The sequence below is a fragment of the Osmerus mordax genome, chromosome 5 (genome assembly GCF_038355195.1).
Source record: "Osmerus mordax isolate fOsmMor3 chromosome 5, fOsmMor3.pri, whole genome shotgun sequence".
Classification (NCBI taxonomy): Eukaryota; Metazoa; Chordata; class Actinopteri; order Osmeriformes; family Osmeridae; genus Osmerus; species Osmerus mordax.
The window spans coordinates 9,687,309-9,820,882 of record NC_090054.1 but is presented as its reverse complement, the minus strand read 5'-3'; the positions used below and the strand labels follow the sequence as shown (position 1 = coordinate 9,820,882).

The following is a 133,574-nucleotide window of genomic DNA, read 5'->3' as shown; positions in this document are numbered from 1 at the left end:
GAACGTTCAATCGAATTCAACCAACGCAATCGCTACCAAGACGAGTAGCGAGTAGTCTAGTACTGTACCCTAGTAGTACAATTTACCGGGGCAGCTTCTCCACACAGGGCTATATCGCATTTGGCGTTGTTACTGACAATGATCGCTACCAGTGAGCTTTTTATGAATGAGTGATTTTCCACTAAATAAATGTCAAGTTTATTTACGTTTTTGGGGGCATTTTTTCAGTTAGCAGATGGTAATGTTTGAATCGCGATTCCATCTTCTACTGCCGGTAACGTCGTAGAATAATCTTCAAAGGGGGTTCTTTATTAATGAATGAATGCAATATGAGTAGGCTAAATGCCTGAAAATATCACGAGAAGGGAAAACTTAAAAGGACGTTTAAGTCATAGAGATTAGGTCAATTTTTACACCGGTCTGCCAAATTTATTCGTTGATTCAGCTATGAGGCTGCCTCTTGCAGGGGAAATGAGAAGACATCATATTTCATTCTACACTTAACTCGTATTTTGAGTTGTAAATGAGCAGCAAAAAAAAGATGCTTTTAAATCTATGTAATCTTTATAAATAATAAGTAGGCCCTATGCATTTTTATATAAAATATACAGAAATATCAGTTGTAAAAATGTCATTAAAAAACGGACCCCTGTGCAACCGACGCAAGCAAGCACACCCTACAATTTCCCCAGAAATTGTACCCTCTCTAGTTTACCATAATATACTTTTATTGCCCCTATTGGATCAATAAAGTACTACTCCTACTATGCTAAATATATATAAAAAGTAGAGTTATACTGTGTGCAATTCTTAACTTAGCAAAACAGCTTCACACTGTAACTTAATTATTATTTTATTAAGAGAATATTTATTTCATCATTGTCATCATACTCAGATGTTAAGTTTAGTAAATTCTTCGCATGACCTTGCGCAGAAACATTGTGCAAAGACCTCATTGTTTTCCATCCTAAGCAATACAATTTATTGTATTGTTTAATGTATCATATTAACTATGTACATCATCACATTCCACACTGTAAACCATTGTGTTGTAAAGTAAAATGATTATGGTTATGTACCTCTTTTTAAAACTGAAAACATATGTCTAAACCCACATGTTAAGATGTAAGAAGATTTGACTGAATTGGATTTAGTCATAAGCCAGTTTTAGCCAAAAGGCTTTTAAGTCCCCTGCTTACATAAAGTAAAATACTGCAACACTGTTGCCAAAAGTCATGACTTCAAGGACCAAATGGGACATCCAAGTGTACCCTGCTGTACATAAATGCTTGTTTAGGAAATATGGATCCAGTACTATTTAATCTGTGTTAAATGGCATATTGTTTCATTGTGAAACAAAAATTATATTGCAGCCTCAGGAAAATGTTATAGGGTTTTCTCAATGTAAAGATTTGTTTTTTAAAAGCAACACCTCACTGAGGTATAACTTGTGACATGGCTTGTCTGTGACTTGGTTGCTAAATATCAGAGCATGCGTGTGATGTTATTTACAGAATTACTGTAAATGTCCTCCATTTGAAACAAAGAAAAGATTTGGGGCTAATTCCCTTGTTAGTTTGACATTATTACACATAATGTACATGTCTTTGAAAAGAGATGATTATGTGTGTGTAATAGCATTCTATTGTATAAAGAACCGTCAAAATAAAGTATATTTTCAAAGCAATATTAATGTGGATTTTTTATAAAGAACAGTTACCGTACCTTCTACAAAATGTAGTGATAGGAGGTCATGGCTTCTTACGCACTGTTACTTCTAAGTGCTGTACATTGCTAAGTGTGTTCCCTAACAAGCTTACAGAAGATCTGAGTTGGAGCTAGTTTGCTCTAAATCTGCCCCCTCATTCATTATTTCAGGTCAGGATTACTATGGCTGTTACTGCATGGCCTATGGAGGCCTATAATAGGATGCAGCAGTCTGTCACATCTTGTGCAGACATTTTAGGTTTTAGGCATAGGTTGTTTCCTCTGGAGCATCACACCACATATTACTGCAGCGAGGAGTACTTGTTTCTCTATCAACTGTCTCTTTTCCGTATGTTTCCTCTCAGTTTATCTCTTTTTCTCTATTTGTTATTTTCTGCTCTGCCCCTCGTCCCTCCCACTACAGTACTTACTTAACCAATCTCTCAACCAACCCCTAGTCCTGCCATGAGCTTTGACCTCAGGTACCATGTGTTGTAGAAAATCAGACAACCGTAGAAGGTAGTAGAAAAAGGAGTCGAAGACTAAATATCTTTCAACAGCTCAAGGCAGCTTGATGGTTTATTTCGGCAAGGCAGATGTGCATTCAGAAACACGTACAAAAAGACAAAGACCAATGCCCCAAAACTCATGTTTTATAGGCTAAATGAGAATAATCCCCCACCCTGTATAATAATGACATAACCTTCTAGAACATTCTAGAAGGTTCTTTAACCAGTTCCTAACCACCCCACAACTGCGTGCGCATCCTCTGGCTCTTAAAATGTTGATCACTTCTCTCTTACTGGAAAAGCCCCCTCAACTTCACTTCCCATGTCCCCGCTTCATCTCAACCCCAGTTCACCCCAACATGCTTAACCCGTTCTTACATCCTCCATCTCTCTCGGTTCTGGCCGAATCTACCACTTCTGAGGCATGACTGTAGTCTCTTAAGACTAAGTTCATAGATGATTTGCTCCCACCTGCTGCACCCTGTCTCACTCCCCCCTTCCTTTCTGACAGGCCCTCTTAAGCTGAACGACCCCACCATACACTCTGTTATGCAATAACAGCCTATTTTTCTAAGGTTACCATTTCCTTTCCCATCATAAGTTCGGCATCTTTCTTCTCCCCTCATATTTTCCTTTGTTTCTGGTTAAATACAGTTTAGAGTGGAGTTTATCAACTGCGCAGGGTTTCTTAACTACGCAGTTAGAAGTCATTTTAGGCCCAAAAACCTGACCTGGGGTAACCTTTCCTAGTTTGCCTTGCTATCCCATAATCAATTTCCCACGACTCATGCTTTAACATGCTCAATACTATAGATAAAAAATGTGTACCGTACACGAGCATTCAAAGGTGCACAGGTGTGTATGTGTGTGTGTGTGTTGAAATGGATTTGTTGTGTGTATACCGTCATAAAGTCACATAATCCTTCAGACTGCGGGTAAGGTGGAGGTACATCATCTAAACAGACACCTGAGATATCCTCAATATGTTCTCAGGACTCATATCATGCCATGTCTCCCCCCTCACCCTAAAACAGTTGTATGAGCATGGTAGCTATAGGTCTCTATTTAGTCTAAAATAGGTGCATTATGGTGGTAGTAAAGTGTTTTATCTCGCTATTACTATAACTCACAGTTAACAATGTGCAGGTGCAGTGGCCCAGAAATGTTTTATCCCAAACTCTTAGTACTTTTGGTAAAACCCTTAAGGAAGAATATTTGGGTGGGCGGCAGGAAGACAAGAAACAGGATGGGAAAAGATCCTCTTGCCCTAAGATATGACGACAAGGCTGGGATATTAAAGTTGACAGGTGGCATGTTGACTTAATAGTTCAACAGAGAAAGGGTCTTGGTCAGAAATCTACACAGCCAGTTTAGAGGGAGCTCAGGCAGTTTTGCACAGATAGAAGTATGTTGATTTTGGATATGTCAAATTTATAAGGAGGGTTTTTAGCATGTTCAAGAGCAACCAATGTGTACCTCATCAGGATTAGTGGTCCTATGACAAGTGATCACTTGAATCAAGCTTTATTTGTTAAGCCTGGGTCTGGTTCGGTATGGTCCTTCAGTTAAAGAAGGAATTTGAGTGCTGCATTGTTTCAAATCAAAGCTTTTGATAAATAAGATATGTAATGGAAAGAGTTATGTACACAGGGTGTCCCACTTTTTTCTCTCTCCCACAGTTTTACTGACAAACGTTCGATCTAATCCTTTAATACTTCCATATTACCCTTCAATCCTTTCTGAATTTCAGGAGTTCCATGGCCTTAAACTTTAGCTGTCCCCCTTCCGGACCTGAAAATCAGAAGGAAAAACTGACTTCTGGGCATGAGAAAGGGTCCAAGTATTATCTCTCTCTACGCAGTAGTTCTTCACTGTAACATCTAGGCAACTGTAACAGCTTTCTTCTCCCTGTTGAAGAGAGTACAAAGTGAGGAAGGTAACAGAAAAAGGAGAGGTCTCCTCAGATAAGCTATGATTAGGCCAGGTCAAAGGGGGCTTAGGCAGATTTGGAGACACATACGACAACTTCTGCAATAGGTTTGTCTGTGTTGGGTTTTTTAAGACAGGGTAGTAAACTCAAACCTTCCATTGGGTAATGGTTACTAATGTTTATAAAAAATTATTTGCTGAAAGCTATTTGATTTCAAACTGGACATCTAGAGTTACCATACGTGGACAAAACAAAAACAAAGAATGGACTGAAAAATACTCTCCTTCCGTTAAGGATATTTAATCCCCCCACCCCCCCACAACCCCTATCACCACCCACCAGGTAGATCTATACTTCCCTCCTGTGGATAAATAATGATACTACTGTCTGTTGTTCTGTCTTATACTACAACTGGGTGACTGTTGTCATGGGAAATTGATTATGGGATAGCAAGGCAAACCAGGGAAGGTTACCCCAGATCAGGTTTTTGGGCCTAGAATGGCTGACTTCTAACTGCGTAGTTAAGAAACCCTGCGCAGTTGATAAACTCCACTCTAAACTGGATTTAACCAGAAACAAAGGAAAGTATGAGGGGAGAAGAGAGTTGGCAAACTTATGATGAGAAAGGAAATGGTATCCTTAGAAAAATAGGCTGTTATTGCATAACAGAGTGTATGGTGGGGTCGTTCATCTTAAGAGGGCCTGTCAGAAAGGAAGGGGGGAGTGAGATAGGGTGCAGCAGGTGGGAGAAAATCATCTATGAACTTAGTCTTAAGAGACTACAGTCATGCCTCAGAAGTGGTAGATTCGGCCAGAACCGAGAGAGATGGAGGATGTAGGAACGGGTTAAGCATGTTGGGGTGAACTGGGGTTGAGATGAAGCGGGGACATGGGAAGTGAAGTTGAGGGGGCTTTTCCAGTAAGAGAGAAGTGATCAACATTTTAAGAGCCAGAGGATGCACACGCAGTTGTGGGGTGGTTAGGAACTGGTTAAAGAACCTTCTAGAATGTTCTAGAAGGTTATGTCATTATTATACAGGGCGGGGTATTATTTTCATTTAGCCTATAAAACATGAGTTTTGGGGCATTGTCTTTGTCTTTTTGTATGTCTATGTGAATGCACATTTGCCTTGCCGAAATAAACCATCAAGCTGCCTTGAGCTGTTGAAAGATATTTAGTCTTCGACTCCTTTTTCTACTACCTTCTACGGACGTCTGATTTTCTACAACACTGTGAAATACTTTTCCATCAGATTCTTGTGTAAGGGGTTAAATATTGTCCAAACAACCAAAACTGTTCACCTAGGTTTAAAAGAAGAGGGGTAAACTGAACAGTGTATAAACATTAACCAAATTATGCCAATACCAATGGAATTGCAGTTATTTCAGTCTGTTTTAAATCATAGCAAGAATGTCAAGGTCAAGTTAAATGAAGTAGATATTTAATAACATTGTAAATGAATGCAAGAATGAATTACAAGGCAAATATGTTACAAAATGAAAGTTTTAACTCTTACCTACTCTACCTTGATTGTTGTAAATCAGAGAGAGAAAGAGTAAGAGGTGAGCAAGGAGAAGGAGTAGGAGAAGCCCCCAGGAGATCAAGAATTCAAATTCACAATTCCCTTATCCCTATACCAAACTATTATCTGTAGAACAACCAATCAGACCACATCTTGACCCTTACTTATCAATATATGACTAGCAATGCGACAATAAGATACACAATGAGATGTGAGACCCATCCAATAGAGACTCCGTCCAGCAACTCCAGATTTTAGTGTAAGGCTGGGTGACACCCAATGAGTGAGTGTGTTGGTGGGGGCCAGAGTTCCTCCACCTGCTTCTGCTCTCCCGGCCGTCTCCACCCCCCCCACCCCCCTTCTTTTGCTTCTCATTGACCTCCTCCCCCTCCACCTGCCTTTCCCTCCAATCCTCCAACCCCTCTTGTGTCTCTTGTACTGTGTCTAAAAAGCCTTGTCTTGACTGTCTCCCACTTTCTTTTTAGTTTGCATTTTTTAGTCAGCAATAAAAAGTGTACCTCTGACGTCATCTAGTATCTAACCACATCACATAAGAAATAACATGCTTTGCAATACCAGCATTCCATTCCAATTATATTAACTGTGGGGAGGGGGGTAAAATGTTTCAAAATCTCATCCCAGACAAAGCGAAGTAGTGTTGATGTTTCAAAGTGGTCCTAAAGACCAGCGCTCACAATGTTTCCCGGAACAGACGGAGGCAGGCCTGTCACGCAGAGTAAGTAACAATATTAATCTTAGGGCTCTGGAGGCTCCAGCAATGAGATGGTCAGGACCTTTAGTGCTCCCAGGGGATCCTGTAGCTCAGCTGCAGATAGTAATGCACTATCACAGCAGGGGATGGCCTTCCCATAAAACGGCAGGCTCCTTACAGCCTCATTGTTGTTACCATGGAAATGTGCACTGAAATGTTGTTTGCACTGAAATCAAAGTGATGCTTTACGTCAGTGCCTGTTAACAAGGAACAGACATGATTGTGTATGACTAGGAGGATGAAAGGCCTAAAGCTAGGTCCACATGAATAAATGCCTGATCCTTTGTCTTAAATTGAACCATTGCCTTAAGAGGGGGTAGTCCTAGGACTAACTGAACAGAAGGTAGAGCTGCCAAAATGTGTTGGCTGTCCCACACCCCTCCCCCCAAAAAGATAATTTGACATATGTCACATTCATTGTGCACATTTTCCCCTTTCACCACACAAAGTAGGCTGAAAAGCCATCCATTTTGATCTAAATCAATGTTTTATTGGACATCCGCGTCTACAACACTTTAGGTGGCATACACTTTTGTAAAGGACTATTGCCAAAATACAAAAAACACATATTGGGAAATCATCCCTGTTTACCTCATAGAACATAATGCGTCTGCGCAATGAACCTACTTACATGGGAGTTCCATAGCTTTCTTTTACTGATTCATGGAAAGTGATAGGCTAAAAACCATAGTTTGTATAGGTTCGTTGGCCTGTACAATCAGTAGCCTGACATAATGATGAAAGGCGTGGTTTTGGACAGCAATGCTCTGTAGGCTCCTGCTGAGGTGCCCACCTGCCTTCACTTCGCATTTTTTCAGCGTTCCAATAGTTTTAATGTCGTTTAATTTGAGTGTATGTTGTTACCATATTGGGTATTCAGACGTATCTCTTTCCTCTCTGGAAATTCTCTTCAACGGCTGTTGTACACAGCCCTCTCACGCATCGGAGTGAGCGGATGAACCTTCACGACTCATTAGCCATAATAAACAAGACCAGTAAAAAGGCTTGCTTGGCCTCGAGGATCAGATAGCGGGAGATTCTGACTGGTTCATGTTCAGGATTTTTCGACGCACAGGTCGTGCCCACAGCGGTTCGAAAGAATGGATTATGCTAACATCTCCAAAAGATTCGTCGTCTTACTTGTGCTTGCGTCTGTTTTACTTTTGGTACACAGCAAGAGAGCGAAACAGCCCCGTTGTCCATCATTATGTACATGTACCAAAGATAATGCGTTGTGTGAAAGCGCAAGATCGATTCCTCGCAGCTTCCCTTCAGATGTCATCTCATTGTAAGTCACAGATATTATGTTTTATAAACCAACGGTTGTATCTCAAGAAATGAGAATACAATACAATATCCGATATTTCAAATCATTGTGTATTTTCTTTGATTAGGCTATTGTATTAGTTGTATGAGCTTCTACGCTTCTATATGCCCGTTGACAAACCACTCCAAAATAGCAGGATATTCCAGCGTCTATAAGCTTGTTTTTGTATTCTCCCACAGATCATTCGTGAAGTCTGGATTCAATGAAATCCCTAAAGAGAGCTTCATACACACGCCTGCTTTGCATCTCCTGTGAGGTTTTCTCCGGTGCTTTTTGTTCCTCATGCTTTGTTAGTCTTGTGTCATTGCCTGTGAGGGGATCCTAGCCATTTAAAACAGTAAAACTGTGAGCTAATTGAAGCTTCTTGTATTAAGGCTAGATGGTTATGTGTGTAGAATAAGAACGGGTTATTTAATCATACCACTGCAACAAAAATGGGGCATGTTCTGTCTTGGGAAGCAATCTTCTCCTGCAAATCCATTTCAGTTAGCCTATTGTTAACACTGGATAGCACTACTGGAGTTTCACATCTGTTTTTATTCGTTTGAACGCCACACATTCATTTTAGCTTGATAGTATCTGTCCTGAGAAGGCTATACTGTAGCACACCCACAATGGTCTTTTTTTGACATCTTTGTATTTAGGGGAAGCCCTTGTTGAAGCAGGGAATCCCCTTTTCTCCTTCTTCATGGGGTGGGGTATTGACTGAGTCATCATACCCCTGAACACAATCCCACACAAACTGCAACATAATGACCTTGCGTGTTAAACTCAGCTTATTACACATGTAGCAGCTGTGTTTTTTGGGGCAAATTACTGGGAGATATGTATTATTGAAATTTCGTGTTTTGACAATAACTGTCAGTGGTTGAATAGCTCAAGTGTTTGGTTCAGTATTTCAAACAATATATTTTGAAAAAATAAATTCCATTCATTGCTTAAACAAATGTCTCTGCAGCCTTTTCACAGCTAACACCTTTGACTCTATAAATGAAGATGCTTTCCTTGGACTTCCACACCTGGAATACCTGTGAGTAAAAATGGTCAATTACCTATAAATGCTACTTGTCAAGGATCGGCTTGTCAATTGACTGATATTTCTTTGACCTTTTCAGATTTATTGAAAACAATGAAATCAAGTCAATATCGCCATATGCTTTCCGGGGACTGAAAACCTTAGTTCACATGTAAGTTCATAAACCTCAATGCAATGTAACCCACAATACGATGAATTTTAAACATACCTCACAATAGTACAAACAAATCATGAAAAAGGATACTTAATCAAAAGAATAAAAGAAAATCTTCAATAGTTTGCCTCATGTAAAGCAGGACATAATTTGTCTTTGTCACAGTCGTACAACAGTGTTCGTAGCACAGTGCGTCCTATTGCAGCAGGTGCAGTGAATAATATTCATCTATATGTTTTTGCACATTTCTGACTCAGAGTATTTCATACTCAGACCTTTTACAGAGATATCTTATCACAAGACAGATGTACAGGATGTTTCATAGTGATTCTCCAAAACTGTAAACATGATTGGATCTCAATGGCAGCCCTTCTGGAACATAAAGCTTCCAACTTTACAACAAGTTTACAATAAACCCCTGACTGTAAACAAGTTGTGACAATTATCCCAGGAAGTAACTTGATCCATCTGGTTTCTAACTTAAGTTGAGAATGCTACAGCATGGCTGAGGAGGCAGAACTAAAAATAATCTCTCTTCACTGTTTCTTCAAACTTACTCCTGGCTCCAGTCTCCAGGGAAACTATAGCCATACGCACTGCACTTATACAAACAGTGTGTACTGTACCAATAGATAAATGTGTATCACCAAATAGATGAGACAAGAACATTCCATTGCCAGCAATATAAAAAAATGTGTGCACCATTAGCTCACTTTGAATGCAGCTGTTAAACTTAACAAATTGCTTGTCCTTGTGTTTTAATCCGGTCACAGGAGCCTGGCCTACAACAATCTACAGACGCTTCCTAAAGATGTCTTTAAAGGTCTCGAGGCCTTGACGAAAGTGTAAGTCTTGAACCTGTTGTGACAAATGTAGTCAGTCACCACCTAGTGTACTGTATAACTGCTGTGAATGTGAATGCCAAAGGGAGAAAGTTTTTGAGAAAATGCCTTGATAAAAAAAATTACATTATGTACTGTACAGTTCTCAGCCCAAATCCTTCTTACTGAATCACAGCTCCCGGGGGTCTAAATATGGAAGTACTTATAATTATTCTATTGCTGCAGAGGACATCCTCGACTAATGCGTTGGCGGCCAGCACATTTGGCATCATTAAAAATGTGTTCGAGCAAAGAGCAGGAGATAGATGGCTGTAATCCATCACCCATAGTTCTCCTCATACACTAATGAGACCAGACAGTCCGGATCCACCAGCTAAGGTAAAATATGGATGCCCGGCTAACGTACGATGAGAGAGGCTACAAAGATCTGTCATTCTCTCTCAGAGATACCCAGAAAAGGGTCAGGGATTAGGAGGAACAATTGTATTACAATTAGGTGAGATCCTGGCATGGATATTGACCTTAATAATTTTTGCTGTTTGTTTCTGCTGTGAATTCTGGGGTGGGTCCTCTTCTCTCCAGAGACCTGAGAGGGAACCAGTTCATATGTGACTGTAAGCTCAAGTGGCTGGTGGAGTGGATGGTTCACACCAACGCCACAGTGGACCAGATCCACTGCAAAGGCCCAGCCTCCCACCTGGACAAGAAAATCAATGACCTGGTGCCCCAGTCTTTTGATTGCATCACCACAGGTGAATTATAAACCAGAATGACTCCACTTTGAAACTTTGGACTTGTGGGATCTTATATTGAGAACGAATGAACTGTTCTCTAGTATTTATGTGGACTATTCAGCAAGGTTTCTTTGTAACGTTTTTATTTTATTTACCTATATTTTATACGTTTGCAGAGTTTGCTTCCTACCAGTCTCTGAAGTTTGAGTCCATCTCTGTGGAGGCCTTCACATTCGGGAGTGACCAGTATGTGGTCTTTGCTCAGCCTTTCATTGGGAAATGTAGCTTCCTGGAGTGGGATCATGTGGAGATGGTCTTCCGAAATTATGATGATATTGATAGTAAGTAGAGAGCTCAGAGTGTGTGTACGTTTTCTCCACTAGATGGAGTCGTACACACAATGCATACAAAGTGTTTTTTTCCCCCTAGTTTCTTATACATCTCTTTCTATGTTACTCAAGGCACCTCCACAGTGATCTGCAAACCCCTGGTGATTGACAACCAGCTCTTCATTATTGTGGCTCAGCTGTTTGGCGGCTCACACATCTTCAAGCGTGACATTTCTGCTAACAAATTTATAAAAATTCAAGACATCGACATCCTCAAGATCCGCAAGCCCAATGACGTTGAGACATTCCTCATCGATGGAGAGTCCTTCTTTGTCATCGCCGACAGCTCCAAGGCCGGTTCCACCACCATATACAAGTGGAACGGTAATGGGTTCTATTCGCATCAGTCCCTCCACCCCTGGTACCGGGACACGGACGTCGAGTATCTGGAGATCTCCACCAAGCCCCACCTGGTTCTGTCCAGCAGCTCCCAGAGGCCGGTCATCTACCAGTGGAACAAGGGAACGAAGCTGTTCGACCGGCGCACCGACATCCCTGAGATGGAGGACGTGTATGCTGTCAAGCACTTCCAGGTCAAGAGCGACCTCTACATCTGCCTGACGCGCTTCATCGGGGACTCCAAAGTGATGCGCTGGGACGGTGCTCTCTTCCGGGAGGTGCAGACCATGCCGTCGCGGGGCTCCATGGTGTTCCAGCCTTTTGTTGTGGGCAGCTGGCAGTACGCCATCCTGGGTAGCGACTACTCCTTCACCCAGGTGTACCGCTGGGATGCCAAGAAGGGCCAGTTCGTCCACTTCCAGGAGCTCAACATCCAGGCTCCCAGAGCCTTCTCTCCCGTTTCCATCGACAACCGGCAGTTCCTGCTCGCCTCCAGCTTCAAAGGCAAGACCCAGATCTATGAGCACCTGATCATAGACCTAAGTGATTGATCGGTTGGTGATTGATTGTTGTACAGAGATGTTGAAGTGGAGAGGATGATGTTTGGACAGTAGTGAATGGAAGTGGTTAAATCCTAACTTGAGAATAACAGACATTACTCAATCTTTTGCCAATTTTTCCTTGACATCAATGCATGGTTACCGCCAGAGTTATGTGCATGTGTCTCAAGTTGGGATTAGACCCTGTGTTGTCAGACCACAATGCATGACCGGTCATACCATCTCATCCTGGTGAATGCAGCGCTTGAAATATTTTACATCATCTAGGATTGGTTTGTAGGTTTGCGTTCTTTCTCATGTGATTTAACACTGTACATATATTTGCAATATCATATATTTCTCAAGGAAAGATAATGAACAAACTGTACTTTTTAATCTATTTATTACCTGTTTAGATGAAGATCTGCCAAAAGGAAATGTTTACATTTTTCTGTCTTTCCACTTAAAAGCAAAATAATTTGTAAATGAAGCTTTTGTAAGTCTAAGAGGAACCATGCCAGTTGGATACTTGTTTGTTAAGGGGATTGATATTGTGTTGAAATTCAGTAGTTTGGAAAAATGACGACTTACATTTTCTGTGAGGATTGTGAGTGGGGATAAGACATCCCTGCAACTTTCAATTTATATTGTTGCTCATTTGTACAACATTTAAAGTATTGAAAAGGTTATTAACACTGTTTTTCAGAACAAGGTGCAAGAAAGATATTTAAGGATGTTTTGACAAATTTTCAACATGGATAAATGTTAACTTTGACTAACACACATATGCAAAATTTAACATTTGTGTCATCCTAAGGACAAAGGCTGGAGAAATGCCATGTCATTCAGATTGAATAAAAAGCTTATGTCATTGCAATATTGTATTATTTGACTGTTGACCGATCTTAGCTGACTGTCAAGTTACTGAGAGATTTACTTCTGCATATTTGTCCTTAAAAGTCAAACTTCACAATTTAATGATACTGTATTACTGTAATAAGTTTGAAAACCGAATGCAGAGTACAAACAAATAAAATCTTTTTTTTATTTGCTCCAACAAAGTGCACGCCTCAATTTTACAAAGCAGCACATTACAAGCAGAATGTAATGGAATAAATACAATAATATTTGCTTAAAATTAGCCAGCACAAGCAAAGAGATCTACACGTGCCTGTGAAGTCACATCCACACAGAGGCTCGACACCATTTCTTTTACACGAGGCTTCCAGAATCAACTTTTAACATACATTTGTTGAACCCTATATACAACCTACTGTGTATACCTGTAGCCAACCCTGATCATTTCAACCATTGCCTCTGTGTGATTACAAACAATCATAAAATAAATTCGAACACACTCACGTTCATACAGTGTCACCCTGGAAAGGTTGTGCAATAGCAGCAGGCTGTTCTGATGCCCTACCTACCTACCACTCATTAGAACCAAAGTGAACACAAAATCTGATTCAACTGAATGTTCTACACTAGTCTATGTGGTACAACTTATCGTGGCTAGGGGGAGAAGGTGAGTGTAATACTGTATGTCCCTCAGCTTCCCACAAATAATTTAATGTTCGTTTACTGTAAATTAAAAACACTATAAGGTCTTAAAAAAATTAATTTAAAAAAACTCACAGAGCAAAAGGAAAACATATTCTAACAGATATCAACGATATTAGGAAAGAATCTCCCCAAAATGACACAATTTCAGACAAAGCTCTGTACAGAATTCAAAACCATTATACATTACAGTACCTGCAGATGTTTTGCATTCAGTACAGTATATTACACAGCTTCAGTTAGGTACTGTAGCTGATGTTTGCTTATACAGGTGGAAAAGCGCCTATTTAGCTTGCTTCAGTTACATGTACGTTCAGCGAAATAGAGTAGATTTCTATAATGCTCTTACAAAAGATGCAAAAGATTATTGCAGGGAGGGTCATCTTCAAGTTGCATACTGCATGTTTTACATGAATGAATTCAACTAAGAGGGCAGTGGTTCATCTGGCAGAGAGAGAGAGAGAGATACAGAGAGAGACAGAGAGAGGAAGAGAGAAAGACAGAGAGAGGAAGAGAGAAAGACAGAGAGAGGAAAAGTCACAGACAGATATTGGGATGGACAAGAAGGCCCATTGCTACCCTCTGTTGAAGGTGAAAATAGCAGTATCTCTATGTCCCACTGCCCTGTACATTCAAGGCCAGCATTGCCCAGCACTAGCCTAAATTCCACCCTGATTCTGAAAGGCGACTTCCTCCAAGTGCTGCGTGAGGTCTTAGTCATGACTGAAACTCTGACCACTGTTGTATCCCTCCGTCACAGTTTGAGCTCGTTGGCGATTTTGCAGGCGATATTCTTGAAGGCGATGGACGTGCCCGATATTCTTTTGAAGCGCACTCCGTTTAGGGATAGTCGAGGCAGCTTGCACACCTCCATCTCCCATTGGACAAGGTTGTCCTGGCGAGCGTCACCATGGACGCAGAAGAGCAGGAAGCGTTCCCGCTGCTCGTAGTCGCAGCTGTTGGCATCGAGAACTTTCCGGATCTCCTTCATCATCTCGGCGGGCTCCATGGAGGAAGTGGTCTTCATGCTCCAGGTGAAACGCAGCGAGCGAGGCTTGGAGGAGCCGTCATCCTTGGTCTCCCCAGACGCACTCCTACAGAGGGAGCGAGAGAAGAGAGAGAGAGAGAGAGAGAGAAGGAAAAGATAGAAAGGGAGAGATGAGAGGGAGAGATGAGAGACTTAAACAAAAGTTGAAGTTAAAGGAAAAAACATTTGATGCCCCTAGCCTGTACGGTAGATATTCTTTGGTTTACATTTGGAGGTCTCACCTGGGTGTTTCTGTCCTGGTGCTGGTCTCTCCCTCACTAGGAAGCCTGAAACACCAGGAGAACAGCTCACACATGAAAAAAGGAGCTTTGTGCATTTAGCTCTGTATGTCCATCACATATAACCCTTCAATATCATCATCATCCACATCATCCTCAGGTTTGGGTTGTCATGCCAGGGAGGGACACTCCTACTGTGTATCAGGGGTACCAGGGTCAGGGGTCAAGGCACAGTTGAGGTGGCAAAGTGTTAGCTGCATGGCAGAAGTCTAAATACAGTATGTCCCCCTTTCTATGTCCTTTTCACAAAACTGTACTAATATGACAGAACTGTGGAGCAAAGATTCCACTTTCCACCTGTGCAGATCTGACAAGGAAGCAGCGTCAGACAATTGACATGCACCCATTTAGGATTGGACACCAGCAGTGACAGGCTGTTGGGCAGGGTTTAAGACCAAAGAGGATGTTGCTGTAAGGGAGTGGGCACAAGACAAGGACATAAAAGAGGCAAGGACAACAGTGGCTCAGGAGACAGTGGGCAGAGAGTTACAGTAATGGGGACAGGACCAGGCAGCGTTGTGTTGTCCTACCTCGTGGATGCCCTGAAAGACATAGCTCTATGGAGGAAGAGAAGCAAAGGAAGACTGCTGTGAGTCTACTGGTGGGACTGTAATAAGGTGTCATAGAACACTGGCTGTTCTATAGATGGGCAGTGGCCATTTACAAATAAGTGCAAGGTGCTGAGTGGCAAGCTAAATTAGAAACAGGGTGAATGTGTACATCAGGGAACTCCAGAGAGCTTGAGAGGGAGAGAGAGTGTACTAGTGACGTGAATGATACTGGAATCATCGCCCTGTGTGTCTCCAGACGGTACGACTCGACTGACCTGCGGACAAACTTGGAGGTGATCTTGCTGATGATGCCCGTGGAGGTGCCCCTGCGCTGCTGGGCCAGAGCCCCGGTGTCGTGGGAGAGGGTGGGGGAGGCAGGGGGGCCGTTGTAGGTTGCGCTGCGGCGGTCTCGGAGCTGGGCACCGTGGAAGGTGCTGCGGCTCGTGGTTCCCCGCGGGAAGCGGTTCTTCTCGGGGGTGCTGATGCTATGGACGGACGGGGAGGTGGGCGGCCCCCGCGGAGAGGAACTGCGACACACACACACACACAATGTGTAAAAAGGGCACCTTAGTCATTCCAGGTGCATTTCCAATGGTGCCGCCCAGCTCACCCTGCTTTGAGTTCACTGTTGTCGTCAATAGGGGGCAGCGTGCTCTTGGACGGGTGTCCTGACGACGACATGGATTTGGTGTGACGAGGCCGCGTGGAGCTCAGTGCAGATCCGCAGGCAGACAGGGAGCTACCAGACACCTCGGTTAGACTGAGGGAGGGAGAGAGAGAAAGAAAGAAAAAGAGAGACAAAGGAAGAAGGAGAGAAATGTGGGAGAGAGAGAGAGAAGGAGACAGATGGAGGGACAAAGACAGAGAGACAGCAATGGTTGATGTGGTCAGAATACCCAGCCAAGCAAGCAAAGTAGACAGTAATCAATAGGAATCAGCTACTGGTGGCAACGTCGGCTGCCCACCTGCTGTCTTTTCCGTTGGGGATAGCAGAGTGGCGGTCTGTTGAGGTCCGTTCACACACATATGTGTTCCTACGAGTCATTCCTCCGTTAGTCTGAATCAGGAAATGACAGGATAGGAGAGGAGGAGAAAGGAGACGAGAAGAGTGAAGAAAAAAGAGAAAAGTATGGAAAGCAGGAAAAAACACAGAAGAAGAGAGGCCATCTTCACATCCCAGACAATATCCCAGCGACATCAAAATGTGACATCAAGTACTTAGTTGGTGTGCGTGTCTTACCCCCACAGCGCTGGTCACTTTCTTCCTCTCCTGCACCCCCGATGGCGAGGCTGCGACATCCCCCTTAGAGGACGCCAGCTCCAGCCGGCGAGCGCCGTCCCATTCCTCCCGGTGGTCACTCTCCACACTCAGGGCCTGACCGCGCTTAGAGTACGACACCGCAGGGGGCACAGACGGACCCACTGGAGAACACACACACATCAAATAACAGTTTTGCACACACTTTTATTATACTAAATCTTATAATATTTGGTAAACACAGTGACTTTGAGGGAGAGAATGCCCGGGCACAGACTGTCACACAACTGCACATGCCAAACCAACGAGAGCCATAACCTAAAGCATGTGTGTGTACTGGATACCAGAATGTTCTATAGAAAATCAATGGGTGAAGATAGAAGCCAGAAAAGCAAGTACACAGCAAAGCTCTTCTCTCCATTCATGCTTTGAGGTGCCATTATTTAGAAAGCTGCAGGAAGGGAGGCAGCCAGTAGATGGCACCAGACACCATGCGCCCACAAGGAGAGGGAGAAAGTTGCTCCAGAACCAGAGCTTGGAAGCAGCACACTCAATCTCTAGACAGGCCTGTCTAGAGATTCCACACCTAGTTCTGGTTGAAATCAAAGTGGATACACCTAGTCCTACTCTCAAGGTCCTGAGCATCCTAACTGGCCATACATTCTGATTTGATAACAGCATTGCATGTCTCCTTCGCATACGGTAAGTTAAAGTGGGATTGAGGGAGAGTGGACTATTCTGAGATCTGTCTCTATGGGCAACTTCTCCCTCCCCAGAAGGCCTCAGCACTCTCAGAGCCGGGAGGGACTGGTACTTTACTTGGCTTCTCTATGACATCATCATCATCCCCACCATGATCACTGTAGCGCCGCTGCTTCTGATTAGCTGAGATGCTGCGTGTGACCTTGAGGTGGGTAGGTGATTGGCTGGAGCTGGTGTTGAGTTCGCTGGTGGGTCGTTGTCGCTGGCCCAAGTTGCTGTTGGACTGGGACTCGCTGCCCTCGAACTGTACACACAGAAACACACAATTACAAAATACTGTGATAATGCATGAAGTAATGAACAGGTTATGGGTTTTGGAAGTAAAAGTGCTGACCTCTGGAGTTTTCCTCCCCAGCAGGAGGTAGGTGGCCATGACCTCATCATACTTCTGGCCCAGAAGAGACTCAGTGATTTCGTCCTTTGGGAAACCCATCGTCACCATCAGCTCTGTCACACACACATGGGGACAGATTGACTTTAACCATGACAACCTTCAGAGAAAAACATACCTAATAAATATGGTACTGTGCAAATGGTCTTAGGCACAATTTAATTTAATTTAAGTAAAGATAAAAAGTTTTAAGACATAATGAAATGAAAATACTAAACAAACATTTTGGCAAAATTGCACTTTGCACTACTGCAGCACAAAAGACAAAAAATACATATATTAGACAATATTCATGAATAAATTATTGGATGCATAAGACTTCTGCACAGTGCTGTATATCAATCAAAGAAGTATGCTTAATTCAGACCACACCCATCACCATAACAACTTTATTTCCTTATCTCACAAACACACACACACCTATCCGGGCCGAGTCATTGAAGTCGGTCTCAGGCTCATGGTAGGGTTTCAGTTCCTCCTCTTCGTGGCCCACATTCATCCAGTGGTCTTTCATGATTTGCTGTAGGGAACAGAGTCATATTTAGGCACTCTCAACATATAGGATAAAGTTCCTTGAAGATGTCATTTTAAGATGAATTATTTCCATTTTAATTCCATTCCAAACCGTATGCACATAAAATCCCATTGGAACAATTTGGTTTCAGTGTGAATTATTTAAATAATTTGAAAGGGATACTTAAACACGTCAATGAACACATCTGATGATGTATTTCTATGATGTACTAATCTGGGTTGATAGGGCAGTCGTCATCAACATTAAATCTCTCAATCTCACATTGATCTCTGGATCTCATTTGTCTTTATCAGTGTAATCTCTATCTGGTTGGATTTGTGAGGCGCCAAGGCAGACAGGTGCACAGGATTAAGGATTAGAAATAAGGTTAATAATTGAGAAGATTAGAGGCAAAGAATGGTTAAACAGAGGACTATGGGCCAATAAAACGGAGTTGAGCCATTGGCTGGAACGACAGAAAGAGTGGGTTAGCATCAGACAGGAAGGGGTAGGTGTGGTGAGTGGGAAGGAGGGCTGAGGGATGAGTCAGAGGAGGAGAGAGTGGTACAGAGCGAAACACACTACTCCGTTGCAAAGATTAGCACATTCCAGAACACACGACTGGATACAAACACAAACACATACACCCACACACATGAGCCAATATAAACACTCACACGTACACAAAAACCTACTGAGTTCGTTACCCTCTGTGAAATTAAAGTCAATATTGTCCAGTGTGGAGAAGGGTCCTCTTCCTTCAATAACCCTCTATTACGTTTTATTTTTATTTTTAACAAAGTACAGTATTCTGAGCGTGTGTGTATTTATATGTGTTTACATCCAAACTTCCTCGTTTGCCAGGGTTGAGCACGAGCAGCTTCTTCAGCAGGTTCTCACAGTCGGTAGACATGTAGAACGGGATCCGGTACTTTCCTCGGAGAACTCTCTCCCTCAGCTCCTGCATAACAGCACAGACACAAGTACAGCCAAGGACACAGAGGGATGAGTACGTTAACAGGCTTCCTGTATCTCCACCTAACAGAACCCCCTAAACACACAGAAGCACACACACACATACACAAACACAGACATACACACCTTGAGGTTCTGTCCGTCGAAGGGCAGTGACCCGCTGACCAGGGTGTAGAGGATGACCCCTAGGCTCCAGACGTCCACCTCGGGCCCGTCATACTTCTTCCCCTGGAAGAGCTCCGGGGCGGCGTAGGGAGGGGAGCCGCAGAACGTGTCCAGCTTGCTGCCCAGCGTGAACTCGTTACTGAAGCCGAAGTCTGCGATCTTGATGTTCATGTCTGCGTCCAGGAGCAGGTTCTCTGCCTAAGTGGGGGGGGGGGCGGGGGTTTCAGTGTGTGTGTGTGTGTGTGGGCGTAAGTATGTATGTATGTATGTGTGTGTGTGTATGGTAGGGGGAGGGGCAAGGAAGAAAGAATGAAGAAAAGAGCTCAAACAAAATACACAGGAGGTTGTATGCAATGTATTTCATGTGACGTGGCAACCTGTTGATTCGATAAGGCTGACTCCTACCTTCAAATCCCTGTGCACTATCCTCCTCTGGTGACAGTACTGCACAGCAGACACTATCTGGAACACACACACACACAGGGGTGATTCATCATGGGCGCCGAGAGCCATCTGGACCGTTCTTTGCAGTCTCACATGTGTTCACTGTGCAGGCCTAGATCTAACAGTCTAGTACCTACTGCTGTGTGTGTGGTTACAGCCCCCATAAGACATGACATAATGCTCGCCAGAAGTTCACAACTTTCTATTCCATTCGTGTCCATGGGTGAGTATGGTGTATTTTTATGACAGCAATAATGCATTTGCCAAATCTATAGCATTACCCACTGAATTGTCTGTTGCTATGACAGATGGAGGAGTAATCTGCCAAAAGAGGCTATCATTCAAATGGATGTGTTGTGGCACACATTGCCTCATCATTGATATACACACCACCCATGTCACCCACCACCCGCGCAGTGCCACACATGCATCCGCTGAGTCAGCCTTAGACAGTGTGTCACAGGAAGTTATCAGAATAAGGTGGGGGGGGGGGGGAATCTGAAATATGGATAAAATATGGGATATGATTAAGACATTTTTTAAATTTATTTCTTTCTCTCTCCTATTTCTGTAACAATAAACTACACAGGTTATTTGAGAATTCCCAACATATTTATATTTTATTATTTATTGTTTATTTATTGATATTTATGATAACACCCCTATCTAATGGCATTTCGGTAAATCTTCAACCAATTTGGACATGTCCACAAGATTGATCAGATCCAGGAACAGGATTTTATGTTTCAAAGAGAACACAACGTACAAGTAACTGCAAAATCATTCTTGAAAATTCAAATAAATTCCCCCAAATTCCCATGGAAAGTATCTCCATTTCTCAACTCTAGAGGCTGCTAATCTACCCGGTAAGAAAAAGTAGGTACACTACATTTCAGTCTGTCATCCTCTTCAAAATAGTAACCCGACCACTAGGTGTCAGGGAAGAGCCAAAGTCAAAGTCATTTATGAATTTAGAATTTTCATCCAAGTTTTTCAGAGTCTGTAATTATCTGTCTTGACAGTAAATTACCTATGTTGATTACATCATAACCCCCCCCCCCCCCCCCCCCCCCAAAAAAAAAGAAAAAAATAAAGGTTAGAGACTCACCTGCCTGAACTTGGCCCTGGCCTCTTTCTCTTTCATTCTCCCATGAGCCACTAGGTAATCAAATACCTCGCCTGGAAGAAGTAAGTAAAGATTTAACATAATCATCATAATGAAAACCATTATAATCATAGTCATAATTGTTTTAACCATTATAATATCAATAATCATATTCATATTTTATCATCATCATCATTTTAACCATTATCATCATCATTAAAGTAGTTACTACTGCTTTCACACACACCAGGGCATACAACATTGCGGAGAGTCCCATAGACAACCATATGGCAGACAATGTCCTTCTGCACTAACTTTGCTTTTGCACGGAATACTGTAATAAGACTAAGGATGTTAGTGCACAAGTGTACTCACCTCCACTTGCATACTCCATTATCAAATACAGCGTCCTCTCTGTCTCAATTACTTCAAATAACTTAACTTAGAGGAAAGAAGGAGGAAAGAGGGAATTAGACAGTCCATCCAGGAAGTATTCTTGAAGTCAAACCTACAATACGTATATAGTTTCCTAAAAGTATAATTAGCGTGTATTTTTTGTACAAACTTAGACCAACCAATATTTGGATGATTTAGTATCTTCATTATCCGGACTTCCCTGAAAAGCTGTGGGCATTAAAAGAAAGAAGATGGTTGACATTTTGTCAGTGAGAAATGTCACAGACCTGCATGCACGCACACCCACACAATCCTCTGGGCTCAATCGAATCCCCAAATTCTGTCCTACACAGAGAACAAGCAGCATTACAGAGCCTCTTACTGTACTGTGCCTACAGAACTAGCCAGTCAGCCAGCCAGCCAGCAGTTCCTCAGATGCCTACCCTGCCCTCCTGAGCATGGCAAGAGAGACTGACAGTATGCCCACCCGGCCCCTGCTGCTCACTATAATCATCTTAACAAGACAATATGGCCAACGGACATCTGATGGGGATCTGTAGATCAATTTAAGTCATGATACTGTAAGATCTCCAGCCAGTTCATTATGAAAGAGCAGCTTCTAATCCCATGTCCTCTTATCAATCCAATTTGACTATACGGTCCAAATGAAAAGTATGAAAATGATCTCATCCCACTTCAGAGACAAGAGTCAACTTTTTGCATGCAGCGGTGAATATGTGTATGTGTGGAGGATGGGGGAGTGTGGGTGTGTGTGAATGATGGGGAAGTGTGTATGCATGTGTGGGATTCCTTTGCGGACGTAGCTTCTCGTATGGGCATTTTGGGCCTTACGTAAGTGCTGGATCAGAATGCGTTTCTGGGTCATTTAACACAGCCATTACTACAACGTGAGCCGGCACTGCTCTCTGGGACTCACTAGGCTGCTTTCAACTCCACTCCAATGCTGCTGGATGCAAGGACACACATCCACACACCCCCATCCTCCACACACACAGATCCACATCCCCCTATCCTCCTAAGTCATGCACACTACCCTCCATCCACAACACACACACACAGAATTCCCTCTATAGAGGGCAGAGCAGTGCTCTAAATAAAGCTCCTACATGAGAGAGCGGTTCCCCAGTATACCTGGAGGAACTGGATGAAAACGCGGAGAATGACGAGATACCTCCAATACTGTGTCACACCATCACACCCCGATGCACACAGGCCTTAATGGTCACGCAAACCCCAGCCCACATGCGGGGAGCAGCTAGCTAGTAAGCACACGTGTCGACACGCGTGATCCAGACAGCCCTGGGGGTAGAGGTCCTCTGTGTGCTCATTGAGTAATGGTCTGTAAGTAGAGGTTCCTACGCTTTCCCCCTCTCCCACTCTCTCTTTTCCTGTCTATCCTTTCCTCTACCCCTTTTCTTCTGTGTCTAACCCCCTTATTTTCCCTTTGTCTCCAATTGTCTTTTTCCTTCTGTCTTTCCACTCTTTCATCCTTTTTCTCTCTCTCTCTCTCTCTCTCTCTCTCTCTCTCTCTCTCTCTCTCTCTCTCTCTCTCTCCCCCCCCCTCTATGTCTTCCTCTTTCATTTGCGTCATCCCCCCAGAGAGCTCACATGAGAGGCACGCGCACAGCCGTTTGAAAACAAAGGGAGGAAGCCGAGTAGTGGAGGGCAGGAGAAAACAGCAACACCAACAACAACAAAAACAGAGCCAGCCAGTCTGACTACTAAGCCAGCTGCCATTGCATGTCCTGCCTGGGGCACTACAGATGAGCCACAAACCTGACAGGGATCAACCAAGTTCAGGACAAACTGCCTTTGGAAGTGTGTTCAACTTGCAATAAAGAAGATGGATCATTATTTTTTTAAGCCACATACTGTAGAGCTGCAGTGTACCCGTCAATACACACACACACAATGCCCCTGCATCAAGTGTGCCATTGACCTACTTCCGGCGACCCAGAGGCACCCAGACTCCCAAACTGGCCTTAATTACAGCAATGTTGTCCTCATACTCTGGGAGAAGAGGAGCTCAATTCAGACGGTCCCTCCACACTGGACTCACACATGGTGGCCGAGGGTTATTTCAGTCACAGCAGCACAGCTGTTCATTCAACACAGGGATTAATGAAGGGATGAGTAGCATAGTATGTGTGAGCTCTTGCACAAGAGGGACAGAAAGTGAGAGGAGGGGGGGAGAGAGAGAGAGGAAAGAGAGACACGTGCTTCCCTGACATTCAACCAGACACACGTCCCAGTCCTGCTGTCCCCAGCTGCAATAGTGCGTCACAGCCTGGCTGTAAATACCCCCTACCCCCCTCCTCAAACACTGCAGCGAATAGAGGAGAGGTCTTTCTCTTTAACTCTTTGTGTCTCTCTCTTCCCTTCATTGTTTCTCTGAGTGTTTTCTCAATCTTCTGCTATAACTCACAAACTACACATCCGAGAGTCATTATTAAATCTTCAACATGCAGTCAGACAAAGTCTTTGTCAATGGTGCTTGAAAGAGCATTGTTTCCCCGTGTCTTTATTTGAGTCACTCCAAACATAGTCATCTGTCCAATCACGTTCCCCTTGTCTGAGCAGAGTTCTCCCGCCCCCTTGGATATCCTGATTTCCCATTGGCTAATGCAGAGTGACAGCCATAAGACAAACAGATGTAACAGCCAATAGGATAGCCTGACCCCCTGTGAGGCACTCTTCCATTTGTTAAAGAAAGAAGCAGCAGCTGCAAACACTCAAACAATGTATCTATAAATATGTATTATTTTATCATATTGTATGCGTCAAAGTATCAATTTAAATCATCAAACCTTTAACTAAATGGTTCCAAATATGCATAGTTTTACTGGAAACATTTGGCATAGGTTGTCATTTTAATCAATAACACAACAATAAAACTGAAATATAATTGATAGGAAATACATACTGACGATTAAAAACTGTGTGAGAGTGCACAAAATGTATATCTAAATACTGGTCTGTAGAGACAAAACAGGGGGATGAAAAAGATAATGTATCTAACTCAGTTCTGTGGTCATGTAGAAGAAGATGTAGGTGAGGGAGGTTTGGATCGTACAGTGTATTCTGACTTCTTACTAAACACCGCCCTTTCTTTTCTCCACCAGGCGAGCTGAGTATGCATTTTCCATCTGCAAGGTCATAATGTGTCAGCTATCCTGTAAGAGCCCTGTACTGGCTCGATGTGCTACCTAACTGAGATCCCTTTAACTGAGTCTTTTTCACCAGGGTCTAGACTAGAGAATAGGAAAGAATGGAAAAAATAAACTGTTCACAGATAAGGGGGGAAATGTGGGTACGAGGTACCGTAAAAGTTTGTTATTCTGACACAATTCAGCAAAGAACGAAAGAAAATAATGATTAGTCAGGAATAAGTAAAGGGTTAAGGTGATGAGACATGAAGAGATAGAAAGATGCTTCGAGGTGGGAGTTTCTGGCTCAGCTGTGAGGGGATTAACAGTAGCTTTTATTTTTTGCATACAATGTTGAGAAAAATGTCACAAATAAACAACATTGTCAAAAACCGCGTCTGACATGTGACGCGTTTCCTGTGGCGGATCTCAGGAGGTGACCTGGGAACGCAGCTGAGCTCATTTCCTGGTCTCACCATCCGCGCCACGGCCACTAGCCAACCTCCTCAGGACAGATCCAGGATCAGCGCATTTTAACCCAAATGTATTATATGTATATTATATACAGTATATTATCTTATATCTACTATTATTGAACCCAGATATATACAATGTGTATCAGCATAATGGGAACCGATCAAAAACAAGGTCAGCATCTCATGGCAGCGCCCCTCTTCTCAAACAGACCAGTCCAGGTTGGCCAGAATCAACACAAAAACAGATTCTCTGATTCCTCTCTTCTCAGTGTGCTTTGGCTGGTGCTTCAAGGACCCAGGGCCCTTCCTCAACTGCTTACAGATTAGTGTGTGTGTGTGTGTGTGTGTGTGTGAGAGTGTGTGATGTGTGAATTTATGTAAGTATGTGTATGAAGTGTTGCCAAAACTATGACTGAAGGATGAGATGTGGGTTAAGCCCAGGCCATATTGAACTCCCTCACCAAGCTCAAGCTCAGCATCTCTAGAGCTGTGTGTGTGTGAGTGTGTGCATGAGCGTGTGTGATTATCATGTGCATGTGGGTGTGAGTGTCTCATTGCCTTGTGCTCTGGCTGTGCCCACAGAGCCAGATGGTGTGCCCACTAGCCTGGCTCTGGACGCCTGCAAAAAGAGAGATCAGTGGCATTTTGATATGAAAGAAGATTCAACAGTACAGGGTGTGAGAGAGACCCAACAAAACTGCATCAGACCAGACCAGACCCAAAGCACAGCAAGTGGTGAGCTGATCTGAAAGCATAACGATCAAATTCTGCCCCTCCTAGTACAGGCCAGGGCCTTGGCCCTTTACTCGCTCTGTCCTCCCAGCAGCTCTGTCCTCACAGCAGCTCTGTCCTGGCAGAGGAAGGAAGCTACTGAAATGTCACCACTGGAAGCCATCTCTTGCCATGGTCACCTCTCACCACTAACCATTCAACCCAGAGTCAAAGGAAAGACTTGTCTGTGGGAATTAAGTCAATGCCAACCTGCCCGCCCCCCAACCACCCACACACACACACACACTCGGGAACATACACAAGCATACCCAAACACACATTCAAACACTCAGATTTGTCACCTCAATCCTCCAGTGTAAACAACAGCTTAATACTACTATGGGATGCATACAACAGCTCTAAGCAAGGTCCAATGTCAGGGTGACCACCCGAAGCATATAGAGGGCTTAAGAGAGGATAAAATGCCCATGAGTCAATAAAAGGCTCGATAAAGGGGAAGGAGACGAGAGCAGCCTTTAATGCCCAGTGTCTGCATTGCAGATGATGCGTCTGTCTGTCTAGGGAAAGGGCCTTAGAGAGGGACCAAAGGCCTGGAGGGGTCTACGAAATAGGGCGGACGGACGGACAGACAGACAGACACAGACAGACAGACAGACAGACAGAGACAGACACACAAATACGAACACACACTTACAGTAAACTTGCATACATTCTTGACAAAAGCAGCCGTGCGAGAGCCATACAGTCTGACCCCTATTCGAGCAAAGCTATGGTCAACATCAGAGGGCAAGATGAATAATTAATGCCAGGGCCGCAATCTGTTCTCTCGCTCATGAAAAAATGAACCAAAAAAAGCACCAGTCTGTAGTGAGTCTGTTACCACACCAACCGACAGCACCATTATGGATCATAAATAGATAAGATCACAGCTGCCTCTCATGGTTCTTAAAATACTGCCAAACCATCCGCAATAACAGAAAATTGGAATCATACAATTATACTGTCAGAAAAAGCTTAAACAAACCAGGAAGAACATGACCGACCCAACAACTCATCTTCACACATCAAGAGTAAGAGACAATGAAATAAAAGGCCTCCATTGCACTGGAGGTACAAACATTTCGGCACATGCAAATGCTTCTTTGCTAGAACACCCAAATTAGATTATTAATACTAATTTGAATATATTATTCGGTAATGGTTTATGCCTATTCTGGTTCTGTGTGTTTGTATGTGTTAAGCACTACTTATGGAGGTGCCGGTGCTTGTTTTCACAGCTTTGAGGAAACCATGGTAATTCTCTGAGTCATACCTGCCGTTCACACTCAGCCAACCATCCAATTAACCCCCTGTTTGATTACCTTGCTGCTCTCTCTCCCCCCATTGAGTGGAGTGACACTCATTGAGCACTTTCCTCTCTCCCCCGTTCACATCAATGTGACAGGGCAGCCATTTTGAGAAGGTAATGGTTGTTATTATTCTGTCATTAAGCCTGGCCCTGCACCACAGACCTGCTGCATCAATGTTCTCCCACTCCATTGAGTCAGTTACAGGATGGGAGGAAACAGATAGGGGAGGGGGAGAGAAGGAGAGAGGGTAATAGGGAGAGGGGGAATGAAAGAGAGAGAGATATATAGAGAGAAACACTACCCACATGTTGAGGCTAAAACAGACAAACTTTGTTAGATGTTCTAACTATCAACCTCCTCGATAGCTGAGAGGACAAACACAAAGAATGTCTTGTTTCATCCTCTCAGAAGTGCAGTTTGTATTCAAGGACCCGTATGCAGGACCTACATTTGAATGATTTCTCATCTTGCCAGTGTGTGTGTGTGTGTGTGTGCGTGCATGCGAGCGCAAGTGTACAGCATTTGCAAGCAAGTGAATACGTAAGAGTGAAATGTGTGTAAGGGATGTTGCATGTCTGTGTAAAAGTTTGTCTTCAGCAGAGCAATCTGGACTTGGGTTCAGTATTTAAAAACAAGTCTAACGTTCTCTGTCGGGTAACTACCACAGTAACTAGGAGTAATTGACAGTCAGATGGAGGTAGATTTAGAGGAATAAACCCACAAGATTAACCACCCGTCTGCCTGAGTGTGATACATTCTGCTAAACATCATATTCAGAGATCTAAAACAGACAGTTGTTGACAAACTGTACCCCGAAGATGGCAAAGCAAGTCTAATGGACCTGAAACTTGCTAACAAGCAAAAGCCAGACTCTCTAATAAAAGCTGCACCTGAGTAGTGTTACAGTCTGGACATACGGTAGTTTCTTTTCCTTAGTGTTTTTCCATCATGTCTTACCTTCTGTAGACTTGTGGGGTTTAACTGGGTTTTGTCAATGATCTTCACAGCCACCTGAGATAGAAAGAAAGTAGATGACAAGTCAGATGATGTTACAGTACAATGTTTTTTGTTCTTGTTTGTGGTCTACAAAGTGTGCTTAGTGCATGTATAAGACACTACATCAATTAATGGACACCATTTCTCTGTTCTGCAGTTGGAAAGTCGTTTTAGTTCCAGGAGAATGTCAAAGTGAGATTCCTTCATCTTGGCGTCGTGACACAGCTTTGATGCAAAACACAAACAAAGCTAAGGAAACTAGGAGGAGAACTACAGGGGGGGGGGGGGAGAAGAGAGAGAGAAAAAAAAAGTTTTTTAACAAGGATGCATAAATACAGTATCTTTCACTCGGTAAAGACAGCAGATTGTGGGGACAAACTATAGTGTGGGTTCCTGTGTGCCGCAGACTAAGGGTGGGTTGATGACTATTGACATGCTGCCTTGGTCTATCTGGCCTATGGTCTGAGCTCATCCATCTAAATCATCATTGTACAAGTCCTGTTTGTGAACCTGTTTCTCTCACACATTACAGTCCGTTTCCCTACACAGATATACATGATTACCTTCGTCAAGTTCCAATCGCTCCCTCCTAACTCTTACTTATTCTTCATGAGCTGGGAAAAATGTACAAATAAAAACGAGGTGTCGGATCTGTTTGAACGGTATGGTTTGCAGAAGTTTCAGTTATGGCAGAGAGCTGTTAGAATTAGACATCTTGTTTATGTTCTCAGGAGGATAGCAAGCAACACAAAAAATCTCTCAACAATTGTCTTGAAAGTAAGAAAAAAGGCAAACTTCAATGCATGTACAGGCGTTAGCTTTATTCGCTTTAGAAGTCCTTCAAGACTCAGCAGACACACTGGTGTGCTTCACTGGAGGAGGGGCCTTGGCTCCTGGCCAAGTCTCCCGAATCAGAGAAGTGCTGAGTCATCACTATGGCAACGCTTGAATAGATGTAGTCGGCGTTCTGCGACTAGATCAGGGTTTCCCCTGAAAAAATCTGCAAGCAATGCCACATGCAGAGCTGCTGATCACTCACATCTACACGAAGGCATAAATACGGTTCGGGTTACAGAGAGAACAACCAGGGGGAAAGAGACAGAAAGGACTCCTCCCTGTCTCTCTCTCTCTCTCTCATTGGAGATGTCAGAGGAGGAAGAGACAGAGAAGAAGAGAGAGAGAGAGAGAGACAGAGCCAGAGAGCCAGACAGAGAGCAGCTAGCAGAGGGCGGCTGTGGAGAGACAGGCAGAGTGCAGGTGGTGTCTATTTCCAGGCTGTCTTAGGTGGGCAGGTGCACAGACAGACATCACCCCCCCTCGCCCCCGTTTCCTCCTGACAGGGACGGTGCTGGAGGATGGCCTTATGTACACACTGTGTGTATGTAAGTGGGTGTATGTCTTGGCGTTCTGCCCCCTTGAAAAGTCATACTGTTTCTCTTTACTCAAGCTTTATTTGTATCTTGATAGCTGGCTGTCTCTAAAATGTTATATGTGGATAGGATCCGATGCAACTCTCAAGTGCACACACACAAACGCATACAGGAGACACACACCAACACACTCTTATACACCAGCACATGAACACACCAGCACACACCAACGCACGCACACACCAACGCACGCACACACGCACACACACTGAGGTGGCTAATGGGTCTGCTGGGTTGGAGGGTGAATTATTCAGCCGCGCTGTGACAGAAGGGAAACGTGCATCACTGTTAATTATTCAGTCCCCTCGTAACACATGGTCCATATGCTCAAGGCCCTATGCCGGTCGTGCAGGCACAAACACACACATGGGAAGGACAGCGACAGAAGTGCAAGGTGAGTCACTGCATCGTTCCGTGTGGTGTGGTGCCTTCCTTCCTGCATTATCCTCATCCCTCTCTTAGGGGTGCACATGGAGGGGGAGGGGACTGTGACTGGGCTGGGTTAATGCACAGGCCAGCAATGAGAACATATATCAACAGTTGACCAACATTGACCTACTGCCTCTGAAGTTTCCATGATATACTTGCATTAAAAAACTACAAACACTTTCTTTTGATTGGGTCTCAAAAGAAAGGAAATCCAAATGACTGCCACATCCCCTCCCAACTCCACCAACGCACAAACAAGGTGTTCAGTGATTAATATTATGTTTGAACTGTACCGCAGACCAACATATGTACAGTGGTGTGGGAGTTTGTTCATCAGTAGTAATTAGTCATTTACATTTCCTGTCTTTTGACAAAATATAGTAAGTGTGTATAGACAGAACAGTCTGCCTCGCTCTGCTCCATGCATGTGCATCTGGATGAATCCATAAGAGCACTCTTCTATACAGAGCTGTGGATAGCTTCTAAGGCCATTAGCATTAGCACACACTTCTAACTCAGTGTTTCCCCTACCATCATATTAGGGGGGCGTCCCGCCCCCCCCCCCCCCCCCCCCGGAAGGTGAAGTTAATAAAAAAAATACAAAATAAAAGATTTCTTTTTTGTTAAATATATTGCGCCAGATCACAAAATAAGTCATTTAAGGTTACCTTTTCTATAAAACAGGTCTATAGCTTGCTCTTTTATTAAACAAACTAAATGGCCTTATGTTATTTATCTTATTTACACGACGGCATGTCATTTCTGTCTCTACAAATGCATAAATGTACATGGTCGGGTGACCATGTCTCTACATGTCCCCCACCCCACCCCGCCCGCCATCGCTCCCCCCCCCCCCCCCCTCCCCCAAATCTGTATACCTACAAACACTGTAACTTGTTTCCTTTTTATCTCCAAATATTACATTAAAGGAAAATGTACTGATATTTACAAAGACAAGAAACAGACATGAACAACTAAACTGACTATGTCTATCTGTTCATGATCTTTCAATTTACTTTCTGAGCACCTGGCATATGCTCTCTAGTCTAAGTTGGTGCAGTACCCTGGGAGATGTCTATGCTGGAGCGAGTCCTGCTGAGTGAAGCAGTGAGCAGATCTCAGGTCACCTCTCCCTCACTGAGGAAACAGGATCTTTAATTACGAACGCCCTGACTCCGGCTGTCCATCACCCTGTCAGGTCACTGCTATGTGTGTGTGTATGTGTGTGCGTGTGTGAAGAGAGAGAGAGAGAGAGAGAGAGAGAGAGAGAGAGAGAGAGAGAGAGAGAGAGAGAGAGAGAGAGAGAGAGAGAGAGAGAGAGAGAGAGAGAGGGAGGGAGAGAAAGAGAGCGTGTGCATGTATGTGTGTATGTGTGAGATAGAGAGAGACAGTTAGAGAGAGACACCGGCAGAAAGGGAAATAGATCGATATATAGATAGATAAGACGATTCTGCATGACCTCAGCAGATCACTACTGTGTCACGGCAAGAGGTCTGTCTATCGAGGACAGGGAAGGTTAGCCTCAGCTCTATTCAGGGAGGTCATTGGAACTTGACCTTACTAAGATGCCTACTCAGGCATACTGTATCGGTTGTGCAAGTAGTTGAAAGACCAAAAAGGATGCCAACTGTGAGTGACAGGAGACAAAAGAATTATCTACAAATCAGTAGGCTACCTCCTACAAACAGACTACTTAACTTTATTTTGTTTCTAGCGGATGAACAAGCCAACTAATTTAAAAGAAATTAAAGCAACACAGCAAGATCACAGTTACGTGTGTGGACACTTTCTCTAACATTAATAAATTAAACTATACTTTATCTGATAGATAAGGCATCCATCAATAACATTTGCTATTGTTCTCTCTAGCTGGGCACCTACTCTGAAATGCTTAAATGACATCTTTCTTTCTCACCTCTCGTCCGGTCAGGATATGTCGAGCAAGCTTGACCTTGGCAAAGTTACCCTTGCCGATGGTCTTGAGAAGGCGGTAGTTGCCAATGTGGGGCTGCTCCTCGGTGGAAGTGAGGGAGCTACGGCAGCGCGCAAGGCTGTGGCGGCTAGCCGACTTGGCTGGAGGAGCAGGTGGGTCTGTGAATCCATCCACCGACGAGTGCTAGAAGAATGACATGTGGATATAAGTAACATCCTGAGACACAAGCTTTTAGCCTCCATATACACAGGCCGGATTCAGGTTTACACTGAATTTCTGTCACAGGTTTGCAAAAGCTAACAGTAGTTAGGGAGATTGGTTTGAGAAGGTTGTGCCAGTGTGCCAAACGCTTCTCTGTGCAATCAGAGATGACGGCGTTAAGTCACTTAACGCTGGAGAGGTGATCTGATTCCAGTGACCCACAGTCTTTGGGTGTGTGTGTGTATTGTAGGGCTGCACGATAATGTCCAAAATGATAATCACGATTATTTTGATCAATATTGAGATCACGATTAATTCTCACGATTATTTGTTGATTTTAACCAAAACTAATTTTATTGTCACATAGGCTAATTATAACTGCTTTCACATCCATATACGTATTGTGCTACATTCCTGCTAATTTACAAATATGTGCATCAAAATAAAATAGGCCCTCTTATTCACCAAAATTCAGTGCATCTCCTTAAAGAATAAACAAAAATAAAGAAAGCAAAACTTCAACAGGGCACTGTTTTATACTGTGTAAATATATTTTAGGAAGCAAAAAAAAACATTATACTATGAACGGAATGACGCATTTTAAATATCGCTCGATCACGCTAAATCGTGAAAATCTATTAATTGTGCAGCCCTAGTGTGTTGCCTTCCTTGTTCAATACATTACAACTTTACCAACTGTACAGCCCTTGCTCAGACCTGAAATGCTGCTTTTATGGGCAAAGTACTACAATGTGCACCAATCAGATTTAACCAACGCCTTGATTATAATATAAAATTATATATAATGATTTAGCATTGTATAATGCACATATTGCTTGATAGGGATGGACCCCCTTTTTAGGAGAACTATAGGCCACTGCTCTTCCCATGCCTTCTCCTAGGCAACAGCTGTGGATCTCACTCCAGGTCAAAAAATACCACGATCCTCTGCTTCTGTGTACCACACCCATTCCGAGAATAAACGCCACGGTCTGGTTACCCAGGTACACCTGCTCCCATTTCACCACGGAAACACTACACCATGCTAGGCGTAGACTACGTCATCTGAGCTAGCCTAAAGTACATCCAGAGAGAGGGCAAACCACACAGGCAAACACAGGCATTCCATAGTGTGTGGTGTGCAATAGCAGCATTGATTCCAGTTTAATACCATTACACTATGTCTTACAAACCCAGCACTAAAGGTATAGAAGTTGGCCTGTGTCCCTGTGAGATTGAGCAGCTGTGTTGTCTTTATCTAAAGCTTGTAGATGTCTCGACTTAAGTGGCTTTGTTGCTTTTCATCAGCTTTGCACAGATCTATTCTAGGGTTATTTCCTCCTCAGCCACTCACTTTCTCTGTCTGTCTGTCTCTCTTACACACACACACACACACACACAAACACACACTAACAAACAAACACAAACACATGCAAACACACACTACACTGACACACTCATCTCCAGGTATCCTACATGAATGATAAGCTGGACCTAAAGGTGATTTAAAGAGTTCCGGCTTGAGTTACATGTACAGTCAGTACAATGGTTAATTCCAGAAATACCTATATATATTTTTTTAAACAATACCAAAAACACAGGCATACAGAATGCTATAGAACCAACTTTGATAACAAGAGGTTGAGCATTTCTCTTTCCGCACTAAAAGCATCTCATCTCTTAAGAGTACCAAGCAGTTATGCAATACTGTTAGTCAGCTAGCAGCCCTTGAGGCAATGTGCTTGTGGAGATTAAGATAGCTGTCTAAGCACACTGTGATGCTAAGCTAGCCGCTTAGGCAACTGTCAATGTTGCTAAGCTAGCTATTCATTTCAAACACTGTAACAGTGGTCGAGCAGTCTAAAGCCAAGCCCCAGTCAGAATATCTTTTACCAGTGAGAAACTGTCTATGATGATATGATTAGATGTTATTATTCTGCATTGCTGTGTTGAGTGGTTAAGAGATGGAGGTCTGAGAGCACAAAGGATGACTTTACAAATATACCAGGAGAGGAAATCATCAGTCTAGTTATTTATAAGATGTAGCATAGACATATTGATAAATGTATCCTAAAGAATATGTTTGCATTTAGAATAATGCATTTAATTCAAGTAAATTACAGAGAGTAAGAGTATCTCGAACCTGATTTAGAGTCAAATAAAGAAGAAGGATTCCTCTGGTTTAAATGAAGGGCTTCATTCCCCATTGTTTGCAGAACACTGCTAAAGCATCATGTATGATATATGCCCACTTTTCAATAACATTAAGGGAGAGGGGAATTGTCAAATGTCAAATTGAGTGAACATAACTTAAATAAATATATAATGCTTTATTGAGTCTTTTGTGAAAATCAAAAGCTTTAACATCACGTGTTAAAGTGATGCGTGACACGTGTGTCCAAGGGTGACCACTCGTTGACTTAACCACTATTTTGCTAAGCACTACTTATTTAGACTGGGCTGCTGTGTTGGCATTACCTCTTCACCATGGAGTACGTAGTCCTGTGGGGAAACTATTAGCAGTGACAAAGATAAACAGTTTTTTCTATCTGTCACCAAGCAGTTTGTTAGCCTAGTTACCTGAACACCAGGCTAGTTGGTTACATTTAAGCAACTATTCTTATTAGCTGATTAGATTTTATTTACCACAAGGAACACATGAATTATGGCTGCCAAGGATGCTTGTGCCAGTTTGACTGAGAATAAGCCTACGTTTCCAGTAAGGCTCTGCTCTTGCAGGAATATGCAGGCAGGAACAGGCAGTAATAACGGTATGTGTGTGCTGCCTATCTGGGGCCGGGGACATGTCCACCTACCGATGGACTCTCAGACCTCATTGCTTCTGCAGTTACCACCATGCAGTAACGGTGGGAGAAGAAGAAAAGAGGGGGAGGCGCTCCAACTCTACCTAGGAAATAACCCACCAGGGCTCCCCCATTACCACGCCAGAACATTGCTTAAGGCAGTGGCATGCAGAGTCCCCCTGCCTTCAAGACCCCCAGGTACCCAGGTCCCTGAGGGCCAGGGTCAACATAGGCCCAAAGCCCCCCAGAGTTTTTGAGCCAGGAAGCCTTTTTCCCGTAGGGTGAGCGAGAGACATCCCACAGCCTTTAATCCTACCCTGCCAAGGAAGAAGCAGCAGCAGGCAACCTGATGGTACAGTATGCCATCACTGCTGTGATGATGCCATCACTGCTGAAGAGGCAGGAACAACCCCATGGGGGGCAGGTTCTATCTCCTGATCCCTATCCTCACTTGGGCCTGTTCCAGAGTGCCAGTTCAAGGGCACCTCTGTGCTGCGTTTGTCCTGCTGGACCCTGGACGCTGGCAGCATCATGGTGACCTTACATTATATAATGTTGCTTGATTTCTGGCGAGGTTGTGCAACGCGCCTGGTGGAGGACCTTTCAATGGGTGTGATTATGGTCAGGAAGGTGATCACAACTAATGTGTTGCATGAGGCTGGGGCACCACTCACAAGCTAGGGGTGTGAATGTGAGATGGGGACCCAATCTCGTTTCCATGCACATAAACTGCTTAGAACTCCATGATGTTGTTCTGGCTATGAGCCATTTTCTCCTTTTTCACAATGTCCTGGTCAGAACAGACAATCCGGCTGTGGTCAACAAGAAATTGGGGCTGCATTACCAACATTTACACATGCAAACTGATAGTGTGGAGCGGTGTACATTTTTTGCCACTGAGAGCTACTCATGTTGCCAGTATATTGAATCTTGGGGTGGGCAGGGGGAATCCTCTGTATGTGGAATGGAAACTTCCATAGGTAGTCAGTCAGGTATGGAAGCACTTCAGCGATCAAGTCGTGGATCTTTATGCTTCGACCTTCAGTCTCAGGCACAATGGAAAATACTGCACCTTCATCTGGACAGAGTAGCTCTTTGGGCTTGGCCTGTGAGAGGTTGAACATGGATACTGTTGGACTCCAAGAGTGCTCTAGCCAGTAGGCTTTTCAGGGTGTTAGAACTCCATGTACAAGTGTGACAGATGTGGTCACGCCACTGTTAGAGGTACACATGGCTGATCTTTTAAGACGGCTGTGCCATTAACCTTTGTATCTTCCAAACAGGACAGTGATATCCATGCCTTTCCAGTACATTCTTCAAGCACGTTTTGCTCTGATGATGCTTAGGTTTTGCTACGGCCTAACCCCATTTTTGTCACTAAGGTAATTTGCTCATTGGGTGCGTTTCCCTTGATTTTACAGCATTTTATCCAGCATCATTTTCATCCTTGGAACAACAAGGTTGCATAGGCTACTCTATGCCTGTGCTTTGTGTGCTTATGAGTACAGGGAGTCTGATCAACTGTGTTTGTCTTGGGCGGCACCTCACAGGGGTTAAGGTCAAGCAAAACCTTTTTCACTGGATAGTGGGAGCAATTGCTTTGGTTTACGCTAGTAAGGGTCTCAGTACCTCCGCTGGTCTTTGAGTGCATTCCCCCCCTGTGGAATGGCTGTCTTGGCCATGTGTGGCAGATTGGCCTCATACGTTTTTGAGGTTCTATAAGCTTACTGTCACTACACCATCTTTGGTTAGTAAGGTTCCGTTCTCTGATTACTAAGGTATCTTACCAGATAACTCCCTTCATCTTTCTCTTTAGAAACAGTTGTTATAGATAGTTGGAGAGAGACAGGAAAGCAGGGGAAAAGATAGGGAAAGACATGCATGAAATAACCCAATCTGGTATTGAACCCGGGCCCCTACGTTATGGCCTTTGCCTTAGTGGTTTGCACACTACCAAGTGAGCCTCCTGGATGCTCCAAGATCACCATCCCTGCATGAAGCTTCTGAGGGATATGCAGGCACACCTTGTATGTTGCCAGAGAACTGGGTTACAGCCCTGATCAAAAGTCATTCATTCTCTTCATATGTTATTTCAGCAGCATGCCCACTAGATATCACCCCTGAGGGTCAGGCAGGCTCAGACCAAAACACAACAGTAAAGCAAGCATTAACCAGCTCAAATCAAGACAAAATAGCATAGAATAGTGTTGCTTCATGTACATTTTATAAATGTACGTTTTATATTGCATACAGCATATAATCAAGTGCATCGTTCTAATTGCATTTCGGTTGTTAGAACCAAGGAACGGTCTATTTATCAGGCACAGTGCAACAAATAATTCTTAAGTGCAACATCATAAACAATTCGTGGGTGCAGACTGTCTGGTTAAAAGACAGTGCTTCAACAGGACCTCAAATACAACATTCTGAAGGGCAGGTTTCGCAGGTAGCCTCCCAGAAGTACACACTAAATATGAACACCCTACTACAACATAAGAATAGGCTACATTGCGATGCAACCTCTGCCCGTTTCCTTGCCTTCTGTGTCTTAGAGCAATCATACCTAATGCGTAGGCTATATAGGTTAGTAAAGCCTTCGTGTCCCAAAAACTACAATTATTATAAGGTAGGTCCAATTTCCTAACGATCGTGCGATACCTACCTAAATGACAACTTATCAAAGGTGTTCTCTAGCCGACAGGTTTGGTAAACGTCCAAGCTTCATTGTCAGTTAGTTTCGTTTACAATGAACAATACAATGCATGACCACTTCTGCATTATAACGTTTATCGATATGATTTACTTACATTCTCTGTGTCACGTTCATTCACTGTCGGTAACGGCGTCCTTGTCGACATCGTGTGCTGTTTAGGGCGCTTAGCGATGCAGCAGACTGGGCAGGGCAGTGGCGGTTCGATCCGATACGGAGAGCGGTGGCTCTACCTCTACATCCCCGATACCGTTCTTACCCTTGCTGCAAACATGAATAACAGTCCTTCTACCACAACATCACGTTATGCGCACAGCCCGGTGGTGCTATATACAATTAATCTACTCGTGGCGAGCAGGTGTACTTCCTCCGTCGATAGACAGGACTGAAAGGGAAAGTGCACTGGAAGGAAAGAGAGACACTGTAGCCTATAGGCCAGGGATGAGTAGGACGCGAATGCGGTGAAACGGGCGTATCAACCTGCCGCTGCGCAGCAGCTTCAACCTCTGCACGGGAGCGAGCAGACAGGGATGGGAAGCAGAAACACAGGCTGTGAGCCTATTGCATTAGGGGTAGAGCTCGCGGTCTTTACCAGGTATAGGCTACACCTAGGTCGCGTCAGACTCATTTTTAAGACATGGCATGACAACATTCAGTGGCGGCTGGGAAGCCCCCGCAGCCCCCGAAAGGCGGGGGGGGCCCCACTTCCTAAGGGCCCCGCCCTGCATATCAAAAAACCTGGGCCTATATAAAAAAAAAATATATATATATAAAAAACAAGGAAAACTCTTTGAGGGCGCTCATTGAGAGCCCCAAGTTTAAACTGCCAGGTAAAGGAATTCCGTAATGTAGGCAACGTAACAGATCTAAATAGGCTAAATAGTCTCAAAATCCCTGAATCTGGCAACAATGGCTTTTGCGTATCTTACGTGCCTTTTGGGCCATTACGCCTATTGAACGCGCACATTTCAAAAAATACTAATCATTAGGCTACGTTCTGCTAGATGACGGTAGAGACATGAGTAAAAGAAAATATGCACGCGGTGCTCAAAAGCGCAGCAATAAACTGTTGTCTGAACAAGCTCGAGCAAAACACCCGAAGATTACACACTTATTTAGACCAGCCAGAGAAGAATATTATCAACATCTCCAGACGAAACACTACCGCAGCCGCAGGTAGCTAGCAGCAGCACGTCTTCACCAGCAACCAACAATAAATATACTTGCTTAGCCTACTTATTGGCAACAATAAATGTTTTCCTTTCCTCCATTGATTGTGTGTTATTTCGGCGATGCTATCCTTGGTGCTGAACTATCAGAAGGCTAGTGCTGTCTTTGGTTTAAACAATGACAAATGTGTGGCGGCCTGCGGAAACCCTTCACATCGTGAACATTTGGGTCTTTCTGGGTATTATACATATTTGGAAACTACAAACTATCCTGAATACAAATCTGTTTAAATAACTCAGATATCTTTATCACAACTGAAGTTACATAATTTTAAAGTTGACCTGTGTCAATAAAGTGATAAGCGAGAAAATTGCATTCCACTCCGTTTCATTCTAATTCTGTGGCTAATATGGAAAGGAAATCCTTTTGTTCGTAATCACGTTGTGAATGTAAATGTCAGTTTAAGTATAGGCTACATTAATAACTTCTCAGCAAGTTATTTTAAGTTTAACAGCCTGACTTCATTGATCAGTTGTTTGGGGCTGCTGCAGCACTCAAAAGAGCAAGCAAACTGAGCATTTGATTCGAAATGGCTTGGAAATCTTGCTATAGCTGACATGTCCAAAAAACGTTGAAATTAACAGTTTTTCAGAAGCTATACTTTTTGTACATTACAATGAAGTTTACGGTGTTAACTATAGAAAACAGAAAACAATTTTCGATCTTATATGGCTTATAGCCAACAATGAGCGGCCGTGACATCCGACGGGTTTCTACAGGACGCCACACAAATAGGCTGCTATTATGATTTTATTATTTTTAAACTTTTTTATTTCTCTCACATTGGTGAATATAGGCTATATTTAAAGGTAGACAGCAATGTATAAGATAGTATGGAGATACATTTTGAGTGGATTTAGGGGAGGGGCCTCGAGCTCCGACTTTGCGGGGGGGCCTCTGCAAAGTCCCGGCCGCCACTGACAACATGTAGCAAAGATAATTTAGTAATGCATACGCATACAACAGCTACCCAAGATGTAGCCTAAAAGCTAAAGAAATTCAGCAGGATTTTAATAAGGTAAATAATCATCCAGTTGAACAATGGCCCGATGGAAAGACTGTTTGAGTGTACAAATGGCTAGGACACAGTTTAAATGGAGGGTGTATGTAGCTAAAACCTAAAGTCACCTTTTGCAAGTTACCTATTGCAATGGTATGCTAATTGTTTCAATAGAGCAGTGCAGTTGCGCATCAAACTGCTGTAACATTGCCATCTATTGGATAACAAGAGTTGGGTCATATGAGACAAAACATTAAAAAAAGGTAGATATAAATGTATCTATCATTACGTTTTAGTTACTGGCTTTACTTTTTTTCGATTGTGTTTGTTTCCTGGACTACGACAGAAGCACCGGTCTATTGATTATTTTACAATTGAAATAACGACTTTGTTGTTTGAGCTTTATCCACTAGGTGTCAGCCTTTACCTGCATTTCCAGAGTTAAATTCAAAATAGCTTAGGTGTGACCCACGTTTAACCACGCATGCATGTTCCACCATTGAAATACAATGTAGGGCTGAGAACAATGTCTGCCTATTGCAAATAATACATAATAATATTTAATTGATGATCCGACTAACAAATACCAATAAAAAAATATATAGGTTACATCAACAGGGATGTTCTGTAGCTTCTGATCATTTGTCCTAACAAAATCAGTCAGGCTCATCAGGACAATGACCATGACAAGGAAGACTTTGTTTGCTGAAAATTGGACATACAATCCTGTAAAAACAAGAGTTTGGGAGAATCCGTTTGCTTTATGCATACCACCTCAACTCTCGAATACCTTCTACTGGAAAACTGTCTCTCGAAGGATAATTTACCACATCTTTATAGGTATAGGCTATAGTTTCCTTGAGATACTGGAGCAAAAAAACTAAACAGGAAGGAGATAAGATGGATCCAAACAAAAAGAGTGAACACTGGAAGTTGGCGTGAAGACGGGCATTTCTGGAATTCTGCATCTGATCCGAGTGTAGATCAGGTCCCAACACAGCAGATCTGTTCCCTGACAACACCAGTACCCAGGCCAGGCAGGCCTGAAACATTACTTTGATAGAAGAACAAGTCACAAGTCAAAATTGTCCTCTGCCTGGCATTTTCATTTTAAGATAACATCTGTGGTGTGTGTGTGTGGCAGTAATTGGAAAACCACATATTGAGTGCTGTTGTAGATACTGTAATGTCATTTATGCAAAGGAAAAGAGAAGCACACTGTCTTCTATTTGCATACTGTACCTGCACTGCTCTGGAATGTCTTAGGCATTGACATTTGTTCAGTCAGTTCATGCACACCGAAGTCTAATTGCAATGGCTCTACATGCTTTCACACACGACCTTCATACAGAGGGTCTACAGGGTGTAGACAAAACACAAGCATAACGCAAACACAAGCTTCCCACCAGATCATCAATTAGGTACAGCACACGATTGTACTATGAATAGTATAAGGTTCACTGATTAGTCATCCCCATACTATCACTTTCTGCCTGAACAAAAAACCTTTGACTAAAGAGCCAGAGAGGTCACAAGAGAGCACACAAAAGGTCTAATGGAACTTATTGTGTGGGTTGGTGTCATCATCTTTCTTCTCTACTTATCATATTCTCAGAGAAGCACACCTTACAAGGCAGAGCTTGCTCTCCCTTGTCTGCTCTGACAAGTCAATAAAACCCACTGGTATGCTGAATATTTTTGTAAGCAGAGATAGATACACGAGGCAGAGAAGGAACTAATGGGGGCGGGTTTGAGGAAAGTGGAAAATATGAAAAGGGGAACATCCAACTTGGAAATCCAGGACAGATGTTAGGCGATGGGATTGGGGCGAGGTATAGGAGGTTTAAGGGGGAGGGTGTGTGTGTGGAGTGTGGGGGTGGGGGGGAGTTGTGGTGTATGTAAAAATCTTTGGATTTACAGAGGGCGTTAAAGTGTTATGGGTTTACCTTGATTGTCTCAGTACAATACGGCAATGGACCCACTTCTAAATGGGTCTGGCCCAAGCTGGTGGGCAGCAGTGGGTGAAGAGTTCTATCTTTGTTCTGTCCAGGCGGATTTTTCTCTCCCGTCGTGACATACATGACCGTATTCCAAAAATCTTCTTTCCTTCACATTTTTCTCCTCTGTACTGAGCTCTCCGATTCTCTTCCTCCTGTTTGCCTCCACACTCTCTCCCCTGTTGATTGTTTTCAACAACTGCTGGGAAGCCTTTTTTTTTTTACACTGTGTGTACACAGTAGATGCTGTGGCAACAGAATGAAGCCTCTTGAACGTCCACTAAATAGAGGGGGAAATTTTGGCAAACCTAGCTACGGCTCGCCGTGATGTACGATTTGGCTAACGTTGGGCATTTTTTCTCTCTACCATCTTCTCAAATATCCCTTTGATACACCCATTCAGCATTAGATTCTGGAAAGATTGTTGTTAAAAAGCCCCATACATTATTCAGAATTACACACTTATCAGAGAGATCCAACTACTTGAGTTTAATTGACTACTATCTCTCTTCATAACACTTTTCCCCTTATAAATGTCATTTTTTATAGACAAATTAAGCCAAAAACAAGCATGTACGCCAATGCACTAACAAACGCCTTTCTAAAGAGCGGGCCCATTAATTGTCAGGCTATAATTACATGCATATCAGCCAGAGGCCAAGTCTTCGAGTTACTGCTGCAGAGTGTAATTAGAAAATGTAATCATACAGGTATGGACCTCCAGGATTTATATTCCATGCTGAATGAAGTCTGTATGAAATACTGTACATGTGTGGTTGAGCACCAAGCAGAAGGTGTTTATGGCCTGGCTGTCTGTCAACCACCGCATGCAGGGGCACCAAGGGACACACTCCAGTTCACATCAATGCAATGGCACCGCACTGGCATAAAGTACTGTACGTGTGTGTGGCTGTGTGGATTTGTTGGGCAAGTGTGTGTTTTTGTTCCCAGGGGTGCGTTTGGAAATGTGCATGTGTGTCAATGTGTCTGTGTTTTTGTGTTTCCTTGTGAGGCTATGGCATCCTCAAGGGGCACATGTGCCAATGGTAACAGTTGACCTCATCCTATTATATCTTTCCAGTCTCAAATGCCATCCATTAAACTAGTCATTTCTCACCTCTTCACACTCTCTAAATTAGAACACCTCAAGTCCGAGCCCTCTGAACGTTCACTCCTGGAGGACCCGAAAGGTTCGACATGACCGCACGCAATGAGGCCTTTGATTAAAGGTTCAAATGTGGTTCCTGACAGATTTATTTCTCAAATAGTGTTTTTCTTCTGATGCTTGTTTCCATGTGTTTCACTCTGTCTTTATAAAGGGAAACTGATGGGCACCGTCAGGATTCACCACCAAGATTCAAAAAAGATTCCTTAAGGTGAAATTAAAGCCTTGTAGTTCCACTCTCCGGTGCTCCATCTGTAGTGCACATGTCAACCAGACCCCAGAGTTCAACCCTACAGAACCCTACAGTTTCCATAAACATTTGGTAAATCTTGCCTCCAGGTTTAGGATTGGGTAGAGGTTGAAATTGCCCTTGGGCACACATCTAAGATCAACTTAACCTCTCAGACAACAACTTTTCAACAACCATCCACCTCCGATAAATAGATATGAGAACGACTGCTTCAAGATATAGAATAGTAGAGGACTGATCACTAACTATTCGTTATAAACAATGTTAACAGAAATCAATTTCTGAGGAACAAAAGGTTAACATTGATGAATCCTCTGAGTAGAGTTGTAGCCCCTGGGTTTGGATCATGCCAAATAAGCTGAAACCCATCTAACCAGCCTGGTGGAGCTGAGGACAGGAACACCTCATGTATCTTCTTAAACAGCACAGTAGTGTCCTCGGTAAACCTGTGGCGAACAGCAAGATCATTCCACAGTTGCCCCCCAGTTCCCAGCCCCTACGGGTCTTTGAGCACACACACACATACTGTCAGAGTGAATTTATCCCTCTTGGTGCCAATAAGTGAGATTAATATGATAGGATACTGGATTTGTTTTTACATCCATGGGAAATCATCTTTTTGATCCTCAATATGGAAAAGGCTGCAATATTTTGGCAAACCACTACTTGTCTCATTACATAACACAGAACTGTAGCTACATGCAAAACGTAACTATGGAAAAAGGACCACACAGACAATATTGTGTTTATCCAATCAACTTTATTCTTATTGTAACATTTGCACTTCAGGGTACATTCAATCAAGGTTACATGTGTAAAAATATATATATATATATGTCATTTAAATAGAAAAAAGGATGTGAAACAATACTGCATCAGTCATGTAAGTCTGTGTCATTTATAAAGGCTGAAGTAACTTTTTTTCAACAGTATCAAAGAGAAAGTTGCGTTACAGTTGGTGTAATGTGTGTGTTAATTTCTGTATCCAGGGCAGTGTTAGTCACTATAGTTAATGTTGACCCTCGCAGTTTGAACATGGTTGAAATCATTGAAACATACAGTATTGCATGGCTAGATAATTCCCTCTAATGTGGACAGGTTGCTGTGAAAACAAGAACCATCAAAGCTAAAACATATGTGGCCAGTTTAAACCGGTTGCCATTGCATCAGTGCTGGTCGTGTATCTACAGTGTAACAGAGCGTCTGAGAGCCAAAAGCAGCCGGGGCCATGAAGGGTGTGTGTGTGTGTGTTTGTGTGTTAGACTGCTGTTGAGTGGCTGCATGGTCTTAACACTTTAATGATCCCCTGCTTCTTATAGAGGCTAGTTACGGGAGCGTCCTAATTATCTTTCTCACGTAAGCCTGCTTGGTTGCGGTCCGGCTTATTGACTGGGATCAACATGAGAGGGCGGAGCGATACCTCTGGGGTCTCGTCTCACGGTGGCACAGGTCGACTGCTTGCCCAAAACGAACGACCGGAGTGCAGAGCCAAGATGTGGCACGAACTGCCATCATTTCCTGAACATGTTCTGAGTTTGGGCCTTATGGCTGCTCTGTGTCCGGAGGGACCCGTTTAGAGGGCTGGGCTGAAGTATGGAGACAGAGTCATGGGGTTATGGGTTATGAACATGGCATCGCAAACAAGCGCGCACACACACACCCTGGACCTAGGGTATAATCTCCACCTCATTCCCTTCTTCTCTCTTTCCGTTTCTCACACTCTCTTTCTTATATGTGTAAACTCTAGGAACAAGCGTGACTTTTTCCTCAGATGAACATGATTAAACTCTTCTGCCCAAATTGTTACGGGCTCCAGACCTGCGATCAAACACAGGGCTGTGCTAACTGTACTCTGCATACTCATACAACCCCTTAGAAGATCTCCACAAATGGCTAAGGCTACCCACTAGGAAGTTAAGGATTGCACCTTTAAAGAGCAAAGGGTGAAGTCTCACTCACAAGGAAAGTGTGAATTTCTTCTCTTATTATTATTGATTTCAACATATTGATTTGATCTTACATACTATCACAAGACAGCAGAGTCAGTCTCACACAGAAGGACAGGTTAAGTAGACTAGGCTTGTGTGAAGGTAATGTTATAGTATTGCAGTAACATCAAGCCCTCATCATATAAGACAGACAACAATGACAACATCTGTGCTGAGCTTGCTGGGCAGGGGGCGGTTGTGTGGTTGAGACCATTAGCAGGGCAGAGCAAGGCTGGGCTGAACTGTGGTGAACTGTGTTGCTGGACACGGCTAGGTAGCGCTTTGTCGATTTGAGCTTGGCTGTGCTGGGCTGTGTTGTGATCGGCTGCTCTCAGAAGGAGTATGGACCCACGATGATGGTGAGTCGTAGTAGGGAGCTGGAACGATAGTTCATGGCCATGTGATGGGTGACCATCTCCAGGTCCACCACGTGCTCTCTGGGGCCCGACAGAGGCTTGGTCATTACCAGCATGGCGCTAACATTGCTAGAACGCTGAGAAACAATACCATTTTAAGGAACGTAAAAATATGACATCTTTGTTCTGGTTTCCATTGTAGCTCAGTTCTGACTTACCCTGAGGAAGAACTCGCCAGCTTCATTGCCAGCTTTGATCCTGAAGGTATTGTGCGTGTTGGGATAGATGTTGGTGGCCTGGATCTGGAAGATGTCTGCTGGCACAGAACGTTCCGACTGGATACTCATGTATTTGAAGACGATAGATGGTGTGAGGCCCTGGCACTCAGTGGGCGATCGGCAGATACAGCGGCTGTAAAGAAAATCACACAAACATGAGAGGAACCTCGAGCAAACCATACGAAACACCAATAATGAGGAGCCCAGACACATTTTCTCTTAAAAACCAACAAAAAAACATAATTGACACAGACTTCTCCGACGTCCTGACGTAAGGCTCCTGGCATGGGTTTCCGGGATAGCAGCGGAAGCCTCCGTAGTAGTTCCAGCAGGTCTCGTCTTCTTGGCAGTCATGTGACCCTGTCTCACACTCATTAATGTCTGGGGGAGGGAGAGGGAATCAGACTTACAGTACCATAGCAGGTTACACATACAAAAGTGCAGAAATGTTCTTTTGATGGGTTTTTCTGTAGTAGCAGTAAGTTCTGCAGGAGTGGGAGTCTAAGATGTGGAGTTGGTTAGAGTCCTATAACCACAGAAATATGAAAGAAAACACAGGGAACCCTGCAGGAGTACAGAGGGCCAAACACGGTACCAGGGGAAGCCCCCTTGGTCCTGCAACCCAGTTCCAGGCTCTCCTTCTACAGCCCCTCTGCCCCCACTCCAGGCCCACAGATCAAACCACCAAGCTATTTCTGGTCAAACAAGCTGGATTCAGCACAGAGAGCTCTTACTGACGGAGCACGCCGGATTCATGCTCCACGCTCCCTTCCAAAGACTGCACCTGACTGACCGAGGGGGAGAGGAAAAAATAACAGCCTTGCTCTTTGAAGGAGCTTTCAAAGTCAAAAGAAAAAAGACTTCTGAACCAAAGTGAGGTACATAAATTCACAGGATTGGCTTAGCAGGCGATACAGGGTTGCTGTGTTTGTGTTACCTAACCTCTGCATTCTTTCCATGACAGTTTGGTTGAGAGAATGCACCTTTATTCCACTATATATCTCCCTGTAGCGGAGATAGGGAGGGGAAGGGGTGATCAAATGCCACTTGGAGGAAAGGAAAGAGAGAGTTATGCCACCGATACCCTATATGACTTCAAAAGTCCTTGCATCGCGGCATCACCTCTCAAGTTTTTTGGCATGTCAACGTAGTGGGCCATACACTAAACTATTTGGCACAGAGGGGGTGTCACACCTGTAATATTATTCTAACCCTAACCCTTGGTGATAAGGTTCCAATTCCATGTTGTCACATGAAACCAAAACATCTACTTCACTGTGAGGGTAAGTAACTAAAAACAAATGAAAATGAAAAGGTAGCCAGCACATATTTTGTACAGTAAATACTGTATATGGTCTGAAGGGAATATTCAACTTAACCAAAAGAAAACACCACTTTTGCCTACTAACTAGAAGGAGTTCTAATTGGCTATTGATTATCATGCAACTGACCACTGGCGTGCCTAAGATATCAACCTTCTTGATATCTTCTGGATGTCTGGAATGCCTTTCTGCAGCCACAGATCGCGTTTCTGACTAGCTCACATAATGGAAGGGTCGGTGATTGGCCACGACTTCCAATCTTGCAAATCAGAGATCCCAGTTTCAACAAAATTGACATCCGGCACCAGAGGAGTGAGTAGACCTGAAATCTGAAGTGGGTACCTTGACATAGCCTGGTTCCCTGGAGCTGGTAACCTTCTGGGCACTCACAGGTGTAGGCCCCTGGACTGTTGACACACTGGTACTGACACATGTAGCTGGAAAAGCTGCACTCGTCTATGTCTTTAGGAGTCAGATGCACATGTATGAATGAACACACACATAAAAAGAATGAATGTCTTTGTTTATATGTGTCATATTGTGTGTTTGCGTGCGGGTGTGCGCTTACCTTGGCAGGTGACTGAATCATCTGCAAGCTCAAATCCATGGTCACACTGGCACAGGAAGGAGCCCATGAGGTTGAAACACTGGTGCTGGCAAGGGCTGTTCACCTCACACTCATTCAAATCTGAAGGAGGAACAAAGCAGTTGGTCTTCACACACGTTGATCTCTAGCCATCCGTCAGTCTGCCTGTGAGTCTGTCAGTGTACACACCTGAACCTCTATACACTTACCAGTCTGCCTGTCAGCCGGCCTATAAGTCTACACAAACCTAGACCTCCCTCTGTCCACCAGTCAGTCTGCCAGTAAGTGTCCACAACCCTAATCCACCAGTCAGTCTGCCAGTTAGCCGTGAGGAGGGTTCCCCATTCACTTTTTTACCGATTCAGTTGTTCTCAAGACATTCCTATTCCATTCCTCCAACACATTGCCCTATCACACATTGAATCAGTTGTGTGTGTGTGGGGGGGGGGGGGGGGGGGGGATTGTGCATTGACGTCAACAGGAGATTCAGGTTGCGCTTGCCAATCTCACATTGTGCAGGAGCCAAGCATAACCTTGCTGGGTACGTGTTGTTTTGTTCCTTAATCATTGCAATAGCAGTTTAGCCCTCTGCACCTTGTTGTGATGGAGCGATAAGAGGACAATGATTGTGAGGCCGGACAATGGGGAGCCATGTGCCTGCACCTGCGCCCTCCTTTCTGCCTTTCTTCCCTCCCTCCCTCCCTCCCTCCCTCCCTCCCTCCCTCCCTCCCTCCCTCCCTCCCTCCCTCCCTCCCTCCCTCCCTCCCTCCCTCCCTCCCTCCCTCCCTCCCTCCCTCCCTCCCTCCACCCCCAGGTGCTAAGGTTTTAGCAACCTATTCAAACCATGAGGCAAGCAACATGTGGATGTCCCCAACACGAAAACAAACAGAATTGACAAGTACATGTAGACCTCTGCATAGAGAGGTCAAAGGTCATCTAAAGTATGGCTTCTATAGTCTTTTGTGATCCCCGATGTGGTTGGGATTGTATTTTATCCACACATGCATGCACACACACAAATATCTTACTGGATGCAAACACACAGAGGTCTTGAACGTGACTTACCCACACAGCTATGGTTGTTACTGGCCAGCCGGTAACCTTGGTTGCATTCACAGTAGTAGGATCCATCAGTGTTGACACACCCATGCATGCAGGAATGGGAAAGAACACACTCGTCTCTGTCTGTGGGTGACAAAACATACACACATACACACACGTACAGGATGCACCGGAAACACATATGCACATGTACACAAACAAGGTATTCACGCACACACACATACATACACACACACACACACACATCGTAAAAAAACAAAGGAAGGCGCAAACAAAACAGCACAACCTTGCCAAGTATTCATGGAGGTTGGTCCCATTCCTGATTGTGGATTGGCTCACCCACACACTGGTCTTCACTCCTCTGGTAACCTTGCTGACACTGGCAGGTGAAGGAGCCTCTGGTGTTGTAGCAAGTCTGGTCTGGACCACAGGTGTGTACGCCTGTAGCACACTCATCTATGTCTGAAAGACACACACACACACACACAAATTATAGATCAATGAGGACGGAAGGCTGCAATGCAAAGAGATTCATGTGTATGACATGCAGTATGTATGTAATGGACAGAGTCCTATACAGCCACACACATACACATTCATATGGCAGCTGAGTAAAGGGAACGAGAGAGCTCTTATCCAGAGTTGGGTGTGGTGGAGACTTCAGACTGATCATATCTACTGCTAACGGGACAGCAGTGAGTGAAAATACTACAAGTGTTTGTGTGTGTCTTCAAAAAGTTAGCAATAAAATACAGCTTAAGAGGCCATTGGATGTGTTAAGTGCTTTGAACCACAATAGCTCCTCTATATGCACACACTCCCTACATTTCCCCTACCTCTGTCTATTGCTCTCTCTCTCTCCCCCTCCCTCTCTCTCTCTCTCTCTCTCTCTCTCTCTCTCTCTCTCTCCCTCCCTCTGTCCTCCCCTGAGAGCATCAATAAGCAGGTGTTTGAAGTTACTGCGGCACTTCTTTAGAACTCCTCCATAGTGAAGTGATGAGTCATTCCACAACCCAAGAGCAGAACTTTTGTAGTCCTCACACAATTTCACTCTAACACTCACATTTCACCCTCAGTCTTACTCTGTCCCAAACACACACGCAGACATAGCCTCACACTCTACTTTCACACACTTTCTCTATGATAATTGTGGCACGAGATGTAACTAAGGTTGTGAATATTGTAGCTGATCCCAAGCTCCACATTCAGCATATTCTTTAGTCTGAGTTCGTAATACATCCTCTCGTTTGATCGATCAATCTCTCTTTAAATCATGGCTGCGCTCTGTATTTCTTTCTGTTTGGGTTTGATAGCATGTTCTCTTAAGAAGGCATCATACTGTAACACATGATAAAACCCTCCTGCAACTCTCTCTTTTTCACACACACATTACATTTACATTTACTCATTTAGCAGACGCTCTTATCCAGAGCGACTTACAGTAAGTACAGGGACATTCCCCCGAGGCAAGTAGGGTGAAGTGCCTTGCCCAAGGACACAACATCAGTTTGCATGACTGGGAATCGAACTGGCAACCTTCGGATTACTAGCCCGATTCCCTCACCGCTCAGCCACCTGACTCCCCTGACACACACACACACACAACCCCCCCCCCCCCCCCCTTGTATGCTCATACCCCCTTTTGGGCCCATCAGCAGTCCTACTGGGTGGTCTGAGCCTTCCCATAATGCACAGATCTCTGACAGCCAGTTGGTAACAGCTTAACAGTGTGTCAGCTGCTTTGACACAAACATGCACCAAAAGGTGCCACACTGGGAGAGCTGGGAGATGCTGATATCTACTGTGATAGATACTCATTAGTTAATTACTGTAAACTACCTGCACACTGGTAGCTCCTGTACTTAGTTCACGTTAGAGTGTTGGAGCAGGACATACAGCTTGTCCGCTCAAGAAATTCAGAGTATGGAAAAAGTCACAGACACACCCATTTTATTTCTTGTCAGCTCAGCTCCAATAAAAAGCATGTGTTTAAAGAAACCCAATATTTCATTCACAGGAATATCTGGTGGCAATTGCTACCTTCTCTCTATAACTTATAAACCTTATACCCATAAAATATCCACCAAAGCAGCTTAGGGGGAAAAAACTATTTGTCTGTAAATCTCAGGTTAGAGTATTTCAAAGTGTGCTTTCCCCTTTAATAAAACCCCCACTGATGACCACATAGTCACTTGACATCTTTGAAACATGTGTTTTTATTACAAAACCTATTTTAACGAGATGTTTTTAACAGGTTCTCCTTTCTCTGAGCTGTGACTTTTTTGTTGTCAGGACCACAGGTTCTGCTTCATAAAAAGCTCTCTTGGTGGTCATCATCTTAATGTGTGCGCACGCGTGTGTGTGTCTGTGTGGCTGTACTGATATGTACAACCACTACCGTTTCCTCATCTCTAACCTTGTTCCCACACCGTTCTATGGGGAGATGAAAAGAAGGGGTGGTAGATGGGGGAGGGGAAGGGAAAAGGTGGAGGCTCTTATTCGGAGGACAAGCAGCTTTTCATCATCTCAAGGTTGATTTAAAAGGCACAGTGTGTATTTGATGTCAGACTTAAACTCCCAGATTTTAAGGGAGATTTACTCTAAATGACTTGTGGGAGTTGGGGTTGCGGACGCTGGTGACCAATCAAAACGTGTGAGATTATATGTGGGTGGAGTGGCGTGAACCCTGTAACCATACTGCATGTGGTAACAGCAGTGTGTGTGTGCATTTTTGCTCATGTGTGTGCGCCTACGCATATCTGTCCAAAACAGAGACCAAAATTGTTTGGCCATTTTTCAGAACAATGTGTTTTCTACTCCAGATTTATTCTGACATGATAGGGCTTGTTGTAATTATCCCTCAAGCGCATTTGGTCTTGTTTTCACTAAACCACCGCAATGGAAAAAAGGAGGCAGTCCAAAGAACAGCTTGAGTCATCTTTCTGTTAGCTTTGCTTTGGTTCTGATTATTGGATCATTCAAACTTCTGGGAAGGCATGGGGCAAACTGTTTGAAGTTAATGACCCATAAAATTTCACAACATCAACTTTATGAGGCTGTCATACACATCAGCCCCTGAGGGGGGTATGGTGGGGGTGGGGGGGGGTTATTGAATCTGAAACACTTTAGCGCAGCCTCTCCACCCAAATACTCCAAGTTGTTTCATTTATAGACTTTCAAATGTGCTATAAAGCGACACAATTATCACCGTCTTCAGAACAAAGAGGACGAATGAAGGATAATACAGTACAGTTAAAATACGTAGAGCAATACATCCAGAGAAGCAAAAGTGCCGTTTAGGCATTAACAAGTAGGAGATGACTACGCTGTCCATATTCAGTCTTGAAGCTGTAACTTGAATTGCTTTAGAGGCACACACTTTTAATACGTTTCATGTCTGTTTGAACAGATTTGACTGTTTTGACTGTCAACATTTGCATAGGAAAGATTGTTGACTAATCATGCGTGTTTCAGTGTATGAGGGTTTGATAATCGTATTCTTTGAAGAGAAGCGTCGATGGATGGATGGACCTATAGAATGAGAAAGAATAGATGTGTAGATAGATAATAGAGGTACAGAGTCTTGTCCAGCTTAACGGACCTGAGATTTACAGTAACGCAGCGTCCCATGATGTAAGCGGAAAGATCAACACGCGTGAGCAGATCAGAGGAGGACACAGCTGGCCCTTGGACAGCCCCCGACCTCTGAGTGACTAATAACAGCAACATTAAACACTTACACACAGGAGGCACAACTTAGCTGTTTCCCCTCTCGTTCCTCCACACCAGCACTGAAGTGTGTGTGTGCGTGTGTGTGTGAAGGGGGGGCGGTGGAAGACTTGAAATATGATTTTGCTCCACTGGGTATGGGAACAAGCCAAACCACATGCAATAACAGCACACTGAACAGAAATACTGCAGAAGCCAATGGGTGGCTACTAGCAGGACGGTTGAATGGGGCTGCACACAGGGTCATTTCATAAACTAATACAGGTCATACAGTTAATGAAGGTAAATTTATCTTGGATTAGCATCAACTACCATAAGAGGTTCCACAGAGAAAAATAAACACTCATCTAATACATTTTTTATTTTTTACATTCATTCATACTGAAGTCCTACAATAGCAGTTGCTGTTTGAGGATTCAGTAGGTTAAACGTGAAGCCAGGTGAGTTATTGTTCAAGTGTCTAACCAGCCACAACAGAGTGCTCTGGAGTACTGGAAATTAATAATGTAAAAAAGACAATATCTAAACATCATGATAACATTTTGGGGTTGAGAAATAGCTGTTTTGCATAAGCTGTTTATGTTGTCCTAGTCGTCAATATTGCCAGAGGCTTTAGTATGCAGCCCCAAACATTTGTTTCATGTTTCAAAAATCTGTCCATCTACTGTACATTAGGAACACACACTGTACCTCTGTAGGTTTTTTTATGGACAAAAACAATGTTCATATCAGTGATGTTCTCCGTATCTGCTATGTTTTGGAGAAACAAACACTGATATCATCTTATCTGAAGGAATTTCCTGCAAAGTTATAAACACGTCTTAAGGGCGAAATCCAATCCTCCATTTATGGTATGTGCAAGCTATGCACGAATTGGTAGCTCTGTGGTGAACCACCACAGGAAGTTAATCTCTTTAAACACCGAATCTACCTCATAATAGTAAAGATCAAAGAGGAAGCCTTGTGAACAGCAGTTTGTCTGGCAGTGGTTCCCTCTCTACATTCCTGCTGCTTACAGATCGATGTAATTCTCATCTGTCGAGGGAGTAAGTCCTCCCATCACAAGACGAGGAAGCCAACGGAAAAAACAAGCATGTCAAACATTCCAGAAATATTCCTCTCAAGTGAATTGCATCTTCATGGAAAAATGTAATTGCTCACACAAAGACCTGCACGGAAAACTATAGACGTTTGCCATCACCACAAGCTTAGGGGTCTTTAAATGACATATTTTGGATGTGTTCCGAGCATCAGCATGTGAACTGTATCCAAACAAACCGGAGAAGACTTTGGCCTCTAAGACGCCTGACAGATCAGCATGACATGTACTGTCATGCTGCACTCCGTATTGACTGCAATTTTAAACTAAAATTACAATTAAAAATTATTCAGGCAAATATCTATTTTTAAAGTTGAATTGGAAGTGTCTAGAAATCAATACTGGAGGTTAGTTAATATCACCTGATACAATAAATTGTTTTTAAATATGAAACTGGATACTTAGTTTTGTTGGATTGCTTGGATATACTGTCAGCATATTCATATATATGCAGCGTTTTCCCAAATGTATACTTGCTGTATATTGATCATTTATAAAAGCTTAACTTCACTAACTTGAACTCAATAGCTGAGTATTTTCTTACAACAACAGTACCCACATTTAATACACTAATAAGTAATTTAAATGGCTGCTTGGCCAACCTCCCAAGCTACCACTCTGTAACTTAGTATAGTAGTTCTAAAGTGTAAGTGGTTGCTGACTGTAATTTCAAATCATAAAATATCACCTCTATCCATCATCAGTTTTAATGATTGATTAGATTTCTTTAATAAATGACTCTTGTTGAAAGTGGAAAGTGACCTCACTGCTAGTGAAATAGAGAGAGTGACCTAATATACATACACAAGGGTACAACAAGCCATTTGTAGACATCTTTAGTGGTGTGGTATATTAAAGTACCAGTTGATGTGTGTGTGTGTTTTGAGGGTGGGGGTGGGGTCAGTCATGGAAAGGGAAAGCACATCATTAAGCTGTCACACATACAGTAACGTTAGTCAATACAGCTCTTGAGTAAGGCGATACATTGTGTCACTACAACAACACTGTGTTAGACTTAAGTTCAATTTCAGAAGACAAACGACAAGTACATTTAAACTGAGAATGAACAAAGAAAACTGATTAAGGTATGTTTCACAAGGTTGAAATCACAACAAACACACAATGTGGAACCAAAAAGCATCAGTGCTACAGCACAACAAATATTCAGGGACCCTTGATAATCATTCCTCACATATGTAAGGTCATGAGCAACAAACCACTGTATGTGATTTGTGTGTCCATGAGGAATCCACAGCTGGATGATGTTCCTCAACTGTTACGATTATCTATAACTGTTTGTCAGGTTTTTATCCTCCCCTGCCCTCCTGACTCCACACTCGCGATTTCCTCTGCAGAGCGGTGAGTAAGTGCTGAGTAAGCATGATGTATGCACTATTTGATACACTGAGGTTTCTTCTCAACTGAAGACACATGGAGAGGAAAGGAGACCCCAGCATTAGCAGACTAAGCATGTGAGACCACTAAGCAGCCACAGCAGAAAACAGACAATTCCCTCTTCAAGGAGGACAACCGCCTCATTTAATCGAGTGAGGAGCATGAGGCTTGGTGGATGTCCTGCCCATGCATGCCCATTGCTTGTGCTACTATTGTAGCAACACCTAGTGGTACTGTACGGGTTTATTTATTTCAGTTTGTTCTTGATTTTTTCTTGACTCTTGCCATAGCTTCAATTTAATGCCAAAGTATTTCAAACTGCAGACATGTTAGTACAAGCTCTAAAATCTTTTCTCACAGCACTTATCCACTGAACAACAGAGTCACTCCACACTGTTCGGGGGCCAGTAGCACCGGTACAGCTCTGTTTCCATTCTCCATGGTCTTTGAGGACTTTTGATTTACAATGAAGAGCAAACCATTGACATCATCCAAAACAAAAGTACTTTTTATGTTATAAAACAAGATGTAGGTTAAAACTCAGATGCAACATATTGATTTCAAGAATCAAGATTGACAAACAAGCTCGCTGTTACTGCTGAGATTCACCGTTATTTGGCCAGATGAACACATTCTGAAAGCGAAAAGTGACTGAGTGTCAGTTGGTTAGCAAGAAATAGATATTTATCAACTTCTGATATCCCGTGAGCATATTGGTTCACTAGCTATTCACAGGAGACACTTCACAAAACCTCTCCCTAGTGTTCCCTAAGCCCAATAGCAAGTTGTGCCAAGGAGGAGCCCACAAGCACAGCCAATGTTAGTGTCTGCAGGACAAATGTTCTCCAGAAGGACTTATTCGCCCCTGGTGTAGCACTATTCAAGTAAAGGAGAGATTCGACAGCTCCAACTCACTTTATGATTTCTGAGACTCCCCTGAGACATGCAAGAAGGACATAAGGACTCACACATATGTAATTGAAGAAATAAAAGGGAATTCATTTTTCCCACCCCTAGAGGGTTGGGGTTAGCCCAGGTAGAGAATGTGAAGAAGTTAACTGCGATGAGTTCTGGTTTGTGTTGAAATCTGGGGGACAGAAAATAAAGTTCCTAAAATGTGTATACTTCCCACATGTGCATTTCTAAGCCTCGCATAAATCAACTGGATTGAACCACACTAAGGAACATAAGTTGCAACATGCACCTGCTAATACAGAAACAGCTGACTTCATGCTGCAACCTTATGTTCACCTTCCTGCCGATTCCCAAACAAGCACAATGAGGCAGCTAAACATAATTAGTCATAAACATAAAAAGTCTGACTTGAAATAATGCCTTCTAGTAGAACATCTTGAAGCTAAAGCCGGACAAACTTTGCCACTGAACATAGATCAGGTGTGTTGGTACCTGCCCGAGTTCTACTGTAGGTGTCAGCATCAGTGCAGAAAGCTTTACCTCCCATAGAGTGCTAAAACCCGGATGAAAAGATCCATTGCCTATTCAGTGTAGCCTAGGCATCAGTGGGACCTGCAGACTTACGTCAACCTCTGTGTGCCTGTTGCCATTTACAAGAGGCTCATCATAACACAAATGGGATTTACCTTTCCATTCACAATGTAAGTCAAGGCTCTGGTAATAGAACTGTTCAATGAACAATGTGAAGGTAATGGTCTGTAATAATGTTGTCCGAGTACAAATCTCTTCCAAGGACTTAGACATCAGCAATCTCTACAGTTCACAATGGAATCCAGTCCAACATCTTGCAGATGCATCTAGCAACAATGGAGGCAAGAGTACATGGTGACTGTAGTTCAGGAGGAAATAGCATTAAGAAAAGTTTCATCTGTGATTTAGGCATGCTGGGCTATTATAATACTTTCAGGTTAAAAGAAATTGGCCCACAAGACTATTCCTAGTAAAGGCTTTGTTGAATCTTGGAAATGAGGAAAAGGTTTGTATTACTTTTGAGAAGGCAATGTACAGTGGCATACCTCTTGGAGTTCCGTGCTGGCTAGCTACGTCATAGATGGTGGTAAAGGTGGGATGCTATCCCTTATTTGAAACTATTATAACACTGTCGCTTAAACAGACTGCACCTACAAAGTTGTACTTAGATATGATGTTATTGCAAACAAGGTGGATTGGTTAAACTCACTTCTCAGTATAATAACCGCGATCAAATTGCTATCTTAAAACACCTAGTGCGATGTTGTAACCTGACCAGACTCAGGATCCAAGTGCAGAGGGTTTATTATGAACAGGGTAGTCCAGGAACAGGAAGTAGTCGATACACAGGCAGACAGAGCTATAGAGGTTATCCAAAAACGTGGTCGGAAGACAGGCAAATGGTTGATCACAGAAATGTACAAAACTGAATATAACAAGGCTCAGACTGACTATTTAAGAAAAGAGTAAGACTTCGCAAAGAAACTAGGAAACACTGGGGTTTAAATAGCAAACTAAAACAAGTAAGAGGTGAAATAAATTAACTCAAAACTCAGGGGAATCAGAGCGCAGCCTCCTTGCAGGCTGTGCAGAGTACGTAGGCGTGACAGATGTCTATGAAAGGTGGTTGTTGAGGATCAGTGGGTCAGAGGAACCTAGTTTGATCTCCCCAGTAGGCAAGTGAGGAAGGAAGCGATACTGAGAAGCAATACAATTGTTATTGTTGCGCTGCCCTATTATCAGGGGGGGGGGGAAGCAATAGTCCCTCCAAATGTCTGTGTATAGTATAATATAAGTATAGAAGTCAGCATTTAATGTTTGGAATTGGAACAATTCGAATGTGAAGACAAAAAATGCTGAATCATTGTATAGGCACAGCCTTCTAAAAGCAAGTCTGGGTCTGTTAAAAATAATATTCGTTTTTTTTTAAAGTCTAGATGTGACCACATTAAGTTGCATTAAGTAACGGTCTGCCAGCTTTGTACAGCTAATGGTGTTTTCTATACTTTGTTAGTAATGTTAGCAATACCATCATTAAACTTACAAACTATAACAAAAACATTAAGCACTACTGAATCAGGTAAAAGGTAGTACAACAATGATGTATTCATTTAGCAGGAAATTTCATCCAAAGCAACATACATTGAACCTGCATCCCTTGATCTGCAGACAAGCGCTATGCCACTGTCATATACCCCACATGAACTGCTAGCTTATCGTTGTGTAGTTATCTGCCTTATGTCATAAGAAACATGTTTGTGACATCTTTTTGTACAGTTTTACTGTTCAACCCAAGAAACTTGGAAATTATCCATCCATCCATAACATTATTTAGTGAGGACAGAGTAGAGGAGTTGAGAGGTAAATAAACAATCTCTTTAACAGAAAGAAATAAACAAAGAATGAATGCGAGCAGAATCCTAACTTTGATTTCCAATCGTCAATAATTTCACAGCTCTCTCATACTATTTCTGCATCTACAATTGATGAACATAAATGTTCATCAATAGGGAGTCAGGTGGCTGAGCGGTGAGGGAATCGGGCTAGTAATCCGAAGGTTGCCAGTTCGATTCCCGGTCATGCCAACTGACGTTGTGTCCTTGGGCAAGGCACTTCACCCTACTTGCCTCGGGGGAATGTCCCTGTACTTACTGTAAGTCGCTCTGGATAAGAGCGTCTGCTAAATGACTAAATGTAAAATGTAATGTAAATGTGGGAACTGGGATTGGGTAGGATTAATTTGACAACCATAAACCTATGATGCACCATGACAAAGCCTAATATTTTGCTATACCAGAGTTTTATACAACTCATGCAGTAATGCACCATATATATTTTCCTCAGCTGACCAAATATGCATATTTCCGTCACCAAACCCCTCACCCTGATGATGCAGTATTTTTCACCACCAGACTTAATGCCGAATGCTAATTGGCACGAGAAGCTCTTAACCTATTACATTCCTTTCTATTCTCTCCTGTTTCTGTTCTCTCTTTTCCCCTCTCGCTTACTCTTACTCGCTCTGCTGTTTGCTACTGCAGCAGCACTGTTGGACACCCGCAACAGGAGTAATGTTCATGTTTTGAGAGGAAGTTGAACACTGGCCAAAAACATCACACTGCGAGCAACCTGAGAGCTCAGGAAACCTGACATCACAGAGAGAAAAACTGAGTAGCGTTCAACACTCGCAGCAGCTTCAGCACGCATGGTTGAACTGCTGTTCCCTGTTCAAGAGGTAGACAGACTTTGAATGGTTTACATTTAAAGTGAGCATGCTTCAACTGCTTAAACACCCATATAGTAGTTAGAACCTATGTTATACGGTATCATGGGACGCTTTCCCAAATCTTTTATGTCCCAGTTAATAAGCAGTTCACAAGGAATAGGAAGGTCAGATATAGGGGTGGGGTGGGCTACCTCTGCAGAAGTTCTGGTCGTCCGGTGTGAAGCCGGGAGCACAGTGCACGGTTCGAGAACCCGTGCCGACCCCACCGCGGCCAGGCAGGACCCGGGGGGGCTGGAGTCTTGTGGGCGGGACTGGAGGGACCGGTGGGATGGGTTCTGCGGCGCGGAACTGGTCGTCGTCGTTGCTGACAAAGATTTGAGCATTCTGGGGTAGGCAGAGGTAACCGCCGAAGTGATTGATGCACTTCATTCCTCCTTTACAGGCATCATTTACCAGTGCACACTCATCAATATCTTGAGAGAGGGCGAGGGACGGAGATATATATAGAGAGAAATAGATAGATAGGGTGAAAGAAAAGGAGAGAGAGAGATAAATATAGTTAGACAGAAATAGAAAGATAGGGAGATAGAAAGAGGGAGGAGAGAAAGAGAGAGGAGAGAAATATTATTTCCAGACTCCAAATGTACACACTAACTTCAGATATAACTGCCTTTCATAAACAGAGTAGGATGTATCACTACTTGGTACTGTATCATCAAATTGTACAGTACTTCCATATGTCTTACCCTTGCACACCTGTCGAACAGGGTCAAACTCATATCCATCTGTGCACTGGGAAAAGAGTATTAAAGAGACCATTCAATAATTAATTTTTCACTCATTTACTTTGTGGTAAAAATAATAATAAATTGATTCATCTCTTCTTCTGTGACATCATGAGAAATACCTGTCCATTTTTACATACTTCTGAATATGGTTTAGTATGTTAAAACCTATTTGTTTCATTGACAATCAAGCAAGGTGCAGACATGCACGCTGTGGTCAACTTACTGTGTAGGTGATTGGCTCCTCCACGTCCTGCGAGAGGACATGGGTGAAGACGGCGCAGAGACACACGCAGATCCCCAGCATAGCGTCGAAACGACGAGTCTGGACTAAGAGTTCCCTACCGAGGTAGCCACGGGGGAACAAAATGGATTAAGAAGAAGCGATCATTTTTCCTTGACAGGCTACACGTTTTAATACCCGTTATTACATCATTGATGGAATTGCTGAGCGAGTGCAAACATCTCCCGCTAATGGCGCGTTGTTTGTGTTGGCACCGCTCCAACTAACTCCTCTGAGTGTTTTTCTCGTGTTTTTTCCAAACAGATCTGGCGCGTAATGCTCGTAAAGATGATCATGCATAGTCTATGGATAATTCATGTTTTAACGTTTTAATAATTAGTGCAGAATTTTATGTATTGATTAGATCAAATATATGTTTTCAGAGGTTCCTGATAAAGACCCGTTATCCCGTTATCGTTGTCGCATCCCTCCGGTGCCTCACCTGCGGTTGCCAGCCTAACCTTGGAGACATAAGTCGTCTCGCAACCATACCTGGTCTTACCTGCAGTATCTGTGTAACCTGTTGATGTAGACTCCGTTTCCAAATATAACAGCAGCTACTTTAGGATGCGCGGCCGGGTCCAGAGCGTGTGGTGTGTTTGGAGAAACTGGTTGGTGTGCAACACTTCTGGCGAACATGCGGTTCTTGTGGAATGTTGGGGGCGGTGTCCCGGACAGGTTGCTCTGGGGGCACAGCGGAATCCTTGCACTGGTCTGAGGACTGATAGGATGCAGCGGTCTGGATGATGCTGTAGAGTGGCTCCCTCTATAGGCAAACTGTGGCAATACAGAGAAAGTTTGACGAAATCTATTTTCTCAAATGAAATAAGCAGAATGGTTGAAGTCAGCGGTTGTTGACTTGGTCCAGCGTGTACATGAGGTTACACTGATGGTTAGATACATTTCTTCTAAGAGACGTCCTGTATCTGCAATAAATGTTATGAGAGAAACAGCTCCCACGTGACGTGGCCATGAATCTCCATAAAGTTGTGGGTTCTGCAAATCCTAACGGGCGTGTGGAGGATCTCTGTAATTCCCCTTATTTCTGAGGAGCAGGTGGTGAATCACATCATCTGTTAAAGACCTCTGTCAGCACCCAGTACATTAGCCTCTAATGCGTCTCCTGGTGTTTACAAGATGCCTGTGCTTCAGAAACATCTGCCGGACTTGGCAAGTGCTAGCGCATTTCCCATGGGCGAAAAGAGAAAATCTGTGTGTGTGTGTGTGCGTGCATGCATCAGTTTGCCAATGCACCGTTATTGGCCCCATCTAACCCTCCCCTAGGAGTGGTCTGGATGACATACAATTGTAGAAGTATTCTGTAAAATATACAGGTGTAAAACCAAGTTTCCTGTCTGCAGAAAAATACGAACCCATTGTCCTTGTGTAAAAGTACTGCAAAATGTGTTCTTGATTCATCCATTTTTTTATATTTACAAATATAGACCTTGTTTTTTTTACAATGAAGATGAAAGGATGTGTAAGATAAGAGAACAATACACTTGCATTACATTGATATATATTACTCGTTTATCCAAAGAAATATCCAAAAAATGTATAGTGCAGGAGATAATCAATGACTTGACACAACTGTAATCTGTGTTAAATGAGAAAGTTCAACAACATCAGATAAAACCAAATAGGTTTAATGTTGCACACACAAGATAACGAAAGAAGTTATAAAACCAGAATACTAAATGGATTTCCTGAACAAACACAGGTAAATGGTTTGTTGTGATTTGCTTCTGAGATAGGAAGATTATTTTCATTGGCAAGCTGTCGTGCAGATATCACAAAGAAGCCACAAATGGACTTGATGAATCAAAGGTGCTCTGACGTACTCCATGGAGATTAATGGGTACATTTATACAAGATTGACGCAAAAACGGATGAGACAAAAAGCTTTACTGCAGGTGAAAGGTGATACAGTTGGTGATGCCACAGAGGCATTGACGTCCATACATTTTTTTATTCTACAGTTATGTGCTTCCAAACATAGGCCTATAGCTATTCTGAAAAGACATGTTTATCCCATAATTAATGTGATTTATTCAAACACAATCCAACCACAAGAAAATATCACATATGACCTCATATGGTCATTTAGTATCAGCGGTCATTCGAAAGCTAGGAAGAAACAAAATATTCTGTTTGCGGAAACGCAACTGACAGTAAAATAGATTCAACTTTGATGTGAGAGATGAAGTTTTTTGTTAGCTTTTTTTGTAATGGTAACTGCTTGATTGTAACTTGATATAGAAAATAATTTGTATTTTGCTGAGACTGCTGATTATCATTGTTGTGTGTCACTGCACAATAAAAACAAGCAAATCATATAAATTGTAAAATGTGTCATTTTTATTTCTCATTCACAATGCATACAGGGCCAAACATGCCTGTTTACCTTTCACATAAATTGTGTAAACATACATAGTGGATCATAGTCTTGCCTTGTCAAATAAAAATATAGGATGCAAATGAATCTGATGATCTTTCGATGCTGACGGCAATGCATCAAGTACTGTTGGCCATTCAGCATCAGCCAATCAGTTCCTGATGCAGTATCGTCCACATCAGAAAGCTTTGCCTTCACCCAACTTACCAGTGCAGGGTAACAGTCAGTCAATCTCCATATGTCGAAAGAAAACACGAGCAAAAATAATAATTGTAGCCTACCCCTTAACTTTCTATCCACCAGGGACATCCTACAACAAAATATATAAGAGGAGATCAATCTCAATTAGTAATACCTCCTTTGCAGTCCAAATCTCAAAACAATACCTGTAGATCAGCATGTTTGCGAGCCAAGATGGCAAGGGTGGGGTACTTGCATTAACGAATTCATGCAAATGCAAAATAGGCATGCATTATGAACGAGGGGATGGCAGGGTGTGGGGGGTTGGGGGGTGGGGTGGGGTGGGGGATACTTCAAAGGACCAGGGAGAAAAGCGAGCAAAAGGCTTTATTTTTGTCCAGAGGAGGGGACGTGAAAAGGAAGACGAGCAAGCCAGGGAGTGTGACTTTGAGGTGAGCTTATGTAATCGCAGTGACATCTTCATTGAGAGACCATCTCTACTGGGGCACTGAGGGGTATCGTAGATGGGGGCTGGTGGATAGACGAGAGCGGACCAGGGAGAGCCGTCGAGGCACTGCGTTTAGCATAATCCCAGAGGCCATTGTGAGAGGAGCTAGTGAACGACTCACAGTTGCCAGCTGAGATTTCACCAAAGCGCAGCAGATCATGAAGAGAGGGCGGGAGGGAGGGAGAGGGAGCAACATGAAGGGCAGTCTGGAGGTGTGGGGAAGAGAGACAGAGAGGAGGAGGCGAAGGAAGGAAGGGAGGAGCATGGGAAAGAGGGAGAAAGAATAGAGGGAGTGAAGGAGGAAGAATGATAAGTAGGCTTTTAGAGGTTACTCTGTCACGAGGTTATGGGTGCAGTGAGTCACAACGTGTTCAAGGGAGGAGAAAATATGGAGGCTTGGAAGGTTTTGGGGTGAAAAAAGGCTGAAGCCTAAGGATAACGAGCACCAAGTCTTTCCACTGGGTGGACTGCACCTGCCGTTGGGGACAGGCTTAATACAGGTTCTATCCGGTCACACAATCAATGGTGTCTTTGATTCCACACATTGGCCAGGGATGATAAAAGACATCTACATATAATTTATTTTGCTTTTTTGTCAACTAATCTGGCATAGTTAAAGCATGTTATTGTGTCATAATCCTTTGATAGCAGCCCAGAATGTGGCAGAAGCCATGTGGTAGTAGGAACTGCTGGTCCGAGTATACTGTACTGTGTTTTGTATGATGACATTAGTAAAAGAATCAGTGTCATGTTGTAGAGTCAGGAAGGTGACAATGAAGAGCAATTAGCTGACACAAACCAAATCACCAGGGTAGGTAGAAAAAAACATTTGGGGTGCTAAGTCATGCTAATGACAACTTAAATGTGTGCAGGGGTCTATGAGTTACAGACGGCAGAATCTCTCCAGGTGATTGTGAGAATCTTAAGCACCTTCACAGTTGCCTGCAGAGATTATCCAGTCTGTCCCGAGAATCCACAAACACACATGCACTCACACAAGCTGAGGTGGCCACAAATGCGGTTTCTTCTCTAGGTGTCACCATACCAGATGGTTAACATAAACTCTGGTAAAGAAAAGAGCCTCAACCATCACCCATTAGGCTAACACACGCGCCCTGTGTCTCCCCGTTACCTAGGGTCCCCCGGTTACCATGGTGATAGGGAGAGGGCACGTGCCGTCCATTGTTGGGTTGTATCCTCTGGGGTCAGCACATGCCTGGTTTGGGGTGAAAGGTCACTCGGTTTCTTCTCTCTGAGGTCAGCATTTGACCCCTGCTGACACTGAAACAAATTGACAGGGGGAGAGAAGAGAGGGAAAAGACAGAGGCCAAGTTTACACATGGATTTTACACATTAAATTGAGTATTTATACTGAAACAGCAGTTGAGTTTGACAGAGTTTTTTAGTTTCTTTAGGTTAGAAAGGGATAGTTTTTAATAGGAATGTTATTTCCTAAGCCATGGCACCCTCTTGTGGTTGATTATATATGGTTTTGGTAATAACATGACAGAGACACAAAGTACCGTCATAACATACTGTTAAGGGGGCAATCATTTATTATACAGTGTATCTATTATGTCAACCAGTGTAACATTTATAACATTTATAAAAATCACCGTACAGGGGACAAACCCTCTTTGTTTCAACTTACTAGGAGCAAACAATCGTTTTTTTAAAGTTATATATTATATACTGTATAAACTACACACATATTCTACTGAGTCTGCATGTGAGTCGATTTATTTAGGCCACGGCGAGGCAGAGACGTTGACAAAGGATAAATCTTAAGTTTATTAAAGAGAACAGGCTGACAGTCCACACTTTGTTAGGCGCTGAAAGGACAGAGTGGTTTTGACAGGCCTTACCTCTTAAGCTGTGGGTCCTGCTGGGCCCAGCACAGCTAGAGCTAAATGCCATCTGTCTGAACTTCATGGATTTTTTCAGTTATAGTTTAGCATAAAATTCATGCTAAACCCCTATTGTTAAAAAATAAATATATGTTATCTAGTTTGTGTCTGGCGCTGGTTAACATTTGCATGATGTTTTCTTGTGAAAATGCATATGGATGCAGAGTATTTATAGGTTACACAGCAAGAAACAATCATGACACTCCTACACAAGCTGGTGATTTTATGTGTAGTGTTGATAGCAACAGAATGCAATTGTATTTCTAATGTCCACTGTACGGGACTGTACAGGGTAGTATTGCACAGTTCTAAACTTGCATAGTACTGCAAGGAGGAGTTCTGCTGTACAGCACTGTTGGGGGCACTCTTGGGGTTATATGGGACTGTTTGTAGGTTGTATGGTGCTGTGCATGTCTGCATGGGTCTGTCCAGGGCTGTTCTGGGGCTGAATGGGGGTTTACTAGGCTGTACTGAGCTGTTCTTGGGCAGACCCTGGTACTGTGGTGGGGAAGGGACCACAGTTCTTTAGTACCTCGTTCCAGTTCTTTAATACTGTACAGGGAATGGACGGTAAAGACAACTCTCACTGTTTATATCTGCCACATGCAAAAATCCATTGAATTATACATTGGCTTTTCAAACTAGAAGGATTTTTGTTTTTCAAATCGTCCAGAATAGCGCTTTTTGAATGGAACCTCCATTCAACATGGAGTCTATGTTTCAATAAGCCTATTTCACACATCGATGACTCCCATCCACAATACAATAGAGTACAATACAATTCATAACAATACAATAACATAACCGTGTGAACTATGGTCTTCAGCCATTCACTGTGTTGTCAAACACGTTAGCTGTCATGTCGACAACCTCGGAGACCTGTGGTCAACATGTCAGCTCGTGTTAACACTTCATTAAAAGACTGGTCAGTTGCTGTGGATACAGCAGTCTTCTGCTCTCTGCAAAATAGACACGTCATTTGTCTGTTGGAGTTCAATTTGTCAAAGGGAACTAATACAATGGATGGAGCCATCAGAGTTATGAAAAAAGTCTCATAAGAGCCCTCCTGGAGAGACTCATTGTGCTCTGTGGTAATAGTAGGCCTACTGTGTGTCTGGGGCTGGATGGAAGGTTCTGAAGGGATGTCGAGACATGGGTGTGTGTCTGTACATGTGCCAATATGTGTGTGTACGCATGAACTGATCTGACATGTCTATTTGTCACAACCTTTCTGTTAAGAAGGGCGCTGCTAAAGAAGGAGAGAAGTAAAGAGGGAGGTATCGTAAAATGGATGTAGAGAGCATTGTTAGTGTCACAATAAAATAATGATATGTAAACCAGACTTGGCTATATACTCTACTAAGTCTCACTTTGTGATAAGTTCTATTCTGTATTTATTTTCATCTTTTGTCTCGTCCACATTTCTTATTTTTATTTTTACCATGGATCTACATCACTGATGATGTATTTCAAGAAACAAATGCAGAATGTCTGCAATGCTTTGATAGCCTTTACACACACAGGAGAGTATACCACAGATGAGCTGTCGGTTAGCAAAGAATTCAGCCTGTTCTTTAAATGTCTACAGACAATTTTCATAGAGCTATGGAGACCAGTTTTTTAATTGCCAATCCGTCTCCTGTGTGTCTGGGTCCCATTTTGCCTTTGTAGCACTCCAACAGATGAAATGGGCCGATGGCACATCAAGCTCCACTGTCTGTCTAGATCATATTTACATCCCAGGCCCAATATTGGATGCATAATTTTTCCCAACACACTTTCACGCTCATACACAGAATACATACACACATACAGACAGCCGGGGAGAAGTGTGATTATAATTTCATAGCCTACCGTGTATCAGACGACGAGGCAATTTTCTGCCATTTAAATGTGAATTTATGCCTCACGTAAATGAGAGGAGATTCGATTTAGGCCCATTGGAGGACTGACCTTTTCCCAGAGTTCTTTTCAGGTCTGTCTACGAGGTGGACAAGAGTGGTGCCCAGGACTTATTATTATTATTATTATGACACATTACTATTATAATAGTTTCCTGACACCAATGACATTGGATGCCTCTCCATCCTACTAAACCCTCACCTTCGAAAGCACCGTTCTAATGTGGCTCAGATTCCTAGAATGTTATTTAAACCCAATGCCAGAACACATCCCTCAACAACAAAAAAATCTAGATTTTTTTTTATTGTTGTTTGCAACATTACAATAGCAGCACCTACTTCTCAATCTCATTGTGGACCTAATATCCATATTTCACGCCTGCAAGCTGACTTTGGTCATTCTCCCCAGCATCTCCTCCAATGGAGGTTCAGTCCTCTGTGTATAGACAGGTGGCCTAATTGGTCCATGTTTCAGTAGGTCACCTATCAACTGAGTGCGCTACATAACATGGCTGTAGTAATATGTGACCTTTTCAACAAGCTTTTTATGACAACCAGAAGAGCGCAGCGGTCCATACAGTGTACCCCACCAGGCCTGAGTACTCTCTCCCAATACGTCCAAATACCACACACCACAAAGTATTGTTTACCGTATGGCCCTGTTTCCACATCCCACAAAAATGTTATACCAATTTTAGGTCATGAAGGGATGAAGTTTAATGACGTTTTCTCTTACAGACTGTGCCTGTAAAAGACTTTGCTCTGTCTCTGGCAGGGTCTCATCAGAGATTCTGGCACACGTTCTGTGTCCTATGGGTTGTCCTGTCCCAAAACCTTTTTCCCTCCTCTTCTACCTCCTGGGCTTCCTCTAGCACAGTGCACACACACACCTGTCACTTCCCCAGTTTCAAACCAATAGTTAGCGTTCACATTTTTCCATCTGTATGTCTCACTGTGTAAGGAACACCCAATAGACAGGCAGACAGGCAGAAAGGCAGGCAGGCAGGCAGGAAGACAGGTAAGCAGGTAAAGTGCTGTGTAATTCTGCCCAGAGCAGCAGCCCAGGGGAGTCGCAGAAGAGCACTGTGGCTCACTATTGCTTTGTGATTGATGGCCTCTGTCTGGGCAATAGCTGACTGAGCAACATGTACATCTCTCTCACGAATACACTTAAGACATGTGCAAATAGACACCTTACGTGTACACTCGCACACATGAACAAAACCTAAACAGAAGCACACACTCATACCATGGTCAGTACAAGCAACGTGTGAGACACATTCTGACGCAACAATATGTACAGTGTATGCAGACACACATAATTTGTCTTTCTGTCCGTCCCCCGTCTTGTCTCTATTGGCCCCTGGTGGGATGTGATATGTCTGATTTGGCCATTGTCCAGTCTGGGCTGTCGGCCATCGAAACACGCCCGAGCCCCGGCAGCCAATCAGGCAGAGCGAGCGCTGCTGACACATGGCTAAAGCAGGGCAGAGCAGCAAGACCCTGCAAGGCGCAGAAACATCAGCATGGCAATGCTCTTCTAGCTCATTGTCAAGTAACTTGAAGAATATTTAAATGTGTGAATAAACTGGCCCTTGCAGTGATTCAGATACATATCCCTGCCACAGCTACATAGTTTGCAAGCAAAATGTATATTATATAATTCTTCACTGATGGATTCATCTACACACACAGCAAATGTTTATCTCTTGAATATTTACAGTATCATGCAGCGACACACAAGTAATCCAATGCAAATGGAGTTGACCAATAACAGCATGTGTCATCAAAGAGCACCACATTATGCAGGAGTGCCAGTGATTGATGGTGCATCCCCTTTTCCTTGAGCCTTCTGGGTGACCTTTGACTCTTTAACCCCTATCCTCGAGAGGTTAAACTTATTACCCTCTGGCTCCTGCCGTCCCTGGTGTGTAAAAAGGGAGATTGAAGGATGACCACTGCTTTAGTCATACTGGCCACTTTGCGACCAACCCCCTTGCCAGAGGGCTGACCACCAGAGACCTGAGGGGTGACCCTCAGAGCAACACACGCTACACAGATAATTTTATTGGGTCGATATGGATCTATGAAAGGGGGAACAGCTTTAACCCAAAAAGAGGGAGAGAGGAGAAGAGAAAAGGGGAGAGGTGGCGAGAAAGACTATATGTAGGACAGATTGAGGTCTTCTGTCTTTCTTTTTCTTTTTACAAATGGCCGTAGTTGTGGTAATATAAATAGTGAGATGATATGGTCATAAGGATTTACACCATTAGCAAAACAACTAAACATTACGCAGAAAATTAGCAGGCATTATTGGGCTGTACTAATTTATAATGTCAAATATGAAATAAAAACAAAATGCAAGGAGGTACAGGCAACAGTAAATATACAGCTTTATGTGCTACATGTGTGAAACAACAATTATTGCCACTACTGTGACACTAACACATTTGCTTAGTCATCTATAGGCATGCTTTGCCAGGATAATTCAAAAGCTCTGTATTTGAGACAAGTTGCGTGAACATTCAATATTAAACTAAAATAAGACATTTAGCCATCAAACATTTATGAGGAGTATTTTTAGTCTCCAAATGTTCTGTAATGTAGTTCTAGCTTGTTGCATTGGACCTAAACCTGGGACAGACAGTTGCGTCAGTTTGCCAGCATGCCACACATATGCAATCCTCATACACACACATACACACACACAAATATGGGCATAGGGATAGGTCGGAATGGATTAATGTGTAGAAGCAATTAACAAGCCAATGTTTTGGCCTTCAGCGGTAGTTTACATCACTTTTAGTACGGATAGTGAAGAAAACATCCCACATCAGAATGTTAGAACTGTGTGGAATTTTGTCAAATTAGTAGACACATTTTGTATTTATACAAACTGCCTCGCTTGCTTAACTGTTGCAGTGAGAGCTTACAGAACCCTAGGCACACAAACACACACCAATATATTGTGCTGTTGCAGCGGTTGCAGCGTTAATCACAATCATTAAGTAAATAATTTATGCTCTCTCCCCTACAGATAAATAGATAACGAACAACCTTAAAAAGATTTATGACCAAGATATCTGCAATAGTCTCTACTGATATACAGGGGAAGAACATACTGGAGGTCCATTAAAGTCACCAGACAAAATGTATTTTACAGTCTATATAATACTAATGGTTGGACCCAATACATCACAAGTCAAACCTAACTAGTGGCTATTTAGACGAGGCTCCATTCTAATAAAGTTAGAATCCACCGCCATGGTACAGAATGTATGTAAACAACTGCTGCATGCACACACACATGCACACAAACTCTCTGCTGCTTTCTTTCTCTATCTCGGTCTCCCCTAGACAAGCCACACTACAAGAGAGGGGGGAAGCACATCTTGAACCAAAAGGAGCACCTCTCAGAGAGAGTGAAAGAAAAGAGAAGTAGCATATTATGAAGGGAATAGGAAAGAAATCATGAGTATCATACCTTATAGAGAATCCAAGTAATCAGAGGACACCTGCAGAACATGCCACGGACTATCCAGCAGACCTCTTTACAGACTGCTCCTTCACTGAGGCGCGTGTGTGTGTGTCTCTGCCAGTGGCGGATACAGGGGATCCTCCCACTAGTCCTCAAGACTGTGTCTCCTTCCTGGGGTAGAGAGGTAGGTGGGGCCACCGCAGTAAGGCGCTCACACATCCACGCACGCGCACACACACACACCCAGCAGAGACTCGTATGCACAGACCAAGCTCTCGTTATTGTTCGACAGAGGTTGATCTTCTTCTTTACATTTTTCTCTCTGCCTTTTTACCTCACCCGCTGTCCGGTCCTTTGCTCCCTCCTTTTTACACATGGTTGTGCTCTCTCCCTGCCTCGTGGTCCCGCTCTCTTCCTCCGTCTGCCTTCCAGTATCTCTGTTGCCCTCCTTCTCTCTCTCCCTCCTCCCACCCCCTCCCTCTTTCTCTGACTGTACGTTAATATTAACACAGTCCCATTAATCTGCAGAAGAGACAGACATATGTTGTTTCTGGCTGGTGGTCCACAACCTGCTAGACTCCTGGTGTGTGTGTGTGTAAGCGTGTGTGCGTGTGTTTTGGGCGGGGGGTGCACCTCCCTCTGCCTCTAGTCTAGGATTAAAGTCGAGGCAATCAGAGAACATGGGGTGGTTGAAACTAGAGAAAGAGGCTATGCGAGAGAGAAACAGAAATACTGAGAAAAACAGAGAGAGGAAGAGTGATACAGAGAAAAATACATTTCAATCGTTTACTTTGCCCAGCAGTTTCACACTATTATTGTATATCCTACATCAACTTTTGTATGTCTATGTATGCATGTACAGTCCGTCAAGAAAGTATTCACAGCACAAAATATTTTTCCACATTTTATTCCAAAATGGATTCAATAAATGTTTTCCTCAAAGTTCTACACACAATACCCCATAATGAGAAACTGAAAAAGGTTTGTTTAATAGATTTGCAAAAATTAAGAACGAAAATATAACATGTATATAAGTATCCACAGCCTTTGCTCAATACCTTGTTGCAGCACCTTTGGCAGCAATTACAGCCTCAAGTCTTTTTGAGTATGATGCTACAAGCTTGGCACACCTATTTTTGGGCAGTTTCTCCCATTCTTCTTTGCAGGACCTATCAAGCTCCATCAGGTTGGATGGGGAGCGTCAGTCATTTTCAAATCTCTCCAGAGATGTTCAATCGAGTTCAAGTCTGGCCTCTGGCTGGGCCACTCAAGGAATATTACAGAGTTGTCCTGAAGCCACTCCTTTGTCATCTTGGCTGTGTGCTTAAGGTCGTTGTCCTGTTAGAAGATGAACCTTCGCCCAGTCTGAGGTCCAGAGCACTCTGGAGCAGGTTTTCATCAAGGATGTCTCTGTACATTGCTGCATTAATCTTTCCCTCAATCCTGACTCGTCTCTCAGTTCCTGTAGCTGAAAAACATCCCCACAGCATGATGCTGCCAACACCATGCTTCACTGTAGGGATGGTATTGGCCAGGTGATGAGCGGTGTCTGGTTTCCTCCAGACATGATGCTTGGCATTCAGGCCAAAGAGTTCAATCTTCGTTTCATCAGACCAGAGAATTTGGTTTCTTTTGGTCTGAGAGTCCTTCAGGTGCCTTTTGGCAAACTCCAGCCGGGCTGTCAAGTGCCTTTTACTGAGGAGTGGCTTCCGTCTGGCCACTCTACCATACAGGCCTGATTGGTGGAGAGCTGCAGAGATGGTTGTCCTTCTGGAAGGTTCTCTTCACAGAGCAATGCTGGAGTTCTGTCAAGAGTGACCATCGGGTGCTTGGTCACATCCCTGACTAAGGCCCTTCTCCCCTGATCGCTCAGTTTGGCCGGGCGGACTCTAAGAAGATTCTTGGTGGTTCCAAACTTCCTCAATTTATGGATGATGGAGGCAACTGTGCTCATTAGGACCTTCAATGCTGCAGACATTTTTCTGTACCCTTCCCCAGATCTGTGCCTCGATACAATCCAGACAATTCCTTCATGGCTTGGTTTGTGCTCTGACATGCACTGTCAACTGTGGGACCTTATATAGACAGGTGTGTGCCTTTCCAAATCATGTCCAATCAACTGAATTTACCAAAGGTGGACTCAAGTTGTAGAAACATCTCAAGGATGATCAGTGGAAACAGGATTCACCTGAGCTCAATTTTGAGTGTCATGGCAAAGGCTGTGAATACTTATTGACGTGATTTTTTTCCTTCTTTTTTTTATACATTTGCACAAGTTCCAACATTTAGAGGAATTATTTGTTTTTAATCAATTTTGGAATACGGTTGTAACATAACATGTGGAAAAAGTGAAACGTTGTGAATACTTTCCGGATGCACTGTATATGTAGCCATTACAGTTACAAAAGTATGGGCATGATCTAGCACTGTGATTGCTGATATCACCTATTCTCACAAAATACTCCATTTAGGATGACTGCGAGTATGTGAACTGACCTTACATACCAAACGTACTTATTGTAAGCCATGTCGGTCAAAATGACAAATATGCAAATGGACAATGTAGAGAGGCTTCAGTGAATAATCCCTGTGGGTAGGGTTTTCAGGTTTTACATTTCTTCTCCTGGACCTCTGATCCCCTCCCCTCCCCTAACCTCTACCCTCCCCTCATCTGGTCACCCAGCACAAATCCCATCTGATTCGGGGGTGTAGCCATCCCTACATAAATCATTCTCTCATTCCATTGGCTACACGGTATATTGGAGGTATTGATTTTGCCTCCCTCTCTGCCTCCTTGCTCCTGATTGCTAGGAAACGCTTTCCAACGGTCACAAACAGGAAGTGTCGCCCCCTCCCCCCTCCACACACACACAAAAACACACACGTTGTTTTTACTTAGTTTGAGCGTAATGACAAACCCTGTCACACGAGGAAGGATGTGTACACTGTAAACTCAATTAATCCAGAAAGTAAATAGTAAATAAAAAATGGATATGATCTTTGTCATTTACTGTAAATAGTTTGATGTAATCAGTTTCCTCAAAGGTTTTTAGTAGTATGTAGGTGCAGTATATTCAGAATGATGCTGGAAACAGTGATGGAGTGGTATAAACTGACAATATACAGGTTCAAATAATGTATCAAATGGACCATGTAACTGCATAGCAAAATAAAAAAGGATTAGCTGATGTACAATTAATGTAAAGTGTCACATGTAGTATACATATAGTAATACTAGCAGGAGAAAATTGGAAACATGGTCAGGTGTGGAAGAAATTGGGATTTCCTGTGTGCTTACATTATTCACTAATCAATAGAACTAGTCATTGGATACTAGTTAGTACGTTCTCATGTAAGCTTGCTATTAATAAGAGTATATTGTGTCTATGTGTCAGGGTTAATAGATGTTCGGGGTCAGGAGAAAGTACTGGCTAAACGTTCCTTGTCATGACTACAAGGAGAGCTCCAACTATGAACTCTCTAGTCTGAGAGTTGTCATGTGTTGGGAGCAGTGAATCTCTTTCTCTGAGACTGTTGAAACGTCATTACTGCCTGACTGTCACAATCTATGTTTACATTCTTGTGCCCTATAAAAGATGGTCCTCCGGCTTTCGGAGCTGAGAGAGACCTGGTTGAGACCTAAGCTTGGTGTTGTGTTGTCATTTATGGTCAGAAGACTGGTTTTCTCTCCCAATCTGCAGATTGATAAATACTTATTAAAATCCAGAACTCAACTGAACTTAGTCACTCCGTTTATGAAGAGACGGACAAAACACTTTCTTCATCACAGGTTAGACTTCAGTATAACAATATAAAAGATGATATACTCGCACATATACTATGTTTCGGATGTTTTGTTCAGTCCATTCTAGATAGCCTTAAAATATTTTTTTAATGAAAATATTTAACTAACTAACTAACTAACTAACTTTTGAATTTCAGCTCAAGCTAACCTTAACAGAATGACCAGCAGCCATTGCCATGACAACACAGCTAATGGTGTTCACTGACCTACGACCTGGTGGCCCTGCTACAGCTCCTCACAGGGTCATCTGGGTTCAGATGGTGATGACCCTTTCTGGTTACGCAACAACGTCATATCAACCTGCACCATCATAGTAGCGGTCAAAGTCATCAGCTAATGCACTTTACTCAAATTGATGGATCTCATACAAAAGACTGGGGAAGGATTTAATGCTGTAAGATGAAGGTAAGGTTCTGAAGAGGTAAATTAGGGAAGCGAAAGACAAATATTAGAAAAACCTTTTTTAAACATTGAAGAGGAGTTGAGGGCGTTAACAGAGCATCTGAACAGATCAGTGGGGGTTCAGAGATAGACAGGGGGAAGGGAGAGCTTAGAGGGAGAAACAGAAGAGATGGACAAGATGCAGGAGACAGAAACTGAAGGAGGACAGCGAGAGAGAGAAAGAGAGAGAGGGAGAGAGAGAAAGAGAGAGAAATGGAGAGAAAGAGAGAGAAAGAGAGAGAGAAGAGAGGAGAGAGAGAGAGGGACTGAGAGAAGGATGGATCAGAGGGAGGGCCAGACACAAAGAGGCCAGGCCCTGGCCGGTGGCACGCGATGGGCAGATTACCCAGAGTTTCCTCCCCTAACTGAAGCATTAGGACACCTGACTGCACCCCGCCAATGGCAGAGAGCCAGGGAAGGAGGGGGCAACCGGGAGCTCGCCTTTCAACATGAGGGGCTCCTCGGCAACACAAAGAGGGATGGAGTGGGTTGGGTGAAGGAGGGGTGGTTGGGGTGGAGGGGTGGGGGGGGTAGAGGATGAGAAATGGGGGGGCTTCAAGCCTAACCCTTCACCATCTGCTGTCCAGGCTAAAAGGGTGGGGAGATGGGGTTGTGGAGTGAGGGTGGGTGGGGCGGAATGGCAAAAGGACTAGGACCTTGTGGCGCTAGCACCTCAATGTGAATTATCAGAAAGGAACAAACATTTGCCCCCTACCACCATCTTTCTGGCCCAGTCCGTGACATTCATGAGTTCCAGGCCAATTCTTTATGTTTTGTCCGGTTTTATTAAGAGATCAGTAATTAGAGACATTACGCGCACAGTGTGAGGGCCTGGGGTGTGACAGGATGTGTGCATGCGTGCATTTTTTTTTTTTTGTCTGGGGCTGTTTATCCATACTGTAATCAAAGCCCAGCCCAGACAAGCTATTGGGACCCCTCCCCCCTACCAGGCACAACCATCCCACCCTCCTCCTGCCCTCTCTCTCTGAATACAATTTGAATACACATTTTACCCGCTTTTCAACGGTGCTGATGATGGTTTGCTAATGTTTTTCACCAGTATCAGTTCGTAAAAAACTGTCAAATGTCTGAATAACCGGAGAAGAAAGAGAAATCTAAAAAGACTCCATATTTAATGCGCAGAGGCTCACAATCACAGAGAGGAAAATGATGAACAACAGACTATGACATGCAGTCCTATTTCGGTTCGAATCCTTCCCCTTCTCTTTGCTTGCTTGAGAATCTGTGGGTCATGTGTGTCTCTTGCGTGTTTACAGCAGGAGAAAAGGGGGTCACAGGAGCAGACAGTTTTGTCTTGCTGAGCCATAATCTGAAAATGCTTGTAATCCCCCATTGAGGGACCTTCTGGAGCCCAGGCTAGGGTAGCAGCCAGTAGGTTAGCCGTGAAAGGAGTCTCCCTCTCCAGCCATGTGTCTGCCATGATAGCCCAGTCCTTCCAGCTGCCAGAACACACACTGAGAAGCACGGCAAAGCTGGCTCTGTGTGACATGTTGTAGAAGCCAATAACCTAATAACTTGATTGAACATACTCTGTCTTTGTTGAAAATGTATGGACTGTAATTGGTACTTCGGTGATTAGGCTTCATAGAACTATTTAATGACAATAACAAATAGTCTTTTCTCTCTTCTCTCTCCTCTCTCTTTCTCAAGAATAAGTGTGTGAAGCTAGTCAAACCAGACTCAGGTCTCAGAGGTAAACTAAATAAACTGTGTGAGGCACACCTGATTTCCAAAAACTAAAATGTCAATAAAGTGATTTGAGTATGCTATGACATTGCTGGTTCATTATACATTGTTTGTTATTATATTATTATTATTAAAAAAAAAATGTAACCTCGTTATAACATTACAATGTATGCAATTATTGACAAGCTATACCATTGTAATTTGTTATTGTTTTGTTTAAATTCCTTAAAAAACTTATACCCTTTCCCAGTTATTCCATAATTGGTAGTTATTGATTGTCTTAACAGACAAAGAATTGGGAGACTATTGATAAATTAGAGAGGCTACAATTTCTGTGGGAAATTGCTGCTGATGCAGCTGGGGCATTTTTTTGGTACTATATCACCTCCAAATCTATTAATTAAACTACAGTAAAATGTCCTCATAAATGTACTTTTTCAACTGATATGTCAGTTTTTTGTATTAATACATACTTACTATCAAAGATTGCATAGATTAAAAAGCATACAACATACATTTGTTGCTGCTTATTTACATTTCAAAATACAATGCAATGCCATCCTGTGTAAAAATGTGTAAACTAAATTATGACTTAATATTACCCTTCTACTGTTTTTTGTAAGCATTTACTCATATAGTATTTAATTAATAATGAAACCCCTTTTAAACAAGCTGCTTCAAACAACGTTGTCACTCGGGCAGTATCTTAGCTGGGATCGTGATTGAAACCGTACTATCTGATAACTGAAAATATGGTCTTTTTTTTAAAACAAGCTTACATTTTTTGGGGGAAAAACTGGCTAATATAACAAGTTTGTAGGAAATACGGTTGGACGAGTTTCCAATTGAACGTTGAACAGTACTGTTGTCTAGCAAGAAATTAATTTGTCCATACCTATATATGTAGCCAGAAGGAAATTTGATATGTTTGCTATATCGAAATCACTATAGTGGTCGTCTACTACACTGCCTACAGTATCCACTCCAATCTTTCAGAAATTGAATGGCATCGATTGCTCTTCAGAATTTATGATCATCAATTGATACCCCTTTTTATTGCTTTAATAATCTATTGGTCCCAACACAATACTAGCTTGACAGCAGCACAAAAACAAAACAAAGCTGACAAAGTAGCTAGCTCTAACTGGTTGATAGCTAATACTGTAGCTGTCTACCAGCTGGTAGGCTACATCCGGTGCTTTGGAGAACTGGGTATCAACTAAAGAGCACAACCTGGCATAATGTACCACTTTGTTCACCTTGCCGTCTGTGCTCCGTTTTGATCCGAGATTCTGACCTGAACCCCGGACTGGTAAGCAAGCTGTACAGCAGAACAAATTACTGCTGTGTGGGATTGCTAGAATTAACCAGTGCAAAGGGGTTTAATACAGGGTGTTGATATTACAGCCTGGAAACATAGCTACTAGTAGCTACATAATGTTATCACCCTGGCCTGTGCCTGTGGTGTTTCTGCAGCTCTTTTTTTTTGCCATTTTAGCTAGCTAGCTCTAGCTATCTCCCAGAAGCTAATGAGCTACTGAACTGATGCTCTACTGTAGGTAATCACGCGCAGGTTTGTGACGTTTGTGGCTAGTTAGCAACCGTTAGCTTCACTTTTCACCACAAAAACTAAAATTATGCATAAACCGTGCAACGGAACCTTCCAGCCGATACAAGCAACGTAATCGTTATCAAGGCGAACATTTTGACACCGAGACTGTCTATGTAGGGTCAAAAATTGAGGGTCTAGTTAGGGTGGAATAATAAATAAATAATACATATATGAGAGAATATAGGTTACGTCTTGCCAAGGCCAAGCACACCCAACTCATCTGTAGAAAAAGGGCAATATTACATTTGAGGCATTCAAAATTCTGAATGCTTGGTAATCCACAAAAGTATATTACACAAAATGTTATTCATTTAGCAGAGGATTTTCTACAAAGTGACATAGAAATAGTATAAATTAAGTTTACAAAACATGTATTGCTATAAGTTCAATAAAGTAATTGATCAAAGATTGTTCCAGCCATCCTTATTGAGGTGGAACAAAGTCAACATCACTCAGACTTTAATCTTTCCATTACTGAAAACTAATGTTTCAGAAAATTCAGTATGATCTATATTATCAATGTTTTCCATGTGTTTTTTTTTTCAAACAATGGACTATATGGCACTTATTGTAACAGGATAATCTTATATTTGTATGTTACAGCTTGTCTCAACTAACAGTAGGCTAAGCAGGTTTTAAGGCAGGCACGAGTTTGCTGTACAATGCTTATCCCACAAAACCACTTCCAAGTTCTCTTTTATTTAAGAATGGCAAAATATAAACAGCACTACAGTTTAAATACATAGTCACCTATACAAGAACAGATCTCTTTGTCTTTAGTGTTGAATAACTGTAATACAAAATGGCCACGTTAACAATCAATAACAGGGCAGAGTGGGTGGAGGTTAACAGGTAGTTCTCAAGAGAATTACATATCAGAAATTCATTTGTCATTTTATTCCCAAAACAGTAGGAAGAATATATTCAAAATCGCCAGTTGCAAGAAGGGAAAACCTGAGGACCATCTCAAATTTATCAAAGCTTGACGCCTACCACCTTAACAGAAAGATTGAGATTACTCAATCATAACTTTTGGGGGGCATACACATTGGTGGCATTACATTTGGACTCATTACAACAATAAAACACCCTCTGGAAACTGGCGAGGGTGGGTGTTTCACATAATAGGAATGTAATACTGCTCATTTGATTCTATTTGGGAGCAGTGTGAAAACAACAAGACAGGTGAACGTGGAAAATAACTAGACCTTCCAAGCGATTATTAATTGTCGGTACTGTCCAAAACATTCCTTAAGTTAGTCAAAACCATTCAAAGTCTTGTACAGGCAGGGTGGACTAAGAATGGTCATCTTAGTCATTCATGGGATCCCAGTGAGCAGTTGATAAAATCCATCATGTCTTCACTCAACTGATGATGGCGTTGTGAGGCCACAGGAACAACATGGCTGGGTTTAGCACTACTGTAGCTGAGGTAGTGGAGCTACGCTAACACAACGTAGGCTAAATGCGTTACACAGGGAGGCCCAGGGGCGCGCACCACGTAGGATAAGGCCTTACCGCAGGAACACGGGTTTGAATCTAACCCGCGCCATTTCATGCAGGTCCTAACCCTCTCTTCTTCACATTTCCTGCCTTTTTATTTTACTGTATCTGTCCCATTAAAGCAAAAATGCCCTGAAAAAATATATATTTAAATACGTCACACAGAGGAAGAAATGTGTTATGTAAATACAATGTTATCAGAACTAGCGCTAATCATTTGAGACACTTGAAATCTGTAACCTTTCGTAGCGTTTGGCCTTTCTGATTCTTGGCAAATTGCCAAAAGTTTGTGGTTTAACTTGCTCCATTATTTTATAGTATTTCCTTGTACCCTTAAAGTACGTTAATTGTTCAGAGGTATAAAATCATCTGTGGGTTAGCTTATCTAGTCATGGGATGGGTGTTACGTCCTTGTTCATTTTGAGGTATGTTGTGCTGCAGTGGTCCTAGATATCATCTTGTTGTGGAGAAAAGAGGGCAGCCAGACCACCCGTCTCACTGTCCAGAATGTCCCGTTTTTCTGGCTTGGGCTTCTTAAACAGTGATGGAAGGTTCCTGATGTGCACTTCCTTCTTGAACTGCTGGCCCAGAGCTTTCTGGAATGAAAACAAAAAAGAAGAGTTGAACAGAAAAATGACCATGACATCATAGAGATAATTTTTAAACCAACAGAATAAAACATTTACGATAATCAAAATAGATAAAGAGCACTAAACTAAGAGGAAACTTTTTTTACAGGTTGAACTGTCCTTTTAAAAAGGTACAATAGGCAAGAGAGAAAAAAATAAGTGTTGTCCCCTTTTAATATGTGTAAGCAAATGAGGCCCTGACACAGACAGCTCAGTGCCAGTGGAATGTCAATATAAATATATATTTTAAGAGCGGCCACTACTTTAAAGCCAATTTACAGCAATCCTATTCCAGCCAATCCTCTTTGGTGAGGCAGCCTTTTCTCCTTGGCTTATTTTGTCAATGCACAGCCAGTGAAACTCGAACTGGAGAAAATCAAGGAAATTGGGGGTGCCTTTTCTCATATTTAAATGTATTTAATATTACCTGCAGCTTTATAAACATTCCCTGTTTCAATATCCATACTACATACTATTTACCGGTAGTAGTGTTGTCACAAAAACCGGTACTCCGGTAACAAGTTGGTACTCAAACCCCTAAAAATTGAGTACCGGGTCTATCTGGTACCCATGCAGAGGCTCTCTAAAATGTCGCTAAAAGTCACTAGATTTGTCATAAAATTGGCAACATAGGACAAGCAGCTAATGCTGCAGGGGCTCCACTTAAAGTTGATGGCAGATAGATGACATAGTTTGCAGAAATTTGTGTTTTGGAGTTTGGGATGTATATTTACGTATTTTGAAGACGTAAAGAGCATGTAGAGCAACCAACATTTTAAGAGCCCCATGAAGGGTGTTGAATCCACTCTTTCTACTTCTTATATTAGATATTTTTGAGCTCTACAAATGATCTCCAAGTCATCTGCTGAGTATGCTTAAGGTCTACACTCAGTCCACACAATTATTTTGCCTTTAGGCCTACATGCATTTGTGACTGTATTTATGTGCTGTTGATGTCAAAAGTAGGCTACAGCCTTAGATATTATAGGTTACTGTCAACAAATGAGAGATGTTCAGTAACCTATTTTATATTTTTTTGCTTTGGTATCTAAAATGGTATTGAGTAGCGTGACATTTCACTGGTATTGGTACCGATTACAAAAATGTTGGTACCGTGACAACACTACTATTTAGTATGGCAAAAACATTTATCCCTATACTTACATAGTATGTGAAATGCAGCAGGCCAAAAAAACAGGATGTCCTACTGCATCAGGTCAAATTTTGCAGTGTGCTAATCAGCATACTTTTCTGGCTATTCAGATCCACAATAATCAGCATAGTGGAAGATGCATCAACTGAACTAAAGACATTACAAACCAACAGCAGAGCTCTGGTTGCCTTCTGACAGTATGCATGTTGCTGGTCATTTGTTTTGCACCAACCATTCTTTTTCAAAAGCATTGACATTTTGCGCAAGAGGTTCAAAAGTCAAGGCGCAATGTTATGACTAAATTGTATGTCCCAATTGTATGCACATTGCATGCAACAGTACATACTTTGTAAGGGTAGCTGCCCTATGAACTAAAAGAAAAACGCAGATTTGAGACGCAGTTCCGTTCCAAATAAGCAAACCATACAGGTTCTTCATGAGAAGAGACAGAGCTCCCTCTCGTGGTGGAGGGTGGTACATACCCCAACGGTTCCAGCGATGAGCTTCTTGAACTGGTCTTTTCTCTTCTTGTCCCCCACTTTGGGTGCAGCGGGGTTGGGCTCCAGCAGCCTGTGGTCATACTGGTCCAGAGCTTCCATGCTGATGCCGGGGACCTGACTCATTACTACACGCAGCTCGACGTAGCGAGGACGCTAGGAGAAGACCGCAGCACATCAGCGGGTTCATACAGAGCCAAGAGAGAGAAAGACAGACACTGCGACAGTACGGTCTAAAGAAAAGCGTGTATGTACGCTATTTGGTCAAAAGCATGTGGACACCTGACCATCAAACCTATATGAGCTTGTTGCATATCCCATTCCCCCCCAAAAATTTCATTAATATGGAGTGTCTGTGGGAATTTGTGCCCATTTAGTCCAAAGAGCCTTAGGGAGGTTGGTCTCTGATGTCGGGTGATTAGACCTGGCTTGCAGATGGCATTAGATGCACAAATTGAGGTCAATACAGAACTGTTTCATTGAGTGTGGTTTGGAAAAACTTGACCGGCCTGCACATATCCCTGACTTAAACACCATCCAACACACTTGGGATAGATTTTAAGGCCATCTGTAAGTCCGTTCTAATCACCCAACCTCCTGAATGGAATCAAATCCCGCCTCAACATTCCAAGTTTATAGGAAAGCCTTCATAGGAAAGTGAATGCAGTAATAGAAACCAACTGGGAACTAGCTCCATATTAATGCCCATGATTTTGAGATGAGAAGTTCAACTCATTTACTGGGCAGGGTCCATGTACTATTGGCCATATAGTGTATTTATATTTATATAGTGCCCGCCATAATGTTTAGGACAAAGAAATGTAAAGAGCACATTCACAGGTTGTATTAAAAGGGTATTTTCATTTCAGATGGATGGACGCAGGCAGGCACTGAGTGAGAAGTTGGGCTTATGGCTGAGGTGGGGTTGTTCCTCCAGAGACTCACCAGGTTTTCGTAGACGAGCATGGCCAGTTGTGTGAGAGCCAGGTTGCAGACCTCGTGCTGCCCGTGCATCTGCAGACCCTTCAGAACACTGGTGTAGAACCATGTGACTGCCTCCGGGAGAAGGTTACCGCCCACCACCTGGAGGACACACAGACGCAAAGACAGACACAGACTGAGTGAACAGAGTCACTGTTAGGTTGAGTGATAGAAAGCTTTCTTTTCTTTCACTTTGCCTTTCTGACTCTGGCCCTCTACTTCCTCCAAACAGAGCCAGAGTCAGAAACAGAGTGACTGAAAAACACTTTTGTAGCTAGCCACTACCTGTCGTAGGAGTGCCCAGCAGACCATGGAAGCAGTGCGGTGACAGTTACTGGTGTCCTTCCAGGACAGGGAACTGAAGGAAATGGTCAGCAGCGTCATGTATATGTCCTAAAGAGGGGGGTGGAGAGATAAGAGAGAATGTGAGACAGTGTCAGAGAGATGGACAGAGACAAAAAGAGAGAGAGACATGTGCTTACCTCCTTTATGAGTAGACACTTCCCCAGGTCTGTCAGTTCGTCTGTGGGCTGGGCATGAGAAGCGGGCACTGCCTCCGTGGACATCATCTCCTCATCTGCAAACACACGCACCACCAGAGCGCCATCAAGCAACTGGTCGAGGACGGAGATCCGCGCCCCTAACACCTTACAAAGCTGTCAAACAGGAACTCACCATCCATGTCTTCTTTGTTCCCTGCTGGTTCAGGCACTTTTCTGGAGATGCAGCTCACCACTGTAGGGAGATAAGGGGGTGTGTCACAGCATTAGACCTGGTTCTCTCAGTACAGTGTGTGTGTGTGGGTGTGTGTGTGCTGAGAGGCAGGGGGAGTGGACTTACTGAGCAGGTCCAGAACCTCCTTGGTGACGAGGCGGACCAACTGCTCCTCCAACATTTCCTGGGTCACCTGGTTCTCCTCGCAGGCCTCCTCTTCCTCACCGCTGTACAGACGTGGCGATAGATGAAAGGACGCTAAACTTAACTGCACTCTCCCACTTTTCCCCCTCAAGCTTACTCACACACACTCTCTAACTCACCTCGCAGTGCTCCTCTGATTGATGATCTGCCACTTGAGGTTGAGTCTCTGTAGAAACAAAAGCGTGTCTATTCTACACATGATGTGACCGTGATGGCATGTGAGTGTGTGTGTCTGATGGCACTGACCTGCAGCATGTAGGCGAACAGAGGCCCCATCAGCGGGCAGAGGAGAGAGTCGTAGTATTCCTGTGGGCAGGACAGCACCAGTTGCTTCAGGAACACCCGTAAACCACAAACACGGTTAAGGACAATATGGGCTTGGCTTCTACTGGATAATGAATCCAATAGTTGTTGGGTTATCCATGTAAATCAAACCGTAATTGTGACTGACTGGTTGGATGGGACAACTGTGAAGAAGGATATGGATCATGGGGCGGAGTCTGTGGTCAGGGACGTAGTCCAGAGAGACGAAGGCGGAGTCGACTATCTGTTGAGCTAGTGCCTCAATGGTGTAGAAGTCCTGCTGAAGAGAGAAGCCTGAATTCCCCAGGATGTGAAAACTAGAGAGTAAGAGAACAAGAGGGACAGAGAACAAGAGAGACAGTGTCAGAAAAATAGAGGCAAAGTGAAAGGGGCCGGTACTTGTCAAGGTTGTGAAGCTCACCAGTTGTCGTATAAGGTGCAGAAGAAGCCTTGCATGCGCTCCAGGTTGGTTTTATACACGGGAGAGTCGTAAATATCTAGCAGGGCCTGAGGGAGGCCTGGAGGTCAAATCAGAGGTCACAGCAGTACAATTATATTACTAGGGTTTCTACAGTGGAACACCAAATACAGTACCACTAGTACAGCAGAATACATGTCAAAACGATAAAAGGCAGAGCAGCTGTACGGGTGTGTGGGTTGCCCCACACACAGGCTTGGGTACAACAGAATCCCTCTTACCTAGAACCACATTCTTCTCCACATCCATCACCTCGTAGGCCCGAGAGAAGGTCTCGCTCAGACGAGCTATGTTCTCAGGAAGGAACAAGCTGTTATGGGTTCTACACAGAAAGAAAGAGAGATACCGACATTGTTGTCACAATCGTTCACACACATACTTTCCAAACACCATTGTGTTGCACATCTTGGGCATGTTTTGCACTTGCCAAGGATTACTGTTAACCATAAAGATGTGCACTAATATACAGTGTAGTTCAGAGATTGTTTTAGATCCTGCGATTTTTGTATACCGTATTTCTTCGATTAAACACCCCCCTTAAATAAACGCTGCCCTCGAATAAACGGCCCACCAAAAATGAACATTGTGTAATAAACGCCGCCCTCGATTAAACGCCGCACCAAAAATGAACATTGTGTAATATACCCCGCCCTCTATTAAACACCGCACCAAAAATGAACATTGTGTAATAAACCCCGCCCAGAAATGTCATTTTAATGAACATTCTATTGTGTTGTACTAGGGGCCCACGCAGGGGCGTTGTTAGACATAAAACTTGACTGGGGCACAGGCCCCTGTTCATATCCCTTTTATTCTTTCAAGCTGCTGCGCACAATGCACTACTAGGCTATAGAAACTCCCCTTGCTTAACCCACTATACATAGTTCAGGGACCCAAGTCTGATATCAGCTTTGGCAGGGAGGGACATCAATAGCAAATGTGCATTTGCATTCATTTGAGCGCAAATCCAGTTTTTTTGAGCTTCATGTTATATTGTTTTTATGTTTTAGTCAAAGTAAGATGATTGGTAGGCCTATCATTTAGAAACTTTATTTACTTTTGTAATGTTTTCTTAGCCTATCAATTCTGACTTGTGTGCAGAGTCCGACACCTTGACTTCTGTGTGCGTGCGTGCTGCTGCAGTGGCTATTTGGCAAGCTCAGAAGAGCGCACTGACATGGAATTCTGCATGCATCGGTTTGTGTCTTCGGCTAAACTGCTGTGATTTTACAAGCGTCGATACTGCGTTTATTTTTCTGGAATTATCAATCTAAATTCATGCATTGACTAATAAAGTAAATTGTTAAAACTCAAACTTTAGATTTCACTGGGTAAAAAGTGTAACGACGCCCAGGCGTCCCTGTCTGAATGTGCAAATATCACATCAACATAGCTACCTTACTGAGCAAATAACTCTAGCTAGCTAGAGACTAGCTGTTAGTCGGTATTAGAAGGGAAGCTTACGAATAAATAGCCAAAAAGGAATAGCAGTCTAGCCTATTGCTAACACCTGTCTAGATTATATATTGAAAGAACTGAGGCAGGTGCTCTTGGGTTAGCAAGCTAAACTATAGTTTACATGGCTACAGTAGGTAGGTTTTTGCCATCTAGCTAGGGCTACAGTAGGTAGGTTTTTGCCATCTAGCTAGCTGTTCTTGCATTCCTTGCAAATCAGCGTTAATAAAAAGCAGATGAGAGAGCTAGCTAGTCTAGCTAACATTGACATTTAGCAAATTTAATGTAGCGAACTAACAAGCTTGTCTAAAGACACATTAGCATGCTAGCGAAGCTAGCCTACAATACCGTATTTCTCAAATAAACGCCGCCCTCTAATAAAAGCCGCCCTCGAATAAAAGCTGCAACAAAAATGAACATTGTGTAATAAACGCCGAAGCGTTTAATCGAAGAAATACGGGATTTTGTATTGTGCCTATGAAAGTACCTATAATTTCACCCAAGGATCTCTCTCTCACACACACACACACACACACACACACACACACACACACACACACACACACACACACACACACACACACACACACACACACACACACACACACACACACACACACACACACACACACACACACACACACACACACACACACACACGCCTGCAGTACCTGATGAGAGCAAGCAGGTTGGGCAGCAGGGCCAAGATCTGGGCGGTGCAGGGGTTCCTGTAGATGGTAGCTCCGCTGGGGCTGAAGCCCACCACGAAGCCCCCTGCCTTGGCCTCCTCCAGATCGGTTGGCCAGCGGGCCCTCTTCACCACCCCCAGGATGGTGTAGATGCAGAAACTCAACTGTCAGCGGGGGGGGTGGAGGTGGGGTTTAAAGAAAAGTGTTAGCCATTCAGTATTACGTTTGAAATTGTTGGTGCTAACCGGGTGTGATATGGAGTAAACTGTGTTGTGTGATTAACTCACTCTCAACCAAAAAAACTGATTTGCCCAATTAAAACACAAAACTGAAGGCATGCATATTGATGCACACATACCCGTGTCCTATTGATGGCTGTGGTGTCTTCTGCGCTGGGGTCGATCACCTGCTGGTCAGCACCAACAAAGGCTAGGAAGGCAGCTGGATCCCCCAGAACACTGACACGTAGAGAAAGGGATGTTACCACTTCATATACAGAGAGGGGTTGTGTGTGAGTGTGTGTGTGTGTACGTACTGCCTCATCTCGTCTGAGGTCCAGCGCACGGCCACTGAGCTCAAGAGCTCTTCCAGGAAGGCCTTCTGCTTGGCGTAGTCTTTGAACTGGTTACTGATGAGAACCAGGGCCTCCATCAGAGCACACTTCTCCATCTGCGTCAGCAAGGCCTCGTTGGAGAACAGCTTCTTCACGTGGTTATAGAGCATGTCGAAGCAGGGCTGTGCCAAGAGAAGGGGTGAGGCCACAAACACGGATTTCGGTTTGGTTTTGATGAGAAGGGAGAAAGTGGGTGGTCCAGTCAGCAAAAAACAACCATAACAGCAGTGGGACATTTTTACTTTTTCTTACCAGGATGAATTTCGGATAGTCTCTGCACATCTTGATAATGGAGGAGCAGGCGTGCCTCCTGACATTCTTTACCGCTCGTGTCCGTGGTGCCTGGAAAGGTTGGGATGGGTGAGGTTGGGACACCGACATGTCGGTTTTGTATGTTTTCAAAGTTGAAACTTCAAAACAGCTCACCTTGCTCTCCTCGACCACCTCAAATGTGATGGAGGCAAAAAGCTGGAGAGAAATAAAAGATGGCTCAATTCACTGCAAATGTGGCATTCAAGAGTCAGATTTTTTTCTCTATAAATAAATGAAATACCAGACTCTCACCAAAGTAGTGCTTACCTTGCAGAGGACCTGAGGCAGGAAGTGAGGTCGGTGTGTAACGAAGGGGAAGAGGGCGGAGACGTTGGTGAGGACGCAGGACAGGATGAGGGGGTCCCGGGTGTCGTAGTTTAACACGGCCTGCAGCAGCTCCATACCCTGCTCCACAGGCAGGTTCTATGAAAAAGGCAGAAAGCATTTGTTAGCATGACAGTAATCCTTATTTCCATTGTTAGGACCTTCCTTCGTGATAGAAAATCTAGACATGGAATACTTTGATCTTGTACCTCCTCTGGAACATTCTTGAAGATTTGCCCCACAACACTCTCTGTGAAAAAGGTCATGGCGTCCCATTGGACCACCGATGGAGAGAGAATGGAGCACAACCCCTCTGCTGTCTTAGCTAGAGAGCAGGCAGAAAAGGAGAAAGAGGGGGGAAAGGAAAAGGGGTTAATTGCGATTAATCAGACAGGCTCATTGGACTGCTAGGAAACTGTTCCAATGTACTTGGAACAGATAAAAATTGCAAATAAACTTGCAGGTTGGAATTTACCTTCATCACAGGTACATCTCGATTTGAGCTGTTGGCTCAGAATTTAGAATACACAAAGAAACTTCCTAGCTCTTTGGACTTCTGTACATGTTGTCCGAGCCCACAGGGACTTCCCCCAGACTGCAAGAAGTTTCAAACTGCTACGCTCTCTCAAACCGAAACCAACCGCATGCACCGCAAGCACGATTTCCATCTCTATCTCCTTCACAATGAACTATAGCCTTTAAGGGGACGCTCCTGCACTTTCACAGCTGTCCACTGGGTGGCAAAGGCGCACTCACATGTGGTGGTCCCCATGTCGATGGGGGCGCTGATCTGATACTGCAGCCACTCGCCAGCGATCTGGAAGGTCTCCAGCGGAACGATCCGGCACGCGTTCCGTACCACCTCCCCCTGCTGTGCACGGAACGCTGGAGACATGGAGGACGGAGAGAGGGAGTCAGACGACGTCGCGGACAAGAATACTCCACGAGACAAAAGTGGGTGGACAGAAAGTGAGGATCCACGCTGAGGCCATGAGTAAGAAACGTCACTCACAGTTGAAGAAGAAGTTGAAGTCCTCGTCGCTGTCGAAGTCGACGCGTGAATACTCGCAGCTTGGACTGTCGTTCTTGGATGGAAAGCCTGTCTAAGAGACGGGACAGAGAGAGACACTGCTCCAGAGTACTGACTCATACTAACTAGGGATGCACCGATACCATTTTTTAAAGACCGCAGTTTCCCCTACCATTATATTAGCGGGGCGCCCTAATAAGTTGGTTGTTGTTCTTAGTCCTCAAATTGTTTAACCTTGTTTAATTTAATTAAGTTTATAAATAGTCTATGTAGCGGTCGGAGAATTGTGTATACTGCGCTGTGGAATGTTTAGTTTTCGACAGTGGTCGGATTTTATTAATATAATGGCATTGGTAATATATTATTTGTGGTACCTATATTCTATAATATGCTGTGTCTGGAGTATGATAATTGTCTACGTTCTGTGTTGTTTTAGCAACACCACACTCACTCATTTAACAAACTGAAAATTCCGCTAATTTCCTAGCAATAAATCTAGAAAAGAAAGCCGTGTCCAAGAGTTGTGTTCTAACAGACACCCCGGGAGCGAACACAACGCACCAACCAGCTATATATATTTTGTTATTTCATTTCTCACCTACATTACCATTGTCATTATATAAAACATTTTTACGTGAGGTATTTGGTATCGGGGTATTTTTACGAGTACAAGTACATGAGCCTGGTATGGGTCCGATACCGATACCGGTGCATCCCTAATACTAACAATGCAACAAGACTAACATCTTATGGGGGATACCTTCACAAGGTTGACCATGGTGGCCCTCAGGTACTTGATGGTCATCTGGACAATGACAGGGTCCTTTGACAGGATCTCATGTCTGAACATTGTTCCCCACATCATCTGGGTGGATGACCTCAGAAACTGTACAGAAGACAGGAGAGAGTGTAAAGGGTTAAGACAAAAAAATTCTGTAAAGTTCTCGATTAGCTTGTTTTCCTTGTCATCTTTTCTCCTGTAACCACTGACAAGGAAGAATGAGAGCCATTCCGTTGACTTACAATACAGCATTTAACCATCGGTGACTCACCTGACTGGGATGTGTGGTAAAGGACAGGAATGCCTCGGTGTATTTGCTGAGATTTGCAGGTACTTCCACCTCTACATCCGAACCCTGAGAACAAGAGCCCAGAGAACCAGGAACAGAGATGAGATTTACTCAAGCCAATCCTTAAATTCAGTCAAATATAGCAGCTTCAACAGTAGGCTTATTCAAAACAACATTATCATCCATGCAGCACAGGCACGGTACAGGTCCACTCACCACTAAGTAACAGAGCTGGCTGCCCAGGGCACATAAAACCTGACACAGTCTCTTCAGGAAGGTGTAGTGCCTCTCCACCACCCCCACCCTCTCAGATCTGAGATACACAAATACGACAAACAATGTTTACAGTGCTTTAAAAAACACACATTACTATTTAAAGGTCCCATGACATGAATATTTCACTTTAGGAGGTTACTTAACATTAATATGAGTTCCCCTAGCCTGCCTTTGGTCCTCCAGTGGCTACAAATTTTGATAGGTGTAAACCAATCCCTGGGTATTCTTCTCTGCCTTTATGAAAATGAAAGCTCGAACACTCCGATTTGAAAATGTTCCTCTTATGTCGTCATAAGAGGAAAGGTTACCTCCCCTTTCTCTGCTTTGCTCGCCCAGAGAATTTGGCCCGCCACTGAGAAATTGGGGTTTCCTGTGTGCTTACATTATTCACTAATCAATAGAACTAGTCATTGGATACTAGTTAGTACGTTCTCATGTAAGCTTGCTATTAATAAGAGTATATTGTGTCTATGTGCCAGGGTTAATAGATGTTCGAGGTCAGGAGAAAGTACTGGCTAAACGTTCCTTGTCATGACTACAAGGAGAGCTCCAACTATGAACTCTCTAGTCTGAGAGTTGTCACATGTTGGGAGCAGTGAATCTTTCTCTGAGACTGTTGTAACGTCATTAATGCCTGACTGTCACAATCTATGTTTACATTCTTGTGCCCTATAAAAGATGGTCCTCTGGCTTTCAGAGCAGAGAGAGACATGATTGAGACCTAAGCCTGGTGTCGTGTTGTCATTTTATTGTCAGGGGTCTGGTTTTCTCTCCCAATCTGCAGATTGATAATACTTATTAAAATACAGAACTCAACTGAACTTAGTCACTCCGTTTATGAAGAGACGGACAAAACACTTTCTTCATCACTAGCGTGATATTGTTTTTTCCTCAAGAGCATCATGGCTTGCAAACGACCGAAGCACGGCAGTTAGCCTTGCCTCTCTCCTCCTCATAGCATTTAAAGCAGGGGTGGGGAACGTCCGACCCAAAATCATTTGGTCCGGCCCGCCATGGCACTGCAGGAACCATATTATTAGGTGCATTATTCGTTGGTAGCAGCACTATTTTAATATGTGAAAGAGGACCGTGGAGGCGCGCAGCGTTGCGTACCAATGTACCAAAAATGTTTTGATGGCATGGAAAAATCTGTGCCAGCTAACATCACAAACCTCACCAAAGAGAAGCAGTTCCAGCCATCACATTAGGGGTGAGTTAATTAAATGTTTGACCAAATATAGCAGGCACATTTTTACGTTGATAATTCTGTACGGCCCCCGAATGATTTTATAAATATCCAAATGGCACTTGGCAGAAAAAAGGTTCCCCACCCCTGATTTAAAGCTATAGACACAGAAATGGCACGTCCTAAGGAAAGCTCATTCTGGGACTGCTCGTAGTGGCTGTAATTCTGCACCAAGGCTGAATTTCGGGAAAGAGACTTCAGATACAGTATTAGGGGACCACTAAGGCCTATATAAAAGCATCCAAAAACAGCATGCCATGGGACCTTTAATAGACATATTTGTGCTAGCTGGTAAGTTTGCTAACAGTGCAAGTTAGCAATTGTGTAAATACTCACTGTGTGGGGCTTTGGTTGCTAATCGCTGCTCCATCTGCTGTCCTGTAACCACACACACACGACAGTGGTCAGCCAGAAAAAAAGGATATTTGGAACATAACATGGAGAGGAGGGGGGTGACAGGTGAAGGGCCTGACCAATAGTACTCACTGTGCAGCAGACAGGATGTAGTGCATGGCAACATCATCAAACAGCACCATGAGTGGCTTCCTGTCCTCCAACTTGCCCTGAAAGTCACATCAGGCGCAGAAAGATGACACAACAGTGAACACAGGAAATGCATAACCCCTGCCCCATTTCGCACGACAGGACTACTCTCACAGGAGCTTCCCTAGCTCGGCAGCGGATTCGAACCTTGCGGCTGACGGCGATGAGCAGGCACTCGGCTGCCTCCAGCTGCAGCTCCGCCTCACTCAGCAGCAGGCACAACATTTCCAGCAGGCGGCAGTTGTCGTTTGTGATGTGGGCCAGGGCCACCCAGTCTATGTAGCCTGCCAACGTGTTCAGGGTCGCCACGGCTACCCGACAGTGAGCCTTGGCCTGATGGGATGGGGGGGACATAGAATAGAACAGAATTGTCTTGCAGTTGTCTTAGTTTATTTTAAAGAATGACATGAATGAGTCAATGTTTAATTATGAGTAATTGTAATTAAACAATAATACAACATTATTGTATGTTTAATTACAATTGTACCCTACCTGTAATTCCTGCCCAGGTATTCTTTTCTGGGAAGACAAAAACAAATCATTTTACAAAATGTCATGGCAAAATCTTCTAAAACACAGAGCAGAGGGACTCATCGAGACAGAAATGAGAGCTTGCCAATGACTGACCAGTCGACGGTACTCGTCAACGTTGAGCTGCAGTATGGTGAGCAGGAAGCTGAAGATGCTGTCCATGTTCTGCGTGAGGGTCTGCTGGATGTCACGTCTCCGCTGGGTGGGGAGCGTCTGGAAGGTGATTACGTCTTCCGCCAGTCTCAGCAGGATGAGCATCACCAGCTCTGTCTGTGCCTCCTAGGAGACATATTCACTGTTTGGCTTGCTATCTCTACATGATTCTGTGTATGACGAGGGGAAGTCAGGTGGCTGAGCGGTTAGGGAATCGGGCTAGTAATCCGAAGGTTGCCAGTTCGATTCCCGGTCATGCCAACTGACGTTGTGTCCTAGGGCAAGGCACTTCACCCTACTTGCCTCGGGGGAATGTCCCTGTACTTACTGTAAGTCGCTCTGGATAAGAGCGTCTGCTAAATGACTAAATGTAAATGACCATGTACATAATACATCCATGAACTGGTATGCATACAGTACAGTTCAGCTCAGGATATGCTGTTCTTTTTCTCATTGTTTTCATGGTTATTAAGTTAATGTTTATGTGTGACCCTTAGGTCACGGGGCTCTGAAGGGGAACAAGAAGCTTACCCCTTGACTAGTAAGTGTCTCCATCTCTTTGAGCATGTCTGGCCAGTGTTGAGGCCATTCTCTCTTTATCATCTCTACCACAATGCGTGAGAGCACATCTTTGACGTGGCTCTGCTCCTGCAAAATAGGATGAGTGCCCTGCAAGGAGAAGGAGAAGTTTTTTTGTTGCTTTTTTTGGAGTCACAATAGTCAACATGTCTAACTGTCATTTCACCTATATGACCTACATTTGATAACAGCCCCATGGCACAGTTCTTTAATTGGACTTTCTCTTGCTGTGGCATGTTGTTCCATCTGAACCTGCTCTCAAAAAGAAGAATGTCAAATAAATTTTAACATTAGAATGTGCTTGGCCTTAGATGTTTTTTCTTTCTTTCAATACAGTAAGTTTGTTAATGGTTTGTACATTATATAATTCTAAAGCATCACCCACTTGATCACATGCTCCAGTATCTGTAGACCAAAGTGCCTCACTACTGCTGTTTGAGCTTTTTCAGCTAACTGAAGGCCACACGGGACACAGAATGGGCACTTCTCTTTGAACTCTTCGCAAAACTAGGAGAAAATATGTATTTTTATTTTAGACATGTTTACAGGTGATGAATTGAAACAAAGCATGAATAATAGACAGTGATAGCACCACTTCGCGTTGTCATGCTATTTCCATTCATAGAGAAATGTCAGTGTTCTGTCAGCTAGATTATTGCAATACGCAGCTGTACAGGTGACCCATCCTTGACTCCCTTGCCTGGTAGTGTGGTAGTCACGCACGGTCATGGATGGGGGTTGCTAGCAAGTTCACCGGCAGATGACAAATAGATGAATAAGACGTATATGAGTACATTTTAACATATTATTCTTTCATTCAGTTTTACGTTCACGTCACCCAACAAAGGCATCTAGAATGCCCTAAATTAATTAATGAATTCCCTGAGACCTGGAGGATAACCTAGCTAAACAGCAACGGTGATGCTTCCCAGCTAGCTAGATAGCTAGCCAACGAGATTCGTAAGTTGCAACATCTGGCAAGCCAACTAGTTAGGGTCTATTATTAACATCTGACTAAATATGTTCAACGTACTCAGACTAATCGCATTTACTTCAAACTATGTGATAAATGTAGTTCATTGACTCAATTAATTCACAAAGCTAACGGGCTGCCGTTAACAAGTCAGCAACACACCCTAGCTTGCATGCTACACTGTTCTAGCTAAATTGGCTACCTTTAGGGCCTCCAGTCGGTATATTTGGCTTGATTCTGCGTCCATCATCACGTTCACAGCTTTGATAAGCTGATCACACATCGCAGCCACAGGTTCTGCCATGGTTTCAATTTGCTTCTTAGCTAAGAAAATTAGGTGAAAAGGTACAGCACTATGCAAAACACCTGCAGAATAGCACTCTGAACGCGCATGGAAATCTTCTCAGCATGTTCATTCGTGCAACGTGCTACGCAACAACGTTGTGTTCGAAGCGAGCTGAAAGGGAATTATGGGACTTGTAGGTCCCAGACAAGACAGAAAAAAAAATTACATGTAAAAAACAATAAAATATGCCCTTTTTAATCAAACATAAAACACTTCCTCTATTGAATTTCTTTTTAAAATAGTTTGTTCTGTTTTATTCTATAACAATGTCTGGGTACTCGGGTTTTTAAAATACGCCTGTCTGATTGTAGGCGCTATGGAGGTGGGTTTTTGTCAGAAAAGAGGCGGAGCTCGAATTCCAATGGGATGAGTTTGTTCTCCCCACGTCACTCTGGGATAGGCTGCCCCGTACACAGTCGAACAATACTGACAGTGGTGCTTCAAAACTGGGAAGACAACTTTACGGCCTCGGCAAGTATTTCATTTTCTGCTAGTTATAGCAATTTAAAGCAAAAACAAAGTATTCGATATATTTTGCATTGCCGGAAAAACTAAAAATGAATATGAAGTGCGTCGCGCTCTAAACTATTACAATTTGACAACTTTCAACTAAGCGATACACAAACAAGAAAAACTTTGATGAGAAGGCCTCACATTTTGTTGCAACAGGTCCGCGACAGTCAGACGAGTGTCATTCTTTTCAACTAGCCAACTTAATGTGGCCTGTCTTTTATCGGATATTCATCGAAAATCCAAACTGACGTTGTTTGAATTTAAACTCCATAGGACTCGGCCGAGGAAGAAGTGAAACGTCTGGCATATCAAGCAACAGGGATTACGCCGATCGAATTGCCCTGCTGTTTCCCTGAAAACACCATTTAAAGGAATTCGCAATTGGTTAAATGCGGTACGAGGCTAAAATGATGCCGGTGAGTATGTGATGTAAATTGTAGTCTTTATTTCAATCATATAATAGAGGATACTTCTAGATCTAGCTTAACGTTTCCCAAAGCTTCAACGTCGTTGTAACAAGTCTGCCATTTAAATTGACACCGATTGACACCAATGTATTTCTTGCGATTTCCAATCGTCACTCAGCATTAGATGGTTGCTTAGTTCTCATTTAAATAAGATACATTAGTTCATACACAAATTAGTAATCCTATTTTGAGGAATTTAAAGCGATCAAAACAATATGCTCTATTAGACAAGTCTGTAAATTGGAACTTTGCCCGTAACGATCATCAGTTCCATTAAATGTTTGCTGCAGTAGCCGACCAAACGTTCTGCACTTTGTTGAAGTAAGGTGGATACATAGAATACAATGAGAAATGGCATAGGCCTACTTTGACTAGAAATAAACACACATAAAAAATAATAGCCAGGGCAGCTGTTTTTCTTGTCATCCTAGTGATTTAGGCTGATTGTGGTCAAAAGTCCTGAAGTGCTGGAAGTTGAGGCTATGTACTAGCAAGTCTAACGTCCAAGAAAGTGAAATTATTTTGCATTATTTATGACCCTGAGGGAGTTGCTAAGATAGTTAAAAAGTGTGTTTTTGTGCAGATCATTTATTTTCTATAGATCCTGTTGTCCTGTAAATTAAGAGTACAGCTTAATACGTTTTTCCATTGCAACTTTTGATGTGATCGGTATTCATAAATGTGCATGCACATTACATTACAGTATTACTACAGCACAAAACTGTAGTATGTGTGTGCATGTCACATGTGCACCGGAGTGTACACACCACTCTTGTCCTCCCTTTCCAGTAAAACAGCTGGATTGGTGTATAAATCATCTTGTCAACAGTGATGGAGTGGTCCCAGCCTATGGGACCACTCCATGACTGCTGCTCCCGCATGACCTAGCTCTGCTGTTCTCACCCTGACATTTGTTATCGCCAGGCTCCATTGTCATGGTCATCAATATAAATTGTCTCTCTTCCAGGTTTCCCTTTAGGACCTCTTTACAGGCCACATGAGACCTTGGCTATTGCCTAACTCTTTTGGAGAGTCTGTGTGTGTCAGTGTGTGTGTGTGTGTGTGTGTGAGAGAATGAGATTGATCACATTAACATGTCTGTCGTATCAGCACACGGTCAGCACAATATAGCCACATTTAACAAGAGGCACTGTCTGAGCTTGTACAATGTCCTGTGGCCCTGCTTGTACAGGGCTCTCTCTGGGCGCTCTATTGAGCTGCATAATGACTGGCTCGTACGGTGTAGATGGGTCCCTGTTTTCTAAGGACAATAGGTCCCTCTGACTCTTTATGACATGGTCAGGGAGAGGCCAACGTGTCTGTGCTATGGCCAAACCCTGATAAGAATTGGCAATCTCTTATTGGACCACTGCAGGCAGAATACAAACATTTGACACTTTGTGCTTATTTTCGGTGAACCCAAGCTCTTTGCTCAGTTGGTTTTGAAGAATGATACATCATGAGCTACTGTTAAAAGTTTATTACTCAACATTTTCATCAGGTCAAACTGAAGTCAAGACAGGGATATTGAATTGAAACATTTTGTGTTCTGGTTGAATGTCCCTGACATTTGTTTTCAGTCAAGGCTGCTAGACAGAATTGTTCAAAGCCATTTCCTTGTGAGTTTTCTCACGGGTGAAACTTGTGAAACGGGTGTTTATTTTTTTTAAATGGAGAATGTAAGGCATGTGTTTTTTTCCCACCTGACTTGAATGTGCCTGACATCAAACAGCTTTGACAAAGACAGCAAGTCAAGCAGATCTGACGTCAGTCATGGTTATGGTGGTGAAATTAGGTAATGTTGTGGGCAGCCCTGCTGTTCGGCCCATGCCAACAGAAACCTGAGTCGGCTTTCTCTGTGGCCACTCCAGCCTTTTGTGTTTACTCTCTGGGAGGTTCCCAGCTTACGTAAGCTGGCATTCACTAATACTGTATGATGAATATCCAAGGGCACAATATGAAATTAACTGTATCCCAGCATGGACATAATCTTACAACCACTTATGCTCAATTTTTCTGCCATAATGTTGGATTAGACATGTCTAATGGGGGGGGGGGGGGGGGGTAATATTGACATAATGTTATACCCTACATTTATCATGATCACGCTAGGCTAGAGATATTCGTGCAACCCTACTCTTCACAAGAACCAAACATTCCGATTATGTTTTCAAATGGTAGACCAATCAGAATAATCCAGATTGAAAATACTTTATACCAAAATACCATTTTAATTAATGATTAAAGCTGGTTATTGAGGAGTTGAAACCCAAAGGGACATGAACTACTAACAGGATGCCTTTAGAAATTATTTGAAAGTGTCTATAGGTCTACTGCTTTATGTGTCCTGTAATGCTACGAGATACAAATGTCACAGACCTTGATTCAATAGAGACAAAGGAAGCACATCCGAATGATCTAAACAGCTGTAACCTTACTGTACCTGCCCCAAAATACAAAGAAAATGGCTTCTCTGCTGAATCTAGGCAAAAAGGGTCAGGGTGTTTAAGTTGCCCTACACACCTGAAGGACTCCATTTCACACAGTGAGGACATTGTGACTGTTCATGTCAAAGGCTGAAACACTAGTCTACCCTAGGGAGAGAGTTGAGTGTCACAGGGGTGGTCTCACTCACAAACTACCTGGTACCGGCTAATTCTTCTGGGGAAATTCTTATCATTCAGTCACCCGCATCTGTATTGTATATCATATAATGTAATGTAATATGATGGCAATTTCTTAGAATTTTTGGACTGATTTCTTTAAGCAGACTAGACTCTTCCGTAAGCATTTATTTCCACATTTTGACTCATTTTTGTGTATAAAAGTAATTTAGTTAATTCAGTGTAATGGATTCCCAGATTTAGCTTATTTCAAGCCTATGGAGTTATCGGTCAATAAATTGGATTCTGAGTAATTGCACCTGAAGATCAGATGCAGTATTAGAACATAAATCATGAACCCTGGATCCTGAACTCCAGTCAGATAGCCGATATAATCCAACAGCAACTTTGGTCAAGCAACAGAAAGTTTGACTCCTCCCAGATTTCCAAGTTTTCCATATTGCTTGCTGGAAGTAAACATTTGTTCTAGGCGCTTCTCTTGTAGAAAGAGTGGGGGAAACGGGTTGGGGGGAGCGAAGAGCGATAATGGATGCGGAAGGATAGATGGCTAAATGGTGCAGTGCAGATAGAAGGAGGAGGTTCGGCTGAACTTCGAGGCGAGGGACTTGCTGCCGACTCATCCCACAAATAAAACGTCAGATCTTGTAGCTCGAGATACTGTACTGTATACATCCTGTATACTGATGACCTTTTCATTCTGCGCCCGGGGCCCCCTTCTTCTAGGAGATGAAGAGAAACGAAACATTAAGTAGTGAGATTTCTGCCATGCCTTACTGAACCGCTATGCTGGAATGGTGTCAAATCTTTTGCTTTGGCAGAGAGGACACACACACTGGGGGATAACAATGCTGCTGCTGCCTCTGCTGCAGTCTCCCTAGCTGCCTTAGAATCTCTAGTAATCCCATTCAGAGGTGACTTGCTTTACAAGACCTAGTTACCTTGATTGCTTACCCCAGCAATATCTATAATTGTGTGTGTGTGTGTGTGTGTGTGTGCACGCACGCATGCGTAACAAGGCACAACGGCTCCTCGTCAGGCCCCTGAGGTATGGTCAAGGACATGGCCCCTGTCCTCTACTACTGTAATCCCAGCTCCAAGCCTCTGCTATCCCAGCTGCCCCGGTACCCCTGGGCCGTGACTCCACAAAACTGTCTCTGCCCATGCCGTTTGGCCTAGGTGTATCTTATCTGTCACACGCTTCACCGTGACTCTGCAGTCAGCACAGACATCTTTCTTTTTCTACTCTTGACTTCTTCAAGATGACCTCTCTGATTTTACAGGTAGGTAGGTTAGTGGACAACTATGGAGCAACACAAACTTTCCCTTCAACATCTGCCAGAATGCATGAAATGTAGGCCTATTGTGTCATTCAGAGCTTTAATTTCCTGTATGTGTGTAGAATGTGTAATATACCCCATGGCCGTTCACCCCCTTCCAGCCTGTTACATTTTTTTCCAGTATTCTCAATGCACCCTATAGGAATGCTACAGTTCTGTCTCTATGCAGACTTTAAGTGTCTCTGACAATGTAGGGTAGGTTTCCATAGGTCACCTCTCACATTAGAGCACCGTCTTTATTTCTGGAAGTCAGATGTCAAAAACTGCAGTGGAGGACATTTTGCTGAATGCTCTCGTCTCTCTAACTCAATAAAACAAATCGGATTTGTACCAGGAGTAAGTCGAAAGGGCTTTTACAAAGAGAGGGTGGTTGCTACTAGAAGCTGGCAGAAAGCTTTAAATGAGCTATGAAACATTTGTGCGCCCTTTTCGGTATTTTAGCATATTTTACGCTGGATATCATTAGATATTCAACCCCATGCAATGCAACCTATAAATGCATAAAGGGACCCTTCAAAAACAAAAAAATTTGGTACATCATATAGTGCCCCCTGTGGGAAAAAGTGGTTGCCCCCTCAGTCAATAATTGTAACTGATGACTGATGCCGTGTCTAGCAAAAATCTTAGCGGACCTTAGCGGAGGCCTCACTTAAGATGTTGCTCTGGGATTCTTTGTGACTTCCTAGATCATTTTGTGCCTTGTTCTTGGAGAAATTGTGGCAGGATGGCCACTCTTTGGAAGATAAGCAACTATTCAAAACTTCATTTGGATGACATGGCTCAGATTTGAATAGTGCAGCTCGTCGTTGGAGCCCAAGAGCCTTAGACATTGTGTTTGTAACCTTTTATAGATTGATAAAAGTCTTCAGAAATTGCAGGGTGATTCACCAGGGTGATTCAACGGGAACAGCTCCTGCTTTGTGTCGGTAGTCGTTTTTATTAAGACGTTTTCATAAAACTCAGTTATTGAAAGGGGAAAAATAGAAAAGGGTGGGGGAAAGGAAACTGATCAGGACAGAACAGCCATACTGGCAGAAAGATGTCAGGTGCTACATTTCCCCAGCGCACATCTTTTCAATTTATCTGACATCTTGGCATTCAAAAAAACGAATCCCCTCCCTGTTTTGTACCCATACCCAGTCAGGACACAGTGTGTAGTCCTAATTTCCCTTCCAGTCACCATTCTAGGCCTGCGCAGGGCCGACGTGCAAATAAGAGTGTTATTATAGAACATAAAAACCCACCTCAAACGACTTCAAGACTATTTGACCGCCAGACTATCTAAATAACAGCACAATCCGCAATAAAATTTGACCACATATGATATCAATGAATGTGCACAAACAAAAAGTTTCTCACAGCACTGTAAATAATCATCCTTATGAGTTCCCAAATATCAGCTCCTTTTTTTTGACACTGATGCACTAAGATCCCTCCCCATAGTGCTGCCCCTAGCTACGGATTACAGTAAAGGCCCATGTCTACCTGGGCTCCTTTGGGGCCGGTGAAGAAAGCCAGACGGGGCCAAATCAGAGAGACCAAAAGATACGGCCTGGGCGTGCACACGTGTGCCGGGCCCCCCTGTGTCAGGGCTGAGTGCAGGTCAGTACTGTGTCATCAGCTGGGGCCACTCTCCTCTCTGAGGGGCCTGACTCTTGTCTGAGTGCAGGTTTGATGTTGCCTTTCATCATTGGACTAGCCAGGGACAGACGTCTAGACACAGCAGGATATTGTTTCCACCTGCAATCTATTTTGCTTTCATGCTTTCCTCTGCCTTTTATGAGTAAAAACTACTCAACATGATTCAAAGGAGGGGGTCTAGAACACCAACATCAAGTTTGTTGTCCTATTTTAGAATACGTAAAACCAGACTAAACCCCCAGCCTACCATAGGTTTCCTGTTTCCTAAGAACATGGGTGACGTATCGCTTTAACTTTGGGACTTTTGGTTTGTGTGTCGTCTTGCGGTGCCTCGTTCTTTCTGAATTGGACTATCAGGTTTATATTGACCTGTTTAATTTCTGCAGCTGTGGGGTCTATGCATTTTTAATGCCGCGAAGGGCCAGTTTGGCCACGTGAAGGCTAGAGTGAGTTCCCTTTAATGAAACGTTGTGCTGCGGTTGGTGCTTTCTCCCCATTCCAAGAGTATTGGTGAGGAATCCAGTATTCCTCAAGGTAATTTCAATCTATCAAAGAGAATTGTTTATGAGGTTAGGAAAATGAAAATGAGCCTGTGTTAGGTGCTATAATGTCCTAGCCCACAGCGCTATCTTTTCTACTGCAAACAGCTGTACCTACACTGTAAGCCCCTAAACTTTCCTGCCATTTCTGTCTTTCTCTGTTCTCCTGTCTCATATGATATATTATGAAGTATTTTATATGCAAGGTGTTGGTGGTGGTAAGGAACGATTACGGGGATGGTGGAGCGGCTGAATGAGTGAAAGTGAGAAAGAGAGGGAGGGATGAAGGTCAGAAGCAGCAAGGTGCCAACTCCTCTACTGGAGGTTGTGAGTGGCCGATGGCACCTCTAGATCATTAATTTTAGTGCTCAACTAAATAGGCTTCACTGTACTGAATGTCTTGCTGTATGGCATTCCCCTCCCCCTACCTCTACTTTCCTGTCACGCTTAAAAACGATGTCCTTTCAATGTCCTGCTCCTAGTAAATTGTGACAGTGGTGATGCCAGCAGCTCTTTTCGCCCTTACCAGACCAGGCTCTCCATGTTTGTTGCCCACCCCCACACACACACTGTCGGGTGGTCCTCTGCAGGGTGGGACAACAAACACTGTAACACTGTGTTGGGGGGGGGGGGGGGCGTCCCCCTTATATAATGATAGGGGAAACACTGTTTCATGTATGAAATCCCCCATCTGGCCAGGATTTTATGCTCATTGGCCGAGTCTCACTAGCTCTATTTAAGCGACCATTAGCATCCCTATTTAATAAATCAACTAGTTTAGTAAGATTCCGAGTCAGACCACAATCACTCACCAACCTGAAGAGAGAAATGACCTACAGTTTTATCCGAGAGGGTGTAGCTGGACCACACCCTGCCTGTGTTTCAAGGACCTACATGACTTGATGCACTCAGCATAACCCACACTAAACTCTGTTCTCAGGCACTGTCCAAGAAGTGCCACAATGTACAATCCCGCCACCTGAAGACGTATTAGATAATGCCCAATTGCTCTGAAAGTGCCAAGTCAATGAAAGGAATAGTCAAGATGAGCTCAAGACAAGTTCAATACAAAATCAATGTATTTATTACAAATGTAAGGTGCAGGTGTCTTACACTCAAGTTGAGTATCACAGAAGACAAATGAATACAGGAAATAAAGGGAGTTCAATAGTATCACAATATGGGAGGTTACAAGATGATTAACATTGCCTTTGCAGGCACTGAAAAAGGACACTGTATGCCAGATAGCTTTTGTTTAGGTCTTTAGATAGGACTCCTAGAAATGGCCTTGTCGCTCATTCAAAGTTGCATGGCATTATACACTTTGGTAATATTGTGACCTCTGCCTTACATCAGCGACACAGGCCTTTCATAGTCACACCTTACAAAGACACAACCTATGGCTATGCAGGCATAATAAAACAGAATAATAACAGTTTATCAATGATACAATAAACATAATTAATAGATAGGCATATTTCTCTCCTGTACATAACCATGGGTTATGTGCTCATGAGCTTAATATTGCAAGGTATAGATCAAACATTGGTTATTATATTCAGAACATTTCAAACGGTATAGAAACAATAAAGTAATCATTATCTTTAATTAGGGGTGTAACAATATATCGTGGAACAATATATCGCAATACAACACTTTTACAATATGTAAAAATATGAGTTATGGCAATATTTTTACAATATAACGTCCGTTTGATCCTATTGGTTGAGCTACCATCGCGCGACCTACTCTGCACCTGCGTCATGCGTGCATTTATAGAAATCGCATGAACTGAGATAACTAAATTGTATGTACAACAAAGAAGATTATTGAAAATGTTTAGGAAATAAATCTGTGAATTGAATTTCAGTTTCATTTAAAATGTCGTTCAAATTATCGTGATACGTATTGTATTGTGACCTGAGTGTATCGTTACACCCCTATCTTTAATTGTTGTTAACTGATCAGTGGTTTAAAGACAGACCTCTTCACTCCCCTCAACCTAAGTAAGTGAAAAATACATAGCTTTGCACAATGCATTTGAAAGAGAGAACTTTTTTTTAAATAATAAATGAAAGAAAAGTTGTACACTTGGTTTTTGAATGAAATTAGTTTGCACAGGGAGGAATGAACGAGTAGGAAGTAGGTTATGTATGAGGATGTCACACTCATGAATGCATATTAGCTGAGCTCTAGACTTAAGGTACAGTGTTATATTTCCCCTCCAGGCTCTCGTTCCACTGTGATTACCAGTACAAATGACAAAAGGGAAGGTAGCACTGCAGAGGCACAGACCAAAGCCTCTTAAAACATCTGTTTTGGTGACAACACTGTAGCGTTGTGGCAGCATTTGTCCAGGGTTTATCACAAACGGACACATTTGGGGCTTTACTTTGAAAGTCCTCTGTGCTTGGGGACAGATGTGTTTCAGAAATATACTCTCTCGGAGGAAAAAACTGTGTCTGGGGTAGCCAAATCATCTAAGGACCCTTGAGACAGCTTTGTTTACAATTACAAAATCAAATAGACCACACTTATTTGATAGTCCTATTCTTAGAATGTCAGTGGGCCAGTCATGCAGCCATCTGTCTGACTCAGCCTCGCCAGATTCTTCCATTCACCCCCCTTTGGAGTGCCTTAACACGTTAGCACAAAGCAGATCGTTGTGGTGATAGCACCAGCTAGCATCAGCAGGGCGAGACACAGTGCCAAGGCTTGGGCTCAGGTTTCTGTGCCGCCTGGGGGAATGAGGGCAAGGGCAGCTTTGCTGGTGTCAGTGTCACACACACACGCAGACAAGCTCAGAAGGTTTTTGGGAATTAAACTTGTTACCGGCCAATAGGCCACTAAGGGCTACACAACTCATCAGAAACAGTTTGATCATCTTTTTGCTAATCAACTGTCCTTTTTTCTTTTCTCGCCCCTTATCTTCCAGATGTTCCTCACAGTGTACCTCAGTAATAATGACCAGCATTTTACAGAGGTGCCTGTTACCCCGGAGACGCTGTGCCGGGACGTGGTGGATCTGTGCAAGGAACCAGGGGAAACGGAATGCCACCTGGCCGAGATGTGGCGCGGTTCCGGTGAGCGTCTCACTTCCCTCCTGATGGCAAAGCTATCCTGGAGAAGGTTCCTGCCCTGCTAAGAACATGGCTAAAACCTAAAGTGGACTCCTACCTTCCTAACAGCATAGAACATGACTATTTCCCAGTTAAAACATGGAGAGGATTCCTTCCCTCTGAACAGAGAGGTTCAGCCTATCTAGACACAGTGTAAACATCGGAAATGTAGAGATAAAAGCATTTGGACTTCTTTTAGTCTTCACAGTCTTCTCTGAAGACCTTATCGGTTTTGCTTTCCCTCTGGCATGCTACAGAGGTTTGTTGTGCTAGTCCCCTATCAGCCCAATTAGCCAATGGCTTCTTAGATCTCATAAAATGGCGGGGGAAGAGGGGCCTTGAGCCTCACACTCAGAATCCAAGTCAAATCACCCCCTCCGACCCCCCCCCCCCCTATGAGACAGTGGGTTACTCAGCATCCTGAGGGGGGAGGGGAAAGATTTTGAGAAGTTTATAGTCTCGCGAAGTATCAATTGTCATAACCGTATAACCAGTTGAGTCGCTGATCCAAAGTATCTTAAATGTGTGGAAACGGTACGTTCATTGCGCTATAAAGATGAGACAGTTGAGAGTTTTGTGGTTTATGGGCCTACTGGAAGACTGCCAGCTGAAACCGTCAACAATAGATCGCTGTCTCGGCTCCAGGGCCGTCCACAGGAAGCTAAAGTGGAATTCGAAGTCCTGTTGAAACGAATCTCCTCAGAATGTAGGCTATGCTAACCTGCACTGCTGATGTGGTTCAACCGGATTCATGGACACGTCCCCTCAACCTACTTTCCACTCAGAGGAAACACTCTTACCACATGAACATTCTTTAAACATTCCTCAGTTGCCTCCCCCCTAAAATGGATCTAAAGTTTACATACTTTATCTCTACTTTTAATCACTCATCATTAATTTGAGTGTCATGCTCTCGTAACAATAGGGAGGTAACATCCGAATGTAAAATATTACACCTGACCCTGTTTTCCACCTGCAATTGTATCTTCTGTCTCCAACCCTGTGACCGATATGTATTGTTATTGCAGGATTTCATCATAGTGAGTGTGTGGGTGGGTGTGAATATATTTTTCTCCCTCTCTAACCCCTTGTTTTCCTCCCCAGAGCGGCCCGTGGGGGAGGGGGAGAGGATGCTGGACGTACTCCAGAGGTGGGGGCAGCACAGGGTCGAGGTGCGCTTCTTCCTGCGCCATGACCGAGCACCCAGCAGAGAGTCGAGTGAGTGTCCGCTGTAGTTGGAGGTGGGGGTGGGGGGTTCCTTATGTAAATGCAAAGGCTTTATCACGGGACTTCGCCGGTGACCTTTACAAACCCATACAACAGACACAGGAAACACCCCATCAGACAAGACCCTACATAACTATCTAATTGAAGCTCTGCTCTACAGGAGGACTGAGAAACAGAAGTCTCCCACTAATTAGAAGTTGTTCTTCAAATCCCTGGACAAGCCTTATTTAGCTTAATGGTGGAGCTGTGTGTGGGCGCATGTGTGTAAAGCTGTCACCACATCCTCATAAGCTTGTTGCTGTTTAGTTGTGTAGGAGACATATAGAAAGCAGTATTTTTGGTCCCAAAGCTTCGTGGCCTTTCTCCCCAGGCCCCCCTGTTACATAACTAAGCCCTCCACTACCCTCACAGCTTGAGTCTGGCACAGGGATTAGCCAGGCTGTTTTCTTTTCCACTTATCTAAGTCTCCTCTTGTTTTTCCCCACACAGTTAGCTAACGGTACACACTGGTACTCTACCTGTTCTGCTCTGTCTTTCTCTAAACTTACTCCAAAAGTATTGTGACATGCTCTTTTTGGGAAGTTTGTGTGTTAGTTACTGTCAGGTTTGTAAGGTAAGCTGCCCCTCATATTTAGACCTTAGTAAATGCTTTTTTATATTTTCCCCTCTTGGCATGAAGTTGAGCCATAGTCATATTTCTCCATATGCTAGTCCATGTTTGCAGCATGCGTCAAAGGTTGTCCAGAACCCTTACATAAGTGGCCAAGGATTGGTCATGAGCCAGAGCTTGAGGGATAAGATATAGTCTACTGGTCCACTTAAGCCCACAATACACCTATAGGACCTTCTCATAGAACATACAGACACACAGCATGACTAGAGGCCAGAGAGTAAATCCTAAGATTATGAGCCGTCTCAAAGCAACACTGATCTCTTTGTGTTCCTTGAAGCGCTTAGCGCCTAGCTAACATTATGTTAGCCAGTCTGTTTGTGTAAGCTGTCCGTGACCTTTACCCCCCCCCCCCCCCCCAGCAGGAACAGAAACAAGCTAGGTGTGGAGAGAGTGTGTTGGAGAGAGTGTGAGCGTGAGAGATTAAGGGAGAGAGGTTTCCCCTCACTCTTATCAGATATTCACCCATTCTGTTGGCCAACTGTGCTCATGCCTTTGCTTTGAGTTATCTGAGCTTCAACAGTATTGTCAGATGCAATGAGTTTGGGCGGGACTGAAATCTGTCTGGGCTCAGTCTCTAACCGGGCCATGTTCCGTGTTGCCCTGCCAGGTGGCTCCAGGAGCTCTGAGCCAAAGAGGAACGGAGTGAAGGCTCCTTCAGACAGAAGAATGGAGAACGGGGTAAGTTCAGATTTTTCTCGCTTCAAAAACATACAAATACTATTTAAAAAATGTCATTTAGAAAAGGAACAATGTAATTTTATAGAGGTACAACTTGAAGTGTGCCAAGTCTTCCGCTGTGACAGACGGGACGGAGTTCAAAGAGAAACTGTTGATAAACATAGACGTGAGCTGCCTGTCCCACTCACAGCTCTGCAGCGTTCAAACTGTATGAGTCATCGACCGTCCTCTGAGTTGGCTTTGCTATGCCGCTGTTATTTTTCAAACTAGGCAGATTCTTAAAAGAGAAAAAAAAAATACACTGGTGCAGAGCTGGAGAACAGCGGACTAAAACAAGCTTGGTCTCACGTATGACTGGTGATGCAATAAATGCCCAATATGAGTCCCTATGTGCAATCGGTTGTGCACATTGCATGTACCTTGCAAGGTTAACTATACTAGCGTGCAATGCAATACAAAACTGTTGAATTAGTTAAATTGAGCAACTGTGGGTGTGTGTTTAGCATACATGATCTGTACTCTACAGTATTTAAGCTTTAGTGTGTGTGTGTTATAATCTTGACCCTCCCCCTCCAGGTGGCCCCCCGGATGGACATGACTCTGGCTGAGCTCCAGGAGATGGCTGCCAGGCAGCAGCAACAGATAGACTCACAACAGCAACTCCTGGCCTCTAAGGTACGGGAGGGGGGACAAAGATGGGGGGGGGGGGGCAGGTGGGGGGGGGTAGAAAGGAACTTGAAGCGACAAAACTGAGAGAGTGACGGGGAAGGTGATTTGGAGAGCGAGGGAGATTAAAGGAAGAGAGGTGGTGGGATGGAACAGAGTGAGAGAGGGAGAGAGATGGGGGGGGGGGGGTAAGGGTGAGCCAGGCTGAACATGGGAGATGAGGGGACGCAGCAGAAAGAAGGATTCATAATGCAGGGAGTGAGGGAAGAAGCTGCTGGAAGTGGCGACTGTCCCATTCAGTCATTCACACGTCCATCCATCCATCACTTTTAGTGCTCAGCATCAGTCAGGCTTCTCCTGCTCAGCACAACCCTCACGAGATCTTTAAACCTGCAGCAGGGCCAACTTGATAACAGAGAAATGTGGAGGGCAATTTACAGTTTGACTGATTGTCCGGTAACAGCTTTTTGTCCTCGCTGAGTCGTCTTAAACCTTTTCCTGTCACTAATAGTGATTTAAGACTCCATCTATCCGATAGGCTTGTCTGGCCGTATACATCTTTCTTTTTTGTTGTTGGTGAAAGTCATACAGTTTTTTTGGAGAGAGATAGAGCTGTGGGGACTCCCCTTGCTTACCTGGTGCACCTCAAAACTGCACTTGCACCTGTGCTGCATGGCAATGTGTATGCTTGTGTCAGTGGAGACTAGAGAAAGAGAAGGAATGTAGCTTGAGGGCACTAGCTAAGTAAACATGCTGTCTGCTATGTCCATACACACACTTACACAATCACCTGGAAATTCCCCAGGGGTGTACATTGTATTTTCATGTGAAAACTGCTTTTGAATGTCATGTGTACGACACAAGTGATTTTGGCCAGACAGGACAGAGGATGTAGACAAGGGGTGGAGTTACCAAATCTGTCAGCCATATTCCCTATACTATATTGTGTATGCTATATTCCTAATGCCCCCACCACCACCACCCCCCACCCCCCACACTCGCCACCAGGAGCAGCGACTGCGCTATCTCAAGCAGCAGGAGCAGAGGCAGCAGCAGCAGGCCTCGGAGCAGGAGAGGCTCCAGCGCCTGCGGGAGAACGTGGAGAACCAGGAGAGCCGTCTGAAGAAGGTGCGGGGCCTCAAGGGCCAGGTGGAGCAGAAGCGCCTGAGCAACGGCAAGCTGGGTGAGCACCGGGCGAGCCCCCCCCAACACACACACACGAGGGGAGGAGGGGTTGGGTGGGCTGGATGGATGGATGGACAGGGGGTTGGGGGGATGTACGTGTTGACACGGATGTAGCTAATTACACATTTCATGTTGCTTCTTCTGTCTTTCTCCTTCCCTCCCTCCTTCCCCTGGGGTGCAGTGGAGGAGATCGAGCAGATGAACAGCCTGTTCCAGCAGAAACAGAAGGAGCTGGTCGTGGCCGTGTCTAAGGTGGAGGAGCTCAGCCGGCAGCTGGAGATGCTCAAGAACGGAAAGATGGATGCCTACCATGACAACCAGAGTTCTGTGGCTGAGCTCGACCGACTCTACAAGGAGCTCCAGGTGTGTGTTTGTGTGTGTGTGTTTAGAGTATATCTGTATGTGGAAAGAGTGTGCATGTGTGCATTGTGTATGGGAAGTTTATGCGCCCGCACTTGTGGACGTGTTTTAACTAGTGCTGTCAAACGATAAAAATATTTAATCGCGATTAATCGCATTGATGTCATAGTTAACTCGTGATTAATCACAATTAATCGCACATTTGTATGTATTCTAAATGTCCCTTGATTTCCTTTTGTCACATTATTTTTTCTCATTTTAATGCTCTTATCAACATGGAAAAGTGGTTCGGATTGCTTGATGCAAATGTTTTTTTTTTATTGAAAACAACATTGAGGAGAATTCGCATCAGCTGTGTGCTTCATCATCATTTGTCATCAAGTGGTGTTTCAGACTGGACGTGCTGCGATAACAGCACAGTTCACAACTACAAAACACACAGATCACTTTGGTCTTGTCAATGGAACCATTTGGCAACTTTTTAAAAGTAAATTTTCCATTCAGGATGTTATTGGCATCCATTTCAGCATCTCGCGCTCGCCATCCACTCAAAACGTAACGTTAGCCTACTACTCTTTAGCCGGCTCGCAAGCCCAAACAAGTGTGTGCAGCGTGCCTGTTGTTTTGTTTCCGGTCTTGCTAGATCCGGTGTGGTGTTGTAGTTTGTCTAACGTCAGTAGTTGTTGCAACCGTTGCAACAGCATGTGAAAAAAAAACTACAAAGTTTGCTAGGCCAAAAAGAACGTTAATCTTGCGCTAAAAAAATTGACGCAGTTAAAATGGGTTTGTGTTACCGCCGTTAATAACGCGTTAAACTGAAGGCACTAGTTTTAACCTGACGTAAATCCCGCCCCCAGATGAGGAACAAGCTGAACCAGGAGCAGAACAGCAAGCTGCAGCAGCAGAGAGACAACCTGAACAAACGCAACCTGGAGGTGGCCTCCATGGACAAGCGGGTCAGCGAGCTCAGGGACCGTCTCTGGAAGAAGAAGGCGGCGCTGCAGCACAAGGAGAACCTGCCGGTGTGTAGAAAGACGCTCATATACATACGTGTGTGTGTATGTATACGAGCGTCTTTCTACGCTCGTATACATACACACACACATATTCTCATCCACATGCTCAAATGTGGAGAGACATACACGTTGAGTAGAATACCCATGCCCCCGTTTCCAAACACGACATGACTTGACCATAGACATCCTTATCTTGCTTGATTTGGATTCAGTCTTTATCTTTGCCAAGCTGTGTGTAAAAGCTCTGGTGCTGCTGGTTGACAATATTCTCTCACAGAGCTCTCCCTAGTGGCTGGAGTGAGTATCAATATCCTGTTTGTGTGTGTGTTTACTCCCAAAAGCCTCAGATCCCTTGGCCTTCAGAGCCAGCCCACCCCAAAGTAAGACTCTTCTCCCCCTTTCCTCTTTTCAACCCGACTTTCTTCTGCACCAGGGAAAAAGACAAAAAAAACAAAAGGGTTGCCCCACAAGGGGTGAGAAAACACTCCTCTGTGATCTTTTTCCATTGTTCTCACCCCTCTGCCTGAACCAACCTGGTGACTGTGCTGATGGTGCCGTGTGGCTAGCCCGCCATCTCTGTTGACATTCCAGACTGTTCCAGGCACAAGGGGCTGTCCCACCGGAATGTTAGGGGGGATCCTGATCCTTCTCTTGTACAGATACAGTTGGAGAAAACACCAATCAACAGCAATGCTAGCCTATGTTTCTGGTCCAGTCTCTTTCTTTTCTATTTTTCCCCTCTTTTCCTCCTTTCCCTATCTCCTTCGAGAAAGAGAGGAAATCTTTCATCCGCCTGTTTTCAACTACTCTGGTTGCCATGGAACCTTCTGATCAATGTAATCTAACGTCGCTCCTCACCTCTTGATAGAGAGGTGGGGAAAATTGTCAAGCTAGATTAAATTTTCTTCAATCGCACCAGATGAGGTGGAGAGGAGAAGCGTAGGATCAAACACCTTTTAATGTTTTGGGGGATTTCTCAACTCTCAATTTTCCAACTTGTATTTTAATCCAACGTATATTTTAATCAAACTAACGTTAGAAAACTTTCACTTTGGTTGTTTAATTGTAAATTCTTAGGTATGACGATTGCCTAATGGGTGCATGGTAAGAAAGTGCTAAGTCAAAGTTGCATTGTTACAGATTGAGATAATGCCCTACACATTAGCTGGTCAAAGTGCCCACTAAAAATTCAAGTTCTCAACTGATTTCCTCGCTGTAAAGCAGCCTGGTTCAGTTCTTTATAGCGTAAAGTGTTGAGCGGGGGAGGTAAAGGTGTGCTTATGTGTGCGTGCTTGGGTGCACTGAATAAGCCCCTGTGAGAAGGATATTTACCGCCACTCTGCCTTGAATCATAATGAGCTGGGCTTTTTCACAACTGCACAAAGACACTGCTCTCTCTGCCACTCTCCTCGCCAAACAAACAGTGAGGGTCTGAACTGACATCACTCGCCAAGCATGCCCAACCATACCGAGAGAGGTGCCCAGAAAGATGCCTGTCTAGAATCTTCAGTTGGTCCTACACATGCCAGGAGTTGATCAGAGAAGAGTTGAGAGGCTTGAATTGGGAGAGGTCGGGAAGGAAATAAAAAGGAGTTTGTCCAGTCAGTGTGTTTGAACTGTCATTGCATTTTGTGTTTTTGTTTTCTCAAGAATGGCTATCCGAGTAAAGAGAGGGCTACAAAAGACGCTCTTCCTCAGGTAACTACTGCTGGAGTAATGTCTCAGAACTCTTGTATGATCTCTTTAGCATGACTCGGCAGAACATAGTGACTGAGATTTACTGTTTTTGCCTCGACTCCCTAATGCAGGAGACGAGCGGGTTTACTGTTTTTTTGTTTTGTTTTTTTTGTACTTTTTGTAATCTGACTAATTGCATAAGATTGTTTTTTAGCACAAAAGTTCAGATTCTCTATGAATCAAAATTTGGGTAAGAGGTGTAGTAACTTTATTATTAACGTTTGTATCAGTATTATACTTCATTAGGCTTTATAATATGGGGATTTGTTATTTTCTCCAACTCTGTGAAGGCTCTTTGAAATATGTTTAGAAACGATTGTATAAGGGTTTGGTAGTCTAGTTTGTTTCTTCATCTACTGTGAAGCAAAGGGAGGTGACTCCATGAATTTTGATAGTGTGTATCTGCATATCTGTCTGGTTGCATCTTTTGTCCCCCTGTCTATTTTTCTTTTTCTGTGTACTGTATTTTTTTGGTCTGACGAACACATCCCCTCTGTCTTTCTCTCAACCCCCTCCGTCTCCCTGCTCTCGCTCTCTCGCCTTTCTGCAGGTCCCCTCTGACAGTCAGGCAGGACAGCAGTCTGGCCCGTCCCGCGTGGCGGCGGTCGGCCCATATATCCAGTCGTCCACCATGCCGCGCGGCCCTGTGAGGCATGAGCTGCTGGTCAAGCCCGCCTACCCAGACGCCACCGCCACCCTGCCCTCCCAAGACCCCCACGCCAAGCCCAATACTGGTGAGAGAAACCCCTCCCTTTTACACACACACACACACATCCAAACCTCTTCCACCTCTCCAGCTGTCACCTCTTGGAGGCTCAACATGTGACAGGAAGTTCCCTCCCTCTGTAGGAGCAGAGGATCATGGGGTAGCGGGCACCTGCGACGTGACTCTAAGCTCAGAAGGTAGCCCATATCCCCGGTGCTGTGACGTTTTCCGCTCCTCCACCGGCAGCCTCTTTAACCACTAACCCAGGATCGGAAAAGCCTGCTTAGGTCCTTGGACCTTGTAGGGAGAATCTGACTTTGGGTCAGTGGTTAAGGATGGCTCTTACTCACTCTCTCTGTGCCTGAGCAGCCTTGAGGAGTTTGCTGTGTTGTGGTGCCCTCCTGTGGATGATACATTCTCTCTGCCCCTTTTGTCGTTTTCTTTTCCTCTTGGCTCTTCCCGCAATGGAAACTGTCCACCGGAGGGTGTCCAAGTGCACATTCACTTGGAGATTGGTCCTCGGTCTGAGTCTAAGGGTAGCCTCTGACCCTAGATGGGATGTGGGGTTTGACTCAGAGTCAAGCCTGGCTGTGTCTTCTTCTGTACCACATTTCACTGTGGTGTATTCTGTTACATTAAAGTATTACTTTTATAAGAGGACTTTTATACATGAGGACCTTCGGAATGTATCTCTCTGCCCTTGAATTGGGCTATTTGAATCAGTGTCCCCAGACATTCTCGGAAGAGGACGAAAAGAGAGAGGAATGGGTACAACGGGTAGAGGGTGAATGTGGATTCAGGGGATGCCGGTGGACATATCCCATTTAGAAAAAGCTTTCTGTTGTTCCTGTCCTCCTACAGGAGTCAGACTTACTCACACACTCCTTCACTCCCTCCCTCTTTCGCTCGCCAGCCCAGTCCTCCTTAAATAACTCCCTCTGTGTGAAGGGGGTGGGAGGTGGGTTGTCGTCAATAACTATGAATGACCGGACTCCAAAAACTAGTCGTCATGAATATGACACTTGACTCGTTGGACCTTCCTTTTCCTCTGTCTTTTTTCCCTCCACTTCTCCTTACTGGGGCCTCATCTTTCCATTCTCTCGTTTGTGGAAGAAGAGCAAGAGTGAAAAGTAATAGGTTTTTACCCCAAGTCTGCTGTGATGTTGCGTTCACTTCCACTCGACAAGACGTTACGCAGTGAGAAAGAAGAGGGCTGGGGCTGGGGGTGGGGTGGGGGGGGAGAGAGAACACTCACTTCCCTCCAACCGAGTGGCGGACGGATAGGGAGGTTCCTCTGGTGTTCCACTGGTGTCTCTGCCCGCCCGCCCTGCCCGGCCCCCCACCTGGGATGCTTGCCCCGGGGATCCTGACATAGAGGATGTGTAGAGCTACTGGAGGTCTGGAGATCTAAGACACCTCTGCTTTTTCTCTGGTGTTTTTTTTTTTTTTTTTTTCTCTTGTGTCCTCTGTAGAAGCCATGTTCTTGCTTAAGCCTCTGAAAGAGCTGCGGGCCAAGAGAAAAGGTATTATCTCTCCTTGTGTGATGTGTGTCATCTTCGTCATATAGGACGTGTGGGTGTTGCTTGCTTGTTCTTCGAGGTACGTAGGTGCTTGGAACAAAAATAGGAAAAGGTCTGGTATTTTCATCGGCTTTTCTCCCTTCGTCATGTTTGTTTGGTTGCGCTGCCCATCTGTTTGAGCAGGTTTGTTGATTTCATGCTGTATGTCATTTCTAAATGGGTCAAATTTAACAAATGCGTTACCTGGACTGTAAATGGTCGCATCAGGACGTGTGTGTGTGTGTGTGCGCATGTGTGTGTTTTAGGGTGAGGCAAAAGCTATTCAATATTTGAGTCAGTAACCAATACAGTCCATCCAAATCATCATGTGGGACAGCCTCTTTCATCAGTGTATGTCTTTAAAATCCAACTTCTATCTCTCTCTCTCTCTCTGTCAGCCAAGCTGTCAGAGTGGGGTCCCCCAGGTTCTGAGTCTAACATCACTAGCCATGGTTCTGCCTCCACACTACCCAGAATGACCTCCCACCCCAGCCCCAACTCAGAGCAAGGTAGCCCTCCACATACACATACATGTACACCCTCATACACACTGGACACGACAACACACCACATGTTCCACATGCATTTTTGGAAGTTTATGGTTGTGTGTATGTGCGCCCACAGATGAGAATGAGGTGCAGAAGAGGGACAGGCGGGTGCGCCCCTTCTCCATGTTTGAGCCCACAGAGTTGCCAGCTACGTCCCTTCGCAAGAACCAGAGTAGCGATGATCTTGTCAGGGACGCCCAGGTGAGAACTCTGCTCCCACACACATCAGGTCAGGTGTGGTTCCTAAACAGGCTTATGGCAAGAATTAAAGCAGCTCCACATACACACACTGATTCCATGAGTTGGCAAGTGGCAATGTTTATCACAAAGGGACTTTTTAAATAGATTACAGCTATTAAAACTGGGGTTAGGATGAAGCAGGCCAATGACGAGATTGGGAAACCCACCATTGAAATAGGATAGAAATTCTGGATCTTGGCCACATATTGTTTGTTGTTGCTCATTAACATAGGTCCTTACCTAATTAGCCTTGAATTGAGTTTGTTCATACTTATGGCATTTGAAGAGTTATTGTAAATCACCAAAGAAGAGCATCTAAAAGCCAGGCTGATTGTCATCTTATCTTCTCCTTTCCTGTTCTGCTCCCTCCCCAGTCTGCTGCCAAGGGCCCGGTTAAGGTGCCCCCCCCGGTCCCCAGTAAACCCAAAGGCCCCCCTGGCGGCCCCTATGGCAAACCAGGCCTCAACACCGGAACCTTCCCCAAAGCCAAGCCTCAAGGTCCCCACGCCCAGAGGCCCCCGTCTCGCACTCCCCTGCCCTCATCCCAGAGCCAAACCCTTCCCCTGCCTTCCAAGCAGGACCCACCTCCTGCCGCAACGGTCAGACCCTTCACCCCGGAGCTGCCCTCCTCCAAGGAGGGCTCCGGCCAAGGCCAGAGCCTGAGGAAGCCCCAGACCCTGGCTGCCAGCTCCATCTACTCCATGTACACCCAGCAGCCCATCCCAGGGAAGAGTTACCCCCCGGTGGTGCAGGGGGTTCTCTCCCGCTCCCAGAGCCGGGGTAACGGCTTTGTTAGTGGTAAGAACAACTAAAAAAACTCATACTTCCTGTGCGCTACCTAGCTATCTGCTACTATGCTATTTTGTACACCTACTCCTTTGCTACATTGTCACTCCTTTACTAAGAAAAGCTCCATTATATGAATCTTCAAGCACCATTATGGGAATCAAATTTGAAAGCTTGTAAGTTGAGAGATCCATCCAAGACTTAAAATTAAACATTAAGTTATGCTAACCCACTTTACATACACACATACACACACATTACCCCATATACATACAGACATGCAGATGTTCTCCTGTCTGTTGGTCCTGAGTCTTTTCTGGCTCAGCCAGAAACCACTCACACTATTGCACACAAGCATACAGAAGTACTGTGTATTGTCACACTCATACAAGAGCAGATTCACACACCACTGGCTAGCTAGGTGGTCAGGAGCGTAGCCATCTGCTCCACCTGTCTTCTTCAGGCAGAATTATGTTTAGAAACTCTGAAGCTGTGTACTGTCAGGCAGATCTTCTCAGAACAATACATTCTATTTTATCAAACAGCTTGCTCAGTCGATGTTCACTCGCAGGAAATTGAATAATATACAGTCGTTTTTACAAATTCTGACCTATTTTCTGTCTGTGTGTTCAGTGTACGGCAAGCCTGTGATCCCAGGCGGTGGTTCCCAGCACCCAGAGAACCCCTATCTGGATCGTCCCTCTCCCGGCCCAGAGGCTGAGGTGGACCACGCTGTCCCACAGGCCGGAGGCCCTACGGGCGAGGGCCAGCCGGAGGCGGAGCGCATTCCACGGCCCCTCAGCCCCACCAAGCTGCTGCCCTTCATCTCCAACCCCTACCGCCACCAGAGCGACGGGGATCTGGAGGCCCTCCGGAAGAAGCTCTACAACGCCCCCCGGCCCCTGAAGAAACGCAGCTCCATCACAGAGCCCGAGGGCCCTGCGGGGCCCAACATCCAGAAACTCCTCTACCAGAAGACCACACTGGCTGCTATGGAAACCACCGTCACCACGCCCACTACGCCCACCTATCCAGGAGAAGGGGAACGAGAAGGCGAGGCAGGGCCTGCCATCCCGGGACCCCAGGCTGGCGGGGAGAGCAGCCAATCAGGAGTGACGCAAGAGGGGGTTTATATCCCCACCCCGGAACCGAATGCCACCCCAGTCCCGGCCGAGCAGACCCCCCCCACGGTAATTCCGGAGACAGACACAGAGGACATCATTCCCCCTCCTCCCCCATCACACCCTGCCCCCAGGCCCGAAGATGTCCTCTTCCCCCTACCGCCCACAATGGCCAGCGTTGAGGAGCCCGTACCTTCCAATCCACCACCTTCCAACCCGCCCACTCCACCAGAGTCCTTCATAGAGGAGTTCCCTCCCTACCCCCCACCCCCCTACCCCAGTGGGGCTGAACAGGAGGCTCTGGGGGAGGACACCTTCAACATGAAGGCCCCGGAGGTCACAGGACAGATCACACTGCCACCGGTAGGCCATGTCCTGTTCATGTTTGTGTGTTTGGGGTACCAGAGTGTTTGTTCCTTCTGAGTTCAATGATTTCTAAAGCTTCAGTCAATCAGAATACTCGTCCTTATTCAGATACACTGCTAGCGTTCAGTGATGTACTGAGTACATAGCAGTTCCCCGTGCCAGTCCTGAGCCCCTAGCCTGTACTCTCACAGCTTAGTGTGCGTGTTCCTTCACATGTTGTTTGTCAGGACCAGAAAGGGTCATGGGTTGTTGTGCTGGTCCAGACCTAACATGGCCACCAGTCCTGGCCTTGCTGTCACCAAGGTCAACCCCCTCTCTTCCCACTGTTATATAACTTATCAGTAGATGTATTGTTTTGGAAAGAGGCGGGTCCTGTTTAATTCTGCATTATCGGATGACACGCCCTCCCCCTCCCACACACACACACGTCTAACACCAGATATGATGGCGTCATTACCAATCCGGTAAATAAACTCCATTATTCCCTTAATGCCTCTATCAATCCCCTTCATAAGAGGGTTTACCACCAGGGATTCTTCCCCGGGGCCCAGAGGGATATGAATGTTGTGGCCCATTTCTGCCCCCCACCCCCCTCACCAAACCTTATTGGCCCCCTCCCCTTTGCAAAGGACCCAAAGGGGTTTTTAGTTTTATGGGAAGTAATCGGCTTGGGGATGATGTTCAGCGAGACTAGTCAGTTTCCACCCCTGTTCTATTGGTCAGTCGGTTCGATAGTGAGCCCTTAGCTGGAATGAGTCAGTTACCTTTCAACCTCCACCTGGAGTGTGTGTGTGTGTGGGACCCAGCGCTCTGCGTTGGTGGTCAGACCTGAGACAGGACTACACAAGTTATCATCCACAGCCTGGCCCCTGGGCGCTTCTTGATGGCTGCAGAGCGCTCTTCTCACCCGTGTGTGACTGTGTGTGTGTTGGCACGTGCAGGGCAAGCGGACTAACCTACGTAAGTCGGGCTCGGAGCGCATCGACCACAGCATGCGGGTGAAGTTCAATCCCCTAGCGCTGCTGCTGGACTCGTCCCTGGAGGGGGAGTACGACTTAGTCCAGAGGATCATCTACGAGGTGAGACACAGTGGATACGAATGTCAGTTCCGAGATATTAATAGCAGTGCGTTGTATGGTTAACCTAGAGTTATGCTGGATCTTTTCTGTACTCGCTACTTACTTATTATTCCCCTCTCTATGTATATTTATGTATATGCGTGTAGAAATGTGTTCTTTATGTACTATAGATTAATATAATGTGGATATCTGCTTGTTGGACCTCATATTCCAAAATCATAGTCATTACTACAGTTATAGCAGAAAAGTGAAAGCTGGTATAATGTAGAAGAAAAATGGGGACCAACTATGTATTAATTCCAATGATTTTGGAATGAGAGGTTCGATGTGAGAGTGTATTTTACAGTAGAATATATCTTAACATTTCTCTCTCTTTCTTTCTCTGCCAGGTAGAGGATCCAAGCCTGCCCAATGATGAGGGCATTACTGCTCTCCATAATGCTGTTTGTGCCGGACACACGGAGATTGTGAAGTTCCTGGTGCAGTTCGGTGTTAATGTCAACGCAGCTGATAGCGACGGGTGGTGAGTTGAAAGCAACTTCACTTACTCTGCATTGTTTCTGCTGTTGTTGAAACAACATATGTGACTGGAGCTGGGAAATAAGTCTGCATGTCGGCATTTTTCGAATCATACTAGAACGCAAAACCTTTAAAAAAAAATATATATATATGATGTTAAAGTTGAAGCGTTAAAAAAGTCACTCAATAGAATAAACAAAAATTTTAAGGTCACAGAATACTCATAATCTGTAAAGTAGGTTGGTTAAGGCATGTCTCTTCTAACTGATTTCAAATAATCTTTCAAATAAGCAAAAATCAACAAACATACAACAATTTTCACTACTTGAGGACCAAAATACCAGGTCCTGTCACACTTGATGATTATAAATATCACATCAGTGTGTCTATTATATTGTTTTTTAATATACTTCCCTTTTAACATTAAATTTGTCCCTATTCCTCTGTATTTTGCACCCCAGGACCCCCCTGCACTGCGCAGCCTCATGCAACAACGTGCAGGTGTGTAAGTTCCTGGTGGAGTCGGGGGCGGCCGTGTTCGCCATGACCTACAGCGACATGCAGACAGCAGCGGACAAGTGTGAGGAGATGGAGGAGGGCTACACACAGTGCTCCCAGTTCCTCTATGGTCAGTGGAGATCAGTCATCATTAATCTTCTCTGGTTCTCTCTTTGCTTATCTGGGCCACTAACAGTGGTGCGGTGTGCATACTGTATATGCAAACGTTTTGGTGCTCTGTTGAAAGTATGTATGTGCATAAATGTTTCAGTGAACAATGGTTTCCCTGAGCTTTACAACGTACAAATGTAAACTCCTTTCCAAACATTGTATTACAAACATGTAATTCAAAAGATAAAGATTTAGTGTAACGTCTCGCTTTATTATTTGTAAAATTTTAAAACATGTCACAAATCTTTTTTCGAGGTGCGCTCCAAAAGTTTTATAAAATTGTACTGAACTCTTTTAAAGTGTCACTTATGACATAACTGCGTAGTTTAGTGGATGTACATGTGTGAGAATTTGATCATGGACCATGCCAACCTCACCCCTCTCTGCTTCAACCCCCCAGGTGTGCAGGAGAAGATGGGCATCATGAACAGGGGTGTGGTCTATGGCCTTTGGGACTACGGCAACGAGAACCTTGACGAGTTGGCGTTCCGTGAGGGTGACTGCATGACTATTATCCGCAGGGAGGACGAGGACGAGGTTGAGTGGTGGTGGGCACGTGCTGGTGATGCGGAGGGCTACATCCCCCGAAATCTCCTTGGGGTGAGTCTCAGAGCGTAGTGACCCCTGACCACCCAGTTCAGTGGCTGCTTTATGTACATAAATCATTGCCACCGCTGTTCAGAATTATATGGAATGTCATGTTTTCGCAAGTACATGACTTTAGAGATGTCCATTCCACTGAACTCAAACAAAGTCACTTTTAAACTTCGCAACTGGCACAATGACAGAACGTCAATCTCTTGCAAAGTCACGACAACCAAATGAACAACAGACCAAGTACAGCAAAGCATATTCTCCTCAGGCAATGACAAACAGGGCACAGGATAGGATTACGTTACCAGCAGTGGCGGTCCTAGCACATTTGGCGCCCCGGGCAAGTTTTTCCCTTATACCCCCTCAATATCAACTTATTAATAAGGACAATATATTGTGACATTGTGTATACAATGGCTATTTCCAAACTCAAAATCTGATTGACAGTCGTTGTATATTGATGGTATACCACAGGTAAACCTTTCACAGATGAGATATATTACTGTGCTTGTTGGCAGCAGAACCCAAAAATGTTCCAGCTAGTGAAGTGCTAGCTAACTAGCTACTAAGCTAGCAAACTCAATGAATCATAAAAACAGAAACATTAATTCATAAATAATGAATAAAATAATTGCCAACAATGTTTATTTAAGATACTCATTCTCAAATGTAACCTTATTATACAAGTAGACAGGCAGAAGTAGTGGAACAGGAGAGAAGCGTGGAGCAAGTAAAAGGGCTGTAAGAGATGAGTGAAGAGAAGAAACAAAGCCATCAGATTGGGATGCTAAATGTGTTGTAAACTTGTGTTTTGCAGTCAAGTGTCATTTTATTTAATATTTGAAAAATTATTTCAAATGTTACATTCCGCACACGCTCACCACCCATGTAAAATTAAACCCTTCGCGCCCGCTGCTAAAAATATCTGAGTGAGTGTTTTCTCCATTTACAATCACTATGCCTGGCTTGAATTCCCTAAACTCTGGTCACCACTTGGTAAACACTTACAAATGTCTCTGCAGTGTTTGACGATTTTCCATGAAGTCCCCATATAAGGGTTCAGCAGAGTCCACAAACAATTCTAATGTTATCTAGTTCAAAGAAAGTGGGAACAGTACAAACTAGAGAGGGTACAATTTCTGGGGAAATTGTGGGGTGTGCTCCTGTATTTCCTGCGCTTCCCACACAACAGAAGTGTAGTAGTTAGCTAGCTGTACAATTTACCGGGGCTAGGTCTGAATCTAGGAGCAAAACAGAGCACAGTTGCCAGCTGTAGGTATATGCAGGTAGCAACGCAAGTGCAAAATAACTATTTAACTGGTTGGCTCCATGACGCCGGATAAGTAGGGCTCGTGAGACTGCTCACCAAAAGAACAAAGGGGAACCCACTTGTCTAGCAGATTAAGACATGTTTGTAGGTACATAGCCTAAACTTTCCAAGACTTTCAGCTACGGTACTAATGCTGAGGTCTCGCTGATATCGCTGTCTGTCTTACTAGAACGTCATATCTATGCGTCGTTGCTAATGTGTGATGTGTTGTGACACTAGGCTAGCACTGAGTTCCCTTGTGCCACACAAGGCACTTTTTGCCACAAAAACTTAATTCAAGTCTAAACCGTGCAACAGAACGTAAATCCCAATAGAAACAATGTAATCGCTAACAAGATGAACCTTTTGACACTGACGTTGTCTATTTAGTCCAAATATTGAGGGATCCTTAGGGGTGTGAAAAGAAATAATAATATATATATATGAGAGAAAACAATGGTTGTGCTCGCTGAGGGCTTGAGCACACCTAATAAAACCAGGAAGATTATGGAAAAATTACAGATCAAAAAAACATGTTCCATATAGTTTCCCCCCCATTGTCAGATGTTAAAATGCCTTCCTTATGTTTTGCTCAACATTCTAAAATATCTAAGTAGTTTAGCAGTATTAGACAAGGTTTGGAATTATGATATTATGTACCAGAAGTAAACTCCTACCAGCTACATGAGAGACACGAGAAGACTGGGTCCCTATGACCTAAGCTGAGGAAATCAGTAAGACTGACAATGATTTGATACAATGTATCAATTGCATGTTGACTTCCATTCTTCTCTACTGCAGCTGTACCCCAGGATCAAGCCCAGACAGAGGAGCCTTGCATAAGGACTGGTATACCTGGAACACCGCCTCTCAGAAGACAGAAATGTTTTTGTCACAGGCCACTCTGAACTGCTTTAAGAGAGGCCCCGCGGTCAGATGAATGAACATTGAGACCAAACTACATGAAGGAGTTTCGAGCAACTATGAACTGTCCTCTTCCAGATTGGGCCTATTATAACCACTGACACTGTGGCCCTCGCCCAGGCACTTTTTTTCTATTTCAACACAGAGGGAGCTTTCCACACATATTTTTCCAAGACCACTGTAGGTGTTTAAGACACAAATTACTTTACGTTTCTTTTGTTTTTGTTGTATAGTTTTTACTCAGATTTAAGCATCTGAAACTGTTTGTCTATAGACCAGAAGTATAATGTCAGGGGTACAAATGGAACAGTATTTTTTTCTAAGTGATTTTAGTTTTTATAGTCTAGTTTAAACCTGTCTTTCTTCTGGTTAACAGCCATTTTACTGTCTAGAGAGAGAGAGAGGGAGCTAGAACTGAATAGGGCACCAGAGAGTGAATGAGAGTGATAGACAAAGAACATGATTGTTACAGGAAGCTGTTATAAGTGTGTGTTTCTTGTTGTGTATACCATGACAATCTAACAGAGACTCAGTACTTTGACAATGATGTTTCCTGTGTTTTGTGACCATGTCCCTGTCTCTTCCTATCCACATTATATTGGAGAATTGTATTCAGCAGCAACCTCTACCTAGTTTTAAAAAAAGAATTATGATTAGTTGTATGTTCAGTAAGGCAGTAATGTTGAATGAGCTATTGCCATAAATTTGGTTGTCCATGATGTCAGCATAACCTGTAAATGTTTTTAACGTTTTTCTCTGGGTTTATCGCTGTTTATAGCTCTGCTATAGAGATTATCTATCAAATTCACTTGTGTAACACAGTTGTTATACTGTCATAATCAAGCTTCATGTCGTAATACATGTTGTCTTAAACAGATTATATGGACTATTTTAAGAGAGAGAAAATTACATTTAGATTAAGTATAGAAACTCTTATCTGTGGATACGGATGTAGCAAACTGTGAAAACAGGAAACCTGTGTCTTCTTGTCAAATCATGTGACCCCAGTAGCTGATCCAATCCAATTTATAGTATTTCAGTATGATCTTGACATATCTCTGTCTACACCACAAATGTATTTATTTTTGTTACCTTCAATTATCACCTTTTTTCAAGACAATAACCACACATGTAGAATTGTGAACATTTACAATAAAATACTTTGTGTAATGATATCTGTGGCAGAACTTTACTGCATACACTGACTGACCACCAAAATACCAGTATTTATTCATAGATACATTTATAATAGCTTCAGAAGTCCCATCTTGATTGGGAGAACTTGCCATATCTACACTGCAAACATACAGTTAGGTCCATAAATATTTGGACATTGACACAATTTTCATAATTTTGGCTCTGTATACCACCACAATGGATTTGAAATGAAACAATCAAGATGTGCTTGAAGTGCAGACTTTCAGCTTTAATTTCAGGGTATTTACATCCAAATCAGGTTAACGGTGTAGGAATTACAACACATTTGATATGTGCCCCCCCCCCCCTTTTTAAGGGACCAAAAATAATTGGACAAACTAACATAATCATAAATCTAATTGTCACTTTTAATACTTGGTTGCAAATCCTTTGCAGTCAATGACAGCCTGAAGTCTGGAACCCATAGACATCACCAGACGCTGGGTTTCGTCCCTGGTGATGCTCTGCCAGGCCTCTACTGCAACTGTCTTCAGTTCCTGCTTGTTCTTGGGGCATTTTCCCTTCAGTTTTGTCTTTAGCAAGTGAAATGCATGCTCAATTGGATTTAGGTCAGGTGATTGACTTGGCCATTGCAGAACAACCAGGGAAATAATTCTTCTGTCATCCACCACAGTTGTTTTCCGTGGTCTTCCGGGTCTTTTGGTGTTGCTGAGCTCACCAGTGCGTTCTTTCTTTTTAAGAATGTACCAAACAGTTGATTTGGCCACACTTAATGTTTTTGCTATCTCTCTGATAGGTTTGTTTTGATTTTTCAGCCTAACGATGGCTTGCTTTTTGCTCTTTGGACTTCATATTGAGAGTTGACAGCAACAGATTCCAAACACAAATATCATACTTGAAATGAACTCTAGACCTTTTATCTGCTCCTTGTCAATGAAATAACGAACTCCCATGAGGGAATAACATACACCTGGCCATGGAACAGCTGAGCAGCCAATTGTCCAATTACTTTTGGTCCCTTAAAAAGGGGGGGCCACATATCAAATGTGTTGTAATTCCTACACCGTTCACCTGATTTGGATGTAAATACCCTGAAATTAAAGCTGAAAGTCTGCACTTAAAGCACATCTTCATTGTTTAATTTCAAATCCATTGTGGTGGTATACAGAGCCAAAATGATGAAAATTGTGTCAATGTCCAAATATTTATGGACCTAACTGTAGTTCTTTTTTGTTTTTGCTCAAACATTAATTGAGGAAAAACAAAAACAATATATTAGTGAATTAGTCAAAGAAGCGTATGGAGCCACTTATCACCAATGGAAGCCCCTGTTATCATCAATGGACTAACATCACGTAGCTTCACACTGCACCGGGGGGACTTGACAAGGATGCCCACTCTCCCCTTCACTATTCACCATTTTCATTGAACCATTAGTAGCAGCCATCCGTCAAAACAGTTAAATTAAAGAAATGTAAACACTAAACATACACCACAAAATCAGCATTTACGCTGATCATTCATTACATCTACAAGAATCCCCATCATTAAAATGAACGGGAACGGTACTGCACCTGACTACATCCAGTCTCTCGTCCAGCCTTACACCCCCACCAGCCACCTATGGTCTTCTTTGGACAACCGTCTGGTGGTCCCACCTCTCAAGAGCGCCCACTCACAACCCAAGCTCTTTTCCTGTCTGGCCCCCCAATGGTGGAATCATCTCCCCACCTCCATCAGAGATACTGACTGTCTCTACATCTTCAAGGAAAGGCTAAAGATGCACTTGTTCCGGGAGTACAACGGTACTTAACCCTTGTGCTGCCTTCGGGTCACATGACCCGGTTCACAATGAACCATCGTTGTGTTTACCCAATTTTACCCAATACAAAAACAAATAAAAAGCATTTTCTTTTAACCTTTGCAATGTGGAGGGTCTGATACAGCCCAACGGTTAAAAGAAAATGCTTCACTTTGTTTCTGTATGCGGTAAAGTTGTCGCAATACGACGGTAGGTCACAATGACTGATGGGTCAGAATGACCAGAAGATAACACAAGGGTTAAGAAAGATTTGTTGGGTCAGATGTTAGTTTATTTCCTCCAGGAACACAATGACACTTATTGAAGGACTTGCTGCACTTGTTGGTTAGTTGTAACTGATTTAACTTTTTGTACTCGCTGTGAATTATATTATTGTTGCTTGCTTTCCTCCAGGTACACTTTAGCACTTTCGAGGATCATGTTGTTTAAAGATCCTGTAAAGTAAATTCCATGTTTTGCTTCTAAGTACATTATATACGTGTGAAATGAGTTCCTGAAAGCATTTGCAAAGCGCTAAAACTTTGTCGCACTGAAATGTGGAGTTAGACCGAAGAACAGTTTCTCTTCCGTTTTCAGATCAGGTTTTAATGGGCAGAGCCAAAAATGCCCTATCTACGTCATTTCGCCCCATCTACGTCTGATCACTGACTGGCTCCTCCTGCTGTACTGTTATTGTAGCTTACATTAGCTAGCTAGCTAGCTTCAGGATGTCTCCCACCACCCGCAACTGCATCTTCCCTGGATGCAAGAACTAGCTGCGCTGCAACGCCATTTAAGTTCCCTGTTGATAATTAAAGGAAAAATAGGTGGATAGATTTTATGAAGAGCCACGCTCATGGAAAGCTTCGGATAAACTCCAACAGCCGCCTCTGTGCCACTGACCATTTCATGGCGGACAGTTTTAACATGGACCAAAGACAGACGGGGTTCACCAACACACGGCTTCTCTTGCAGCACGGAGCCGTACCGAGCATCGCCCCCCCCCCCCGGCCGTTCATCCTCTGGTCGCACCTGGACCATCCACCGCCGCCAGCAGTTCATCACTCAGTTCTGTGTGCTTGTTATAATTATACTAGATAACTTTTCCAGAGGTATCTCTGCTATAATTAGTGCAAACCGCTAACTTGATATTAGTCTACTCGGTGTAGAATTATGGTATTTTGGTGAAATGGTAGCTAATGTGCTAGAAGTAGAAGTTGGAGAGCTCACTGTCTGCTGTCTCTGCTGTAAATGTTTACTCCTGTGTTACAGCTCAGGGGAATATTTCATTTATATGCATCTGTATGTTTCACTCACTAAACAAATATATTCTAATTCTATACTGTTTTGTTCGGCTTGACGTAGCGTCCATTATCTGGGTCGTAGGTAGCTTACTTGAGAGAGGCGGCACCTTCCAGCGAGGGGGCTGAGCTTCAGCTCCTTCAGGCGCCCCCCCAGTCTCAAACAGAGAAGACTGCTGATTTTCTTACGATTTCAAAGCCTAATTTAACATACTTGTCTGTGTTTTTTTTCATTCGAATTTGGATGGGTAGTTAATAACACATTATTCTGTGGTGTGGTGAACTTGAAACTCGTTTTTAATTCCACTTTACAGGATCTTTAATTGAAATTTGTTTAACTACATGCTCTTCTGGTTCCACCCATTGGCACTTATTTACTTTTTACAATGTATGCTTCATGTTTTGGCTACCCGCAATGTTTTTGGGGCTATCTTGTTGTTTATCATCATTGACCTATGTACTTTTTGTAAAGCTCTCTCTTGTAATTCGCTTTGGATAAAAGCGTATGCTAAATGACTGAATGTAAATGTAATTCTCTAATATTTCCAAATACTCGATCAACTGGAGTAAATCTTCTACCATGCGGTCCCCCGTGCAGCACTGGGTCACTCTGACCATGCCATGGTCCACCTGATTCCTGCATACAGGCAGAAGTTAAAGCTCTGTAAACTTGCTGTGAGTGCATCGAAGCAGTGGACCAGTGAGGCTTTGGAGGATCTGCGAGCGTGCTTGGACTGTACTGACTGGGATATGTTCACGACTGCTACCAATAGTCTGGATGAGCTCACAGAGGTTGTGACATCATACATCAGCTTCTGTGAGGATTCCTGTATACCAACACGCACCAGGGTGAGCTTCAACAACAACAAACCCTGGTTCACAGCTAAACTCATAAGGCTGAGGTTGGATAAAGAGGGCACGTTGAGGAATGGGGACAGAGACAGTTTCAAGGAGTTGAAGTACAGGTTTAGCAAGGAGGTGAGAGAGGCTAAATGACTGTACTCAGAGAGACTAAAACAACAGTTCTCTGCTAACGACACTTCTTCTGTCTGGAGAGGGCTCAGGCAGATCACCAACTACAAGCCCAGAGCCCCCCACACCGTTAACAACTCTCGCCTGGCCAACGACCTGAATGAGTTCTACTGTCGATTTGAAAGACAATTGGACTTTCCTGGACAACCCCTTCCCACACTAAAGGCCTCCCCCCTCCGTTCCCTCCCCTCCTCCCCGCCATCAACACAGAGACGACTCTCTCCATTCAGGAAAGAGAAGTTAACAGACTGTTCAAAAGGCAGAACCCCCCGCAAAGCAGCTTGGCCGGACTCTGTCTCCCCTGCCATCCTAAAGCACTGCGCTGACCAGCTATCTCCGATGTTCACCACCAACTTCAACACCTCCCTGGAGACATGCCATGTACCAGCCTGTCTCAAGTCCTCCACCATCATCCCTGTGCCCAAAAAGCCACGGCCAACAGGACATAATGACTACAGACCTGTCGCCTTGACCTCTGTGGTAGAGAAGTCTTTTGAGCTTTTTTTGGTGCTGGCACACCTCAAAGCCATCACAGACCCTCTCCTGGACCCGGTGCAGTTTGCCTACAGAGCCAACAGGTCTGTGGACAATGCAGTTAACATGGCCCTCCACTTCACCCTACAGCACCTGGACTCCCCAGCAGGATCCTGTTTGTGGACTTCAGCTCTGCCTTCAACACCATCATCCCCGCCCTGCTTCAGGACAAGCTCTCCCAGCTGAACGTGCCTGACTCCACCTGCAGATGGATCACAGACTTCCTGTCTGACAGGAATCAATGCATTAAGCTGGGAACACACTTCTCTGACTCCCGGTCAATCAGCACCGGATCTCCTCAGGGCTGAGTCCTTTCCCCTCTGCTCTTCTCCCTGTACACCAACAGCTGCACCTCGAGTCATCCGTCCGTCAAACTCTTTAAATTTGCGGACGACACCACCCTGATTAGGCTCATCTCTGGTGGGGATGAGTCTGACTATAGGTGGGAATCTGACAACCTGGTGACCTGGTGTGGCCAGAACAACTTAGGGCTAAATGCTCTTAAGACAGAGGATGTACTTCTTTCGGCAGATGAAGAAATTCAACCTGCCAAAGACAATGATGGTGCACTTCTAAACAGCCATCATTGAGTCCATCCTCACCTCCTCCATTACCATCTGGTACGCTGCTGTCACTGCCAAGGACAAGAGCAGACTGCAGCGTATCATCCGCACTGCTGAGAAGGAGATTGGCTGCAATCTGCCTACCCTCGAGGACCTGCACACCTCGAGGACCCTGAAGTGGGCGAGGAAGATTGTGGCCGACTCCTCCCACCCTGGACATACCCGGACCATACTCACCTCTAGCAGAAGGCTGCGGTCCATCAGGACCAAAACTTCACGCCACAAAAACAGTTTCTTCCCAAATGCTGCTGGCCTCTTCAACAAGGCCACGGGCTCACACGGACTTTGACTTTAACCACTATCTGTACAATGACACCTTGACATATTCAAATGTTACACTATTTGTATTTTTTGCACTATTGTTTTTTTTATACTATTGTATTTTTATATTGTATATAATGGCCATTTTATATTTCATATTCTTTATTTTTATTCTAAATTTGACATACTTTAGCACCTTAGGATTAGTGAGACTTTGTACATTAGTATAGGTAGACCACTTATTTAAGTTAAGATTCCTATATGTTTAATGTATACCAGTCCTGCCAAAGTAAATTCCTTGTCTGTGCAAACTTTCATGGCGATTAAAACCCATTCTGATTCTATTCTTTCATTACATTCCAACAGGTTGGATGTGACATCCCAGACACCACCTATCTCTCTATACACCAATCACATCACATACTTAGGCATTAATGTGGATTAACTTTCCACTATCCATTATGGGCAGAATATCAGTCATTAAAACGACTATACTCCCCAAACTAAACTATTTACAGTGATTCCAATACAACCCACCCTTACCTGTTTTAAATCACTAGACTCAATCACTAGCGAATTTTACTGTAAAAATAAGACCCCAAGAATTCTACCCTACTACCCGACAGAAACCAAAAACACAAGGATGAAGCATCACATTTCGACCACTACATTTTGGCCTGTCAGCCTCAAAATATATATTCAAATGGATTAATCCTTACCCATCAGAAAAATCATTAATGTGACACACATGTAATGTATATTAAGTGACTTAATTTAACAACATAAACAGTCAATTAATCCTAGTGGCTCTAACACTCGCAAAGAAAACTATCCTCATGAGTTGGAAATCAAGGGACAGCAACCATATTGCATCTGGAAAAACTATAAAAAGACTCAATGGAAAACCTGTCCCCTTCCATTCAAAACAATACACTAAAATACACCCCTCTTGTTCATCACTCATTATTTTCCAACAGTCATGAATCCATTGACCTTGTTTGTCTGAAACCAACCTCAACAATACATTTCCATCAACATCCACATATGATTTTAGACTGGGGGGGAGGGGGGAGAATTAGGAAGAGGTAGCCTTGTCAAGTTGGCTGTTGCAAGGTATGTTGTATGATGTTTGTTTGTCTTAGTTAATTTGTATTTGTCACACGTAAATAGTGTCACAGTCTTTTCATAAAGAAAAAAGAAGAAAAAAAGAAAGGCGTATGGAAGGGGTTGTCATTTTATGATTAAGGCTTACCATTTAAGTTATTTTATTTATAAATTAGTAGATTTAATTGAACTAATATTAGATTACTAATTAAAGCTACCCACTTTATTCAATTTGGTGCATATACAATTATCCACATACAATAATCTTTTATCGTGGGTTCTTCAATAAACAAACAAAGACTTGAAGAGAAGGTTCTTTATATATCAGAATATATCATGTCTAGTATGCAACGGGCTTACAACATGAAACATGCGACTTTGTAAGTTAACCTCTAGTAACTTTCTGGGCATGCGCCATCTAGCTGATGGTCATAGGCTTAACTGAACATTGCCAAATCATTAAATGTTCATATCATTACATCTCCCTTTCTTAACATAAAAGTATACTTTACTCAAGACAGCACTCATAACTGAACTACTAAACAAGGATTATCTAAATCTGTTCAATCAGTCTCTCAGGTGGCTTCACATCCCTAGAGGGTCTTGTAAAAGGTGGTTCCTGTACAGGAACTGGTGCTTCAGCTGGTGGCTTCTCTGCGTGTTGAGGTTGATCAGCAGCATCATCAGTCCTCTGCAGTGGTGTAGTGATAAAAATAGATGTGGGTAAACTATGAATTTTAGAGACGAGCTTTCACGTCTGTTTTAACCCCCCCCCCCCCACCCCCTATTCATTTTTACATTTCATTAGGCCTATTTGGATGGAACCGGTAAGGTTGGCTTGTATCTGCATGATCGTAATTAAAAGAACGTTAATAATAGTAGGCTAGCCGTTTGTCCCTGTCTTAATGCGATGTTGTGCAAACCAAAACAACGTTTACAAACGTGAATTGATCACTCTGTTCTTGAGGCCTTTTGCGGGCATCTGTGGGAGTGGGAGCACTCGATGGTCTCTTCAAAAATCGCCTGATATCCATGGCTAATTAATCCATTCCGAACAGGTAAACTAATCCACAACGTGTGTGTACATAGCCTACTTCGTGGATCCTGATTGGTGTCGCCGCCGCAGCCGCAACACATTGATTGGAGGGTCACAGATCCTAAAGCGCAGATCAAATGATTCAGACTACAACTTTTATATGTTAAACAATATGACATTTAGTCTTTGGTGTTTTAAAATTACACCAAATTTATTTCTGATTATTCCAACGGCAGAATACGAGGCGCAGGGAACTTAGATGTGCGTAAACGCTCATAAACGCTATTTAGAGGTGGATAAACGCAATTTATGCAATTTATAGGTGGATAAACGCTATTTCCGAATATCGGGAGGTGCGTAAACGGCGTTTACGTGCGTTTAGCCCCCACTACATCCCTGGTCCTCTGATCTGCTTTAGCTGGTGCCATGATATCTCTGCGATTCCTTCTTAGCACAGCGCCATTTTCTGTCTGTATGTTGTACGACCTTGGTTGAATTTCATTGAGGATCGTGGCTTTCTGTGTCCATGTATTACTTTTGTCTTTCAGCCTAACATGGTCACCAGTGTGCAGCTCAGGTAGGTTCTGTGTTCCTCTGTCGTAATAGAACTTCTGCTTCGCCTTTTGTTGTTCCTTGAACCTCTTTACCTTCTCCCCCTCCTTCGATTTCAGCACTTTCTTGAATGGGCAGGTTTGATCTCAGCCTACGTCCCCTGAAGAGGTGCGCTGGTGACATACCACACTCAAGTGGTGTTGTGCGGTATACCAGCAAGCTCTGGTAAAAGTCTGTCCCATCATCCTTAGCTTTGTACAGCAGTCTCTTCACCGTCTGAACAGATTTCTCCACTAACCCATTAGACTGTGGGTAGTGAGGACTCGATGTTGTGTGCACAAAATTCCATTCTTCCGCGAAGCATCTAAAGCTTGCATTGGAAAACTGTGGTCCATTGTCCGTAAACACTTCACTCGGCACGCCATGTCTGGAAAACACTGCCTTCATAGCTGTTATCACATCCTCTGCTGTCATGGAGCTCAGTCTACATACCTCTGGAGACAGCGAATAGTAATCTGTCACTACAACATAGTCTTTCCCAGCACAAACAAAAAGCTCTGCGCCCACCTTCATGTATGGCCTGTCGGGCACCGGCAGGATTGCTTGCTTGATATTTCAGGCATGTTGAGCAGTTCGACACCTCATTTGCCACATCTTGATTGATACGCGGCCAGTACATTACTTCGCGTGCCCTTTTCCTACACTTTTCAATCCCAAGATGCCCTTCTTGAGCATTTCTTTTCGCAAACTTTTTGGGATTACAATCTTGCTACCCTTGTAGATGATGTCTTCCACTACCGACAACTCTGCTCTGCAGTTCCAGTACTCTGTTATATCAGGTGAACAACCTTGCTTAGTGATAGGCCATCCATCTATGATGACTTGACACAATCCTTTCAGAGTTTCATCCTTGCTAGTCTCTGATCTTATTTGTTTCATTCTCACGTCTGCCACAGGCATTGCGTTTGTTATCATGTCCACATATGTGTCCACATCATCTGACATAGCGCTGGCTCTTAGTTCGCTGGCTCTTTCGGATCTACGGCTCTTGACAATGTGTCTGCAGTGTACATAAGCTTCCCTGGCGTATACATCACAGTCAATGAGTAGCGTTGCAGCCGGATCATCATTCGTTGGATTCTTAGCGGGCAGTCATTCAGCGGCTTTTGAAACAATGCAATCAGTGGCTTATGGTCTGTTTCAACAGATATGTCCTGTCCTGACACAAATTGATGAAAACGTTCACAGGCGTATGTTATGCTC

The 133,574-nt window shown here is 43.7% G+C and overlaps 5 protein-coding genes across 10 annotated transcripts; 2 read left to right on the top strand and 3 right to left on the bottom strand.

The window, feature by feature from the left end:
- The first annotated feature begins 7,396 nt into the window (after nt 1-7,396).
- On the top strand, nt 7,397-12,856 carry LOC136942926 (leucine-rich glioma-inactivated protein 1-like). Its single transcript, XM_067235990.1, has 8 exons — nt 7,397-7,729; nt 7,948-8,019; nt 8,727-8,798; nt 8,884-8,955; nt 9,732-9,803; nt 10,383-10,552; nt 10,711-10,875; nt 10,996-12,856. Exons 1-8 carry the CDS (start codon nt 7,542-7,544, stop codon nt 11,811-11,813), a joined length of 1,629 nt encoding a protein of 542 aa, XP_067092091.1. The 5' UTR covers nt 7,397-7,541; the 3' UTR covers nt 11,814-12,856.
- A 943-nt stretch (nt 12,857-13,799) lies between these two features.
- On the bottom strand, nt 13,800-37,676 carry LOC136942925 (serine/threonine-protein kinase MARK1-like). 2 transcript variants are annotated; one of them, XM_067235988.1, is made up of 18 exons: nt 37,573-37,676; nt 31,743-31,943; nt 27,930-27,983; nt 21,428-21,476; nt 21,228-21,293; nt 20,856-20,926; nt 19,709-19,765; nt 19,265-19,501; nt 19,005-19,124; nt 18,070-18,169; nt 17,593-17,705; nt 17,316-17,502; nt 16,479-16,660; nt 16,204-16,295; nt 15,849-15,998; nt 15,514-15,765; nt 14,631-14,675; nt 13,800-14,455 (listed from the first exon to the last, which is right to left on the bottom strand). In XM_067235988.1, the coding sequence occupies exons 1-18, from the start codon at nt 37,621-37,623 to the stop codon at nt 14,116-14,118; spliced, it is 2,367 nt and encodes a 788-aa protein (XP_067092089.1). In that variant the 5' UTR covers nt 37,624-37,676; the 3' UTR covers nt 13,800-14,115. The 2 variants fall into 2 exon arrangements, with proteins under 2 accessions (XP_067092089.1, XP_067092090.1); XM_067235989.1 differs by having other exon boundaries at nt 17,349-17,502.
- Nucleotides 37,677-43,857: 6,181 nt separating this feature from the next.
- On the bottom strand, nt 43,858-60,778 carry efemp1 (EGF containing fibulin extracellular matrix protein 1). Its single transcript, XM_067236856.1, has 11 exons — nt 60,674-60,778; nt 60,115-60,229; nt 59,850-59,895; nt 59,295-59,576; nt 49,049-49,171; nt 48,713-48,832; nt 47,630-47,749; nt 47,404-47,523; nt 45,994-46,120; nt 45,680-45,872; nt 43,858-45,598 (listed from the first exon to the last, which is right to left on the bottom strand). Exons 2-11 carry the CDS (start codon nt 60,193-60,195, stop codon nt 45,437-45,439), a joined length of 1,374 nt encoding a protein of 457 aa, XP_067092957.1. The 5' UTR covers nt 60,196-60,229; nt 60,674-60,778; the 3' UTR covers nt 43,858-45,436.
- An 18,012-nt stretch (nt 60,779-78,790) lies between these two features.
- LOC136943540 (exportin-5) lies at nt 78,791-94,728 on the bottom strand. Its single transcript, XM_067236899.1, has 33 exons — nt 94,564-94,728; nt 93,774-93,895; nt 93,568-93,640; nt 93,341-93,478; nt 92,753-92,935; nt 92,618-92,644; nt 92,273-92,458; nt 92,069-92,145; nt 91,919-91,960; nt 90,277-90,373; nt 90,043-90,126; nt 89,751-89,876; nt 88,973-89,063; nt 88,717-88,845; nt 88,170-88,285; nt 87,904-88,059; nt 87,751-87,792; nt 87,577-87,666; nt 87,247-87,446; nt 87,070-87,169; nt 86,694-86,875; nt 84,789-84,889; nt 84,511-84,607; nt 84,270-84,406; nt 84,033-84,130; nt 83,906-83,952; nt 83,709-83,809; nt 83,544-83,603; nt 83,351-83,445; nt 83,154-83,261; nt 82,833-82,970; nt 81,873-82,043; nt 78,791-80,204 (listed from the first exon to the last, which is right to left on the bottom strand). Exons 1-33 carry the CDS (start codon nt 94,663-94,665, stop codon nt 80,055-80,057), a joined length of 3,666 nt encoding a protein of 1,221 aa, XP_067093000.1. The 5' UTR covers nt 94,666-94,728; the 3' UTR covers nt 78,791-80,054.
- A 376-nt stretch (nt 94,729-95,104) lies between these two features.
- Nucleotides 95,105-124,084, top strand: tp53bp2a (tumor protein p53 binding protein, 2a). 5 transcript variants are annotated; one of them, XM_067236128.1, is made up of 21 exons: nt 95,105-95,178; nt 95,494-95,636; nt 104,764-104,911; nt 106,052-106,165; nt 107,455-107,525; nt 108,102-108,200; nt 109,200-109,374; nt 109,558-109,739; nt 110,594-110,758; nt 111,094-111,132; nt 112,403-112,450; nt 113,040-113,223; nt 115,153-115,263; nt 115,379-115,503; nt 115,917-116,340; nt 116,962-117,812; nt 118,757-118,894; nt 119,284-119,417; nt 119,875-120,041; nt 120,483-120,682; nt 122,787-124,084. In XM_067236128.1, exons 2-21 carry the CDS (start codon nt 95,610-95,612, stop codon nt 122,826-122,828), a joined length of 3,444 nt encoding a protein of 1,147 aa, XP_067092229.1. In that variant the 5' UTR covers nt 95,105-95,178; nt 95,494-95,609; the 3' UTR covers nt 122,829-124,084. The 5 variants fall into 5 exon arrangements, with proteins under 5 accessions (XP_067092229.1, XP_067092231.1, XP_067092232.1 ...); XM_067236129.1 differs by lacking the exon at nt 95,105-95,178 and adding an exon at nt 95,234-95,376; XM_067236130.1 differs by lacking the exon at nt 111,094-111,132.
- Nucleotides 124,085-133,574: the final 9,490 nt, after the last annotated feature.

Bases quoted from the DNA above. Each gene is read 5' to 3' on its own strand.
- LOC136942926 (XM_067235990.1), top strand. From the start codon at position 7,542: ATGGATTATGCTAACATCTCCAAAAGATTCGTCGTCTTACTTGTGCTT. The intron at 8,799-8,883 runs GTGAGTAAAAAT...TGACCTTTTCAG, and splicing joins CTTCCACACCTGGAATACCT to ATTTATTGAAAACAATGAAA. The intron at 9,804-10,382 runs GTAAGTCTTGAA...TCTTCTCTCCAG, and splicing joins CTCGAGGCCTTGACGAAAGT to AGACCTGAGAGGGAACCAGT.
- LOC136943540 (XM_067236899.1), bottom strand. From the start codon at position 94,665: ATGGCAGAACCTGTGGCTGCGATGTGTGATCAGCTTATCAAAGCTGTG. The intron at 93,641-93,773 runs GTGGGTGATGCT...TTTTGAGAGCAG, and splicing joins ATACTGGAGCATGTGATCAA to GTTCAGATGGAACAACATGC. The intron at 84,608-84,788 runs GTAAGAGGGATT...TTTGACCTCCAG, and splicing joins GGAGAAGAATGTGGTTCTAG to GCCTCCCTCAGGCCCTGCTA.
- LOC136942925 (XM_067235988.1), bottom strand. From the start codon at position 37,623: ATGTCGACAAGGACGCCGTTACCGACAGTGAATGAACGTGACACAGAG. The intron at 27,984-31,742 runs GTGAGAAAGAAA...TTTCTATCTCAG, and splicing joins ATATCCTGACCGGACGAGAG to GTGGCTGTGAAGATCATTGA. The intron at 19,502-19,708 runs GTAGGAGTCAGC...CCCCCCACTTAG, and splicing joins TAGTGCACAGGGATTTGAAG to GCAGAGAACCTGCTCCTGGA.
- efemp1 (XM_067236856.1), bottom strand. From the start codon at position 60,195: ATGCTGGGGATCTGCGTGTGTCTCTGCGCCGTCTTCACCCATGTCCTC. The intron at 59,577-59,849 runs GTAAGACATATG...CCCTCTCTCAAG, and splicing joins TGTTCGACAGGTGTGCAAGG to ATATTGATGAGTGTGCACTG. The intron at 48,833-49,048 runs GTGAGCCAATCC...TGTCACCCACAG, and splicing joins GAGTGAAGACCAGTGTGTGG to ACAGAGACGAGTGTGTTCTT.
- tp53bp2a (XM_067236128.1), top strand. From the start codon at position 95,610: ATGCGGTACGAGGCTAAAATGATGCCG. The intron at 111,133-112,402 runs GTAAGACTCTTC...TGTTTTCTCAAG, and splicing joins CAGAGCCAGCCCACCCCAAA to AATGGCTATCCGAGTAAAGA. The intron at 120,683-122,786 runs GTGAGTCTCAGA...TCTCTACTGCAG, and splicing joins TCCCCCGAAATCTCCTTGGG to CTGTACCCCAGGATCAAGCC.